Below are 133,098 nucleotides of genomic sequence, written 5' to 3'. Positions count from 1 at the left end.
GCAACTGGTCCTAGAGGAGGAGGAGAGAAAGCATTTGAGATGTGGGGAGGAGAGAGGGTCTCTCTGTCCTCCACTCTGATGCGGCTGCCCTTCCCAGGAGTGATGTGCTTCCTGTGGACTCACCTCGCTCCCTCTTCCAGGGACCCAGACCCTCCTCCTCAGGAGTAGAGGGAGCAGGCTTGGAGCACGTGCCACAGCACACCAGGAACTCAGAGGCTGGGCCCTGGCGCTTGTGGATTGTGGGTAGTCTTTGTTGGTGTCTAACCTCCAACCCTCCCACTGCAGTGTCAGCCTACAGCTCTAATTGTGGGAATGCCTGCTCCGTCACAGACACACACACACACACACACACACACACACAGAGCCCCCCACTTGCTCCCGGCAAACTTTTCGTCTGGGAATCCCCCTGCGGCAGCTCCAGCCCACGGTGTGTCAGCTCCCATCACAACAGGGCCCGAGGAGGAGTGTGGAGGGAATGGGGAGAGATGCAAAGGGGGGGCCTCCATATTCCACTTTACCTTATGTTCCCCATCCCATGAGCCAGGGCTTTCCCAGGAAACAAGTACCCACGAGGCCAGCAGGGCAAAGTCTCTGGATCCTTTCTAGCCCCCTTGGAGTCCTCCATGTCTTTATCTCTCTCTTTCTTCTCTCTCTGTCTCTCTCTCTCTCTCTCCCTCTCACTCTTTTTCTCAGTTCCTGTCTCTGTCTCTCTTTGTGTCTGTGAGTCCCTCTCAGTGCCTATATCTGTGTGTGTCTCCCTATACGTCTGCCTCTGTCGCTCCCTGTGTCTCTCTCTATCTCCCTCAGTTCATTTGTCTGTATGTCTGTGTGTGTGTCTGTCTGTGTCTCCCTGTCTGTCTCTCTCTGTCTCCCTCTCAGTTCTTCAGTGTCTCTCTCTGTATCTCTGTCTCCCTTTCAGTTCCTGTGTCTTTGTCTCCCGAGGTCCTCCTCTGCCCCCTTCCCCATCTCTGTTTCTGGTGCACTGTCTTGGAAGTTCCTCTCTCTCTCGGAGCCCCCCGGTTCTTCTCTCTCTGTTTTGGTCTCTGTGTCTTCGTGCCTGCTTCTCCATCTCTGTCTGATTTCTCTCTGGTTGTCTCCTGAACTTCTCAGCCCCTTTTGCTGGGTTTCTCTCTCTGAGTTTGGCCCAGCAGGGGTGAAAGTGGGCCTCATTCGTGCCCGTTGCCTAGGAAGATGGAGGGAGCGGCGAGCTCCCGCCTCCACAGTGTGGTGACCCCCAATCCCATCTCTCCCTGGAACTGGCCATATATCACACAGCTTGGAACCCGATCCCACTCCCTCTACCCAAAGCCTCCCCCGAGCCTGTAGGGACAGTCGGCCCACCTGTCTTTCCTTCCCCCCTTCCACTTCATCACGAAGTTCCTAGCATGTATCCTTCCCAGTGCCATAAGTGGCCATCCATGTGTGAAAGATGACACCTGCCCCCCTCCTATTTCTCCAACCTTCCCCCTTCACATCCCAGCCTAAGCCCCACCCTTCCCCCCAGACATGCTCCTTCCTGCCCCCCACCACAGCAGAGCATCGACCCAGGGGTCCTGAGGTTTAAAAACCACTCCAAGCTGCCCCCTCCCCGGCACCTGACTCCTCAGCTCACCTCTCCTCACGAAATCATGGCCGGCACCACCTGGAAAGACAGCAACATTGCCCCATCAGCCCCACCTGGGGACAGGGAAAGTCCCTCCTGGGGTCTGTCTCTCATCCCTCATGCTTCAGCTTCCCCAGCCCAGGGGAACCTTGGCCCGGGCTTTGGATTCTAGGCCCTCCAGAACAACTACTGCCTTTGATGTTCTCTCAGACAAGTCATCATCTGAGTCTCCCGACAGTCCTTTGGGGAGACACTGCCCGTCATCTCCCCCCCACCCCAATTTTGCAGAAACTGGGAATCGGGTTGAATGGCTGGCCAGTGCTTTCAAAGCTAGGAAGGGTCAGAGGCAGGATTTGCACACAGGTCTCTGGGAACCCCGGCTCAGCACTCCCTCCCCCCCACCTCGAGCTGCCCCTCAGATGGGAGCGGGAGTACCCTAAGCTCAGTGCCCCCCCCCAGGACTTCCGCGCCCACTGAGGAAGGAGGAGGGAGGGCCCGGGGACTGGACATGCAACCCCCCGGCACATGCTTAGACATGCTTGGCTCTGGCTCACGTAGCCCCCCCCGCCCCAGCCACATCTCCAGGTCCCCATGGGAAGGCATGCAAGGCCTGCCCCGGGGACACACCTGTATTTGTTCATACTCTGATACACACACACTCAACATCCGTCCCCACGTACACGGGCAGGTGACAAGAAGCCCAGCCACTGAAAATGTGTGCTGGGACCTTGACACACAGAGAGAGACACAAAAAGCTGTGGGAGAGGAGGAGACTGGCTGCCAGCACATGGTTCCTCTCACACACACACACACACACACACACACACACACACACACGCCCCGTCCCGGAGACACAGACCCACGCCAGCCAGTAGCCAGCACCTCCAGCACACGGCGTCCCAGGATCTCACTCCAGCTGCCACCTCACCTTGGTCCAGTACTCACCACCCCCAGGGGACAGCCTGGGGCCCGAGCCTGACCCTAGCCGGGGCAGAGGACCCGGGAGTCTGGGGCTCTGGGAATCGAGATTTAAGGAGCAGAGATGAGGGTCAGAAGGTCAAGGCTCCTGAGATGGAAGTGGGGCAGGTAGGGCTGGGGCTGGGATGGAGGGGGGAGGGAGAGGGGGGGTGGATGTCCGGGTTCGGAGCGGATGGGCTCCAGGGCTCTCTTATGGCTTCTCTCCAGGCCCCAATCCCCAAACACTGAAATGTGCTGGGGAGGGGGGTGGGGGAGGGAGGGAATCCTGCAAAGAAAATCAGACCTGGGCCTGTGGCAGGGTCCCTCAGGCCCCCCCTCCCTCTGGAGGCCTAGAGGATCCCAGTGGATCCGGGCAGATTCTGAAGGATCCTGGGAGATCCAGCTAGGAGGGGCAGGGCTGGGCAGGCCTCCCTCTTCGCAAGGGAGGGGGTGGTCTCCCCGCGATTCCACCTTTCTCCCCCGGAGTCCCGGTCCATGTGTCCAGCTCCCGGCCCCGGCTCAGCCCCGGGACTGCTCGCGGCCCGGGGAGGAAATGACAGGGGAGGGAAAAGCCCCAGGGACCCGGGCCCACGGTGCCCCCCCCTCCCCTCCCAAGGGCTCAAGGTAGGAGCTGTCCCCGAGACACCTGGACCCCCACGGAGACACATGGACGGAGTCGGGGCGGCCGGGGAGACCTCGGGGCCCACGGGCGGACACACACGGACACTCACACGCAGACACACGGCGGCACACGAATGCAGACAGACACACGGACACACCAGCGGGCAAACACATCCGCGGCCACGCCGGAGCCCCCGCGCTCCCACAAGCACGCCGCGCCGGGCACGCCGAGGCACGCGAGCAGCCGCGGACCCCCGCGCCCCCCCGCCCCCCGCCCCGGCCCCCACGCGCGCCCAGACACACCCGGACACCCAGACCGGGGCGCCGCAGCGGCGCGGACACGCGCGCACACACATCCCACAGCGCACACGTCCCACCGCCCCGGCGCCCGGCACACACGCTCCCGTCCCCCGCTTTCCCCACCCCGGGCCCCGAGCTCACCTCCGGGGGGGCCCGGCCCCGGCCCCGGCCCGGCCCCGGGCTCTGGCTCTGGCTCCGGCCGCCGCCGCCTCGGTCCGCGCCATGGCGGGGGGAGGGGAGGGGAGGGGACGGAGAGGGAAGGGGGATGGGGACGGAGGAGGGAGGGAGGGAGGGAAGGAGGGAGGGGGGTCGGGGCCGGGAGGGCTGGGGGGAGGGGGCGGGGGGGGGCGCGGTACAGCCGGAGCTCGGCGCGCGGCTCCTCCCTCCGCACAGCGCGGGGCGCGGGCGCCCGATCTGCAAAGGGGGGGGGAGGGGAGCGGAAGGGAGGGGCGAGGGGGCGGGGAGGCGGGCGCGCCTGGGTCCCTCCCCTGCTCCCGGCCCCGGGAGCCGGAGCACGGCGGACCCCTCCCCACCCAGGCCCCCAGCCTAGACGCAGCGCCCCCAACCATGGCGGTCGGGCTTCGGCCCCCTCTTCTCTCCACAGAGGGAGGGGCCGGGCCAGGTCTGGGACCCTCGGATGTCAGGATACCTGGGTCCCTTGCCTAAGGAGACCAGATGGACACACGTGGGGGCGAGATTATGCTGCAGGAGGAGGAGGGTCCCGGTGGAACGGGAAGAGGGGGAAGAGATTGTGAGAGAGATGGAAGGAGAAGGCCCCAGGAAGAGCCAGGGAGTCCTGGAGCTGAACCTGGGAGGGATCCTGACCGACAGAGGGTTTGGAGACAAAGCCAGGGAACGCCTGGGGGAGAGATAGCTATGGCTACTAGCCATTGTACACAGGAGGTGCTCAATAATTGCAGACAGGGAAAGGACACCTGGGGCTCCATCCTTGTGGTCTTCGTCCCCCGCCCTCCTGGCCTCACCCAGACCAGCCAGCCTTCTTTTTTTCCATACCCCAACCTTTCCTCTGTCTACCCATCAGGCCTGCTGATGGCTCTATTTATGATAGGATGATTCAGTTCTTTCTTGAACGCCCCCAAGAAGACCTCCACCTGGACTGAGCCTAAAAAGGATGGGATAGCTGGGGAGGAGCAAAACCTGGAAAGCCAGGGCTCCAGTCGTTACAGAGGGGTAAAAGGGAAAGGTATACAAAACAACTCCACCCCTCTCCCTCCCCTACCTCCCTGCAATCCTCTCTTAAATCCCTGTCCCCAAAAACCTCCATCCTCTCCATCTCTTTTATCGGTTTCTCAATCCCCTCCAAAACACCTTCCGAAAATAAAGGCTAAAACAGAAAACCTTAAAGAATAAAAACATACCTTAAACTAAAAAAACTAATCACCTACCCATCTTCTATTCAAAAATTTAAAACTAAAAGGCAAAAGTAATTAACAAAACCTTAAACTTTAAAAACCATCAAAATCAAACTTTTTCCCTAACCATTCCAAACAAACCTACTAATCCCCTTCTCACTTTTCCTTCCCCTCTCACCCCTACTCTTCTCAACCTAAAAACAAAAACTTTTCTTTCAATTAATTTATTCCACCATCCAAAACCCCAATTCCAAATTCCCTTTCCACCCCCTTCTAACAACTCCAATAATTAGAAAAGGACAAAATTACTCCCTAAAACCTCCAGGGAGAAAATCAAAACACTCCCTTTTCCTTCCTAAAAATCCACAAAAAATCAAAATTTTTCTTTCTAAGTAAATTTTTTTCTCTTAAAAACTTTTTCTCGAAAAACCCCTACCCCTTCCATCTCTCCTTCAAAGTCTCCAATCCAAAAGTCAGAAAAAAAAAAAAAAATAGAGAATACAGAAAAAAAATCCCCATTTTAATTCAAAACAAAACCCAAAAAAAGAAAATCCATCCCAGAATCCAAGAAAAATTTCATCTAAAAAGAAAGAAATTCCCCCTCTCCCCTAAATCCAAAACTTTAAAAAACCACAAACTCCTCCCTCAAACTTTCTCTCCCCTTCCTTTAGAAGAAAATAGTAAAGAAAAAGAAAAAAGAAAAAGAAAAAAGAAAAACCAAAATTTAAAAACTCTTTACTCCCTTAACCTAATAATAAAAAGGCCAAAAAAACAAAATATTTATAAATTCCCCCCCCCCAGAACCAAAAACAAAAACCAACCCAAAAACAAAACTCAAAGAAAATTAAAACAAACTTTAATTTTTTCCCAACCACCCACACCCCTTTTCAAAAATCCCCAAAAACCCCATCCTCACCCTAACATAAATACAAAAATCAGCCCTCCCCTCCCTAATCCCCATTCCAAACTTAAATTTTTGGCCCACCTTTTCTCCTCTCCCACCTCTCCAACTGCCCCAATTCCCCCTACTGTCAGCCAAAAAACCCAACCCCCCCTCCCAAAATTTGAAAAACCAAGCACCAAAACCCTATACAAAAAGAATGGGTAAGAAAATCCACCAAACCAAAAAAAAACTTTCCTTCAATCCCCCCCTCTTTTCTTCCCCTCAAAATTTTACTTCTGGAGTAAGAAAGCAAGTTTATACTCAACACAAACAAAAATTTTTAAATTCCTTTCCCCCTAATCACAAAATAAATCCCCTCATAAAACTTGAAACAAATTAACAAAAACCAAAATGGTTTAATTTCCCCTAACCCTAAATTTTCTAACCAACCCACTTTCCAGTAAAACACAATCCCCCAACACTCAACCTCCAAATTTCCCCTTCCCACCTCCCTTCCCCCCTCCCCTTTCCCCTCCCCCCCCCACCCCCCCACACACACAATGAACTCAGAAACAAAACAAACCCCAAAAAACAAGCAAAAACCAAACTTCCATAAACCCCTCCCCTCTCGCAATCAATTTAATCTCCCTTCCCTCTCCCCAAAAATCTTTCCCAAAATAAATTCCCAACAATTCCCTTGAAAAAAAAAAAACCAACTCTTCCAAAAACCCCCCACCCCCAACCTCCTTCTAAAGGAAAAGTTTCACCCTCCCAACTCTCAAATCAGCCCTCTCCCTTTCAACACTCCAATGCTCTCCTTCCCTCTCCCCTCTAAAAACCGTTCCTTTGCCCAATCTCTCAGTAGGGCCAGATCCCCAACTCTGCCTCCCCTTCTAACTCCACCTCTACGCCACCCCCCGAAGCCTCCGTAAATTAGTCTGCCCGAACCAGGGCAACCCTATTTATTTTTAGAATATAAATTTCCCAAACCCCCCTTGTCCCCTCTGAATCCTTAACACAAATCCCAACTCCAAACACCCTCAACAACAAAGAAAACCCAATTTCTCCAAACAAAGTCTCTTCAAGTCATCTTAAATTCCAACCCCTCAAAGGAAAAAAAAAAGAAAAGGCCAGAAAACTAACCCATCTTCTTCATAATCTCAAACCCCTCACTTGAAAAATACCCTTGCCCCAAAGAAGAAAAAGAAAAAAAACCTCCAAACCCCAAACACCCCAAAACAATACCCCTACAAAACTCAAAAACATATGGCCAAACCCAGAAACCTCTAAAGTCTAACCCCATCCCATGAAACCCCCCAAATCCAATCCCCTTTCTAAACCCAACCAACCTTAGAACTCAACCTCTTAACCAATTTTTCTTCCTAAATACATCATCTGCTGGGAAAACCAGCCGGTTAAGAAAAAATTAAAGGTAAAAATTTACAAAAAAAACAAAACAGAACCAATCTTAAAACAAGAAAGAATAAAAAAGTTTTAAAATTAATCTCCCAAGATAAATTTTCAAGAAAACTTTCCTAAAACTCAAAAAATCAATAAAATAAACTCCTCTTCATCCATTTTCTTAACTTAAACCCCGAAAAACAACTCCAAAAAAAGAAACCCCAACACCCCCTCTTTTCTTTCCCCACCCCTCCCTTAAAACAATTTCTTTAAAGATAAAATCTCTCCTAAAAACCTCTTCTCCCAAAAACTCTCCCTCAATTCCTCAGAAAAATTTCTATAATTCAAAAACACCATAAATAAAACCCCCCTCCCTTTTCCCCAAAACCTTCCTTCCCCCCCCCCCCCTCCATTTTTCACCAAAATCTTCCCCCATACCACCAATTTCTCTTTGTCCACCTTCACTGAAAATCCCAGAAAAAAAAAAACAAACTCCCCTCCCCAAACCTCAAATAATTTCGCCCAAAAACTCAAACCCCCTTTTCTCACTTTTCCATAAAACGAAAAACCCAATCCCCAAATCCCAAAAGGGCGAAACCACTCCCAAATAACTTGGCCATCTCTTTCAAGCAAAACCAATTTCTCCTTCACTCTAAACCCTCCACCACCAAAATTACCATCCAAAATAAACATCAAAAACACTTCAAACCCCATACCCAAAACCAAAAGAAACCCTGCCCATCTCCCCTTACCTTAAAAACTGCCCCCTGAAAAATTAAACTCTCAAAAAAAATTTTAAAACCCAATTAAATCACATCCAAAAAGACAGAAACAACACTAACCTCAAACCCCACCCTTCCTCCCTTCACCCCAGTGGGAAAACAAATTAAAACTCAAAGCCTCCCCTTCTCCCTACATCCTTTATTCTCCCAATCTCACCAATGTTCTTGCCCCTCCAAAATGTCAAACCCCTTTCTCTTTCCCCCTTCTTCTCCCCCCTCCCCCCATTTCTTTCTTCTCCCTCTCTTGCCTCCAATCCTCAATCTCCCTTCCTTTGTCCCTCCTTCCATCCCTCCCCCCTTCCCCTTCCATCTTTCTCCCCCTCCCTTCTTTCTTCTTTTCTCCCCTCATCCTTTTTTTGCCTCTTCTACTTCTCCCCCCCATCCTTCCCAATTTCCTCTCTCATCCCCTCTTTCCCTTCCCTCGCCTTCCCCAAGACTTCTCAACCTTCTCCCCTTTCTCCCCCTCCCCCAAATCTCTCATTCCCAAAATTCCCTTTCTTCCTGAGAAAAGGAAAAATCCTCCAAACCACATCCTTTTATTTCCTTAACTTTCAAACCCCCTCCCTCTTCCCTTAAACCCTTCTCTTCCCTCTTCCCCTCCCTCCCCCCCAAACTTCCACTCCAAACCTTACTTCAGTCTCCCATTCATCTGTCAAACCTTCCCTCCCAAAATCCACAACTCTTCCCAACCTTTAAATCAAAATCTTAACATTTCATTTGGAAATCAAAACTTGGAAAGAAAAAAATACTTTAATTCAATCTATTTCTTTTCCCTTTTTTCCATCTCATTTATAATTTAAAAACAAATTCTAAATCCAGGGCAACAAAAAAAAACCCTTAAATTCTCTCCAAAACAATTCTAAAAATTAATAAAATTTAAATTCTTTTCCCAAAACAAAACAAAATTTAAACATCCCTACAATAATCAAAACCCCCATTTCTCTTACAATACATTTTAACACCTTTTCACATCCCCCACCTTTTCCCTTCTCTATTTCCTTCCACACCATTTCTTTCCTTTCTTTTCTCCACTCCTTAAATTCGAAATTAAACAAAAAACCAAAAAACAATTTAATGAAAAAAAAAAAAAAAAAACACGAAAAACCAAAAATTTTATAAAAAAAAATCTAAAAAAAAAAAAAAATAAAAAAATTTAAAAAAATAAAAACAGAAAAAAACATTTGGAAAATATTTAAAAACAAAACAAAATAATATAAAAAACTAAAGGAAAAAAACAAAAAACAAAAAAAAAACAAAAACAATAATTTCAAAAACATCTTAAAACAAACAAAAATTTCAAAAGAAAAGCCAAACTTTAAGTAAAAATATAAAAAAAAAAAAACTCTAAAAAAAATTTAAAAATAATTAAAATAAAAAAACAAAATTTAAAACAAAAACAAAAAAAAAAAACAAGAAAAACAAAGAAAAACAGAAATTTCAAAGAAAATAAAACCAAAAATCAAAGAAAAAAGAAAAATTTAGAAAAAACATGAAAAAAGAAAGAAAAAAAAGAAATAAAAAAAACATCTAAAAAAAAAACAAAAATAAAAAAAAAAAATTCAAAAAAAAAAATAAAAAATTAAAATAAAAAAATAAAAATCCCCAAAAAATAAAAAATAAACCATTATTTCCCTACTAACCCATCCAAAATTCCATTTACAAACAAAAAACAAAACCTCAAAAAGAAAAACAAAAAAAAAAAAAACCCCAAAACAAAAAAAAAGAAAAACCCAAAAAAAACCACTAAAGAAAACAAAAACCTACTAAAAAAAATCTTCAAAACAAAAACCCCTTTAAAAACCCCACAACAAATCACACAAAAGAAAACCACAAAAAAATCCATTAAAAAACCGAAAAGGCCAAAATAAAAACCAAAAAACATCAATCCAAACAAATGTAAACACCAAAACAAAAACATCATCTACCCCTCCAAAACAAAACCCAAAACCCACTCCTTTAACATCAAAACACCTCCCCTCCCCTCCCCCCCAACCCCCCACCTTCCCCTTAACCAAAACGACATCCCTTTTCCAAAAAAGAAAACCCCCCCTTCCCTTCCCCCCCCCCCCAACCCACCCCATCCCTAAAGAAAAAAAAAAAAACCAAAAAAAAACACCAAACAAAACCCAACAAAACAAATAACCGAACACCAAAAAAAAAAGAAAAACAACAAGCACCCACCCCCTCCACCAAAAAAAAAAACCAAAACACCCCCCCCCCCACCCAAAAACCAAACCCTTAAACAACCCCCAACCCAACCCCCCCACCCCCCAAAACCCCCAACCCAAACACAACCCTCCACCCCAAAACCCCACTCCTCCCCACCAACCCCCCCCTTTCCCCCCCCATCCCCACCCCCCACCCCCCCCCACTTCCCCCCGCCCCACAACCTATTTTATTCCCTTTCCCCCACACTCCCCACTCCCCCACTCCCCAAACCTTTTTTTCCCCCCTCCCCCCCCCCCCCACCCTTTTTTCCCCTCAAAATCCCCGCCCCCCCCCCTATCCCCCCCCAAAACCCCCGCCCCAACCGCCCCCCATCCCAACCCCCCCACCACCCTTCCCCCCAATTTCCCCCCAAAAATTTTCCCCCCCCCCCCCACATCCCCCCTTCCCCCCCCAAATCCCACCCCCCCCCCCCCTCCCTTTCCCTTCCGCACAAACCCCACCCCCCCCCATTTACCACCCAAAAAATGCCAACCCCTCCCCCCCCGCTTCCCCCCCCAAACCCCTCCCCACCCCAATTTTCCCCCCCCCCCCCAACCCTTCAAAACCCCCTTCCCTTCTTCACTTCCCACCCCCCCCATACCGCCCCCCAATTCCCACCCACCCACTTTCCCTTCCCAAAAGTCCCCAAAACCCCACCCCACCCCAAACCACTCCCTTTTAAAAAGCCCCTTTCTCTTTCCCCTTATTCCAACCCCCCAACCCCCCAAAACTCCCCCCCTCCCAAAACCCCCCAAACCTTCCATCTTTCCAATTAAAACAATTCCCCCGCCCCCCCCCTACCCCTTTTAACCCACCCCTTCCCTTCCTCTTTAAAAAAAGAACCCCCTTAGCCCAAAGCTTTTTAAGGAAAAAAACATTCCCAAAAAAATTAACCCTCAAAAATTTTAAAAGATACCTCCCAAAAAAAAAATCCAAAAGAAAAACCCTTTCCAAAAAACTAAAATTCAAAAACAACTTCAACAAAATGAAAAACTTCGCAAAAAATTTTGGGAAAACAAAAACAAATTTGGGGTATCTCAAATTCCAATTTAAACAAAAACAAAACAGAAAAAATTTTGAAAATTGGTCAAAACAAAATTTTATTAAATCAAAATTTTTTTACCCGCAAAACCTCAAAACATTTTTCAAAACCAAAACTAAATTTTAAAATTTCAGCCAAAAAATTCAAAAAAGGGACAAAAACAAAAATGAAACTAAAAACAAAACTTTCAAAAAACCTAAAAGGGAAAAAAAAAGAAAATTTGGGAAAAAAGTTTTTCCCTTTCCTTTTCTCCCGCAACCACGCCCTTTTCCACCCATAGCCGGGTCCCAAACCCCCTAAACCAAACTAATTTGGCTTTTTCCCTCCACTTTTGGAACAATTCACAAATTGATTTCCCCGTCCTTTTTTTTTTATCCAAAAAAAATTAAATTTACAAACGCGAGACAGAAAAGATTTTAAGAACTTTCTAGTCTAGTCTTATTAATTCTCAGGTCTCTGCCAGGACTTCTTCCCCCACTTCTACCCTCTGACCATTTCTCAAGTTAATTTTCTTTTCAGTCTTCACTCTTCCCTTAAAATTATTCACAACTTCCATACTTTTGCCTCCCCTCATCACCTTGGTTTCTTAATCTATTGAATTCTACTCTTAAGCTGTACCCCTTTGAACTCTCACAACTTTTTCTAAAGTCCCTTCCTTTTCATTGCACAGCTCTTCCCCTTTCTGTATATGTCCTCTTCTTCCTTTAAATCTTTTCTCTTGGATTTCTCCTTACCTCCAACAGGCCTTCTCCAACACTTTAAGAGAACTTATCTTCTTCCATGTTCTTACCAATACTCCCTGCCCTTGGATGTCCTTTCTGCCCCTCCAACCCTGTCTCCTCTCTAAGGGTTGGGCCAGACTAGGCCAGGTCAGGCAGACCCCTGGGCCTCCAAGGAGAGAAAGATTGTCTTGTGGGACCTTAATATTGGAAAGGGATTTGAGAGATCACTTAGTCCATTCTTCTCAGTGTAAGGATCCCCTCTTCCAAGTGTTTGAGAGGGAACACCCCTGCTTGAACATAGAACAGAATGAGGAGCCCTTGGTCTGATGAGATGTCTCATGATTACTTTAGTTGAGCAGAAGCCTGCTTCCTTTTGGTCTCCAGTCACTGGACTCATAACTGCCCTGTAGAAGCAAGCAAGAGTTGGCTCCCATTTCTGTGTGACAGGCGTTCAGGGATTCTAGGCATCAATGAGGATATCCCCTAAATCTTCTGTCCGTGGGCCTAAACACCTCTCATTCCTTCAGCCATTCCTCCTCTGAGATGATTTCTAAACCTGGCTCCACCTTGGCTAGTTCTTCAGTTTGATAATATCTTTGTCAGAAGAACTGTCCAGAAACGAACCCCAGAATCTCTCTGCACTCTAACCTGGGCAGGTACTTCCTTTGACATCCGTTAATGTATCCTAAACTTCTCCAGAATTATAATTTTTCCCAACCTACTAGGAAGAATACTTCCTAGTGGGAACGAGGAAAGAGGGTCTTTTTCATTTCTAACTTCCCCTGTCCTTTCCCCTCCTCACTGCCCAACATCTGGAGTGTTTCTTCCGCATCCTGTCAGTTCTCTTTTTAAACACTAGAGTTTTTAGTTCATTTCTCATTCCAGAGGAATTGGAGTAGATGACCTTCCAACCAGTGATTCTTAATCAGGACCCACAATGGACAGAGGTACCTAATTTCTTTAGATTCTTTGTATGCTCCAGATTATCCCTTTACCCTTTCTGTGCCTCATTTTCTTTTCCTCACTCTGAAAGAATCCTTTCTGAACATTCCTGTTGAATAGTGAAGCATGAGAGGGAATAAACTGTACAGTGCTTTGAGCTCTCTTGCCCATAGATGAGAAGTCTGTACATGGATCCTTGCTAGCCAACACAAATTATTTTAAACAAGAAAGGGGAATGAATAGGAGAAAGGCTATCCTTAGTAGTCATTGTATCATTTAGTTTTGCTGAAGATCCTGTCTTGGCCAAGACCTTCATCACTGTCCATTGGTCTTAACTTGTTGGTTGAATTAAGTAGAGCTGGGAATCTGGAGCTGTTCAGTATATAGTTCTTCTTCCTTTGCTTTTATGAACTCTTCTTCCAACTACCCTGAGTTTCAGTGAGCCAAAGGGCTTCCTAGAATACTTGCTGTTGAAAAGCCGCACCAACTCTTAGTGCTCAGTTAAAAGAAAGAGGTTGTGCTTCGCATCTTGGGAGCTTAGAAGTAGGACCAGAAGGGTCCTTGTACAGGTGAGGAGAGCCAGCAGGTGAAATGACTTGTCCAGAGCCATACAGGTAATAAGAGCAGAGCAGGTCTTTGGATGAAATGCAGGCCTCTTTCACTATGGCATCCTGCCTCCCAACTTAACCTGGTTGACCCAGCTTCCTTTGCTCTTGATTTGGGGAAACAGTATCTGTAGGACCCACAGCACAAGTCTGCTATGAGATTAGAGAGGATGATGTAATTGCTAGCTATGTTGGCTAACTTTACTGATTGAACCATCATGGCCTTTTCTCCAGGCTAAAAGAAGTGCTGAATGAAGAGTTCATTCTGGTGGGAGCAGCATCCACAGCCAGCATTCCTGGTGCCCAGCCATTCTCTCTTCACTCTTAGGTTGGGCTCGGGGATTTCTCTGACATTCTCTCAGTATAATCACTTGGGTTCAGAGTAGTGGAAGGGCCAGAGGAAGATCTCTGTAGGTGGAATGAAGTGTTGGTTTTTTTCTTTTTAACTATCAGGTTTCTGTGCAGTGGACTCTTGCAGAGGTTGAGTAATATACAAAACAGTTATTGAGCAGAGAAGCTTATGGTGGGGACTACAAGAGGTCAGGAATGCCAGGAAACTTGTAGACAAACCAGACTGACATGTTATTGGGATACATGTATGAAAGTAAATAAGAATACGGTGCAAAATAGAGAATGTGAATTTGTAATTTTCTGAGCAGCCTTTCATTTCTCTTTGAGTTTTACATCATTGAGCAGAAGATAGAAAAGTTGAATCAAGAGTATGCTAGCCACTGGACAGATTCTGAGCTCAGAAGAAACATAGGTTGATGTCATTTTACAAGGAAGCATTGCAGGGATGGGAGTGGTGAACAATGGAAATGGCATTTGGAGATGATCCTTGAGACAAGACTTTCCTTCAACCACGGCTATTCCTCTTAGGCATGGGTGAGCTAGGACAACAAGTATGGTTTAGTGCCTATCTTTAGGGGACTTGAATTACATAGTAAGTTAACACATGGCCAGAAAATAACAGTATATGCTAACTTATTATGGAAGGAGAGATGAATGGTACACATCATATGTATTCTATAGCCATTCAGAGGAAAATGAGATTGTTGTGGCCACAGAAGGTTTTATGGAGGAAGTGGAATTAAAATGAGCATAATTCAGGTAAACTAAAAGGAAAGGGGATTTCAGCTGGTTAGGGGCCTAGTGTGAGCAAAGGGCAGAGCTGGCAGTTTGTGAGGTGCTTTCTATGTGAGGGTGTTAGGGCATTAGTTTGGCTGGAGCAATGGAGACAAGGTGGGTTGGGTTAGGAGAGCAATTAAGAATTTCTCTTTCGGGCATTACGAAGCCATTTTTGTATTTGGGACAGGGGAGTCACATAATGAAAATGGTGTTTTAGAAAAATGACTCCAGCAGCCAAGACTACTGTGGTTTCAAGGAAGGAGAAAATGGGACTGTTTAGACCAGCTGAATAGGCTTGGTGTGAAGTGGTGAGAATGTGGTCTTGGGGCTGTGAGGAAGGAAGAGTTGTTATGTTGAGTGGATATGGGGGGAAGGGTTCCAGGGAGAGAGAAGTCATATCAGGAATGAATGGAACCCCAGAGTTCCTCTGATCCAATCTGTACTTAACAAAAATCCCCTCTGCAACATACTTGATGAGCCAGCATTCAGCTTCCTAAGATGGGGAGCTATTTCTGGAAGAAGCCCCTTCCATTTCTGGACAGCTTTAATCATCAGGTTTTTTTTTTTTTCTCTATAGTAACCTCTCTTTCTTAGCAGCTTGACTCATTGCTCTTAATTCAGGACAGTGACCAAGATACAAAAGGTGCTTGCAGTTTGAAGAGAGCTAGCTTTTCCTTCCTCAGTCCTCTTTTCTGTAGCTAAAAATCCCAAGTCCTTTAGTTCATCTTTATATATCATGGTCTTACGTTCTCTTCATATGCTCCAGTTTGTCAGTTTCCTTCTTAAAAGTGACCAAACTAAACACAAAACAACAAATGATTCTCACTTTATGTAAATGTAAAGCAATTTTTGTATAATGTGAATTTACCTGTAGATATGGGGAAGGGAGGGAGGAAGGCAAAAAGGGGACAGTGCACCCATGAAAGAAGGGGACTGGTTCAAGGACACTTGGGGACTAGGGACGGAGAAGAGAGAGCTGGAGGAAGAACAAGCAGGGCCCAGACACGGACATATTTGGGAGAAGACACTTGGTACCTGAGGGCTGACAGACAGAAAACAGACATGCTGATGGTAGGCAGAGTAGGGGAAAGGGGTCTTTTCTCTCAAGCCAAGTCTGTGATCCACTATGGCAATAGTGACGGTGGTGGTCTCTTCTGCTTTCACTTGAAGGGGATTGTTTTGTGGGGGAGGCCTAGGAGTGCTGAGCCAAGGGACAGGAGTAGGGAGGGAGAGAGCAAGCTTGGGGACGCGGGCACAGTACTGTACAGCAAAGTTAACATAGGTTTTTTGGAATGCAGATTTCTTTCAAAATTCTTTACGTAAAGTCAAATTTGTGTAAGACGAGAACTGAGAACTATCTGTATTCCAAATGTATTCTAATCAGAGCAGAATACAACACAACTATTTATGTCAACAAGCATTGATAGGTACCTAACACTGCTAGGACTGGGTTTACAAAGAAAGGCAAAAACAGTCCTTGCTCTTCAAGGAGCTTTCAGTCTAATGGGACAACTGGTGAGGAAAAGGGAGATATGGGTAGTACACGACTTTAAATTTAAACTGTATTATTAACATTTTCTCTATCTCTTTCTTAAATCTAGACGATCAGAAAAGCAAACAAGCCTTGATTTTCGGTGTTTGTTGATTTCCATTGTGTAAATGCTCACACTGAAAATGGCTTTCATGGTCAAGCTGGCTCTAGCAAATTCCTGGACAGCATGCAGACAGCCATGTACAAATGAGACTTTTGCAGGCTAAAATGGCAATGTTTTCAGAAGGCATCAAGGGGGTCGGGAAAGACTTCTTGAACAAGGGAGGATTTTAGCATCGATTCAAAGAAAGCCAGGAGGCAATGGTGAGGAAGGAGAGAATTGCTGAACCAGTCAGTGTAAACCACAGTCAGGAGATGAAAGGTCTTGTCCACAGAACAGCCAAGATACCAGGTTCACTGGATTGAAGAGTATGGGGGAGGGAGCACCTTGGAAGAGGTCTAAAAGAGTAGGAAGGGAGGATAAGATTATGAAGAGTTTTGAACGCCAAGCAGAGGATTTTGTATTTGATCCTGAAAATAATGGGTATCCAAATGGAAGTTCTTGAAAGACCGGGGTGTGTGAGGTGAGGGGTGGCCATGGTCAGACTTGTATTTTAGGATATCTCTGGCAGCTGAGTGACAGTTGGGGTGAAACAGGAAGAGACTTAGCAGGTCAGTGAGGACCTGCATGATAGGCCTGAACATGAATTGGAAATTCCAAGTCTGGGTGCTGGGAGAATGGGGATCCCACTGACACAGAAATAGAGATGTCAGGTAGAGAAGCCAGTTTGAGGATAAGACGACGAGAGTATTGTTAGACATAACTACTAAATGTTTGTTGCCTGACATGTTAAGGTTGAAGTACAGGTGATATGTTCCACTAGCAGGCATCTGGAATTAAAAACAAGGGTTGGAGAGTCTGGGGGCGCATCTGCATAGAGCCGGTATCTGCCCCATGAGAAGGAATGAGCTTCCCAAGAGAGCAAGTGTGTGATAGAGAAGAGCTGAATATGCAGCACAGAACTTTAGGAGCCATTTGCTCATGGCAAGTAGGACCCAAGAGGAACCAGTGCTGTTTGCTCTCTGCTTCAAGGATTTCCAAGGAATTCCTGTGCTCTGGTCATTTCCCAGAAAGCTCTGCTCATCTCTTGTTTCTTACCCTCATAATAATTTCTATCCCAGGAGCAAGGTCTTCCCTTTTCTCATGGCAAATCTGTGGCCCTTAGGAATGCCTCGCAAAAAATCACATTTCAGTCCTGCTCAGGACCTGGAGTAGTTTCCTTGGCTTTGCTCTTCACTTGATGATTGCTTTCTCTTGTTAGGATAGGCACCTGCTTTCAGTTACTGACCTGTTAATACCTCTTCTGTGTAGGAGGCAGTAAGGGTGAGGGGAGGCATCCGTGCCACCTTGTTTGTTCAGGTGGTATTGGAGTCCGTGGGGTATGAGACTGCCGGTAGGAGCCAGGAAAATGAGCAGCACTCCAGATCCTCTTTGGCCTCTTCTCTTGGAACAGGGCCCTCTTGTCTGCTCTGTAAGAGTTATGAAGAAAAAAACATCTCAGGATCACCTGTTGGTCTGACTAGGTGATTTCCTGGATGATCCCTCTGACCTTCACTTTGGGGATTAGCAAGTACTTCCTCAGTGTCAGGCTCCTTGTTTACACACAGATATTGGCGGGGAGCTTGATGAACTCTCTTGAGAGGACTTTTTACCTTAAGGATTCCCTGTGATGCCTGTTCATTTGTGACATCCAGGGATTCTTTCCTGGCCATGTTTGAAGCTAAGGCAGCTTTTGTCCCCACGCCAAGCAGGCTGTCCTTTTCAGTGGCCGCAGAGTAGCTAGGACTGGGCAAGCATTAGGGTGTAGCAGGGAATGAATCCCCCATCCTAAGCCCCCTATGATGAGGGGTCTCATCATTCAGTTGTGTTCCAAACAGCTGGATAGCCCTCAACTCCTGAAAGGAGCTGCAGATTTCTTCTTTAGATGAAATTTTAATACTGCTGATTTTAAAACTACCTTTTCCCCCCAAAGTCTGTTTGCAGATGAGGGTCAGGCCCTCTTGTAGGATTCCAGACTTTTCTCAGCTAATCCTTCCTCCATTTCTCCTGTTTTCCATTACTGTTGGAGAGATTTTTTTTGGCCTTGTTGGGCATAGCAAAAAGCTGGACATGGCCTAGCCACGTCCCAGACTTGATGGCAGCATATCCCCTAAAAATCATCTTGTCCAGTCACCTCATTTTATAGACAGGGAAATTGAGGCTTAGGGGGTGGAACAGATTTTGCCTATGGTCGTAGATATTTATAACAGAAATCTGGGAAGAGAGGCTTTTCCCTTTTTCCATTCCTCCATGAAGTTTGTCCCTTTTGTTCATTGGGTTTTCTGTTAATGGAGACAAAGAAACAAATTTGTTTCTTGTTCGTGAAAATCTGTCGGATCGGGTCACCTTCCTCCCCCTATTTAAAAACTTTCTCCATTTTTCTACCTCCAGTTTTCTCAACTGTGTCTCAAAGTTTCTAGATTCACTTTTCCTTTTGTGGACATTTACGTCATGCCCATTGATATCTGTATGTTGCTTTATTTACAGAGTGTTTTGCATTCATCTTATCTGAGCCTTATAACAATGCTATGAAGTAGATATTATTGTCCTCATTTTATAGATAATGGTATCACACACAGTAAGCATGGGAATTTGAACCCAGATCTTTCCAACATTACTACTTAAACTCTTGATTTCCCCTAAATCCTGTTAAATAAGCAAAGAACTGTACCTGCTCCCACCCCCTCAGGGGTACAAGGAATATTACTAGTTAGATCACATTGTTCCATGCAAAAGAACTACAAGGTAATTTCCCCTTCCCACCTGTAGGCATTAGCTTGCTGAGTAAGCTGTGACCACTTTGGGTTTCTAGCAAGGGCCAGACACATCAAACTCAGTGAGGTTGGTGTTAGCTTTTCTGACTCCAGGACCCTGGCCCCTTTGACCTTTTGCCAATCAATCAAGTGTGCCTGGTACTGTACTAGGTGCTGAGGTGCAAAAAAAAAAAAAAGATTGGTCTCTGTGCCCCCCAAATTTAACAATCAGGGGAAGCACAAGGGCATAAAACAAACACAAAATTAATATAAGTTTGGAAGGGAGGGTATGACAAAGTTGAGGAAAGATCTCATATAGAAGATAGTATTTGGTCCAACTCTTGAAAAATGAGAGATTCTAGAAGGAAGAAGGAAGTGGGCATGAGTGCCAGACCTTGATTTCAGGCCATGTGGTAAGTTGAAAAAATTCTAGGGTGGCAAAGACTTAGGGAGCATAATGTTTGCCTACAAGTGGGCTTCTCGTTGGAAAGAGGCTATATATAGCCTTGTCCTGCTTGGCCCTACAGAGCAGAGCCAGGAGCTTTTCCTGTGAACGGTGCTTCAGGAGGGAGGGCTTGGTGACCTCTTAGATGTTGTATGGGGCCTTTTTTTCAGCTCCTGGTTCGAAGAGGTAGCCACTAAATATTCTTACTGGAGAGGAGCCTGTATGTGACAATCCAGGTAACTAGTTAGCATGGTGCCCAGTCTGGAGTTAAGCTCTAAGTTTACAGCAAACCTCAGATGCTTCCCTGATTTGAGACCCTGGACAACTTCCTTAAGCTCTTTGTTCTATTTCCTTAGCTGTAAAAGGGTTAAACTAATAGTATTTACCTTGCAAGGTTGCTGTTTGTCATTCCGTTCTTCTCCAAGAGGACCATGACATCAGGGAGGGTCTGCCATGACTTGCATGTGAATTAGATTTAAGTGAGGGAGGGCCGTGCAAGGTCACCAGCCTTTGACTGAGGCTGCACCCATTCAGTGATTAAAGCTAGATAGCAATTGAGGCAAAGAATCTGTTCTTTCACATAGTCAAAAAAACAAACAAACAAAAAAAAAAAACCCTGAATAAATGAATCTGGGAAGTGAAGGGTTCTTGTGAGAAACAAATGAAATAATGTTTGCAGAGCACTGGGTACAGTGCCTGGCACGTAGTAGGTGCTTAATAAATGTTTTTTCCTTTCTGCCTTCCCTGCCTGAAATCTGAGAGTCAGGGAAGTGAACTCGCCCCTGGAGGAAGTTATAAGTCTCTCTACTCAGCAGTGTCTCACTCAGAGTGGCCCATAAGAAAGAATATTTTACAAAGGCATAAGGATGCTTCTTGCGAAAGCTCTCTGAAGAGATCATTCAGCTTGTCCTCTTGTTTTGGGACAGGAGCTCATCCTGAGATAAACCTCTCATGTTCTTCAGGACCCCCTTTGAGTGGCCTTTCAGAGGCTCTTAATCATGGGATTAGAGAACTTCACAGATAGTATTTAAGCCAAAAGGGGTCTAAAGAGATTGTCTCCTTCAGGCAGGTTAGTTATGAGGGAGCTAAAATCCAGGCAGTTAGGGAAGTGACACCCAAGGTTAACATCAGTCACTTGTGAGCCAGAACTCAGGTGGCCTGCTTCCTGGTGGAGCATGCTGGCATTTCTGCCCTCTGAAGGCTGAGGCTTTCTGAAAGCTCTTGGGTCAGTCAGACTGTGTGTGACTTACTGCATTTTGAGCTCAGTTCTTCAGAATGTGAATGAGTGGGTCAGCATTACTGCGGCCAGTAAAGTTGACTCTTCTGGCCTAGGGGACCGGGTTACAGATTTAAGGATTCATCTGTCCCGCATACTCTTTTCCCGGAACTTCGGCTGCTGACTTGGTTCTGCACGCTGAGACATCAAGACCTCCTAAGACCTTGGACTGGGTCTGATACCCTCTTTTCTGTCTTCCAGGAGCCCATGGAGACCTCCCTGATGTGAGCAGGCCTCTGCCCCCGCTGCCCCTCCCGGGATTTTCTAAGCACCCTGATCCCCTGGGGAGAGACCACAAGATTCTGGAGCCGAGACCATGTGACAGCGTTGCCCTGCCCCACCATTCCCCCACCCCCGGCCTCTGCCGGTGCCAAGTCCAGGCCCTGGCCACGGCACCATGATGTTCCGAGACCAGGTTGGCATCCTTGCCGGCTGGTTCAAGGGCTGGAATGAGTGTGAGCAGACGGTGGCCTTGCTGTCCCTGCTGAAGCGGGTCACCCGAACCCAGGCCCGATTTCTGCAGCTTTGCCTGGAGCACTCCTTGGCAGATTGTAACGACATCCACCTTCTGGAGTCAGAGGCCAACAGTGCTGGTGAGTCTGTGGCCTTCTTAGACCAAGGCCTGCCCCAGAGCCGGGAGGCAGAGAGCTTCCTTGAGGTCCTCCTCCTGTCTCCCACTTATGGGATTTTCATGTTGTGTGTCAAGTAGCCAAGTCATGAAAAAGGTCTCAAGTCTTGGGTGTGTGGTCAGAGTCTAGGAGGGGAAAGCTGTCTTTGTATTCTGCCATGGCCCAGCAGCAGTTCAATGAGATCCACATTAAGTGCCTACCTTTGGTAAACACTCACCCTAGGCCTTGACTGGGATTTCTAGGATAATCAGATGATCAGTCTCAGGCTAGAAATGAGGCACATGACCACGAAATGGAATCATAGACTCCAGGACTAGAACTGACAATTGGGGTCTGGCATGTGATTCAGGAAGAGCATGGCGAGGTGTCCCTAGGCCTGGGCACCAACTGATGGACTTCCAAGCCACCACAGAGGTGCCTGCCAGGACTTCTACCAGCTAGGACAAGTGGTTGAGGGAGATTGGGGCACAAAGGGGTCCCAAGGCTGAGGGCATATGGAGGCTGGGTACCAGTGGAGATTTATGGTCATGGAAGGCAGTAGGGGCTGAGGGGGAAGAACTTTACCTGAGGAGGTGGCTGGTAACAACACCTGGTCATCCTGACCTCAGTCCCCTTTCTCTTGCCACCATTCAAAAATTTGGCCCCAGAAAGGGACTCCTAGCTCTCCCTTCAGTCTTCCCTCTCCCTGTTTCCCCTTGGATCCTCTCACCCCAGCCCCCTTATTGCTGAGCTCTTCATGCTAGAGTGTTTGGGCTTTTTAATCTGTGGTTTATGGAAAAGGAAAGAGGGACAGAAGGTTCCAGTCAGATCAACTTCTGGCTGTTGATGTGGAGGGATGTAGTCTAGCCCTGCCCAGCTAATCCAGGATCCAGGTCTGGAGGCAAGGAGAGTGCTCTGAGAGAATTCTGCCCCTGCCATGTTAGCTAACTCATTTAGCCTCTCTTTTCACATCAGCGATAAAATGGGAACAATGAGGAGTCCTGAAGGGTCTCTGTCCCTGGGGGCTTGTGGGTATTAGAAGGGATATTGGGTGTGAAGCTCTTTGTGAGCCTTAGAGGGCTCTGTTACTGTCTGCTTCCCCTCTGGAGCCAAGCACAGAGCACTGGGCATGGAGGCAGGAAGACTCATCTTGCCAAGTTCAAATACAGCCTCAGACTTATTATTAGCCGGGTGACCCTGGGCAAGTCATTTTCTGCCTCATTGGTAAAACATGCTGGAGAAGGAAATGGCCAACCCCTCCAGTATCTGCTGAGAAATCGGAATGGGGCTGCAGAGAGGAGTCAGTGGGGACTGAACAACCACGAAACCTCCTCCCGGGGCTTCTCCTAACTTAGCCGAATGCCTGTGGCTGCAAAGAGATAACAAAAAGAATAATAGATCATTGGAAAGCCAGGACTCCTTCAAAAAAATAGTAGCAGAGACTGGCCTGTTTAGTTAAGTCAAAGGCCTCACCCATGTTCTGCCCAGTGCAGTAAAGAGCAGAGAGGGTCTCTGGGGGTGGACTAGTCCTGAAGGAGAAAGAGAAAGGAAGAGCCTGGGATGGCCGTCATCCGAGACAGGGCAGTCTGAACCTGCATAAAAGTCACGTGTAGAGAAAAGGGTGCAAGTCTGAGAAGATAGATTGTTGGAGGGCCCATAATGTCAACCTCAGGAGGTAAATGAAACTGTCCTTCCAATGGACACAAGGGCCCTTAGGCCTCAGACTAAACGGCAAGAACCCCATGATCCTCTCGTCATGGTGCTGGGGAATGTGTTGGTGAAGTCCATGAGGACTTGCCCAGGATTTCCTGTAGGAGGTCAAAATGGAATTTGTCTTTTTGTACACTACGCCTATGGGTGTTCTTCCTCCATCAGCGGACTCCCAGACCCTCTAAGTTTATACCCTAAAATTGGAGCTGTTGCTACAGTGCTCTGACATTCCCTTGGCACAGGCGGAAGGCACTGTTGGGTAGAATCCAGGGTGCTTCCTTCATAGGAATGAAGTGGGGGGGGGGGGGGGTTATGTGATCAACTCAGGAATGAAGAACACTCCTGTCCAACCTTTGTTCTTTGTGTCAAGAGGTCCCCTTTGGCAGTCTGGTGAAGCCCATGGATCCATTATCAGAATGGAAGGAAAGACGAAGGAATAAGCTTTTATATAGCACCTACTATATGCCGAGAACTGTGCTAAGAGTTTTACAAATATTATTTCATTTGATTCTTACAGTCCCAGGAGGTAGGAACATTTAATAGCCCCACTTTACAAAGGAGGAAACTGAGGCAGGCAGAGGTGAATCAACTTAGCCAGCGTCACACAGCTAAGAAATGTCTGGGGCTGCATTTGTACCCAAGTCTTGACTTCAAGCCCATAGCTGTGTTTCACTGCTACCTTTAAGCATAATAGAAAATCCCTAAGATTACAAAGGTAACAAACAGTTATCCAGTATTTAAAAAAAAAAAAAAAAAAAAAAAAAAAAAAGGTGTTCATGGGCTTCAGGCTAAGTCCATTTGATTAGACCTGTCAGGATCTATCTGTGTGAGAGTTTGTACCTAGAAGGAAGGGTTCCCATTAAGGCAGCTTGATAGACTGCACCCTGCTCTGGGTCCAGGGAAATAGGCAAAGGTCAACTTCCTTTCCCTTGAGAATCTGAGGAAACTTTGGCAAACTCCTATTTTGCCCTGGGAATGAGAGCTGGTTTCATAGCATCTTCATGGAGGTATCTCAATATCAAGAAGTGGGAAGATACAGATGGTCTGAGGATCTGGGAGTTAGTAGCTTCATCCCTTTTCCTTTTCCTTCTCTACTCCCATTCTGTCTTCCCAGCTATGATCCAGCTGTGAGCAAATGACATAAATTTAGGCTTCCTTGGAGGGTCAGAGCCAGGCAGACTTGGACGGGGATGTCTCTGGCTCTGGGATGGGGGAGGAGCCTGGGGAGACATGAACTGGACTCCATTTCTTACCCCTGAAGTTCCCTGAGCAACACTCCTCCTGTATTGAGTTCTGTGAATCAGAGACTGTCCTCTCCCTGCCCCCCCCCCACTCCCTTTCTGAAAACAAACAAACAAACAAACCTACCTCTAGTTTAGGATTATTTATTTACCTTCCTTTCTGCCTTCCTGTTCTGCTTCACTTTAGCTCAGTCTGGGTGGGGAAACTGAGGTCAGGAAAGGGATAGTGAGTCACTAGATCAGGGACCTGCTCCCTGGCCAGATCATCACCCACACACACATACACCATACACCCTGGGGTGGAGCTTGGGGAAACCTCATCTTTCTCCTTTTCCCGTCAGAGTGAGCCCAGCAATGCTGTTCTTTCATGAGCGCCTTCAGTCCACTTCATTATACAAAAATGTGAGCCTCCCTCTTGTCCTATTTCCCCTCACTCCTCCCCCTTCTCCCCCAAACAGCAATGGCTGGAGCATGGGGAATGGGCAGTTGTTCCCAGCCAAACCTCAGCCCCTCTGGCAGCTGCCCAACACGATTGCAACAGTAAGGGATATAAAAATGGGTTTGGCTTCATCAGAGCCTCAAAGATATATTTGGCCCCCGAAAGCTGCCAAGCCTCAGGGTCGTGCCCTACTTAGCTCTAGTTGGCCCTCTTCTTGCTGTTGCCACCTCCATATGGGGCCTGCCTACTCGCCACCCCTGCCAGGACCAGCCCTTCTCCCTGTCCAAGCCCTGCCTCCACCCCCTTCCTCATCAATACTTGTGGCTTCATGAGAGATGGGGCCGGAACATGGTGCTCTCCCCTCCTCCTTCTGTACCCCTGGGGTCAAGTCTGACTTTAGAGGACCCCCAAAATAACAAATTTGCGAGCGAGATCCAAGTTGGCTCGTCATCCTCGGATGGGGAAGGGACCAGGTACGTTATGTTCTCCACAGGATCTCCCATAAACAACATCATCTTTTTCTAGGATGGGTGGGGGGAGTCCCAGAATAAGGGGTCAGGTCCCAGAATGCATTACCCTCCTGGGTAGGCCCCCACCATTGTGGACAGCCTCGCGGGTACCTGCTCTGCCGAAGGCCTAGTTTTGTTATAGGTGACCCTGACAGAACAGTTCCGACCCATTATCCATCGTCTCAACGGGGGTGGCTTCTCGAGGGCCCCCATCCAAGTTCCTGGGTGTTGCTGTTTCTTAGGCATCTGCCGATTCTGTGTCGGGTCCCACCCCCCATGTGAGACTGTGCGTCAGAAACAACTCCTGCCTTTCTCCAGAGCAGAACAAGGTCCCTCATTGAAGCACACACCTCCCTTGGGCAGTATTTCCTTTCTGGCTTTACCCTCCAGAGGCTGCGCCTCCTGGAGGCCCCAGCAGGGAGCCGTGCACAGTGGCTCAGAGACCTCTGCTCCTCTTGAGGTCTAACCAGATGTCAGTGAGAATAGAGCCCTTGGCTGGGTGTGGGAAGCCACTTGTGAAAGCCTTCCTGACAGATTTGCCAATGATGAGGGGAGGGAGGGAGGCAGAGAGGCTTAGGGATGGCCCCTCCCAGGATTCTAAGAGGAAGTGTGGTTTGACTTGAGTCTCAAGATCAGGTGTAAGGACTGAGGTGGGAGGGAGGATGAGGAGCTCAGGACAGGGATTGGGAGGGAAACAAAGCCTCCTTCCCTTTATCCTAAACCAGGGGGCATCTATACCCAGCCTCCTGTGTCCAGGGCTTGTCATTTGTCTCAGAGGCTTTGTGTCCATAAGCTTGGGGGGAGGGGAGGGAGATTGACAGACAAAGGTTGAAGCTTTTGAGTCTCTGGGAAGACAGAGGTTGAGTAGGAAGAGCTGGGAAGAGAGTTCCAGGCCTCTCAGTGTGAGCCCATGCTGTGGACTTGGCGCACTCATTTTGTCTGATCAATTGTTGGAGTCCCAAATGCTAAAATTAGGCTTTGCCTCCACTCCACAATCGGGTCAAGGGTCAAGTAGGCTTAGGCCAAATAAAAGCATCTCATTAATCCGGGGAGGGGGGTGGGTTAGAGGTTGCTGGGAGATTGGAGCTTCCTTCCATTACCTCTCTCCTTCCCTGGCCATGTGACCCCAGGCAAGTCATTGAACTTCCTCTGCCTCAGTACTAGGAGACCAAGGTGGGGTCTGAGTAAGGATCTTTTTGGGTGACTATGGCATGGGGCTCTGAGAACAGGAAGAACTTGCTGCTGCTCATTGTGTAGCGTCAGGCTCTCCAGTTACCTCTGAGGTCCCTTCTAAGCTCTAAATCTATTATCTGTCCCGTGTTAGCTATCCCCAAGAGACAGTGCAGGCTGCAGAGCCTGGGAGTTCAGGAAGAATTCAGCTCAGTTTCTGAATGACTGACCCCAAAGCTGCGATTGAGGAAAGTTTGTGGTATTTGGGGATGTCCCGGGCCAAAAAAGAAGTTTGGCCACTTGTTCCTCTTTGAGAGACTGCAGGCCTGAGGCCTGAGTGTTTTTGAGGTCATGTGAGGTCCAGGCAGTGGATACTGGCCATGGCTGATGGGCAGGAAGGAGGGAGAGGACAAGAATGGGGAATGGGAAGGCAAAGCTAGAAGCAGGCTGGAAGGCCCCAAAGTTGGGGAAAAAAGCTCCTTTTGAGAATTCACTGTGGGGGTGGCGGGTTTGGAGACAGGGGGGGGAGTATAGGGCTATTTGGGCTCCCCAGAAGCTTGGAGATCGGGGCACTTCGCTTCTTCAGATGCTGGCCTCCTGTTGTAATTGGGGAGATCCCGTTCCCTTTCTGCGTTTGCACACTCGGCGTGCAAACTTGATGCACCTCTTGGATCGGCCTGTTTCTTTGTGAATGGAAGATGGTTTTTAACTGGGGGGGAGGGGGAGTAGAGGGGAAAGGCAGGGTTATGGTTCTACCCAGAGAGACTTAACTCCTCTGTCTGTGTCTAGGAGATCAGGACAGTAGGTCCATTCCTCTGTCCCTCCTTGGTTTGTAGTATTTCTGAATTAATACCAGAGTACAGCTGCCTGGGAAATGCTATAGATGTGCCTGGAGCCCTTGAGAGTTGCAGGCCCAGATCGACAGTTTTCCGGGTCCTTGTCGCTGCTTTCTGAAAAATACCAAGGGGAATGGTGTTGCCAGTGAGATGGCATTTGTCCTCTTTCCTGAAGGGGACTCTATTTGCTAAGTTTGGCTAAAAGGAAATGACAAAAAAAACTGAAAGGAGGCCTGAGGTCTGTTAACAGGTTTGGGGGGGGGACTCTCTCCCCCTTCTCCCTTCCCCCTCCCCATTGGGGCAGGGGTAGCCTCTTCTCCTAAGGAACTTACTCTCCAAGTGAGGAGATGGCTCACACCTATGGGGAAGTGGGGAGGCCAGACTTTGGATAAGGCCTGCTTATTTCAGTTGCTCAGAGAAGGTTGGGGTCACTGTGGACAAAGATGATTGGAGAAAATTTCCTGGCAGAGGTGAGATATGTGGAGGGAAAGAGCTCCTAGAACAGTGCTTTAGGAAATGCTGAGCTGCCTCCTCCGGGGCTTCTGATGGGGGGCAGTGGGAAAGAAGCCTGGAATTCCAGGCTTGAGAAGTGTGTGGTTGGGACTGGCTGTGGCATCCATGGCAGAACAAGGAGAAGGGCACCTCACAGCTGTCGGAGGAGGAGCCTCTCTGCCAGGTGAATCGGGAAAGGAAGGCAAGCCCAGGGATGCAGGGAAGATGGCAGGGGTGGATTTGGAGTCAGAGAAGCTGCCTCTGTGCCCTGCTCTCCTCTTCAAGTTGAGGAGGTGGGATTGAATGGGAAAGCGGTGATCTAGTGATAAGAGTCATGTGGCTGGGAGGAGGAGGCCTAGGCTAGTGTAGAAAGGTTAGAAGAGGGGCCTGTGGGAAGATAGGGCTTTGGGGGGGAGAAGGAGAAGCACAGGTCGTGCTGTGGGGATGAGAGGCTCGGAGATGGAGCCAGAATCCAGAAGTTAGCAGACTTCCCATCGCTTTTCCCAGGATCCTTCACCGTGAGCCCTTCACCTACTCCTCTGTTTGCCTTTTCTCCTCAGCCATCATCAACCAATGGCAGCAAGAGTCCAAAGAGAAGGTAGTCTCCCTCTTGTTGTCCCATCTGCCCCTGCTCCAGCCCGGCAACACAGAGGCCAAGTCTGAGTATATGAAGCTGCTGCAGAAGGTGCTGGCCTATTCCATTGAGAACAACGCCTTCATTGAGGAGAGTCGGCAGTTGCTGTCCTACGCCCTCATCCACCCGGCCACCACACTGGAGGACCGAAACTCGCTAGCCCTCTGGCTCAGCCACCTCGAGGAACGGCTGGCCGGGGGCTTCCGGACCCGCGCGGAGACGGCCTACCACTCCCGCCAGGGCTCAGATGAGTGGGGTGGCCCTGGGGAGGCTGGCCCTGGCGAGCTCGGGCCGGGCTGGCAGGACAAGCCGCCGCGAGAAAACGGACATGTGCCCTTCCATCCTTCTGGTGCGGTGCCATCTACCATCAACAGTATTGGGAGCAACGCAAATGCAGGTGAGGCCCGGCCCACGGCCACCCCTTAGCAGCTGCGGGTCCAGGGCCTGAGCCTGAACCTGGTGGGGAGCCCTTCGGATGCAGCTCCAGCTCCCAGCCCCAGTGCACTGAAACAAAGGCGTCACAGACTGGTTGCAGGAGATGGAGGTGTAGAGATCTTGAGGCCCGCCTTTTACCTTCCAGTGAGAAACTGGGGAGCAGTGCTTTGCCTGCAGTCATACGGCGGTGGCCTAGCAGAGACTGGCCGTGCGGGTCACCCGGTCTTGTTAAGTGCCAGGGGGCCTGCTTGGGAGCAGTCTGAGAAGACTTCCTGGAAGGATTGGAGGAATGGGTGCAGTGGGAAGGAGAGGGGAAGGCTTGGCGTTGAGAGGAGGCAGAAATGAGTGGAGGGTTTCCTTTGGGGAACTGAAGACTGCTTGGGTAGGTTGAGGGCCAGACCTTAACGATTAGGAGGAGCAAGTTTGTCTTGATGCAGCAGGAAATTAGAATCTTCTATGGTTTCTTGAACAGAAGAGTAATGTAGTAAAAGCAGTATTTAAGGAAAATTATCCTGTCAGATGTGCGGGATAAACTGGAGGTGGGAAAGAGACAGGAGTTTGATGAAAAGTTTAAAGCTCTCAATGAGAGGATGTGTATTCTTTTTATTCTGTGGTCACTCTCAGGTCTTGTGTAGGGACAGAATGTTCACTCCCATCTCTCACTTCCTTCCATCCCAGCCTCACTGCTCTAGCCTTTCTTCCATTGTCCTCCCCACCCCTAAATGGGTCCTGGGATCTGGGGAGGGAGATGGGGAGGGGCCTGTGTTCATGGGAGCAGAGGAGACTGGACACCACAGGCAGGTGGAAGATGGGGCTGAAGGGTGTCACGACTTTGTTCTGAAGAGAGTTTTCCCTGCCAGTGTCAAGCATCTTCTCCCATGTTCCCATTCCGCTCCATTCAAGATCCTGGAAACCTTGCCCTCCCCTGGCCTGGGATCTGTCTAGCATCTTCCTCTTTGAGAACTCATTATGCCTGAGGGGGCAGAAGCCGGGAATAGGGGAGCCTGGACTTCAGGGTTCTCCTGCAGAGAAGGAAGATACAAAGGATGAGATGAAAGGGCCTGGAAAAAGGAGGCAAGGTTAGAATTTTATTCATAAAGTGAAAAGCCGGCAGCAGGTGCCTAGCGACTATTCAGGCCTCTGAGTTAGCATCAGGTTAGTGCTTCCATCTGCAGAGATGCTTGAGCACAGCCCACTGTGTGAAAGCATCCAGAGCCAGGCCCTGCGGTGCCTCTGGCCCCCCAGAGCTGAGCAATCCCAGAGGCTCTTGAGGATTAGGTCTGCCTGCACATGGCTTCTGGGAGCTCTGCTGAGCTGGGAGTTAGAAGATATGGGGTTCAGTCTTCCCTCTGCCTTAGGCAAGTCAACTTTCTGTGCCTCAGTTTCCTCGTTTGGGACAAGGGTATAACAACACTTGGCCAACCTGCAACTCACAGGCTCCTGTGAAGGTCAAGTGTGATGATGGATGGGAGAAGATGGTGGACTGAACTGGAATAGCACTCTTAGCACTGTAGGGTGATTGCCTGGGGTGGTGGCTGGGTTTCCCAGCACCCAAGATCTAGGAAGCTGACCCCCTTCTCCCCACTGCACTTCCTCCCTAGGCCTCCCCTGCCAAATCCACCCAAGCCCGCTGAAGCGGTCCATGTCGCTCATCCCCACGAGCCCACAGGGCCCTGGTGAATGGCTGAGCCCAGAGGAACTGGGGGCAAGAGCCGCCTTTGCCCCACCCGACCACGCGCCCCTCTCACCCCAGAGCAGTGTGGCTTCCTCAGGCAGCGAGCAGACGGAGGAGCAGGGCTCCAGCCGGAACACTTTTCAGGAGGACGGTAGTGGTATGAAAGGTGAGCTGGGGAGTCTGGGGTGGGGAGCACTCTACCTTTGCTGGCTTCAGAAAAAGGAAATGGAATAGGCCGCCTTCCTTTAGCCGGCCCGGCCCCCTTGGCAGGCAGGATAGCCAGAGCCATGGAATTCTTAGAGAAACCCAGGGAAATGCCAGGCTGCTCATGGAAGAAATAAAACTGGGAGAAGCAGAGCCTGGGCTCTTCAGAGGATGTGGCCTTTGGAAAGTCTGGGCCCCTGTTTATTGGGGAGAGGGGTGGGGGGGACCTCACTCAGAGATAGAAATGGCCCTCCTGGCCCTGCCTCTCCTACCCTGCAGACTCCCAAAGCAAAGCACGTAGCGGCAGAGGACCTTGTCTTCAGTCACTTAGGACGTCCTTCCTGAGTCTCAGGCTCCGTCCTCAGTTCTGGGAGTACACAAAGCTAAAACAGGGCCTGCCCGCAGGGAGCTCCCACTTGATCAGGGAGCCAGCCATGTGCTTCCCTCTGTGTATGCAAAGATAAAGACAAAGGGGTGAATTTGAGGGGAGGACGTGGGTCATAAAGCAAAGCAGGGAGGGTCTCCCTGACATAGACGGTCAGCTGGCGTAAAGGGCCACCCACAGGAGATGGGACCCCTTGTCTTCCCTCCACAGATGTGCCATTGTGGCTCAAGAGTCTTCGCTTACACAAGTACGCAGCCCTCTTCTCCCAGATGAGCTACGAGGAGATGATGACCCTGACAGAGCAGCATCTGGAATCTCAGGTGAGCCCCCACCTTGTTCTGCCAGCGCCAGAGAGATCCCGAAGCGGCCTCTCCTCTGCTGACCCTGAAGGCCCCGGCCCAGCCTCTGGTGGGGCATCTGAAGGCATTTCAGGGGAGCCCCGGCCCATTCCAGACCCTCCTCCTCAACTCTGGCTCTGCTGGAGCCCAGGAGGCCCTCTGGGTTCCTCTGAGACTTCCTCCTCCCTACACAGAACGTGACCAAAGGTGCCCGTCACAAGATTGCCCTGAGCATCCAGAAGCTGCGTGAGAGGCAGAGTGTCCTCAAGTCCCTGGAGAAGGTGACGACTCGGAGTGGGGGCGGGGCACCTGAAGGCCCTGCCAGGTTGGGGACTAAGGTCGTCAGAGTCAGCACTTTTGGCTTTAAGGTTCAGGACCCTAGGAGCCCAAAAGCCGTGCAGGGGGCACTCGAGAGACCGCCCACCTGAGATGTTATTAAGCCCCTAGCCATCCAGGTCAGGCTGCGTCTGTGGGGGAGAGAAAGGAAGGAAGAGTAGGCCCGGAGTCACAGGTTCTAGACAGGCGAGGAGGAGGCCCTCGTATGGTGTTAAGTCTGGGGCCTTGGGATCCTTGGAGTTATTTCTGTCTCACCCCGGGCTCTCACTGTGCCTCCTGACACCCTTTCTGACCCATCCCCAGGATGTCCTGGAAGGTGGGAACCTGAGGAATGCATTACAGGAGCTCCAGCAGATCATCGTCACACCTATCAAGGCCTACAGCATCCTGCAGGCAGCTGTGGTGGCTGCAGCCAAGGAGGGGGGAAGGGGGGAGCCGCCGCTGGGCGCCGAGCCCCCCCCAGCTCGCCCCGGCCCAGAGAAGACCCCGGAGGCCAAGGATCCCCCAGCAGAAAGCTATCCCCCCCAGCCGGCCCCCGCCCCCAGTGACGGCAGTGAGCCGGCCACAGCCCCCGTCGCCGATGGAGACCTCCCTAGCCAGTTTACCCGAGTGATGGGCAAAGGTGAGAATCCCCTCCTGGGTACCACCTGAGCCTTCAACCTTCCAGAGCACAGGGTCCAAGGCTGGGAGTGAGGGAACAGAGATGAAAACTGGGACCCTGCTGCCTGTCCCCTTGACTCAGGTTACTGAATCTAGGGCAGGGCCAAGGATGCTGCAGGGGCAGGGCTAGATCAGCCCCATCCCACACAGGGTCCTTTGTACTTTTGGCGCTTCCCCTGTGCCCTCTGCTCTGTTTGTCTGGGTTTTTCTTCCCCGGTACATGGGGAGCTCCCTGAGTTCAGGGGCTCACTTCCTTTTTGCTTTGGTAGTGACCACTTAGGGTGGAGGTGATTAGATCGCCTTGTGCTATTGAATGGAGAGCAGGTAGAGTCCTGGGGTTGGGGCTCACAGACTTGCGGCCGTGAGTTTCTGTTTTGGGGGCCACAGAGGGGCGGGGATGAACTCATGCACGAGGACCTGGAAGTTGCCCAGTGCCTGGAACATGGCTGGGAGCTTCCTCCTGGAGTGAGTGTCTCTGGCCCGCTCTCCTGCCATCCTGCTGCAGGACCACGTGCCGGCACAAGTCTCTTGGAGTAGGCCTGTCTGCTCCCTTTGAGCCCCAGCGCAGACAGGGCCCTGCTCAGTTCTTCCCCTTCCTCCCTCTCCGAGCAGTGTGCACCCAGCTGCTGGTGTCCCGGCCAGATGAGGAAAACATTACCAGTTACCTCCAGCTCATCGAAAAGTGCCTGACACATGAGGTGAGGCCTCCCCAGTATCCCCCTGGGGCTCCCCCCTACTCCCAGCTCCTGGCCAGCCCGCTCACCTACTCCCTTCCCCCCAGGCTTTCACCGAGACACAGAAGAAACGCCTGCTGTCCTGGAAGCAGCAGGTCCTCAAGCTGCTCCGAACCTTTCCCAGAAAAGCTGCTCTAGAGATGCAGAACTACCGGCAGCAGCAGAAGGGGTAAGAGACGAGCAGGGGCAGCCCCAGCCTGGCTCCCAACGTGCCCCTTGCACGAGAGCACTGACAGATGCCAGCATAGACCGCTGCAGGTGGCCAAGAGCTCCCAGCTGTACTTTTAACTTGTAGCCTTGGCTGGGGTTGCATTCAACCGCAGCCCCTTCCTGCTGAGCCTCCCAAATGGTGGGCCACATGGGCCTCTTCAGGGTGGGAGGCAGGACAAGGAGGGGCATTCCCCCTTACCTCCTCACCCTTCCGTTTTAACAGCTGGGCTTTTGGCTCCAACTCGCTCCCCATAGCTGGTTCTGTGGGGATGGGAGTGACCCGACGGGCCCAGCGCCAATTCCAGATGCCCCCTCGGGCCCTGCCGCCTAGCCGAATGGGCATCCTGAGCCCCGCGGGCATTGGGGGCGTCTCACCTCGGCATGCCCTCACCAGCCCCAGTCTCGGGGGACAAGGACGACAGGTATGGCTAGGTCAGGGCGGGAGCTCGGGGAGGTGTCCCCTTCGCTTCAGGTGGGAAGTGCTCCAGAGAGGGAGGTCCTCCCCACCCTTATCACCGTCTCTCTGCGCCCAACCGTCTCACCTACAGAACCTGTGGTTTGCCAACCCTGGAGGCAGTAACAGCATGCCCAGCCAGAGCCGGAGCTCCGTGCAGCGCACCCACTCCCTCCCTGTGCATTCCTCCCCCCAGGCTCTCCTCATGTTCCCACCAGGTGAGCCTCCCTCTCTGTGGGCCTGGGCTCCCGCGCTCTTCTTCTCCAGTTCGGGGATTGGTTCCGCTCGCTGTTCTTTCTTCTCTTCTTCTTTCCTTCCTCTTTTTCTTGTTTTCTCTTTGCCTCATGGCTTTTTGAGAGCTCATGGTTTCATTGTGTCTTAATCTTTTGGTGTCCATCTTTGCTTCTGCATGTCAGGTTTAAAGTATCTTGGCATTGCTGTAGATTGCGGTGGGGATTTCGTGACTTCAGAGGTCCCTTTTTGACCTGAAATTCTGTGACTACATTTAAAGGACAAAAAGAAAGTAAATGTGATGTAATCAAAAGCCATTAGCAGAGTTTCATATCCAAAGAAACATCTTTTTTTAATGCTTCATCTGGAATTAGGGAGGTGTGGGCTGTTTGTCATAATATCGATTGATTTTTGAAACGGAGAAGAAATAGGGCAAAGAAATGGCCACTTCTTTGGTTAGAGTACATTGTGAGGGCTCAATTAAGACTGGGAGACTTGGATCAGTGCTGGGACGATCCTGTTGGTGTTTCATTGTTTCCACTCTTTGTGACTCTGTGGACATTATCACCTAAGCCACTACTGGCCATGGGTTTTTCTTGATTCAGAGATTTCAGAGTTTCTTCCCCAGTGAATTAAGGCAATCAGATGAAAGCACTATGCCAGGGTCACACAACTGAGTGTCTAAAGCCAGATTTGAAATCGGGTCTTCCTTATTCCAGGTCTGGTGCTCTAACCCTTGAACCACCGAGCTGCCTGAATAAATAAAAGATCTAGAAAGAACATGGTCAGGTGAAGCCTCCTAAGCTTATAGGTGATGTTCACTGAGTTAAATGCCAGTCCATTGCTCATAAAATACAGGGATAATCACAAGCCTGAATGGAGAGGAAAGATAATGTGAATTTCCCAGCACGCAAGTTTGACCTCATGCAATTAGGGACTGCCTTTTCCCTCTTTTTGTGTCTGCAGTGCTTAGCACAGCAGCTAGCACACAGTAGGCACTTAATAAAGGGTGGTTGGCTTTGGCTTATGCCTGTGAAATGCACAGTGCTGGTATCTATGTTCATATGCAAAAGTGTTCTAAATCACTATTGATCAGAGAAGAGCAAATTAAGACAACTCTTGAGGTATCACTATACACCTGTCAGAATGGGTAAGATGATGGGAAAAGAGAAGACAAATGTGGGAGGGGATGTGGGAAAAGTGGGATACTGATGCATCGTTGGCAGAGTTGTGAACGAATCTAGGCGTTCTAAAGAGCAATAGGTAACTATTCCCAAAGGGCTACTGAATTGTGCATGCCCTTTGATGCTGCAGTGTCTCTACTGGGTCTGTGTCCCAAAGAGATCTTAAAAAAGGGAAAGGGACCTGTATGTGCAAGAATGTTTGTGGGAGCCTTGTTTGTAGTGGCCAGAAACTGGAAACTGAGTAGATGCCCATCATTTGGAGAATGGCTGAATAAGTTATAGTATATGAATGTTATGGAATATTATTGTTCCATAAGAAACGATCGGCAGGATGATTTTAGAAGAAGGTGGAAAGATTCACATGAACTGGTGCTGAGAGAAGTGGGCAGAACCAGGAGAGCATTGTACATGGCAACAAGGTTGTGTGATGGTTGGCTGGGATGGGTTTAGCTCTTCTTAGCAATTCAGTGATCCAAGGCAATCCCAAGAAACTTTCTTGGAAAATGCCAGTGGCATCCAGAGAGAGATGGATTCAGATGGAGACTGAATGTGGATCTACATGTACTGTTTTCGCCTTTTTCTTTCTTCCGTTCCTTTTTCTCTCCGTGGTTTTCCCTTTCCTTCTGATTTTTCTCTCCCAACATGATGGCTCATGGAAATATGTGAAAAGTTGAATGTACATGTGCAACCTCATATATGTATGTCCGTATGTGTGTATATCAAAAAGGCAAGGAGGTGGGGAATCCAGTGCTGGACTTGGTGCTGCCCGCATAGGACATGCAGGGGCCAAAATTTTACAATGGTTTGGACCTTATAGACGTTGTCCCTTTTTGCCTCAGTGTGTATTCTCAGGGATCTGGGCCTTCTATAAGCCAAAGCCTTTGTGGCTTTCTTCTTCCCTTGTGAGCAAGTAGCCCACGGAGCCCGGGACAGAGGCTCTGCCCTGTAGTAGGTCTCCACTTGGTGAATCGAGAAGAAACCCTAGGGCGGCCAGCTTTGTCCGGGGAGTGGTCTCTACCTTTCCATGAAGAAAGCTGCCTTGGAAAAGGAAGCATGGCAGGGGGAGCTGTGTGTGACAGATGGACACCGGGCAAGCTGAGGTTTGGGACTGGCTCCTCCTGGAGAGCACTTCAGTGGGCGCTGTCCTGTCTCAGGCTCATCGCGGTCTCAGGGTTTGCCCTTGCCTCTGCTCTCTGTTTCCGCGTCCTGCTGCCGCTCTCTGTCCTCTCACACGTGTCCTTTTCCCATCTAGACTGCCAGGTGCCGGGCCCAGACCTGGAGATCAACCCCACGCTGGAGTCTCTCTGCCTCAGCATGACGGAGCACGCCTTGGGTGGTGAGAACTCTTCCCCTTCCCCTCCCAGGCTCCTTTCTCCAGAATATTCCATGGACCTTCCCCTGGTGGCAGCCCCCTGGGCAGGAGCCCCAAGTCCCAGGGAGGCTAGGAGGGCTGGAGGCCTGCCTCTGCGTCTCCACTTCAGCTCCTGACTTCCCTCCTCCCTCTCTCTCTTTCTCTCTCTCTCTCTCTCTCATGACAGATGGGACAGACAAAACCTCCACGATCTGATGTGACTGAGAGCCCAGCGGACACGTCGTCCCCTTGGGGTGGGGAGAGGGAGCCACCTATCCCCTCAGTGACAGAGGGGTGGTGTTGGCTCAGTTATATGTTCTAATATTTTTCTACTTTATTATCCCTTTAACTCTGGTTTAATATTGATATACACCATTCGCCCCCCCTCCCCCGGAAGCCCCACGTTGCTATGACGCAGGGTATAGAGGGGGATCTCTGCTGAGGGCCAGGGCATGGTAGGGAGGGGAGCCAGGGCAAGTGCCCTGGGCACCTCCTCTTTCCCCTGCGTCCTTTCCGGACGATGGCCACCCCTCCCCAGGGAAACTGACTCCAAAGGAGATCACCAGATTCCCCCCTCCCCTGCCCCCCCTTGGGGGGGGCCTGCCTGAGAGCAGTGGGGGTGACAGAGCACAGATCTGCCTGCTCTGGTCAACACTTTGTGGGAGGAGACAAAAGTCTTGTTTTCTTCCATCATTCTCCCCCTTTCTCACAGACACACACACCTTCCCCCAAGAATAGGGGGACCACCTCTCTCTCTCTCTCTCTCTCTCTCTCTCTCTCTCTCCCCCCCCCCTTTCCCCCCCTCTCCTTCTCTTTCTCTCCTTTCACTCTCCTTTTTCTCTCTCCTCTCTCTTTCCCTTCCCAGAGTTTCCGTACGATTAATTTCTTAGGCCTATTTAAGACATATATTTATATAGTTCTTAGCGGTTTCTCTGTCTCTCTTTCAATCACACTCTCCCTTCCTCTCATTTTTAATCTCTTCATTGGGTCTCTCTGAGCCATGATGTGTGGAGGGAGGGCGACGGGGGAGGCTGAGGGTTTGGGGGATGGAACCGGGGAGAAGGCAGCGCCTTCTTGCCCCCATCCTCCTTCCACCCTGCCCCCCAGACTCCCCTCTACCCCCTGCCTAGCTCCTGGAGGCCCCCGGGGGGAGGTAGGGCAGGGCAAATAGGTGGGGGAGCGGCCAGTGGGGTCAGAAAGTCTGTTGCCTTAATGCCCCCTCCCTTCACACACACCCCTTCTATAGCCCCACCCTGAGCAGGTGAGAGACTGGGGGTGGGCAGTGGAAGGGCTTCTCTTTAAGTTTTTTTGTTTTCTTCTAACCCTCTCCCTGCTCTGTCGTGACCTCACTGAAGTGGAACACTACATCATAGCCTAGAGTCCCACCCCCGGCCCCTTGGGGGGGTGGGGAGAGAGCTGGGGCAGCTGGAGGGGAGCCGGCGGAGCCCCGGCCCTCTCCTCCCCCGCCCCCCAGGTGGGCCTCTTCTTGGTACAGAAGCCTTTCCCACCCTACCCCCTTCCTGCTGGGACTCTCTCAAGCTTTTCACACAGAAAAGGAAAAAAAAATGTTATTTTTAGATACATTTTATGAATAACTTTTGTTATGACTATGGCTGGTAACCATTACGTATGTTATTAAAGAAACAAAATGTTGGAAAAAAAAAAAACCAAAAATCCCCCCCACCCCAGACCTCTTGGCCCCTCCCTTCTTCCCAACAGCCACCAGTCTGGTGCCCCTGGCTCCGCTTCCCCTTCTCAACTCCTGGTCCCTTCCCCCTTCCTGTCCTCCTTTTTTGCCCAGGGAGGGAGGGGGCAGGCAATCCCAGGGGCCTCATCTCCAGGGGGGCCTCCCCACACCCTGGCTGGGGGGAGGGGTGGGGAGGGGCTCGGGTTTATTTATGTACCTCTTGCACTCATCAACCTATGCAAGCCCCTCTCCCCCATCCCCTCCATATTGCTGTGCCTTTGCCTGTCCCCCGTCTCCTGGGGATCCTCACCCCAAGGGGGGGACAGGGGACACCACGATTTGGAATCAGCAGAATGGTGTTTTGTGGGGTAGGGGTTCCTGTCCACTCTAGGTTACCCCCCCTGCCCCCCTCCCCAGCCGGGTCCCATCCCATCAAGCTGTTAGGCATGAGCCGGCTCAGCCTAGCAGTGAGGACCTCCTTATTGGAAGGGGGTGGGGTCCCCCAGAGAGGAGAAAACCATCCTCTCGTCACCCTCCAGCCTGACACCAGAGTGTGGGACGCAGGCGGCCCCCACCCCGACGGGCAGGACCCAGTCCCCCGTCCCCTCTCTCCCCTCCCTCCCGGGCCCTCCATGGTTTCAGCACCCCCATCTTCCCCCAGCCCCACTGGCAGAAGCAGCTTTGAGTAACTGTACACAGTTTTTCTCTCTGTTGGAGAAAACACATTTGTTGGAGTTTCACTTGTTTAATGGTCCGGGCTTATTTTGGAAAAAAAAAATTCTGACCTTTGTTATAATACATTTAATGAAAACCCAAAATTACTCTGACCCGATCTTTGGCCGCCTTCTTGGGATAGGGCCCCATAGTGTGGAGTGGGGGAAGGTGTGTACGTGGCGGGGGAGGTGCTGGAGGGGCGAGTCCCCTTTCCCCTCTGTCTGCAAGGGGGGAAGGGATGGGGATGGCCATCCCAGCATACTCTGTGGGAGAAGGGAGAAGTGTGTTGGGATAAAGGGAACAGATGGGATTCCTGGCTTTCAGCTTGTAAACACAGTGCCTTTATTAGACAGCAAAAGTTTAAAAAAAAAAGAATAGGGATTTTCCCTTCGTCCTGAGAATGGTGCCTGAGCTGGAGAGGCCCCGCCCCTCCCAGCCCGCTTGGCAGCCTCAGTCACTGTCACTGGCCTCGCTGGAGTCCGAGGCGCCCCCTTCGCTGCCGTCCTCCTGGGCCGAGTGGTCACTGGCACTGAGGAAGGAGGGGCTGGGGCTGCGCCGCCCAGGCCCGGTCTCACTGCCGCTGTCTTCTTCCTCCTCCTCCTCCCCACTGCCCCTGGCCCGGCCTCCCCTGTCATCATCCTCTTCTTCCTCTTCCTCCTCTTCCTCCTCGTCTTCTGAGTCTGCATCGCTGCCGAAGATCTCCTCCTTGTCTCGCGCGGCGCGGGCCTCGTCCTCGCTGCTCTCCTCCTCGGCCTCGTCCTCCCCGCTGCCGCTCTTGTCACTCTCCTCCTTCTCCTCCTCCTCTCCACGGTCACTCTCACTTCCTGAGCGCTCCTCCTCCTCTTCCTCCTCACTGGCTTCCTTTTCACTGCCGCTCCCCTTTTCCCGTTCTTCATCTGAGGAGAGGAGGAGAAAGAGGTTGGTGCCCTGCTTCCCTCCCTTGCTTCTGCCAGGCATACCAACAGGCCCCCGGAGCACTTACCAGAGCCTGGGGCTTCCTTGTCCAGCTCCAGCTCTTCTTCCTCCTCCTCTTCTGGCTCATGGTTCTCAAGCTGGGCCTTTCGGGCTTCCTAAGGTGGGGAAGGACAAAAGGCTCAGGCATCTGCTTTCCCTGCCCCCTTCCCGGTCACACCTGGATGCCCAGTGCCTTTACCTGCGCTTCCAGCTCCTTCTCATTCATGTCCCGGTGTTTGACCACCAGCAAAGCATTGGTGCCGGACTGTACTCCGGCCTTGGCCCGACGTTTACTGAGACGGACCCTATTGGGAGGGCAGAAGGAGGTCAGGGAACCCTACTGCAGTCGGGCCTGAGCTCTGGGGGGCCGGGCTGACACCCCCCCACTCACCTGGTTTCCAGTTCGTTGTAGTAGACCCCGTCACCTTCTCGGAAGATGAAGAAGTAGTTTTCTTCATAGCCCTTGCTAGCCTTGTTCTTGACGTTCCAGTTGTACTCCCTGGCAATCTTGTAATCGTAGCTGGGGAGAGAAGGCCGAAGCGTGGTCAGCCCTCCTCCGGCGCCTGCCTTCCGGCCCGGTGACCCTCCGTCCCCGCCACTTACACATCATCTGGTGCGTAGTCCATCTCCTCTTCCTGATCCCGCTTGCGCTTCCTCATGGTCTCTTCCACCGGCAGAAAGTAGGCCACAAACTGGTTACCCTCCTCGTCCATCATTCCCCTGGAAGGTGGAGGGAGGGTGTTGGAAGGGAAGGAAGGACGCACGGCCTGGAGGGTGCGATGCCATTTCCTCCGACTTGCCTGATCATGGCTTGAGACATCATCTCCAGGGCTGCAGAACCACTGGTATCCTTGGGGGCTGGGTCTGAGTCAAAGATCACTTGGGCACACGGATTGATCCACATCTGAGAAGAGCCGGGAAAGGGGGCTTAGAGAAAGCCAGGGGACCACTGCTTCCCTCCCACCTCCAGATTCTCTGAGACTGACCTTGAAGTCTGGGAAAACGGGCATCACCTCCACCGGAGTAACTCTTGGCTTGCTGTAGTGCTGAGAAATCTGAGGAGCAGAAGAATCTGTAAAAATGGGGCTCCCAGGCCCTCCCCCACTTTAGAGGCAGCTCCCGGCCTTCACCCCCCACCATTACCGACTTCTGAGCATCCTCAAAAGTCTTTTCGATGGCTGTGATCTGGCTGTCTCGATCTTTGTAGATCTCCTCCTCGGTGAACTGCTGCTTCACAGACACCCCAATCCTAGGGGAGAGAAAGCAGCAGGAATGGCGGCCTGGGAGCTGGAGGGCATGGATGCCCCTCCCACAGCCGCTCTTTCCCCCAGCCCCGCTTACTTGACTTCGGGCTTCTCATTAGAGACGCCATAACGGTTGAACTCCGTGGAGATATATTCTGTCTTTCTCATCCAGGGCACCACTTTGGCATGCTGCTGGGACCTGGAGGGCAGGAGGAGTGACCGGCTTGGGTTCCAGGACTCCCTCCCGCCTGCAGCTGCACCTTCCCTTGACGGCTACCCCCCTAAAATCACCTTTTAGAACTGGTCGGGGCCTGGATCTCCTCTTCCAGTAACTTCTCATCTGCTGGATCTAGAAGAACTGGAGCAGGTCGTGGTGTGAGGAAGTGGAGGGGGGCAGCCTGAGCGGGCTCCTCCCAGTCTTTGCCCATCTCCCCTGGGGGCCTCACCATTAGGGTCGATCCGGTAGGTATCGGGGTTAATGAGATCAATGGTGACGCCCAGGTCTGGCTCCGTGAGCAGATCATGTTTGTGCTGCTTTTCTAGAGAGGTCGCCTTGTACTGGACAAACCTGGGGGGCGGTGCGGGTAAGAGACCTTCCTGGAGGAAGGGGCCTGGCATCTTTTGCCCAGTGCCCCCCCAGACGCTGTGTCAGGTACTTCTGCCCTCATGCCACCCCCTTGCAGAGCAGGAGAGGCTGGGTCAGACCCGGGGCCCGGGGGTGCCGGGGATTGGAAGCCATGGAGGGCCAGGCCTTGAGTCAGACTCACCTGTTCTGGTCAAAGGGGTAGGTGATGAACTTGGGATCAAAAGGGATGTCTGGAAGACTGTTGCAGTATTTAACTCGACAGACCACGCCAGACCTAAGAGCAAACAACTCAGAACAGGGGCACTGCCAGCACAGGGGGGCACACCAGCCCCTCCTCTCCCCCCCCCCCCCCCCCCCCCCCCCCCCCCCCCCCCCCCCCCCCCCCCCCCCCCCCCCCCCCCCCCCCCCCCCCCCCCCCCCCCCCCCCCCAGTACACATGCACTCTCCTCCACTGTACCTCTAGTCAGCTCCTCTGCTGGCCCAGGGATCCCGACTCCCCCGCAGCATACATGAAACTCTGACCCCCCACCCACCCATGCACATGCTGGTCAGCCCCTCCTCTGCGGCCCCAGGAGTCCCTACCTCCCCCAAAGCACATGCTGATCAGCCTCCCTCCCCCCGCTGTCCCGGGCGGTCCCTGACTCCTCCCCATACACATGCGGGTCAGAGCGGCACTCACCTCTCCGGCAGAGTCCTATGAGAGTTGGGTCTGGGGGGGACACAAGGATTCGGGTCATTTCTGCCCCATGCGATGACGCCCCCCTTTCCCTGGGCACACTCCCCGGAGCCCTCTACAGGGAGTCCAAGGATGCGATCTCAGAGCGTAGAACAAGCACCCAAGAGCTGGGAGGGGATCGCAAAGCGCTGACTGGGCTAGAACCTCCCGAGGCCTCCCAAGCGAGGAAGAGGAGAGAAGCCCGGGATTCTCTTGGGGGAGAGGGGGCAGCAGCCCAGGATGGAGCTCAGTGACATCACCGAGAACCGGGGCTGCGCGGACGTCACGGGGAGGGCCAGTGACGTCCCCAGCGCACCGCCGGCCCGGCGCAGCGGAGCTCCCAGGCTGGGGGCGGTTCCTAAAGGGGGGGGGGGGACGACGCGCTCTCTCACCTGTGGCCGTCCTCCCGCTGGGCCTGGGTCTGGATGGTGGGCGCCATGACGACAACGAGGACTACTAGTCACGAATGGCCCCGGCCCGCGAGCCACGCAGGCGGCTCTCCAGGCAACCCTAGGAGCCGTTCCGCCTCCCGGCCTCCCAGTCGACGGCGGCAGCGAGGACCCCGCGGGACTCCAGGGCCAAACTAGCTACCGCCGATAAAATGCCTTCTGGGAAACGTAGTTCGGGTTAAGTTTTTTTTTTTTTTTAATCGGGACGGATTGGCCACAGTGGAAGGGGGCGGGCTTTTTAGGAAGGAGAATCTTGTGATTGGGCGAACGTGCACAAACAGGAGTGATGAAAAGGAAGAGGCGGCCCAAATGCAACCTCGGAGCTTGGGATTGATCGGTTCTCTAAGGCTGGGCCTAAAAGTGACGCACATCCGCGATCGCCTTGAGTGATCGAGGCTGTGACCAACTGGCGGCGGCAGATATAAGGAAGCAAAGATGGCGGCACCGCCACCAGCGCAGGCGGCTCCGCAGGCTCCGCCACCATCTACGGCCGGCGTCTCCGGCCCGGGCTCCGCAGGGGCCTCTGTTCCGGGGCCTCCGCAGTCTCAGGCGCCGCAAGGGCAACAGCCTCCCTCGGCACAGCTTGTAGCAGCCTCACAAATTCAGGCTGCACAGAGCGGCCTCCTGCAGCAGCAGCAACAAGATTTCGACCCTGTACAGCGTTACAAGCTTCTGATTCCGCAGCTCAAAGAGAGCCTACAGGTGATTAGCCCCCTACCTCGAGGGGGGTGGGTCCGGCACTAGGCGGGGGCGGCAATTGGTGGGTGGCCTGTTGAGGGGGGCGGGATTCGGCCAAGAGGGGGAGCTGGATGTTTGAGGACGCTAACTCTAGGATTGGTCCTGAACAAGGGGGAAGGCGGGACTACGAGAGCGCCGGAGTATGCGCATGCGGACTGGGGAAGGTAGCGGAGAGTGGGTCGTCGTTGGTCGTCGGCCGAGTGTTGCGAAGGTGGAGTTAGGCTGATTATGAAGCCGATGATTGGCCCGATAGTTAGAAAAAAGGCGGTGCCTGGAGGTTCAGAGTTTGACCTGCCATTGGTGGGGAGGGAGAGTTGGGCCCGCCTTGGGCGTGGTTTTCCCGACTGACCACGCCCCTTTCATCCCATCCCAGAACCTGATGAAGGTGGCCGCCCAGAACCTGGTGCAGAATACCAACATCGATAACGGACAGTGAGTATCTGAGGGCTTGGTTCCGTCCTCCCAGGCCACGGGTAGCCCTCCCTTGCCCAGGGCCCCGGGGCGCCCCCTCTCAGCCACCTTCTCTGTTCCATCCCAGGAAGAGCAGCGAGGGCGGGCTGCAGCGCTTCGACAAGAGCCTGGAGGAGTTCTATGCCCTCTGTGACCAGCTGGAGCTCTGCCTGGTAAGAGGTCTCCCTTCCCTGGGGACAAAGGCCCCCAGGGTGGCCCCCAAGCCCAAGGGTATGGATGGGGCTGCTCTTAAGGACCAAGACTAGGAACCCTTTGCAGTGGGCTTGGGAGGCTGGGGCCAAGCTGAGAAGTGGTTCAGGACTGGAACGGAGGATGAGATCAGGTCCGCCAAAGGTAGGATCAGAGGATCCAAGGGACTTCAGATCCTCAAGTGCAGCCCCGTTTTGCAGAGGTGAAAATTGAGGCCAGGAGAGAGCCTATATTTGCCCTGTATAACACATGCTGTAAATGATGAGGCTGGGATTTGAATCCAGGGCCTTTCCAAATCCGTGGCACCATGCTGCCCCAGAGAAGACCAGGACGGAGGCATGTCACTAGGGAACGAGTCCAGGTTTGGGTTGAGGTAGGGTGGACTCTAGATGAGAAGACTGCCAGGGCAACTCCAGAAGGAGGGAGCCATTGAAGGATGAGGAGGCAGAAAGGGTGCCTCAGGGTCTGCAGCACCCCCATTCGAGGCTTTGCCCGTTTTAAATTGGTCTTTGCCATGCTAACGTTGGAGAAGTCCTTCTGTCGGTGACAGCGAGCGCTTTCTCACTTTCTCTGCAACTTAAGAGACTTAGAGAATGTAAAGCCTTCAGTTAACCATTTTAATAACGATTCTCTGTTCTATTTGTTTCCCCCTGACTTCCCTTCCCATCATCAGGGGCCGCCACCTCTGGCTCTCTATTGAGCATCTTAAACATTTCACCACATCCAAAGCCAAACAATTGTCTCGTCCCACTTTCCATATGTTCCCGTTCCCATCTAGAACACTGCCATTCTCCCAAATGACTCAAAAGAAAAGGATCATCTATGAGCACTCCTCCTTTGCTGTCAACCCCTCACATCCAACCAGTTGCCAAGACCTGTCACTTCAGCCTTCCCAGCATCTCGCCAGCATGCCCCCTTGTCTCCAGGGACACCGACACCACTGTAGTTCATCATGGCTTCATTCCTGACTGTTGCGGTAACCGGTGTGGGGTCTGCCCGAGTCTCCCCTCTCCAGCTCATCCTCCACTCAGCTACCGAAACGGTCTTCCTAGATCGCCCCTCTTTTCTATAACCTCTAGGATTAATAACCTCTGCCTCTGCTTGGCTTTTAAAGCTCGTTATTACTGGCCCCCTTCAACTCTTCTGCTGTCCTTCCACTTTTACACTCCTCCACTGGAGCTGCCCCGGCCTCCTTGCTGCTCCTCCATCAGACATTCCATTTCCAGGCTCCAGGCATTTCTTTGGCTGTCGAGAACGCCCTCCCTCCTTACCTCTGCTCCCTGGCTTTTTCTAGTTGCAGAAAAACTCCCATTTTCTTTAGAGAATGTTTCCTGATCTCCTTTAAAGTCTGCACCTTCCCCCTTGCACCTGTTCTCTTTGCCTCCTTTTTCCGTATCTCCAGTGTCAGGTTTATAGTAAGAGCTTAATAAATGCTAGGTGACTTGAATTGGCTACCCCAGGGAACCCAGACACACCCATGTGTCTGAGGCACATCTGGAAGCCAGGTCTTGCTAGCTTAAAGTCATTCCGCCAGCATGGTCAGTGGAAAGAGCCAGCAAAGGCCAGCAAGCAGCAGGCTATAAAGTCATTTGTCAGTTGACCCCTTCTTGGGCCTTTCCTGGCAAAGGCCATTATGTCCTTTTCATTTTACAGATGAGGAAACTGAGGCAGACAGGATCACCCAAGGCACAAGGAAGTGCCTTGTGGCTGGATTTGACTCTTTCTGACTCCAAGCTCCCGCTCTGTGCAGTGTGGCGCCCCTAGCGAGTAGTGTGACCTGGTGCAAATCCCTTGGCCCCTCTTCCCTGAGTTTTACCACCTGTAAAATTAAGAGGTAGAATCAGAAGACTCCCCCCTTCAGCTCTTAGGTCCCCCACTTCCGTCTTTAAGACTCAGACTATTTTGTCCTAACTGCCTGGGCTGCTTGTCCTCTCATTCCCGGCCTGTTCTGTGTTCTCCAAGCCTGAGAACTTGCTTCCCTTTGCCTCTTAAGAATCCACTTTCTCCAGAAATAGATTTTCTTTTTCAATTTTTTATCTTCCTTCCCTTTTTGCTCATTGAAAACAGGACATTCTTGTCATTCACCTGAAAGGTTTTGTTCTGATATTTCCTAAGCCATTCTCACTGTCAGCTCCTGTGCCGAAAGCAGCTTCTGATGGGGGAAAACCATACCCCGGGGAACGGACCTCCTGAGGAGCTCTAGGGATAATGTGGGGGACCCAGGCCCTTGTCCCATTTTGTCAATCACCAGTTCCTAGATCTAAATACTGAGATGGTGAGGGAAGCAAGGGTCACTGGGGGGACCACGGGGCATGGAGTGCTTAGGCTTGGAGTCAGGAAGACTTGACATTAGTCGCTTCCCCCATCTGCCTCAGTTTCCTCCTCTGTAAAATGAGCTGAAGAAGGAAATGGCAAATCCCTCCAGTATGAAAACCCAAATGGGGTCTAGGAGAGCTGGACATGACTGAGCTACTGCTCAGGGACATTGGCCCAGCCCGAGGCTCTTTGGGGACGGCGGGCTAGTCCTGGCTTCCTGGGTGGGGGTAGCTGCTTAGCGGCCTACCCCTTAAAAGCTGGGTGAATTTCCCGGTTCTGACCTATGTGGGCAGTTCTAGCCGGCCCGCACCTCCGAGTGGGGAAGCTTCTGTTGGGATGCAAGATTCCCGGGGCTGGCTTTCTTTGGGAACAGAATGGCTCTTTGGGGGGAAGGTATAAGTTTATTTGACTAGCAGGTTAAGACTTTGTCTCTCCCCCCCTCTTCCTTCTCTTCCTTTGCCCCTTCCCTCCCCCTTCTGTGGGTCTCCTCTCCTCCCCTCTGTTCTCTTTCTTTGCCCCTTCCCTCCCTTTTTGTCTTTCTCCCCTCCCCCCTTTCTTTGCCCCCCCCCCCTCTCTTTGCCCCTCCCCCTCCAGCGCCTGGCCTACGAGTGTCTGTCCCAGAGCTACGACAGCGCCAAGCACTCCCCGACGCTGGTGCCCACGGCCACGAAGCCGGACGCGGTGCAGGCCGAGAGCCTGCCCTACCCGCAGTACCTGAGCATGATCAAAGCCCAGATCGGCTGTGCCAAGGACATCCACAACGCCTTGCTGGAGTGCTCCAACAAGGTCACGGGCAAGCTGCCAGCCCCGGGAGGCCTCTGACCCCGGGAGGCCTCTGACCCCGGGACACCCGCGGCGACCCAGGGGGGAGGGACGGGGATTTCAAGGACGGGATCGGATTTTTTTTTTTTTTATTATTATTAAAAGTTCCTGAGTTAAGGCTCGTTTTCCTCTCTGGGGCTGGATCTCCAGGACCGGGGACGGGGAAAGGGGTGTCCGGCACGGGCCTGGGGGAAGGAGCAGCCCCGCCTCTTGGCAGCAGGGGGCGCCAGAGGACGACCATCTGTTGGGTGGCCCCGCCCATCTGGCCTCTGCATCTGCGCCTGCGCCTCTTCCCAGGGGGCAAAAAGGTGGGAGGGAGGGAGGGGAGCGCCTGGAACCCTTGTCAGTTACGCCCAGCTCGTCCTCCCCTCCCCCCTTCCCGTCCCTCTTCCCGGAACCGAGTCCTTTCCCCGGATCTCTGTGCCCGGGGCTCTCTCTCCCCGGGAGGCCGGCCCGGACCTCGGTCCCGGGTTCTGGCCGCGTCCCTGGGGCTGGCCCGCCGGCGCTTTCTGGCCGGGGCTCGCCCTGTCCCCCTGGCCGGCGCTGTCCCCGCCTGTGGCTCGGGTGTCTCTGCCAGGAGGACGCCCCGGGCTGGGCCTCTGCTCTCCCCGCCCCTCCTGTCTCCTCTCTCCAGGAAGCTTGGGACATGGATGAGTGAAGAGCTCTGGGGTGAAAGCCTGGGTCCCCGAGAGGGGAAGGAAGGAGAGGGGGAGGGAGGGGCCTTGGGTTCTCGCCAGACCGGCTCTGCTGACACAGCTCCTGACTCACCCGGGCTCCCGGGAGGAGGAAATCCCCCAGTTATATAATCGCAGCTACAGCGCCCCCAGTGCCCGCCCGCCTCCCGTGGGCTGGCCCGGACCGACCCCCTGGGTCAGGGCTGAGGAAGGGAGCACCCCGCGGGGGCTCCTGAAGCCTGGTTTCTGGTGCTCTGGGCCGGCCTCCACGTCCCTCCCGGGCTTCAGTTTCCCTCCCCTCTGAGGGTCCTGGTCTGATTTGACCTCTGAAGGTCCCCTGTAGGCCTCTGACTCCAGGAGCCTGAAAAGAGGAAGGAGGTTTTGGAGAAGTCCTGCAGGCAAGGGGGGCGGTGACGCCGATTCCAGGTCACCCCCTCTCCCAGTTTAGGGGAAGCCTCGCTGCCTGCTTTTGGGGAAAGGGAAACCAGACTGGGGCTGGGGCCCGAGGGTGGTAGGCAGGGATCATGGAGTTACTCCTCCTCTTCTCCAGATCTGTCCCCATGCTGGCCCGGGGGCCTGTTCTAGAGGCCTTGGGGGGGGGGTTGGGGGAAGTTGCAGGCCCCTCCTAGGCCCGCCTGCGTCATCAGCTGATTGTGCAAGGGGGGGGTGGAGCCTGCACGCCGGTCTGGAGTATTTTTAGCCCCAAAGGAGAAGTGAGAAGGGCGGAGCAGTGTCCTGCGTCTGTGCCCACGGCCGCTGGGGGGGGGGGGGGTTGTCCTGACCCAGCTTCTCCGGGAACATCTGGGATCCAGCTGTGGCCAGCCCCCACGGGAGGGTCCCTGCCCTTCTGCCAGGCCTGGGAAATTCCTCTGGCCCCTTAGCCAGGGGCAGGGAGGACACGCAGCTTAGGACAAAGTGTCCTCTCCCCCTGCCTGTGGGGGGAGCACATGCGGTCATGAGGCAAGATGTCACTGGGCTCCACCAAGCCCTCAAAGGCAGACGGCCCAATGGACCCCCGGTCCGTGTAACTGAGTAAACCCTCCCTGCTTCTTCCTCCCAGTACAACCCCATCTCACCCGCAAGGTACAGTGAGGCACAGACACACAGCCTTAGGCCCGGTCTGTCTCCTGTGTGTGTGAGCTGTCTGACACCTCAGTCACCTCCCTCTCTCCCGTCTTCTGTCTCCTTCCCTCTCCTCCTCCTCCTCTCTCTGTCTCTCCTTTCTCTCCCCATCTCTGTCAGTCTGTCTCTTTCTCAATCTCTCATTCTCTCAGGCCTTGGCGGTTTCCGGTCCTGGCCTCCCTCTCCCTTGTTGTTCTGGAAACTCTGCCCACCTTCTGGGCCGGAAGCTTGATGATATTTTTAGATCGGCCAATTTCCGCCCCTTCCCCTCCCCCTTCCCCATCCCAGGGCCCTGGCCCCCAGTCCCACCCTTTCCCTAACCTCCTTCCAGAGGGGATTCCCATCAGCTCTAAGAGCCAGACTTCCCAAATCAGGATTTTCCCTCTTAACATCTCCAGGCACCTCACTTCCTGGGCCAGGGACCGGAGGCCACCTGGAGTGTTCTGCGGCCAGAGGAAGCCAGTGTTGCTGAAGAGAACGTGAGCTAAGTCAAATCAAGAACCAGCATATGCCGTGTGCCTAGCACCGTGCTAAGGGAAAGGACAAAAAGCGTTTACTCTTAGATCCCCCAAAGGAGGTGATGCTGTCTCCAATTCAATAATTTATTAAGTGCTTACTTATGTAAATCCCTACAAGGAAACTCCAGGGCTGGCTTTGAGTGTGGGGAGCCCCCCCCCTCCCCAAAGGGATTCCAAGGAGGGATTCTGGGAGATCCTGGAAAATGAGATGGATCTGGCCCTAAAGGCGAGGTAGGGGCTGATGGGTAAGAAGGATACCCGAGGGGTCAGAGGCTGGGGATCTGACACCTGTAACTTTCAAGGGGTTGGGAAGAAGGGGAGAAGAGGGCTCAGCCCTCAGACCCTGAGATCTTAGAAACTTGGGAACCTGGGACTAGTTAAAGGCTGTAGAATTTCAGGAGTCCAGAAGGTTGGGCTAGCTTCTGAGGGGACCTAAATTTGGAAGGAGAGTGAGAGCCACCTCCTTGAAGGGGTTGGATGCTTGGGACCCTGAGGAAAATGGCCCTCAAAGGGAGGGATGGAAGAGGAAACTAAAATGTCCTCTTGGTGCTAAGCACTAGAAATATAAGGATGAAAAATTAGCGTAGTTCCTGAGAGGGGAGAAATCTGAGCCTAAGGGGGCAGATGCGAGGCTGGAAACTTGGGACCCCAAGGAGTTGGGCCGGATGGTGAAACAGGCTTCTCAGAGCATAGCTTCAGAGCAGGAGGGGAGCTTGGCAGGCCAGTGGCATCCCTCTGGTGCCATCGTAGCCCACGGGACTGAAAACCTGAAGGGAACTCGCTCATCTTTCAGAAAAGGAAACTGAGACTATGGAAGCTATTGGACTAGCTTGAGTTCATCCAGCTAATAAGTGTGTGAGGTACAATTTCAATCCAGGTCTTTCTGTGTTCCATCACTTATCCTCCAAACCAAGCTGCCAGGAGCTTTGAAATTAAATATCCATATATATTCATATATATAATGCATACATATATGTGTATATATGTATGTGTATACGAGGCTCCCCCGAGCCCTGTATATATATATGTATATATATATATATATATATATAGACACATATTTTGAGGGGAAGGACAGGAGAGAGAAGAGAGAGCCTGGATCTCTGAGCACACCAGCCAGGGGCTGAAAACTATGATCTTTGATTGAGACAAATTCAGTGGGAGTCACAGACTGTCCCTCTGCACCTCACCTCTAAAGCTGGGCCTAGACCCAGGCGTCCTAGTCCTGAGGCATGGAGAGGAAAGGCTCTGGGTTAGGGGGTGGAGCACGGGGAGCTCACAGCATGGCTGGAATGAGTCAGGATGCTGGAATGCACCCACAAGCTCCGATGCCAAGAGAAAGACAAACCGATCCTCCTCGAGGATGACTGGGAAGTGGGGAAGGGGCTTGGGAAAGGGGCTTCCTTCGGGACCTCAGGGGACCTCTTGGTGATGGGGGTGGGAGCGGGCCAGTCCATCTTCCCTGTCGGGGACAGTGACCTTGTCTTCGAGTCAGTGTCACCTGCTTTGAGATGAAATCAGGGCTCAGGTCTAAAGAGCACCCTGAAGAACTGGGTCCCTCAGCTCTGTTTACAAAGAGAGAGGAACCCCAGCATCAGACCAGGCCCCCCTCCCTACCCTTACGTCACCTGATTCCAGGAAGGGCCCCCACACATAACACACCCTGCGGTGGGTGAGTCACCCGGGAGCGTGAGAGCCAGCCACTCAACTGGCAGGTGAAACTTCAAGACCACAGGCTCACGGGACCCAGGGAGACTTGGGGAGGTCCCAGCTCCTGGGAAGGTCCCTCCTGGCCAACCCCTTTTCCCCAGAGAAGCTTCCCATAAGCTCCCAGGTCTCCAGCCTGACCCAAGCCTCCGTTCTGTTGGAGGAACAGTCTTCATTTGGGAAAATGAAGATTTTTTGTGATTTGAAAAGTGTTCAGGTCAGAGACAGATCCCAGCGCAGGCTTCGAATCCCACAGTCCCCCACCTCCAAAAGGTAGAGCTTATCCCGAGAAGTCTGGGCTGCAGTGCTTGCGGACCTCGGTTTCCTTTTCTGGGAAAGCTAGCGCTGTCTCCCAGCTTTCCCTCCCGGCTGGGGTTAGATAGCAAACTGACTCGGGGGCTCTCTCTCTGGGCTGGGCCCTCGGGCTTGACTTTCAGGACTCGGTAGCTCAGGCTCTTGGTTCAGGCTCTAGCGCCCCAATCCGGTTCTCGTTTCTGACCTTTCTCACCCCTCAGATAAAAGGAGGGAGTTTGGCCCTTTCTGGGTCTCAGTTTCCCCTCCTGGGAAAAAAAGGGGGGGGGGCGGGGGTTAGACTGGAGCGAGTTGCCTTCAGGTTTCCAGTCCCGTGGATTCCCAGGCGGTAACTGGGAGGGACCTGTTAGGGCCAGCCTTTCGCCCGGACCGAGGTGCTGGGCCTCCCCCGCCCCGCCCGGGGCGCTCAGTCCGGGAATCGCCCCTCCCCCGAGCCCTCCCTCGTCCCCGCCCTTTCCCGGTCCCCCGCCTCCCTCTCCCCCAGTTGTCTCTAGCTCCTGGAGCTCCCCTGATGGTGGGTTCTGGGCGGCACCGGGAGGCCCCGCCCCCAAACCCGTCCCTTCAAGAAGAGCGCGCCGGCCACCCTCCCCACAGTCCTGGATACGCGCACGACCAAAGCTCCTACGGATGGACGCAAGCGCCACCGCAGGCGGGAAGCCCAAGTCCGCGGGCATGGACCTGTGCGTCCTCTACGAGGTGAGCCCCCTCCCCGCCCCGCGCCCCCCTTCGCCCCCTGCCCCGCGCTCCGCGGCCGGGGACGGCCAGCTGCTTTCCGCCCTCTCGCCTCTGGCTCGGGAGTCGGAGCGCCGGGGTCCCGCGGGCCCTTCTCGGGGGCGCTTGGGGGGGGGGGGGGGCTAGGAGACCGGGGTCCCCCTCGGGTGGGAGAAGCCCCCGGGGCCGGGGGCTGGGTCCCCCTCGGAGCGCGGTGTGAGCGCGTGTCCGTGCGGGCGCGCGCGTGTCGGGGGTGCCGGGGCTGGGAGCCGGGGCTCCCCAAGCGGGGGTTACGGAGACGGGACTCCACTTTCGCGGCCGCCGCGGGGTGGAGTCAGGTAGGGGCGAGGTCCGCCGCCGGGGCCGGGCCCGCACCCCCCCCCCGTTTTAGGGTGGGGCCGAGTTTGGGGGAGTTCTCGAGCCCGGACGGGACTCTGCGGGCCCCGAAGTGGAGTTGGGTGGGGTGGGTCGGCCCGGCGCGGCGACCTTGGGTCCGACGGTGGCTGAGCTTCTCGCCCTTCTCCCTCCCCACAGAAGCTCCTGTCCCTGAGTCCGGACCTGGCACGGGCGGCCCGCGGGGAGCTGGAGTCCGAGCTGGGCTGGGGCTCCCGAAGCCCCTGGAGTCCCAGCCTCGCCGACCTGGAGGCGCCCTCCCCCCCGCGGGCCTCGGCTCCCTTGGCCCCTCGGCTCCCCGGCCGCTCTACCAGCCTGGTGGAGAGTCGCGCCTGGGTCCCCCCGCCGCCCGGCTTTGAGCCCCTGCCGCCCAGGGCCGCGCCGGCCGCCAGCGCCGCGCCCTCGGAAGGCGCGCCCGGCTCCGGCTCCCCGGCCGCGGCGGCCTCCTCGTCCAGATACAAGACGGAGCTGTGCCGGACCTTCTCGGAGAGCGGCAAATGCCGCTACGGCTCCAAGTGCCAGTTCGCCCACGGGCTCGAAGAGCTGCGGCCCGCCAGCCGCCACCCCAAGTACAAGACGGAGCTGTGCCGCAAGTTCTTGCTCCTGGGCGCCTGTCCGTATGGGACCCGCTGCCATTTCATCCACACCCCTTACGACGTCCTGTCGGCGGGGTCGGCTCACCCTCCCCTGCTCCGGCAGAGCCTCAGCTTCTCCGGGATGCCCTCCGCCCGGCGCCGGGGCTCCCCCACCCTGAGCCCTCCGGGGCTGCCGGACCTGCCTTCCCCCCTGGGCTTCTTCTCCCCTCCTTCCTCCCCGCCCCCGCTGGTCACCACCCCCGGGGAGGTCCCTTTCTCCCCCTCGGCCTTCTCGGCCGCCCCCGGCCCAGTGCCCCGGGGAGCCACGGCCGGAGAAGCCTGCTGCCCCTCCTGCCGCCAGACCACGGGCGTCTGGGGGCCCGCAAGGGATGCCCTGGGGCTGAGCCTGGGGCTGGGGCTGGCCCGGAGCCCTTCTGCTCACTCCCTGGGCTCCGAGCCCGACGACCAGGCCAGCAGCGGGGGAAGCAGCCTCGGGGGGTCGGATTCCCCAGTGTTCGAGGTGGCAGTGGGGGGCGCCTTCGCCCCCTCTAGCTCTCAGCTCCTGACCCCGGTGACCCCCCGGCGACTCCCCATCTTCAATCGGCTGTCGGTGTCCGACTGAAGGCCCCTGGGCCTCCAAACTTGGTAGCCACGGGCTTCAGGAATTTCCTCCCCCCTTGCCACTTGTGCCCAGACGCGGAGGTCTCTCACCTGCTTAGTCCCCAGAGCATTAACCCAGTGTCTAGACTCCCCGGGGCAGGTTCCCCGTGCGGAGCAAAAGCCCTCACCAAGGTGTTCTGGGGGTGGTTTTCTTTCTTTTTTAATGTAGCATACTGAAACGACCTAGATATGGACAGCGTGTCCCAAAAGTCTTGATGCAGTTGTAAGCATTATTAGGTTAAGATTGTACTGTCTTTGAGGCACCCTGTTATGGGGGGGGGGTGGTCGGGATAAAATTCTCCCCCCCCTTTTCTTCATGCTGTGAACAGGCTTCCCCAAGTCTCCCCTGGATGGGGTTCTCCCCAATCCTGGTGCTCAAACCCCACCTAACCAGACCAAATCCAAGTTTCCCCGCCTCACCTCGGAGCCCCTTTATTTATGGTGACGACGTTATTTATTCCGATGGGTTTTATAGTATTTATATATGCAGTCGTCCCTTCTCCCTTTTGTTTAATATTGGGAGATTGCTGCCACTATAATATATATTTGAAATATATTAAATATATGTATATATATATATTGTTAGCTAAACAAAAAGGAAATCTATTTTTGTTTTTGGTGGAGTTTTTTTTTAATTAAAACTAATACAATACACAAAAGAGGAATCTCAAAGAGTCTCGGTGTCTGTCTCCTGGGGTTCAGGGGTGGGGAGGGCTAGCGGGGGACCCAGGCGGCCGGTCTAGCTGGTTCCTGACTCCTCTGGCTCCAGGGTAGGGCGGGGCCAGGTGAACTCACCGGGGAAGGGCGGGCACGCCCCCCTTCACCTGAGGAGGTGGCTGGGTGAGGTCACCGGCAAGGACTTGGGCGGTCGGGTTTCCCCGAAGCTCAGGACGCGTTTCTGGGGACTCGGCCACTCCGGCGGCTGGCTCCCGAAGCGGGGCGCTGCTCGGGGCCGGCCGGCCCGGGTCCCCCGCCACAATCCCCGTCCCTTCTGCCTTTCTCGGGCCCGATCGCTGCCCTCCGTGCTTCCCCGGGCCCTCTCTCCCCCTCCCCCCCCCTTATCTGGAGTGTCCTCCGCCTAGGATCTCGGCGATTACGAGCTTTTTTCATCTCGACCTCGGGATGGTGGGGGCGGGGAGGGGAATGTCTGTCTCCAGGGGTCTCTGGCTGTCCCTCCCTGCGGAGCCTTATCTCCCGCTGCTTTCCCTCCCCCCGCTGCCTGTGGGGGATCGGCGTCTGTGCCGCCTTCCCTCCCGGGGTGATTCCGGAGCCTTCGCAATCCAGCAAGAGATCTGGAAAGCGATTAGCACGGCTCCAGGTACACAGCAGGCTCTTAATAAAGGCTTCTCTTTCCTGTAACCCGTCCTGCCCTGCCAAGCTCCGCTTCCACTTCCTTGTTCCTAAGGGTCGTTTTCGCCTTTCCACGTCACGCGGCAGACAGTAAGCGCCTACTGCGTGCACGCTCCCGAAAGGCCGCCCCGCCGCCCACTCGGGACAAACACGCCGCTGCCGGAGAAGGGCTGCGGCTCTCGGCGGCCGTGGGTGGGGACGGGAAGTTTCCGTCTCGCGGGCCGCTGGGGAAGCAGGAGGGGGCGGAGCGGAATGTGCCCCAGCCCTGGCTGGGAGGGAGGCGACGTGTCAGTGACGCGGGGGGTGCGTGTGTTTGTGCGCGCGTGTGCCCCGGAGCCCCGCCCTCACAAGGCGGGGGGGGGGAAGGGACGCTCCGTCCCGGGGCCGCCTCGGCCTCTAATGCCCATATAAGGCCAGGAGGCCTCCCCGGGGGCGGGGTCTCGGCGTCAGCCCAGCTAGGAGCTGGAGTCGGGACCCTTCTCCGGGCCTCCACTGACCTTCGGTCTCTTCTTCTGGGAAGGACGGCAAGGATGGAGGGAGTCCCAGAAACGCAGGGGCTCCTTCTAGAGCAGAGGCAGGAGATGCAGTGAGAGGCGAAATGTCACGGGGAGGCGGAGCCCCCGGGACCGAGAGGAAGGCGGGGATGGGCTCGGAGCCGAGGGCTGCGGCTGCCCCCTCCCGACCACCGCGTGCCGCTTGCCGTGCGTCCGGCTCGCGCGCCCCCAGCCACGATCCCCGGAGCCTGGCGGGCACCCGAGCCTGAGGCTGCGCCAGACTCTTAATTCCCTTTTAATGTTCAAATACTAAAGTGGAAGCAAAAAAAAAAAGGTGTGCTCCAGGTGAGGATCGAACTCACAACCTCGGCATCGCTACGGCCGCACTGCTCTATAAGTACCGCGCGCTAACCGATTGCGCCACTGGAGCTTCGGCCGCGCTTCCGCGGAGCGGGCCCCTTCAGGCTTAGCCACGTGACCCTTCTCCTCCCGGTTTTCTTCCCTCCTCGTTCGTCTCTCGTTTCTTGCGCCTGCGTGACACCGCCCGTGACGTCCCCTAGATTCTTCACGGGCATTTCCCCTCGCGCGTTGGTGCTCCGGGAACGCATGCGCATACCCACCCTACTCTCAGGCCTCTCCCGTAGTACAGAGCTCCCCTGCCCCCTGTCGGCCGGTGAGAAAAACGCTCTTCGGCGCCGTCTCCATTGGCTGACGACAAGCCTGGGGCGGGGTTCGGGAGGAAAGCCCCGTCCTGGGATTTCGGGGGCCGGGGGGGCTGAGTGAGCGCTCCAACGCCCTTTCTGCGAATTACAAGCAAATGCGAGTTGGGGTTGCTTGGAGGCAGGTTGCTGCCAGACCCCCCCTCCCCCCCCCTCACTAGGCGCACTTGGGAACGCTCTCCCTTCTTATCTGTTATCCGGGTTGAGCAACCGCCACGTGGCTGCCCGGGCGCACTTTGGGGTTCTGACCTCCGAACCTGCAGAAAACGCTCGAGGCTCAGGCTGCCCCTCCCCCTTCATTAGCATCTTTTTGCATAAGCGAATCCTTCTCGCCCCTCATGGGTCCGCCCCTCTAGGCCAACTCCGGGAGGGCTGGCACCTGTGTGCTTGCTCTTGGCAGCCTCCCACGGTAACCCCCTAGCCGGCTACTGCGCCCTCGGTTACGGCTGCCAGTGGGATGGGTGGAGTTAATGCCGGGCGCCTCTTTGTAAATTCCAGGGGAAACCAGAAGCTTCCCTTTCCGGCCCCCGGGGCGGCGGCGACGGAGAGACCCAGGCTGGTCTCGGAACTGACCCAGCCTTATCTGCACAATTACCTCGTCCTTCCTTATCTGCTGACCTTTGGTCTCCCGCAGCCCCACCCTTGCCCTCCCGAATGGAAGCTCCCGGTGACCCGGGACTCCTTATGTTTTATGGGGTCAGATCTTTGTGGAACCAGCGCCTACAAGTGCGGGCTTAGCAAGCCCACACAAGGGCAGTTCCATGGCGCAATGGAGAGAGCACGAGCCCTGAAGTCAGGAGGACCCGAGTTCGAATCCGGCCTGGGACGCTTAACACTTCCTAGTTGTGTGACCCTGGGCAGGTCACTTAGCCCAGCCCCAGTTGCCTCAGGGGGGAAAGCTCCATACAATGGATAGTTTCCTCCTGTAGAGCAAAAAAGGCCCTGCCTGTCCTGGAGAAGCTTACGCTCCGATCGGCGAGACTAGCGAGCGCCGGGCTCGATGGGAAGCCGCCACAGGTGGGAGCCGCCGGCGGTGGAAAGAAAAGCACGCCGGGAGGACGCCGCCGGCGGCTGAAGGCTCAGGGAAAACCCAGCGCTTAATTCTCTAGAGCTGACCCTGGTTCCGACCCGTCCTCCCCGGCACAATCGCCCCCTGCTCTGAAACTGAGCTGAGGCGGGGGGGGGGGGGGTGGTCCTGGCCAAGTCACCTAATCCTGAGAGAGAGAAGGGAGGCGGAGACACTAGGGAGGCCGGTCAGAGGGGCTGGGGGGGGGGGGGTCAGCGGTCGCGCCGGGGAGCCCCTGCGGGGCAGAAGCGGGGAGCCCCCGGCCCCTCCTGCTCCGGTTCCCACGCTCCCGCCCCGGGTTCTAAAAGGGGCCGCCCCACAGCCCGAGAAAGGGGGCGGGCGAGAGCCGGCCGGTTGGCCCCCTCCCGGCGGGACTCGGCCCGGGCAGGGGAAGTGGGCGAGGTCTCCTCGTGAATATTCATGAGGCACGTTCACCGCCGGCGGTCCGGCTCGGCTTAACCCCACCCTCTCCCGAGTCCCCCGCTGGCGGGAACAGGATGTCTGGGCGGGAGGGGGCGGGGCCGCGGGGGAGGAGCCAGGCCCCCTGCCTGCCGGCCCCGCCCGCCCGCCTGTCCCCTCCTCCCGGCCCACAGCTGGAGCCGGCCCCCCTCCCCAGATGTGGCGCCCCGCGCCCAGGGCCTGACGGACCGGGGAGGGAGACAGACAGACGGGCAGACCGGCCGCCGGCCTCCCCGCCCGACCCCGGGCTGCCCCCGGCCAGAGTCGGCCCCGCCGGCCCCTCGGCTGCTCCCGGGACTGACACGCCGGCCCCCGCGGGCGGCCCCGCTCTCCCGCTCCGCTTGCGGGCGCTCCCGGAGCGGGACACGCGCTGCCGGCCGCCGCCAGCTCCGGGCCCGCGGGGACCCCGGGGTCTGGGCCCCCCCGGGAGAAGGTGAGACCCGGGGGGGCGGCCCGGGAGAGGCGGCCGGGGGAGGAGGAGGAGGAGGGGGAGGCTGGGAGGGGAAGCGGAGGGAAGCGGGGGAGGGGCGGCTCCGGCCCGGGAACAATGAACAGGGGGCGAGCGGGCGGGCGGGGAGGGGGCGGGGCCGGCGTCGGACCCAGGAGAGCCCCGCTCCCCCTTCCTCTCCGGCTGCCTTCCTCCCCGGCCCCCTCCCTCTCCTCCCCTCCCTGAGCCGGGAGATGGCCCGGGAGTCGCTGCGTCCCCGGGGTGGGCGTGGGGCCCGGAGGGGGACCTTTGTGCGGCTCCCCGCGCTGATCCCGGGGGACGCGGAGGGGCGGCCCTAGGAAGTCCCGGAACCGTGGCTGGGGAGGAACGGGGGCTCCTGGGGCCGAATGCGACTCCGTTCCCCGCTCGGAGGTAACGCGCCGCCCGGGCACGGACAGGAGGGGACACTGAGGCAGGGGGAGGGAGGGGTGGGAGAGGGGAGGCTCGGCTGGGAGCCCGGCATCCCGCCTTCCAGCCTTTCCCCTGGGGACCCTCCGAGGCTCCCGCCCCCGCAGCCTTTCCCAGCCCCTCCCCTCAGACACACTGGCCTCCCTCCTTCCCTCTCTCCTTCCCCCTCATAGCCCTCTCTCCTTCAAGGGACAGCAAGCCGGAAAACAGAAATCTTTCACTTCTCCCGGTCTCTTTCGTTTTCCCTTTCCTTTTCCAGCGCCCTCGGTTTCTCTCTCTCCTCTCTCCCTTCCCCGTCCATCCCTTTCTCTCCCATCTCCGGCTCTCCCCCTTTCCTTCTTCTCACGGTCCATCTCTGGTCCCTTTCTTCCGCCAGACAGACTTCTCCCCTTGCAAAGGCCCCTCAAGCCCTGGCGCGGGGGGAGCGGCTGACGCGGGGGGAGCCGCTGACCTGGGGGAGCCGCGCTCTGGGCCCCCGGCCGGTGGGTGTCTCTGACGGCCCTGCCGCCCCCTCACCGGCTCCCCACCCCAGTGGCCTCTCTCCTTTCCGGCCAGGACGGTGCTTTGAGAGCCGCCAGTCATGCCTGAGGGAGCCCGCCGCCTGAGTCTCACCAAGCCCAGCCCGACCCCAAGCCCCGGGTGTAGCCATCGAGGTGCGTGAAGCGTGTGGGCTGGCATGGAAAGGGCTGAGGGGGCCCCGCCGCCGAGTCTAGCCTGGTCTCTCCTTCCTACAGGACTCCCCCCGGCCCTGCCCATGGCCTCCCCCCGGGGGTCTGGGAGCTCTACATCCCTGAGTACCGTGGGCTCTGAGGGGGAGCCCCATGCAGGCCCCAGCCCCGGCCCCAGCTCCGGCCAGGCCTGCCCTGTGCCAACCGTGGAGCCCCCCCCAGGGCCCCCCATTCGGCTGCACCTGACTCCGGTGGGGCTTCGAGGGGAGCCAGGGCAAGGGACCAAGAAGCCCTCCCACCTGGAGCGGGTGGTCCGGGAGATCGTGGAGACCGAGCGGGCCTACGTGAGGGACCTGAGGAGCATCGTGGAGGTGAGGAGGTGCTTCCTCAGACTCCCCAAATCTAGTGCCCATCCGGGTCCCCCAGAAATCTCTTCTGATTTAATTCTCTCCGTCCCGTGCCCCCTGACCCCCCGCTTTCCACCGCCTCCACCTCCTGCCCCAGCTAGCAGCCTGGGCTTGGGGACGAGGGGATTGGGAGAGCCGAGTTTCTTCCCCGCAGGATTACCTGGGCTGCCTGGTGGCCAACGGCCCCCCCGGGCTGAATCCAGAGCATCTCGGGACCCTCTTCTCCAACATCGAAGATATCTACGAGTTTAGCAGGTCAGAAGGGGCCCAGATGGCTAGGAATTGTGGGGAATCCCGAGTCTTCCAGGGATAACCCTGTAGTCCGTTCTCCCTCTCCCCACTTAATGGTGCCGCAAAGCCAGATCCCACACCAGACCCCAAATCCCGCTGCATTTCACAGATAAGGAAATGGCTCCAAGTCAGTCATTGGTTTGCTCAGGGTCTCCCGGCTGCTAAATGTCTGAGGCAGGATTTGAACAAAAATCTTCCTGGTTTTATTCTACACTCGAGCCACCATGCTGGTTGGGGGAAGGGGAGCTCCATCGGGGCCCTTATAAATGGCCTTCCCCTAAGTCCCCCCTTCCCAGGCATCTCCATCGCTCTGAAACCTGAGTTCCTGGGCCCTGGATCTGGGGGAGCGGGTATCATTGACTTGATGCAGCCTGCCAGGGACTGGGATCTGAGGCATGCGCTGAATATGGGGGTCCTGAGGTCTCCTGGACTTAAGGAGAGAAGGCTAAGGGGGCCTCCCTTCAAGATGAGGACCTTGTGTCACAACCTGGGGTTCCTGTTATGACGCCCTTCCCTGTCCCCGCTCCCTGCCCTACAGTGAGCTCTTGGAAGACCTGGAGAGCAGTAGCAGTGCCCACGGCATCGCAGACTGCTTTGTGCAAAGGGTGAGCGTCGGTCAGGTGCAGGGATCCCCTCTCTGGGGGTCGGGGCACTGCCCGGAGCCTGTGGGGGTGACGGGGGGAAGGGCGGCCAGACACCTGGGTGCCCTGCTGACACTCTCCTTGCCCACAGAGCGAAGAGTTTGACATCTATACCCTCTACTGCATGAACTACCCGAGGTACGCCCGTTCTCCCTCCCCCCGGCTCCTTTTGGGCCTCCTTGACCTCCAACCTCCAGGGTTTCCCCGCCCTGACCCTGCATGACACTTGATCGCCGCTGTTGAAACGCCAGCCAGGCCGGGATCTAGCCCCACAAAGGGCCCCCCAGGCATCCCTCCGGACTCCCAGCTCCCTTGGTAAGCCCTCTGACTTCTGCCCCTCCCAGCTCCATGGCCTTACTCCGGGACCTTTCCCTCTGCCCTCCGGTGGCCCAGTGGCTCCAGGAGCGCCAGGCCCAGCTCCGCCATTCGCTGCCCCTGCAGAGCTTCCTCCTCAAACCCGTCCAGCGAATCCTGAAGTACCACCTCTTACTGCAGGTGCAGACTTGGACCCGGGCCCCTGTGGTTGGGGGAAGTCGGGTCCAGCGGGGTGGGGGAGGCCGGGCTGGGGGTTGTCGGAGGGTTTTTCTGTAAGACCCCCCAGTGGGCAGGCCCCCTGGGAAGGGGGGGGCCTTGGAGATGGCAGGTTAAGGGACCCTGGGAGGAACTGGAAACCCGGAATCCAGGCCAGGGACAGAAAAGGCGAAAGGAGACAAGGGCAGAGGCGGGGACTGAGGCGGGGAGGCCCAGCCCATTTCCTTCCTCCCACCCCAGGGAGCTGGGCAACCGGTGGAGGGAGCTGGGGCGGCCCGGGGCCGAGGGGTTAAAGGCCCGACTCCTCCATTGACGTGGCTTGGTACATTGGGAAGGAAGAGGGAAAAGGGAGGGACAGGCAGTTCCTGGGAGGTGGGCCTGAGGGGCTTGGGACCCCCGGGAGCCCGAGGCCGGAGCCGCTCCTGTTCCTGGCCCCCCCCCCCGCGGACTCCCCTCAGTGCCCACCCGTGTGTGTCTCCATATACTGCAGGAAGTGCAGCGGCGGTTGGGAGGCTGGGGGGGCCCGGGCGGCCTGGGGGCTGGTCCTGGAGGGGTTCCGGGGGGCGGCCCCGGTTGAGGGGGCCCAGCGCCCCCTTCCTCTTCCCAATGCCCTTGGTGGTTAAAAGGCCAGGGGCCCCCCACAAATTTAAGGCACCCCTTTGGGCCTGGGCCCTGGGCGGGGGGATGGGGGACTGGGCAGGGGGCCCCAGGGCAGACTGAGGCCAAGGGAGGGGTTGGAGGGCCCGAAATTTTGGGTTAGGAGGCTGGAAAGGCCGAGGCCATTCTCAGGGTGGAAGCCAAGGACAAGAAAAGGTTAGGACCCTTGGGGGGGGGGCCTGGGAGGCCAGCCGGGGCCAGGCTTCCTCCCTCCCTCCCCTAACCCTCCAGGCGAACCTTGTGGGTGGGGCCCAAAAGATCCTCTGGGCCTTCCAAGGGGCCGTTTGACCATCCCAAAGCACCAGCACCTGCTGCAGGTAACCAGAGACCTGGGGGCCTGGGTGTTGGGCCCGGCTCCTCCCAGAGCCCCGGCCCTGAGTACTGGGCCTGGCTGCGGGGGCTGGGCCCGGCTCCCCAGAGCCCAGGCCCTTATCTGTCTCTCTTCCCACACCCCAGGCCAAGAACCATGAGGAGAAGCGCCTGTGGCTCCATTACCTGCAGCGCTTGATAGTGGAAAACCACCCGGCGTCCATCCCCGCTAAGGTGAGACGGTCCCTGCCCGCCCCCCAGCCCAGCCGCCCCTGGCCCTGCCCGGAGCCCCCGGGGAGCCCCTCTGCAGCCACTTCTCTCTGTCTCTTTCAGGCAAAGCAAGTCCTCTTGGAAAACGCTTTCCACTGTGAGTGAGAAACTTGACTCTCCCCAATCCCCCTGGAGGAGGAGGGTGGGGAGGGGATAAGGGAGACCTGTGTGGGAGGCGGTGGGGCCCTGACTCCCCAGCTGCCTCCGCAGGTGCCCCTGAAGGCCAGCCCAGCTGTGAGCCTCTGACACCCCCGCTCGGATCCCCCCGCCTCCCCGAAGGCCGAAACTTCAGCGGACGAAGGAAGACAGGTAGAGAGCGCTCGGGTGGCTCGCCCCCCCAGCAGCACCCGGCCCCACCTTGGCCTCCCCCGGATCTGAGGCCCCGGCCCCCCATCCTCCGATGGGCCCATCCCTCAGCTGGGACCTGAATGGGAGAGGGTAGAGCAGTAAGGCAGAGGATGAGCGGCTCCTTCTTCCCCACAGACCCCTCCCCGTCTCTGACCAGCCCCGCGGGGGCCTCCCCGGGCCGCCGAGGCCGGAGGCAGTCCGGTAAGTGGAGGGCCCGGACAAGCGGGGTTGGGTGGGGATAGGGACTGTGGGGGTGCAGCGAGCCCCCGGTCACTTATCTCACCCCACCCACCCCCACAGAGCCAGCAAAGGAGTGTCACCTCATGTTTGGGAAGATCGGTCAGTGTCCCCCCCGGGCCTCCTCTGGGGCTGGTTCCTGTGTGTCTGTGTCTGTGTGTGTGACTGTGATTTTGTCTGTATGTCTGCGTGTGAGTGTGAGTGTCTGCCCCTGGTCCCTACTTCTAGGGGGGCTGGGCTTGGGCCCGAGCAGCCATCCAGGGGCTTCCTAACCTTTTTGTTCTCTCCTCGCCCCCGCCCCAGCTGGATCCAGGCTCAAGGTAAGAGAGGCAGCCGGGGGGCAGGGGGCTGGGCCCTGGGCCCCTGGCCGTGGCCCCACGGTCTCACTGTTCATCCCCGCAGCACGCCGGCAGCGAGGGGGAGCTGTTCCCGATGTCGCAGTCCCTCTGCAAGGCCCCGACCCCAGAGCCGGCCCCGGCCTCAGGAGCCCCCGAAGACGTGGAGGAGCCGGCTCCCCCTGCCCTGGGCCCCCCAGGGCTCTCGATCACCGAGGAGATCATGGAGCTGCTGACCCAGAGAGGTCTCCAGGAGCCCAGGGTGAGCCCATGGCAGCCCTGGGTCCTTGCCGGGGCTGGTGGTGGCCGAGACGGCCCGGATTCGGGACCCGTACCATCCGAAGACCAGCTGCCCGGCCCTGACCCTTTCCCTCTCCTTCCTCCAGCTTTCCCCCCTGGAAGTTCCTGAAGCTCCCAGATTCCAGGGGGAGCCCGCGTCTCCAAATCATTCTGGGAACGTCGGCCCCGAGAGCCCAGCCCAATTAAGTGGTGAGTACTCTGAAGAAGAGGAGGGGACACGACTGAAAGACCAGCGGTCATCGCCCCTCCACGTCCTCGAGAGGCTGGACGACACGGACGTTTGCGGCAGCTCCGAAGTCCCCGGAAATGCGGCAGTTTCTGACGCTCCCGGGCTCCCAGACGCTCCCCCAATTCCCAACTGTGAGCCCAGTTCCAGGATCCCCGAACCCTCCTTGGGACAAGGGGAGCCCTGCTCCGAGGCCTCAGCTCAGGAGGAGGACTCGGAGGCAGCTACATCAGCGACGCCAGTCCCGTCGGGAAAGGCGGACGATGGAGCCCAGTCCAGACAGGAGAGCCAGTCATCTTGGACGGAGGAAGAGGAGGAAGAGGAGGAAGAGGAGGAAGAGGAGGAGGAGGGGGAGGAGGAGGGGGAGGAGGAGGGGGAGGAGGAAGCCGAAGAAGGACAGCTGCCTCCCAGCTCTCCCACCAAGCCCGAGAGTTTAGAGACTGCCGAGTTCCACTCCTGCTCGGAGATCCGGAGAGCCTGGCAGGCCCTGGAGGCCAGGGGCTCCCAGGGCACCGTTCTGGAGCCCTTGCTCATCCTGGAAGAGTCCGATTTCAGGGCAGGCTGCCAAGTGGGCTCCCTGTCCCAGCTCCTGGTGGGCGGCGATGGGAGCAGGACCGGGGATGGCCCCGGGGGGACCGCTGGGTCGGAGAGGGTGGCCACGCGGGTGCGCGAGCTAGCCCGGATGTACAGTGACCGCATCGAGAGACTCCAGAGGGCCGGGAACCAGGTGTCTGGTGCCGGCTCCCGGAGGAGAGCCCGGGGCCTGGTGCACTCCCACCAACTCCTGGCCCCTCCAGAGGAGGAGGAGGACCTTCAGCCCGGTAAGCCTCTGGGACCAAGGAGCCTTGGGTGGGAGGGCAGGTGAAGCCGGGGTGGGCAGAGGGAGGTGGAGGAAAGGGGGAAGGTGACTCTTCCTCTGGCTCTCTCCCTGCAGGGCCTCTACCTGCTTTTGGTCACGTCCTAGTCCGGGAGGTGAACTTCCCCATGGCCTGTGCTCAGGCCTCTGTGGCTCTGGTCCCGGCGTTGCGACCCCAGGCCACGGCCCCACTGGCCACCCAGAGGCCTGAGCCTCCTCCTGCTGGAAAGCATCACCCCACTGAGGCCAGTGGACTCCCAGAGGCCGAGGTCCCCGAGGAGGAAGCCTGGAACCTCCCTGTTCCAGAGGCTGTTCAGCCAGCCCCCGAAGCCCCACCCCCTCCCCCTGCCCCAAGCCTACCTCCTCAGGGGCGCCAGCTCTTGGGGTCAAGTGCAGCCGCCTTGTCCAGGTATCTGGCCGCTTCTTGTATCAGCCAGAGTCTGGCAAGGAGAGGGGCGGGGGTCCCAGAAGGGGAGGCTCCTGCGGCCTGGAGGCCCTCCCCAGCCCGGGGGTCCTGGGCCTCGGCCCCCTCATCCCGAGCCCCCTCACCACCCCCCATGGCGCGGCCCAGCTACTCTACCACTGTCAGCATCCGAGTGGGGGGAGGGGGCAGGCTGGGTCCAGCCAAGGCCCAGGTCCGCCTGAATCACGCTCCTCTGCTGGCCTCCCTGGACCTCCCGGGCCAGCGGCGGGTACAGGGCGCTGCCGAGGGCACCCCTAGAACGTGAGCTGAGCCAGGGTCAGGGCTCTCCAAAAAGACTTGAAGATATCGAAGGCCCTGTGAGGATCTGGACAATTGGGGCCTGCTCTGGAGTGGCCTCGGAGCCTCAGGTTCCTGGCCACTCCCCAGGGGTCCGGACAGAGGTCTGCTGGGCCCATCAAGTGCTTTGAAAACCCACAGGGGGCTGCCTTTAATGTTATTAATAATTAATATTATTTTCTACGTTTGCACATGGGGGTGTTTTCTCTTGTACAGCTCCATCCAAAAACTGTCCACCCCACTCCTGTCCCCCCAAAACTGTGGGGAGTTCTCCGAAGGGTGTGGGGGCTTGGGGATCTGGGTAAGGAAATACCCCATATTTCACCTAACCTTGAAGGGGGAATGCTCCCTAACTCCCAAGCCCCTCTCTATCCTAGCACTGACCCCGGCCCCCCACTTCCTCTCCAGAAACACAAAGTCCCCAGCCCCCCAATAAATGGATTTAAGCTCTTTCATTCTTAGTGGCTGGATATGGGGGACACGGCATGTGCTTTGGGGAAGCTCCTGGTCCAAGGGCAGAGACACAACTCCTGGGAAGCCTGAAACCTGGTCTATCTAGTGGGAAGAGTTGGACGTAGGCCAGAAACCTTGTGGGTTTGAAGCCTGGGAACAATTCAGGAGCCCGAGTGTTCTGGTTGGGCTGGAGCCCATCTCTGAAGATCAGTTCCTTGCAGCCTTCAAAGCCCAGAGGGGCAAAGCCAGGGTCTCTGGCTGGAAAAACAATCACTCCTGTTGCTTCATCAAACAGGCCTTCTGTTTGATGCTCAGGGAGATTTGGTTCTTCCAGTCCAGAATGATCCCTTGAATGGCCTTCCTTTCCTTCCAGATTGTATGCCGCGAGTTCAGATAGCGCCCCTGACACTCATTAGCTCCCTGACCCCCAAGTCTCGCCACTTGCCAGTTTCCTTATCTGTAAAACGTACCTATTTCCCCGGGTGGTGTGTATGAAATGAGAAACACAGGGAGTGAGCCTCCCCCAGGCAGTGGCTTTCTGAGGATGGGATGTAGGAAATAGCTGTGGGGACTTCAGCCAGGGGCCTGTCCTTCCGTGGTCTGGGACCCCCAGCTTCCCAGGCTGAAGGGCGGAGGGCTGCTCAGCAGTCCCTACTCCAGCACCTGAGTCCGAGCCACTTTGCCAATCCCCCCCCAGTTCCGGCTGGGTCCAAGTGGGCTGAGCCCTGGCAGTGGCTGGTACATCTGGCCCAAGACGGGCAATCGAGCTTGTCTTCCCCTTAGAGACGGGGCTTCTCCGCCTGCAGGTTCTGCCTACTGCAAACCCACAGGCGGGAAGGGGGACAATCGGGGCCTTCTCTGGACTCTTCCAGTCCAGCTGCAGGATTAGAAGCTCCCACCCACATGGCGCTCTGTGGGTAATGGGCTCCCTCCCCATGGCTTCCAACAGGCTGCGGCCCTCTGCAGCTGGGGGGAGGGAAGGCTCGGGCTAGGGACCGACCGACCGTATAAGGGCTATTCCCAGGCCATGCTTCTCCCGCCCCCGGCTTTCCAGGATGCCATCCAAGGGAAGGAAGGAAAATTCCCAGCCAACGCTCCCAGTCAGGAGCATTCCCAGCATTCCACTCCCCCTTCAACTAAGGCAAGTAGGAGGGGGGGAATTCTGTTTTGCATCTTCCTCCTCCCCCTAGGGGAGGGGGTGGGGTATACAGGCAGTCATTCAGCCCCAGATGCATCCCAGCTGTTCCTGGTGAGGGAGGAGGCAAGCCACGTCCCTCTAAAGCTCAGAGCCGGCAAGGAGGCCCAGATGTAGTTAAGGTTGGAAGGAACCTGTTCAGAGGCCAGAGTTCTATCTTCCACCTGAGCAAAGGTGTGGCAAGTGAGAAAATGGGGGCTTCCCTTGGAGCAGGGTTCCTACCCTTATCCCGGGTTCCCTGGGAAAGCTAGTTCCACTCATTTAAGGCACATATCCGGCTCCTGGACTCTTCCAGTTTCCATCCTCTCGTAAAACCCTTTCATTTCTGGGTAGGAAAATGCTCATTTGTCATTTTCCCATCTGCAATCTGGCTCCTGTCCCGGTTACTGGATCAGTTCTTAAAGTTGCCTAAGTAACAATTCTTTCTGAACCCAACAGTCTAAATCCAAGTAATGGCTCTGGCAACAAGTCCAGATATTTCAGAGCTAGGGCTTTGGTAAGTGAACACATCGGAGGATGATGGTGGTGAGGGGCTAGACCCTCAGCCAAACAAGGAGCAAATGCTCTCAGAGCTCTCCCCCTGGAGCTTTTAGGACCCAAACTTCAGAGGTGGAAGGGATGTCAGTAAGTCCCACTTACTCTAAAGATGAGGGGCCTAAGGCTGACGGATCCATGCTACTTGTCCAGGGCCACCTGCCCCCCCCCCCCCCCCAAGATCTTTGGCCCTAGGTCTTGTTCATCCTCTTTCTTCCCATTCAAATTTCTAGCCCTGGGAGGGTTGGTTCTCCTCCCTCCCTCCTTCCCTACCAAAAAACCAATCCTCAAGGGAAGGTCTTCCAGGGCTTATCAGATAATCTACCCAAGCCCCCGGGCCCTGGCTTAACTGCCACCCTCCAGACCCTGCACCCTGACCAGCTCAAGAGGCTTCATCCAGAAGCCATCAGTGGAGGGCAAGTGTGTCGTCATGCTCCTTGGGTCAGTGCCATGTATGGCCTGCAGCCAGTGTCCAAGCCTCGATTTTTCCTGAAGGACCCTTGGGCGCATCACCAATCCCTTCTTCTAACCTTGCCCTGCAAGGCCTTCCGGGGCCAGTCAGCCCACACAAAGCTCATTCCATCCTTCTATATGGAGCTGAGTTGTCAAATTTCTGCATCACTTCCTACCTCTCCTGACTAATCCTGCCCCTTGTCCCCAACTCCCTGGGAATCAACAGAATCAAGATAGGAAGTTGTGGTAAATAGTACTGAACAAGCAATTTCCTAAGTGATGGCTTCCTGAGGGTAAAGACCTGGGCTTTGGCTTTTAAGGCCTAGGGGAAAGATGTAGAAAGCGACTGTGGAAAACAACTGTTACTTCAGATTGGAGCCTCCACATGGGTAGGGTCAGAGATCCAGGGCTCGGCTCCAGTACTTGTCCTCTTAGAACAGAGGTCCCATCCACATTCAAGCTTCTTAAATCTCAAAAGGTTTATACCAAATTTATTGCAAAAAACCCCACAACGGTAGCAGTTGCCTTAACGATAGGATTTCTGGTAGCGAGCCCGGGCCCCAGGTCCACCAAACTTCTTGGACTCGCAGCGCCGAGGATCAGCCACCAGCAGAGTGCGGTCATACTGGATAAGGATGTCTTTGATTTCCTTCTTGGAGGCCTCGTCCACATCTAGAAGGAGGGAGGAGGAAGAGGACAGACTGACTGCACTGACCACTTGGCCAGCACACCTAGGCTCACCCTCATTTGGCCCCAAGTACAAATACTGTCTTAGAAGCAGATGCCAAGGGACCCAGAGCAAATCCTGATCTCTCTCATTCTCAAATTTCCTCACCTGCAAATGGAGAACAAAAATCGCACCAACCAACCCACAGATTGTAATGGCCAAATGAGGTCAAATCCTGGCCAGTTCACCTGTCCTCACTATGGGGAGCATTGCAGGGAATCACCCACCAACCATACTCCCCAAAGATGAATTAACAGACTAATTTCAGACCATGCTTTTTCAAGTCATAACCCCCCACACCAGTGCCCAACAGGAATCAGAAGGTTATGGAAATGATGAATTTCAGCTGACCAATTACTCAGCCTTCACTTACATTTCTGATAATAGGCCACCAGGGCTTTGGAGATGGACTGCCGGATAGCTGTAGGGAAAGGAGAAGGCAGAGAGGTAAGTCAGCAATTATCTGTAACTACCATCCCCATCAGCCTCTTGGTTTATTGAAAAATTCCTAGGCTCCTCCTTCCACCTAAACCCGACTCACCATAAATCTGGGCGACGTGACCTCCTCCTTTTACACGGACTCGGATATCTACACCAGCAAAACGTTCCTTCCCCAGTAGGAGGACAGGCTCCAGCAGCTGTAAGACAGGAGAACCCCAAATCAGGAGCTGGCCAGTATCAGCAGTCACTCCTTGGGTACCACAGGAGTCACTGCAAACGACCAGAGAAATGACCTGCTCTCCTACTATGATGGCCTTCCACTCAAAGAAGACTCATTTTCCTGCCTGAAAAGGGCCCCCTCGACACTTTTGTGACACAACTGTACCAACCACAAACAAGACAGCACTAGGTGCCTAGATGACAAAGTTCTTGAAGAGATGACACTGGGTGATGAGAACCCATAAAGAAAATCAATTATGTAATAATGATTTGCAAAGAGGGCTCAGAGCCCTCTATCTAGTAAAAGGCTGAACCTGCCTGGAATCACACAAGCAGTCCTCCCTATCCTTAGCTACCACATTCAGCTACCTTCTGACTCTGAAATGTCTCCCATGCATTGGGCCCCTCGCTTTCTACCCCAAGGCATCTCTTTTGGGCAAGGGCTTAAGGCAGCCATCCTTCATGAGGTTTCAGCATCTCATCATCCTTCCCCCTTATGTGTTGTCTTCTCTCATAAGGTCCTGGAGAGCCAGGGCTTTCTTGCTTGTACCTGTACTTCCAAAGCACAAGCTTAATAAATGCTTACCAGCCAAATATGGGGTGGGGTGGGGGGCTCAGTACACCATCTGAAGATTCTGACAATTTCTATGTTTCTTCCAAAGGTAATGAGTAAGTAGAGGAATGTTATCTTCTACTGATTAGCTCATAAGCACAGAGGGCCACCTTGCTCTAGGCCGATTTGCTTTGGCTCAATGTCTTAACAGAAGGTACAGCTGCGCCCCCTCACTCTGAGCACAAAAAAGCAAGGGAGCTGGGGTTGCCTTTTCTCTTCCCAAAAGAGATGGAGGGAGAACTAAAGGAGTCAGGCAGGTGTGGAGGATATTCGGTTAGGGCTATGGCAGGCCAGTGCAGGTACCTTGTACTGTAGAGTGCGAGGCTCAATCATCTCCAGTGGTCGCCCATTCACCTTGATCAGCCCATTGCCTCTCTTGCAGTGGGCCACAGCGGTGGCAGTTTTCTGGGAAGAAAAACAACTCACATTTCTATGTGGCCTTAAGGACTACAAAGTCCTTTTCTCACAATAATAAAAGCTGGGTTCTAAAAGCAGTTTCCCCATTTTCTATCCACAAAATTAAATTAAGGATGTAGTGGCCTGCTCAGCGCTGCTGAAGGGCCAAGATCAAAAGTCACTTCATTGTGTTTTTTGGCAGGTTTTTCCCTATGTAGTGTTTCAAGATGTGCTAAGAGCATCTTTTGGGAAAGTCTAGCAAGATGGGTAGGAATATCATACCCATTTTACAGAAACAAACAGGTAAAATGCCTGAGATTCAGTTATACAGATGGGAGGGATTCAAACTCACCAGGTACCTTCAAAGCTAAGCATTTAAGATCTTTAGTTTTTAAAGTTCCCAGTCAAAAACCCTCCTTTAACTGAGGAAAATGGGCAAAGGCCCTGTGAAGAAGTGTGGCATAATAAAGCGTGCCGGATAAGAGTGCAGGAAAAGCAGGATTCATGCTTCCTTCCTGCTCTTTTGTGACTGCTGGACCTGAGACAATAACAAGTTTGAAGGCATAGTGCCCCTGCGGCTTCCCCCCTCTTCTGACCTCACTTTTCCCATTAAGAAAAAAGGGGCCATCGATCCCCTGACAGATTCCTTCAATGCCGAGGCTGACAGATACTATCAGCACTGCCTGAGAGGGCTGCGGAGGTGCCAGACCTGAGGAAGGCTCCAGAGCTAGCCCTGGGAGCCGAGGGGTGGGGAGGTGCCTGGCGTGGGGTCTGGTCTGGGGCTCGGCGTGGGAGCCCAGAGCGGGGGCCAGCCTCGCTCGGTGCTTTGCCCGGAGTTTGCAAACTTCTGCGACACGTGCACGCGCGCGGGGAAAGCCAGAGGCCCTGCGCAGGCTGTGGGGGGGGAGCGGGGCCAGCGAGCGAAGGCGGGCGGATCCTGCAGCACTCCCCTCTAGTGCTCCTAGGGCCGCGTTTCCCACGGAGCCGCGCTCCTTTCCCGGCAGCCCCAAGTCACGCCAGGCCCCCAGCGGCCCCAGTTACCCCGTTACTCGCCCCGCTTTAGGGAGAGAGCACGAATGGCCTGGAAGGCGTCAGAGGCGGCTCGGAAGCCCGAGATCGGCCCGGCGACTCCCCCAGGCGCAAACACGTGGGCCCGGGCCCGGCGGAACCGGAAGTCCCTCTTCTCCCCTCCCCCACCGCGCGGACCCTCGCGTCTACCTTTCGTCCGAAGACCTGGACGGACTGCAGCGGCCCCTTGGACGGCATGCTGTCGACTGGCGACGCGGGCGCAGAGCGGGGATGGAGGCGGCGGAGGCGGCGGCGGCGGCGGCGACGGAAGCCGGAGACGTGAGCTCCTCACCCGCGCGGCGCCGAAGCACGAAAGGAACGGGCGCGGAGGCGAGGGCTGTTTTCCAGAGTTTGCGCAGGCGCAGACGCTCGGTAAAGCCAGTCAGCGGAGAAAGGGGGCGGGGCCTGGGGAGTACGGCGGTGGCGCTTTACGGTAGGGGCGGAGCCTGACTTTTCCATACGAGGGCGGGACCAATAACCCGGCCGCGTGAAGTGACGTCGGTCCTTATTGGCTGAGTCTCCCATCATCTAAATAGTCATCGCCTGAGCCCGCCCCCTGCCCTTTCCAATCCCGGCCGGCTCCCGTCTCTCCCAGCTCCTGCCTGGGTCTCTCCTCTCCCCAACCTTCCCCGCGTCAAGGTTCCTTTACCCCTCCACCTCCGACCCGCCCCCCAGCTCTTCCAGTCTAGGACGCCGAGCCTGTCCTCTTCCTCCCCCATCCCACGCTCCCGAGACCCGCCTCCAGAGCCCCCGGGCCCCTCCCTCACGCCCGCCTTCCTGCTCGGACCCTCTCCACTTTAAGATTCTCCTTCCTCCTCCGTCTCCGTCTCTTGGAGAGTTCCGCGAGTCCACCCCAAGACCCTTCCCCCAAACTCCGAGGTCTTCGTTCCCAAAGCAGCCCCTCCCCCAGGCCCCTGCCGGCCCGGCCCTGTCGCTCGGGCGGGGGGAGGGGCACCTCCTCGGAGCCGCCTCAGTTTCCCTAGCTTTCTCTTCGCTGCGGGAGGTCAAAGGTAGGAGGGGCGTGTCCATGGCTCCCGGGCACCCCCTGACCTATGGCACTTCACCTCCTCGGGCTGCCCGGCCGGATTGGGGAGGGGCTGCCTCCAGGTCCAGCCAGAAGCCGCCCACTTGTCCTTCCCGGCCGAAGCCGAGCGGCGGATCCCCCGAGATGCCAGGATGAGTGAGTGATGGGGGGGGAGGGGAGAGGCAGGGACCCCAGGGGGCCGGGCCCCTGCCTGGCGAGCCCGGTCCTGGCGGAGCCCCGGGTCCCGCAGCGCAGGAGAGCGGCAGGAAGGCCCAGCCCCAGTAGGCCCCTCCCCCCAGGTGAAGGAGCTGGGGAGGGGGCGCCCGGCTGCCCGGATCGGTGCCGGCAGGTAACCTGGCACTGGGGAGCCGGCCCCGCGCCTCCCCGCGGTCCTGGGGCGCTGCCCTGCCCCTGTGCTCTAACCCGGGTCCCTCCCCTGTGCCTCCCGCAGGCGCCTGAGTCTCCCCGCTCCCTGCGCCGGGGAGATGGGCGGCCCGGCCCGCCCCGCCCCCCCCCATGTGGCTCCTCTGGGCCGTCCTGGCGCTGGCTCACTCCGTGGGGGGGCCCGGCCCCCCCAGCTGCCCCTGGGAGCCCTTCGCGGGACTTGTGGCGGTCATGGAGGACCTCGTGAGTGGGCGGGCGGGGCGGCGGGGGCGGGGGGCGGGGCGTGTTGGAAGCGCAGCCCGGACATTCTGGTGGCCCCTCCAATCCCAGGGCAGTAGAAATGACGGCACCCTTTATACCCCGGACAGTCTCTCTGTGAGTATGCTGTGCCCTGGCCCGTCCCGGGGGAGGGGCGGGGAGCGTCCCACGGGCTGGGAGGGCTGTGCCTCAGCGGGCAGTTTGGGTCTGGGGTACATTTTGAGAGCCGCTGATGGGGCCCCTCAGGAGGGGGTGGCTAGTCTCCATCAGCCCAGGTCCCGGGGATGGAGGGGGGGCGTCTCTGCTGGAGGCCCCGGGCAGGAGGGCGGCCGTGGGCCCTCGGTGGCATGCCGGGCCGGGGGAAAGCCACAGAGGGACGGGCCGGGGCTGTGCCCGGGGTGTCCCGGGCAGGATGGAGACGGTCTCTGCAGGTGTGCCCCAAGGAGGTTCTGCACTGCTTTGTCCTGGAACTGTCTGTGATTGGCTATGAGGAGGGTCCGCTGACAGGGAGGACTGTGAACCGGCTGAAGCGCTCCTTGGAACAGCTGGCGACCCACCTGTGGGGGCCCCGGGGGGGCGCTGCCTCAGGACCCTGCCCCCTCTGCGAGGGACACCCCGAGAGGCCCGTGCCCCAGTTCTTGGCCAAACTCCTGGAGCTACTGCAGGTTGCCTGTGCTGGAGCCCATCGGGCTGGGTGAGGGGCGATGGCCGAGCCGGCCCCGACACCCCTCAACGCACAGCCCCCCGGAGACGTCCCCAGGTATCCCTCAGGGAAGGAGGCGGGGGGGAAGTGGGGGAATGAAAAGGTCTCCCTTGATCCGGTCCTGACACCCGACTTTTTACCTCTGCCCCTGCTTTTGGGTTCTGGAAGCCTCGGCTTCTGGGGTCCCATTACCGCTTCTACATCTGGAATGCCAGCAGGCCCAAGGCCAGGTGGGAACTAGGGAAGTCCCAGAGAAGAGAGGAGGGGAATGGGGCACCATTCCCGCAGGGAGGGCCTCGGGTCCTAGACAGCCGGAGGCAGAGCTTGGGGACCAGGGGCTTGTTCCCTTGGGAGAAGGAGGAGTGGGCTTGAGCTCAGAGCCCAGCCCTGTCCAAAGGGCGGCTGTGACTGCCATCGCCCTCTCCTTCCACCTGCAGCCTAGGAGTCCTCCGGTGCCCCTTTCCGCCCGCTCTTCACAAGCCCCCGGCGCTTGACGAGGCACTGAGTTGGCACTCAGCGAGTGAGAGTCAGGAGTGAGCGTCTCCTTTGCCCTAGCTCCTTCCTGCTCCCATCTCTTCCCTCCGGCCACGCCACACCGCTTCCTCCCCAAAGTGGGTGCCAGGGCTCCTGGCCTCGGCTTCCTCGCCCTCCAGGTTCCTCCTCGAGTGACCCCCGCTAACTTAACTCTCCCTGTCCACATCTCACCCACTCGTCCTTCAAAGCCCGGCGTGTTGGTGTGGAAAGAAGGCTGGGCTTCTGGCATTGGCTGAGGGACCCTGGACAAGTCCTCCCGTGACCATCCTGCCTTCTCCGGGGCCTTTGCCGAGGCTACCAGTCTGCCGACGGTCGGTTCCTTCCGTCCTGTCCTGCCTCCTGGACTGTATCGTTGGAGGCCGGGCCTTAACTGTGACTGACCCAGCAAGCGCAGACACGTGGAAAGAGGACTGGTTCAATCACATTTAGGGGGGAGCTCATTTCTGAGGCCCCACACAAGTTGTCTGGGCTGCCCCCTCCCCCCATTCCACAGTTTAAATGAACACAAAGCAATTATTTTTCCTCCCAGTTATTACTCTTCTTCCAAATTGACCAGTTTCAAAACAACGTTCCCCTCAGTCCACAAGGGACAAAAGTCACCAGGATCCTAGAATTATTGCCCAAGACTTTTGGGGGCTGGGAGGGATGGGACTCTGCCTTACATGTGTGGGGAGAGAGGAGCGAGGGGTCACCCAGATTTAGGGGCTGTCTGTGGTACTGTGGGGAGGCCAGATCAAGAGGCCCGAGGATAGCAAAGAGCAGTAAGGAAGAAGGTGGAGGAAAGGTCACCTGCCCTTACTCCTGTCTGAAGTGCCAAATCCTGGGCCGTGGCATGAGAGTTCCCCAGGGCCGCCCTTCTAGAACCCACTCTGGCTGTTTACCTTGAGCGGTCATGGCACTGGAGCCGGGAGGGAGGAGACAACCAGTTCACATAACTAGCTGGGCCACTGTCATGGCTTAGCACTTTTGCCAGATGCCCCTGGAGGGAGCCTGGGGAAGGTTATGCCATCCTCCCCAGGACCAGGTTCCAAAGGTGGAGTCCTGTCCAGAGCTGGGGTCGTTGCCCCTGTGGATGGTGATTCCATCTAATTGCTCTAAGGGTCATCACACCTTCTAACCTTGTCAGTCCATGAATAAATCTTTATTAAGCACCTACTAAGTGCCTCTTAAATGCTAAGTCCTGGGGATACAAATAGATAAAAAAACTAAGATTGTCCTTGAAGTTTGGGAACTTACACTACTGTGGCTGCGGTAAAGGGAGGAGGCTCCAGAAAAAGATCTTGGCTGGGTGGGACTGGGTGGAGAGCTCTTTATACAGATGTGGAAACCAAGGCAAAATGGCTTTGGTTTCTGCTCTGCTCTGGGTACTGTGAGCTCAGTCAAGCTGTGGAAAAAAAAAAAAAAACAGACCAGAAGCGATAACAAGAAGTAGATCTGGGAGAGCATAAGGGTTCAATTGACACAGGGAATTGTGTGATTGGTAGGTGCCTATCACAGGTTACAAAGATTGGCGAGTCTTATGTGAAGTAGTTTCATAGGCTCAAGCAAGTACAAATAGGAAAGGCGGCCATACCAAATGACACTTTATAGCTTTATAGCTCAGGGGGAGCAGGATCCGGGAGTCACAAGGATGTGTAGTTTGTCCCAGAGATACTCTGAAAAAACAAAGTTCCTTTCAGGTTTGCCCCAAAAGACGCTAACTAGATGGTCTCAAAAAGGCCCTTTGGGATGCAGCAGGGTTGGGGAGCAAACCCACCGCTTCCCCAGCTGCAAGCTCATCCGGGAGCCGTGTAACGCCTTTAGGCTGACTCTCCCAGGCGAGACACGCTGAATGTAGGAGCCAGCAAGCCACCCTTCAAGGCCCGGATTACAAAGTGGCAACTTGCAGTCCCCTTTAAGCACCTTGTATCCACCCTAGCCTGTGCACCCAGGCCCCTTTGTCAGGACCGGCTGCTTAGCCAGTTCACGGACTCACCGTGATTGGTTAGAGATCTCTTAACCAGATATTTCACCCTCCATCCTGTTTTGACAATATCTGTGAAGACTTAACTGCTCATACCCTGCACCGCAGCCTCTGAGAGCATGATTTGATAGAGAATTTCTGCCTCATGTCATTGAGATAATGGAGGCTGAATGACCTGATTAAGGGTTTCCGCCTCTCATCAGTCTATGCCCTCAAGACAGGTCTGGGAGAACTGACCTGAAAATAAGCTAGGAAGTTTCACATCACCATCACTCAAGGGAGGCCAAACTTCCTCAGTGTTTCTTCCCTTTCATCTCTTCATTTCCCCAAGTAGGATCAGAGCTTCTGGGTAGGGCTTTGACAAAGTGACTCAATTCATCAATGATCAATTTATTTATGGCTCTGTGCAGGATGAAGGTGGTACTTTGACTCATGCTTTAGTGCAAAGTTAATACGCCAGTGCTGAAATATGGAACACAATCTTTATTGACCATTGAATGACAAATTTCCTTCAGTAACTTAGGGCAAATGGGATCAATTGGGAACCGAAGAATGAGTCAGAGCAAATCATGGAAATGATTTGTCACTTCATTACCACTCTGGGACAATATATCAAAGTTGCTAGGATATAGCTAAAACTGCCCTGTGGGGAAAATAGATCTTTCTAAACACAGATCAACAGAAGGGAGGACAGTTGAATAAATGGGCAAGCAAGTAAAACAAACCTTAGAAAACCACCGAATTTAATTTAGCTCCAAATTAGCGCCAAAATAAAAATTCCAGAAATCAAAGAGATTAATAAAATTGAAAGCAAAACCCTGTTTAATTACTAAAATCAGCACTCGTTAGTCACTGGAATAAAAACAATCTCATTGAAACTTTTAAATGGGAAAACCAAATTGCCAGTAACTAAAATGATAAAGGAGAATACTCAGAAAAAATAAAGGGAATTATTTTGCCCAAATATATGCCAAGAAAGCTGACAAATGAAATTATATGAATACTTACAAAAATACAAAGTGCCCAGACTAACAGAATAAGTAGAGAATATAAATAATGTAAATAATCTTAGAAAAACAAATTGAACAGACCTCATTCCCCTCTCCCCCCATCAAAGCTGGGGCCTGTTAATTTCTCTCCTGACACTGCCCCTCCCCTACTGCCGACCCTCATTAACTCACACCTGGATTATTGCCATTGCTACTGGTGGGGGGAGGGGGTTCTCTCCTCAGGACTCTCCCCATCCCAGTCTATTCCCCATTCAGCCACCAGTGATCTTCCTAAAGCATGGACCTGATCGAGCCATTACCCTCACTCAATAAACTCCTGGAGCTCCCTATTGCTTCTAGGATCAAATACAAAATCTTTATTTGGCCTTCAAAGCCTCTCATAATCTGGCCCCCTCCTACCTTTGCAGACTTCTTCTACCTGCCTACTGACCTCCCTGGTTTCCTTTAAGTCCCAACTAAAATCCCATCTTCTATAGAAAGCCTTCCCTTAGGAAATGACCACCAGGTCATGTATACTTATTGTGTATCTAATTTATATTTTAATGTACTTAACATCTACTGGTCATCCTGCCATCTGGGGGAGGGGGTAGGGGGGTAAGAGGTGAAAAATTGGAACAAGAGGTTTGGCAATTGTTAACGCTGTAAAGTTACCCATGCATATAACCTGTAAATAAAAGGCTATTAAATAAAAAAATAATAATAAATAAATTAAAAAAAAAAAAAAAAAAAGGAAATGACCACCAGATTCTGGAGAGCAATTTGGAACTATGCTCAAAAAGTTATCAAACTGTGCATACCCTTTGATCCAGCAGTGTTACTACTGGGCTTATATCCCAAAGAGATCTTAAAGAAGGGAAAGGGACCTGTATATGCACGAATGTTTGTGGCAGCCCTTTTTGTAGTGGCCAGAAACTGGAAACTGAATGGATGTCCATCAGTTGGAGAATGGCTGGATAAATTGTGGTATATGAATATTATGGAATATTACTGTTCAGTAAGTAATGAACAACAGGATGATTTCAGAAAGGCCTGGAGAGACTTACACGAACTGATGTTGAGTGAAATGAGCAGGACCAGGAGATCATTATTTACTTCAACAACAATACTATATGATGACCAGTTCTGATGGACCAGGCCATCCCCAGCAAGGAGATCAACCAAATCATTTCCAATGGAGCAGTAATGAACTGAACCAGCTATGCCCAGAAAAAGAACTCTGGGAGATGACTAAAAACCATTATTACATTGAATTCTCAGTCCCCATATTTATGCCCACCTGCATTTTTGATTTCCTTCACAAGCTAATTGTACAATATTTCAGAGTCTGATTCTTTTTGTGCAGCAAAATAACGTTTTGGTCATGTATACTTATTGTGTATCTAATTTATATTTTAATATATTTAACATCTACTGGTCATCCTGCCATCTGGGGGAGGGGGTGGGGGGTAAGAGGTGAAAAATTGGAACAAGAGGTTTGGCAATTGTTAATGCTGTAAAGTTACCCATGCATATAACCTGTAAGTAAAAGGCTATTTAAAAAAAAAAAAGAAAGAAAGAAAGAAAGAAAGAAATGACCAGCAGGACGATTTCAGAGCAGCCTGGAGAGACTTACAGGAACTGATGCTGAGTGAATGAGCAGAACCAGGAGATCATCATACATAACAATTCTGATGGACGTAGTTCTCTTCAGCAATGAGATGATTCAAACCAGTTCCAATGATCTTGTGATGAAGAGAGCCATCTACACATAGAGAGGGACTGTGGGAACTGAGTGTGGACCACAACATAGCACTCTCACTCTCTCTGTTGTTGTTTGCTCACATTTTATTTTTTCTCATTTTTTCCTTTTTGATTTGATTTTTCTTGTGTAGCAAGATAATTTTGTAATTATGAATACATATATTGGATTTAACATATACTTTAACATATTTAACATGTATGAAAATCTAGGGGAGGGGTGGGGGGAAGGAGGGGAAAATTTGGAATAAAAGGTTTTCCAAGGTCAATGTTTTGTAAATAAAAAAGCTTTAATAATAATAATAAAAAAGAAAGCCTTCCCTAACATCTCCTAAGCTCCAGCTTCCCTCAGTTAATTTTTGCTTCCTATTTATCCTGTATATATCTTATTTTGCATATATTTCTTTACATATTCTCTCCTCCATTAGATGAGCTCCCTGAAGGCAAGGACTGACGGGTACTTGAGAATAATAGTTGCTTAATAAATGTTTATTGATTGATTCAAAAATTTCAAAATATATTTATAATATTAATAGTATGGGAAAATATGAGATACTAAACAAATCTCTTCTACTATACAAGTATGTATGGTCTTGATGCCTAAACCAAAGAGAGTCAAAACAGAAAGCTAATTATAGGCAACTTCCTAATGAATATAGATGCAAAATTTGGAAGAAAACATTGACAGAGGCTTCAGTGACCAAATTGTGTTTCTACTGTAAGTACAGTATTTGTTCAATAGTAAGAAAATTTTAAATAATAGACCATATGAAGAACAAGAAAAAACAAATCATACTACTACAGCAATAGATGCAGAAAGAGCTTTTGATAAAATACAACACCCATTTCTGTTAAAAATACTAAAGGATATAGGAATAAATGGATTCTTTAATATGGTAAATAGCATCTTGCTGTCCCCAAGAGTTAATATTATATGTGATGAGAATAAACATGAGGCTTTTCTAGTAAGATCAGGGATAAAGTTTATTATCAACACTCTTACTTGGTACTGTATTAGAAATTTGAGCCCGGAGTCAGGTAATTTCATCTTCCTGAGTTCAAACCCAGCCTCAGATACTGACTAGCTGATGCTGGGTAACTCTCTTCCCCTTTTTGCCTCAGTTTTCTCATCTGTAAAATGAGCAGGAAAAAGAAATGGCAAACCATGCTAGTGTCCTTGGCAAGAAAATTCCCAAATGAGGTCATGAAGAGTTGGATACCACCGAATAACCTTGGTGTAATAATTATAGACTTATAATTTGGGAAAAGATACTGGCAAAACTGGAAGTTTGGCAGAAACCAGGCTTAGTTAGACCCATACGTCAAACCATGTATCAAGGTAATAATTTCAACACTAAATGGATTTATGTGTTAAAATAGAAAATGTCACATAAACAAATTGGGGGAGCAACGAGGAAAATTTGCTTTCAGATTTGGGGAAAGAGTTTATGATCAAATGTGGATGGAAAAAATTTTAAAATGAAGATAAAGAGATGAAACAAAATAAGATAAAAAGGGAAATTTTGATGACATAAAATGAAAGAATTTTTGCACAAACAAAATCAATTCAATTAAGATGAGAAGGGAAAGTTAATTGGGGGGAAATCTTTGCATAAAATGTATCTGATATCATTTCTAAGATATACAAGGAATTAATCTAAATCCATAAGAACAAGAGCTTTTCTCCCATAGATAAGTGGTCAAAGGATATGAAACTCAATTTTCAATGGGAAAAAAAATCCAGGTTATCAAAAAGAAAATTTTGTGGAAAAATAAATGCTCCAAATTAATAATTAAGAAATTTAACTTTGCAGTTCCAACCCACATCCTCATCAGATTGGCAAAGAGGGCAAATACTGAAGGAGCTTCAGGAAAACATGGACTCTTGATGCACTCTTGGTAGAGCTGTGAGCTCAGGCCGTGTGGATCCATCCCCCTAAAGTCACTAAATTGTACATGCTCCATACCCAGGATACTCCCCAAAGAAGTCAAAGGAAGAGAAGAACGCACACAAGCCTATCAATGGGAGCCACAGGAAATGACAAGACAGTTTCTGAGACAGGATTGTACAAGCTGATGGAGAATTAAATGGAAACATTACTTTACATCATGATAACAGCATCGGAGAGACTAAACCTCTGATAGACTGACCACCCTCGTGACAGGAAATTCAGGACTTGCAATTCGGAGACCTACTCTTTTGTTTTTCTTTTAGGCAATCTAGCTTACGTGCCGTGCTCAGGATCGCGTGATAAGTGTCTGCGGCTAGGTTGGATCTCGCGGCCTGGGGACTTCAGAACTAAGGCTTTATCTGCTGCACCATCCAGCTGCCGGCTAGACACACCCCTTTGTTCTGATTTTTTTTCCCATTAAGTGACTCATATGGCAACATGTTTAAAATAATTATGCATCCCTAACAGATAGCGAGCTTGGGGGAGGGGAGAGAGAAAAATCTTCGGAACTCAGAATCTCGCAAAAATGCCATGTTGGAGACTATTTTTATATGTACTTGGAAAAGCAAAATACTATTTTTAAAAGATGTACATTTTTGACACCGATTGCAGCACTTTGTTTTGCTTGAGTAGGAAAGTTTGCTACAAAAATTTTTTTTTTCCAATGCAAGGGAAGGGAGAAAAAAAAATGCTCGCTAAAAAAAATGCAAAAAATCACCAAAAAAACCAGCCCCAAAGCCACGGGCTCCAAGGAGCGGAAAGGTCCCCACTGGCCGAAGTCACACTCTCGGCCTCAGTTTCCTTTTTTGTGAAATGTAGGGTGGTCATTTTCCTTGGCCCGAAGGTAGGGACCCGGGTCAGCGGTGCACCCAGAAGGGGCACTTCCGGGCCCCCCGGGGTTAGGCCCTGCTGTGGCGTCCCGGGCACCCCTCCCCCCCCGCTCCAGCGCCCACGGCGCTCCCCGCCCGTTCGGACGCTTTTCCTCCTCGGTCCCACCTTCCCCCTCCCCGCCGTCTTCGCCCGCCTCCTGGCAGCGCGTCACATCCGGTGCCCGTGCCTCTCCCAAGATGGCGCCCTCCGGCCGGAAGTCGGGCTGGGTTTCTGCCTTCCCCAAGGTGGCGGCCGCGGTTCCGGGTCTCGCGAATTCTCGAGAGAGAAGCCGCCCCAGTCACCGCCGCCGCCGTCGCCGTCGCCGCCGCCTCGTCTGACGTCGCGTCCGCCGGAGCCAGAGCCGGAGCCGCGCCACCCGGGAGGGAGCGACGCCGAGCCGCCGGGGGTGAGGCCCGCGGCTGGAGGGGCCGGGCGTGTCGGGGCGGCGGGCGAGGCCCAGTGTGCTCGGCCAAGCGTGAAAATACGTGTGGCGGGGGCCTCGCGGGGGCGATTGGGCGAGGGGGAACCTAAGTGTGGCGGGGAGACCGCGCGGGGCGATTGTGCAAGCGTGAGTGTGTCAGGGGGAGGGGGAGTGTAAACATGAGTGTGTCAGGGAGACCGCGCGGGGGTGCTTGTGCAAGCGTGAGTGTGTCAGGGGGAGTGTGAACATGAGTGTGTCGGGGAGACCGCGCGGGGCGATTGTGCAAGCGTGAGTGTGTCAGGGGGAGTGTAAACATGAGTGTCAGGGAGACCGCGCGGGGGTGCTTGTGCAAGCGTGAGTGTGTCAGGGGAGGGGAGGTAAAACAGAGGTTCCAGGGAGACCGCGCGGGGGTGCTTGTGCAAGCGTGAGTGTGTCAGGGGGAGTGTGAACATGAGTGTCAGGGAGACCGCGCGGGGGTGCTTGTGCAAGCGTGAGTGTGTCAGGGGGAGTGTAAACATAAGTGTGTCAGGGGGGCCTGAGAGGGATGGGGGTGTGGGGACAAGTGTGTCGGGGGAGTGTAAGGAGAAGTGTATTATTCCCCAAGGACGAGTGTGTCAGGGGAGCCTGTTAGGATGAGATGGGGAGTGTGCCAGAGTAAGCTCAGGGTAAGAGCAAGTGGGTAAAGGGGCAGTTTACAGGTAAGTGTGTGCAGGGGAGTGTGCAAGGGGGATGGTGTCACAGCCTGTTGCCCTGGTGTGTGTGTGCGTGGGGGGTGCATATGAGGCAGGCGCTTACGAGGCAGGGTGCGGGTCCAGGAGAATCCCTGGGGTGACGGAAGGGAAGGGGAATGGGGGGTGGGGGTGCAGGCCCCCTACCCCCTCTTGGAGATGATACACTTGGCCATCCCCCAAGACCCTTGACCCGACTCTCCTAGTGTAGAGGACCCTCCCCCCTCCTTTTCGCTTTGACCAATCTCAGTTTGGGGCCTCCTTCTGGCCTCTGCTCCCCAAAAGGTTCCCCTCCCCCTTCTGGACAGCCTTTGCTGATTGGCCCAGTTGTCAACATCCCCTCCCCCATAGTTTGGGATTACTTTGTGTTTATTTTTGCTCCTATTGTGTCTGGCTGTTATTCTTTGTACTTGGAGCCCAGAATGGGGAGGGGGCGCCTTGGGCCTGGAGGAAGAGGGGTTGCATATGGGGGGGCAGGGAGGTCCTCAATGGTTCCTTTGTGTGTTTGGAGGCAGAAAATGGGGATTTGTGGGTAATGGGACACAGAAGGGGCATGAGGATTGGCTGAGGGCCCCCGGGGGGGGGGGGCAGGGCGGGATGAGGTCCTGGAGAGCTGAAGCTGCCACAGTTGGGGGAGTCCTTGGCCTTGACTCAGACCTTCCCCCTCCCAGTCTGACCTAAAGACCCAGAAGATGTCTGACAGTGATGACAGCAACTTCTCCGAGGAGGAGGAGGAGGACAGTGAGCGGAGCAGCGAGGAGGCGGAGGAGGTGGAGGTGAGGGTTGGGAAGGTGGGGGACCCCACCTTTGGAGCTGCTCACCGGCCCCCTCTGCTGGCTTCCCGAAGCTTTTGCTGCTCATCGTGGCCTCAGAGCATCCTGGGAAGGATCCCCTCCTGCACCTGCAGCCCCTTGGCCCAGGCCCGGGCCTGTGACTGGTGGAGGAAGGGGGGTCCCTCACAGTGCGGGGGAGGGGAGGGCCTTATCTAGAGAGGGGACTTTGGGGGCAGCTAGGTGGCGCAGTGGATAGAGCACCAGCCCTGAAGTCACAGGAAACCTGCTGACAGTTCCTAGTCCAGTCCCAGTCTTGAGACTTCATGGGTAACATTTGCTTCAAATGTGGTCTCAGACACTTAATACGTCCTGGCTGTGTGACTAACTCACTTAACCCCAATCGTCTCAGGGAAAAAAATTTAAATTAAAACAAAAACAGAGTTGGGGGGGCGGGGGGGGGGCTTTGTCTTAAGGGCCAGCTCCGGCTTCCCTCACCCTGAGACCCCGGGCCCTCTGAAGACCCTCCTAGCTCCAGGGTTCTATGTACGGACACCTTGGCCGCTGTTGTCCCGGGCCTAGGGGGTGGGGGGCCTGGATAATGCTTTTCTTCTGTCTCCCCAATCATCACCTCCATCCTTCTAGCAGGTAGAGGAGGAGCGACGGAGTGTGGCAGGCAGTGAAAAGGAGGAGGAGCCTGAGGAGGAGGAGGAAGAGGAAGAAGAGGAGGAGTATGATGAAGAGGAGGAGGAAGAAGATGATGACCGTCCCCCTAAAAAGCCAAGACATGGGGGTTTCATCCTGGATGAAGCTGGTGAGTTGAGGCATGGGCCCACACTGGTGAGCAGGCCTGAGCTCTGCGCTCGCTTTGGGTTCCTCCCACGTGCCTGGAAAATGTTGAATTTGGGGAGATGAGTTCCGTGGACACTGCCCAGAACCCAAATCACTCTGGCTTGTTTCTTTGTTCCTTTTGCTAAAGTTGATGCTCTGAACCTGTTGTCTGTGCACATGTTTTTATTTTTAGTTATTTACAAGTTATATGCATGGGTAATTTTACAGCATTTTGTTCCAATTTTTCCCCTCCTTCCCTCCACCCTCTCCCCCAGATGCCAGGTGGACCAATACATGTTAAAATATGTATTTAATTTATATAATATTAGTATACATGTCCAAAACAAAAAGAATCAGACTTTGAAATAGTGAACAATTAGCCTGTGAAGGAAATCAAAAATGTGCACGTATTTTTAAAAACATTTGATGACTTTTGTATTTCCATAGAATTGGTGGTTTTCTGTATTTTACACAAGTAGCAAGTAGTAGGTTTTCCCAGACTGCCCAGGGGTCCATGGCTCAGGAACGCGCGGCAGGACCCTTGTGCTCTCAGGGCCCAGGCTCAGGAGAAGACCTTCAGCCCCTTTTTTCCCCTGGTTCTCAGTGGGCTGGGTTTTCTGGGGGGTGGGATATAAAGCATCCCAATCTCAGTCCCCTTCCTTCTGGGACCTTTTCAGATGTGGATGATGAATATGAAGATGAAGACCAGTGGGAAGATGGAGCGGAGGACATTCTAGAGAAAGGTAAGTGGCAAAAAGAGGCCAGCTTCCTGTGTCCCCCAGCTCTGCTGGGCTGGGGGGGGGGTTTGGGGAGGCCCCTGGATTGGGGCTCAGCTGGGCAGGGTCTGGTAGGTGGGGTGGGGATCATGAGTTGGCCTCTACTTCCCTGGAGAGGGTCGAGGAAGAAGGGGAAGGAAAAGGGTAGAGGGGGGATCGGGAAGATGGAGCATCTGAGAGTCTAAGACAGGGCCCTTTCGGGGGAGGATGGCCCAAAAACCTCTCTCCCCTTGTTCTGCATCCCCTTCCTCTACCACCCTGCTTCTTTCTTTTGCTATTGTGACAGACAGCTCTTGTATCCATTTCTTTTAGGCACATGAATGGGGGGGGGGGGCTTAGGAGTGGGTATATTGGGGGACTTTGGGAGTACTGGAACCCTTTCCTCCTAGAAAGGGGTGTCATTTGGGGATTGGGGGTGGATCTTCCCTCTCTGGGTTTCTCTTCTCTTCCTGTGCCCTTTGGCCCACCCCAAGCTGCCCCCCAGCCCTTCCCCTTGTTTTCTTGTGCTGTGCGATTCATACATTTCGGCTTTCCCTGTGCCTCGCCTTCAATTTTGATTTTGTCCTTCCTATGTTCCTTTACCCATTTATTCCTGGTCCCTTCCCTGGCCTGATCCCATCCCACCTTGGTTGATTTTGCTGATATAATTTGGCTCATATTGTGTCTGCTCACGCCCTTCACCACCACCACCACCACCACCACCACCACCACCTCCACCACCACCTCCACCTCCTCCGAGTAGAAGAGATTGAAGGTAAGAGTCCGGGGTGTTTCACCCCCCCAACCCTTCCCCTTCCTCCTGCTGTCCCCTCTACAGCGTAGCCTCCTGATGGCAGGGGAGGGAGGAGGACCCTGGTCTGGGGCTCATCAGTACCAGGGAAAAGTCTGTCTGCAGTTTAGGACTCTGGGATGTTCGTGTGTATTTATTGAGGAGTGTGCATCAGGGACAACCACGGTCCAGCTAGCTAGCCTGTGGGTGTCTGCTTTAGGCACCCATGGGCTGGCCAGGTCAGGGCTGGCCAAGCTCAAGGCACTTCTTAGCCTTGATGACCATCCAGCTTTTCTCACCCCCTTACCCAACTTGGAGCTGCTGTGCTTTGGCCAACTCCTTCCCCCAGCTGAGCTCAGCAGTCATTTGCCAGGGATGCAGGTCATCCTGTTCTCCCATCCCCTGCCTTGCTCACTCGCTGCTGCGCCAGCGCGCCGAGCTTCTATCCCAATGGCTCTTGGTCTTCCTTGCAGCATCCAACATTGACAATGTCGTTCTGGACGAGGACCGCTCTGGGGCCCGGCGCCTTCAGAATCTCTGGAGGTAACTGGGGAGCATGGAGCAGGGCTTTAGCTTTTGGAGTCAGTCTCAGCTCTGCTGCCCTGGAGACCATGGCAGGTCTTTTCTGTAAAATGTAGCTGCTGACGGTTTCTAGTCCAGTCTCAATCCTGCGACTTCGTGGGTAACATTTGCTTTCCCATTACAGGGACCAGCGAGAGGAGGAACTGGGCGAGTATTACATGAAGAAATATGCTAAATCATCTGTGGGAGAAACGTAAGTTGGGGCAAGGCCCGGGGGCCAGGGAGGTGGGATGCCAGGGGGCTGGACTTGGGGTCTCTTGAGTTTGACTTCTTTTCTCTCCTCACAGTGTGTATGGAGGATCGGATGAACTCTCAGATGACATCACTCAACAGCAGCTGCTGCCTGGGGTCAAGTACGTAGGGTTGGAAGAAAGGCATGGTGGAAGGGATCTCGGGGACCAGGCTGGGAACTGATGGCCCTGAGAGACAAGCCAGGGCCCTGTTGGGCCAGGCCGAGGGCATGGAGGCAGAGACCTCTGGGATGCCGATTTGGGTCGTTGGCGGGAATGAGCTGGTTGTGAGAGGGTCAGGAAAGAGGGGTGGATTTGGGGCTGGGCCCATGGGGGAAAGGAGGAGAACTTTCTAGATGGGGAGGTGATGGAGGGAGCTCTCCTGTGAGGGGTGGGACCTCAGGAATAGCCCCCTTTCTCTTTCTTCAGGGACCCCAATTTGTGGACTGTGAAATGTAAGGTGAGTCTCCTGGCCTGGAGAATGGGATTGAGCCATGGGGGGCTGGCAGAGGCCCATTTATTTCTCGACCTTGTCTTACCTTGGATTGTCTTTCCTAGATTGGGGAGGAACGAGCCACGGCGATTGCCCTCATGAGAAAGTTCATTGCCTACCAGTTCACAGACACAGTAAGTAGTGGTTGATGGGAAGGGCCCGGGGGCGGGGGGAGGGGGTGATATTCCTGGTAGGGGATAGTCAGTAATGGAGGACGAGGTGGTCAGGGATCCTATTCCCTCTATCCCTCTCTATGGTACCCCAAGGTGGGGAATCTGGATTAGGGTACAGAGAGTAAGATTCTCCTTCTTCAAAAGAAGTTTCTGCTCCCAAAAGGTCCCCTGTGACTTTCCCCCAAGTTTGGGGTAATAGTGAACAGTTAGGCTTTGGTGGGGGAGGCCCCCCTGCTGCTGTGCTGGGGGAGGCCTTCAGGAGCTCTGGCACGCAGTGCCCTCCTGGATGCAGCCTGGGAGAACTCATTCTTCCCCCGTCTAACCAACGGGGCTGCCCGCTTTGCTTTCCTCCCATGGGGTGCTCAAGGAGCTTATTCAGATCTGGCTTTTCAGAGGACTGTACCTTTTCTGGAAGGCAGTTGTGTCTCCTGAGTGCCTACCCTGTGCCCAGGCTTCTAAGGCTGATGATTAACTAGATTGACTGATGATTTGGTGACAGAGCTGAAGGGGGCCTTGAGTAAATGCTGGATTGGGGGTGAGGGGTCAGTCCTTGGAGGGTCCCTTGGCCCAGGCAGGCAGGGATAGCCTCCCCCTGGACTGCTGTCTCACAGGAGGTGTTTCCTCTCACAGCCATTGCAGATCAAGTCAGTGGTGGCTCCAGAACATGTCAAGGGTTACATCTATGTGGAAGCCTATAAGCAGACGCACGTGAAGCAGGCCATCGAGGGGGTGGGCAACCTGCGCCTGGGCTACTGGAACCAGCAGATGGTGCCCATCAAGGAAATGACGGACGTGCTCAAGGTGGTCAAGGAGGTCACCAACCTCAAACCCAAGTCCTGGGTCCGCCTCAAGAGGGGCATCTACAAAGACGACATCGCCCAGGTACCGAGGCTGAGGGGAAGTGTCCCTGGGAGTGCCCCCTAAGCTGGCGCGGTCAGAAGACTCAGCCTGTGCCAGGGGTTGGGCCTGCAAGGTGGTGACCCTACATTTTGCTGGTGCATGGGGGGAGGGCAGACTGAAAAGTGCAAGGAAAGTGATCGTAGTCTGACCCAAGCTCTGCCATGAGGCGGTTTTCCTGGACTTGGATAAATTAAACATCTTTCCATCTCTCCTTTGGGTCTTGTAGCAAACTTATGGTGGGAGAAAATGTAGGAATAATGAGCCCATTGTACAGATTAGGGGCTCCCTGAAGTGACTTGCCCAGAATCATGTAGCCTTCACGTGTTGGATGCCAGAAATCCAGACTCCACCATGTCCCAGGCAGCTTGGAGGCAGCCCTGGGTGCCTCCTTGACGTGTCTCCCCCTCCTTCCAGGTGGATTACGTAGAGCCCAGCCAGAATACCATCTCCCTCAAGATGATTCCTCGCATTGACTATGATCGCATCAAAGCCCGAATGAGTCTGGTAGGGAGGCTGAGGCGGGCCTGGGGGGATTCAGCCCTGGGGTTCCCCTGCATTCAGAATTGGTGTTCATTGTCCCTGCCCTCTTACTACGTCCTCACAGAAAGACTGGTTTGCCAAGAGGAAGAAGTTCAAGAGACCCCCACAGCGATTGTTTGATGCTGAAAAAATACGGTAAAATTCATCCTCTGGGAACTGATTGTGGGCTACCCCTTGACCTCCTGCTTCTGCCCCCTCCTGCCAGCTTTGCAGATCCCCCTCCCCCCCCCAATAGGTCAGTTCAGCAATTTCTTCCCTCCCCTTGGCCTTTGTAAAGAGCAGAAGGTGTTTTAAGGGTGGCCGTCAGGATTCTAACTGCTGCGCCCCGCACCAGTCTGAGAACTTCCTTTGGCTCTTTGTGTGTCCCGGAGTCCTGGGCCAGTCCGGCCCCATTGGGGTCACCTTAGACTAAAGCAGGAGGGCAACTATTCTTCTGTAACAAGTCCTCCTGCACCCACTGGGAGGAGGAGGCCCATGACGGGGAAGGGGCGGCCTCCTTCGGCAGCCCATTTTAGGGAATGCTTCCTGACGTGGTCAGGCTGGCGTGTGGGTTCCTGAGGAGAGCAGAGATGAGGCTTAGGGTGAATCCCTCAAGAAGCTTCCCTCAGGCCGCCATGGCCTTGGAGGGAGGCTCTCCAGGCTGCTCCTTGGCGAGGGCTGCTGTGCTCCCCTGAGGAACTCTCGAGGGTTTCCCCTCATTTTCTGTCACTTTGTGGTCTTTCCTTTCTAGTTCCTTGGGAGGAGACGTGGCTTCTGATGGAGATTTTCTGATCTTTGAGGGGAACCGCTACAGTCGAAAAGGCTTCTTGTTCAAAAGCTTCGCGATGTCAGCAGTGGTGAGTGTCTGCCGGGGGGCTGCCAGGCTGCCTTGTGGCGTCATTCCTCTCAGGCTCTGGGCTCTCGGGGCCCAGTACGTTGTTGGGTTGCTTCTGGAGCTTGGGCCCATGAGTACTTGCATGTCCCCATCCTCATCCCATCGCCCAAGGCAGGGAAGGATTCTGAAGGCCAGGCCTTCTTCCTGGAGGACACACAAGAGGTTACGTTCTTGTGCGCTCTGGGCCCTTCTTCCTTTGGCTCCCCAGGGTGAGGATGCACTCGGCAGCTGGTGGCCCTCCTTGACCTACGCCTCCGTCCCTCTTCTTTCCTTAGATCACAGAGGGTGTGAAGCCCACGCTGTCAGAGCTGGAAAAGTTTGAGGACCAGCCAGAGGGAATTGACCTGGAGGTGGTGACTGAGAGCACAGGTAGGAACCTTGCCCTGGGGCCGTAGGAGACCTCCGCCCCCCTCTGCTGCCATCACACCCCTCCCTCTCTGCTCTAGGGAAGGAACGAGAGCACAACTTCCAGCCCGGGGACAACGTGGAGGTGTGCGAAGGTGAGCTGATCAACCTCCAGGGCAAGATCCTGAGTGTGGACGGTAACAAGATCACCATCATGCCCAAGCACGAGGACCTGAAGGTGGGCTGCTGGGCCGGGGAGGGGGGGCTCCCAGGGCAGGGAGCAGCGGTCCTCACGAGCCTTTGGCCAACTCTCCCAGGATATGCTCGAGTTCCCAGCCCAGGAGCTGCGGAAATACTTCAAGATGGGGGACCACGTGAAAGTGATTGCTGGGAGATTCGAGGGCGACACGGGCCTCATTGTGCGTGTTGAGGAGAACTTTGTGATCCTCTTCTCTGACCTCACCATGCACGAGGTAGGGGTGGTGGGGCATGGGGGGGGGGGGGGCAGGGTCTGGCAGGGGTGCCTTCTTCATCACCTTTGCCCTCCCTCGTTTCTCCTCACAGCTGAAAGTGCTTCCCAGGGACCTGCAGCTCTGTTCTGAGACGGCCTCAGGCGTGGATGTGGGGGGCCAGCACGAGTGGGGCGAGCTGGTGCAGCTGGATCCCCAGACCGTGGGAGTCATCGTTCGGCTGGAGCGGGAGACTTTCCAGGTAGGTGAGGGGAGGCCGAGGGGGGAGCCCCACCGTTCTCTGGGCACTCACCCTGCCCTCCGCCCCCTCTAGGTCCTAAACATGTATGGAAAAGTGGTGACGGTGCGGCACCAGGCAGTGACTCGCAAGAAGGACAACCGCTTCGCCGTGGCCTTGGACTCGGAGCAGAATAACATCCACGTCAAAGACATCGTGAAGGTCATCGACGGCCCCCATTCGGTAAGGATGGGGCCGGGCACCTGAGGGAAGTGGGGGCAGCCCAGGGCCATATTGACTCTGGCTGTCTTCTCAGGGCAGAGAAGGAGAGATCAGGCATCTGTTCCGGGGATTTGCATTTCTCCACTGCAAGAAGCTGGTGGAAAACGGTGGCATGTTCGTCTGCAAGACCCGCCACTTGGTGTTGGCAGGAGGCTCCAAGGTAGGGGGGCTGGAGACCATCTTGGAGGAGTAATCAGGGCGGCCCCCGTGCCATGGAGATTTTGAAAGTGGGGGAGGAGGACGGGGAAAGGCACCCCATCTCTTGCCCCCCGTCTTTCTCTCCTAGCCTAGAGATGTCACCAACTTCACCGTGGGGGGCTTTGCTCCGATGAGCCCTCGGATCAGCAGTCCTATGCACCCTAGTGCTGGAGGTGAGCAGGATGGGGGGCCAGGATGGATGGAAGCAGTGGAGCAGCGTGGGCCGAAGACAGACGGATCTCTGGTCCTCTCCTCTCCTAGGTCAGCGGGGAGGATTTGGCAGCGCCGGCGGTGGGGGGATGAGCCGTGGCCGTGGCCGGAGAGATAACGACCTGATAGGACAGACTGTGCGCATCTCTCAGGGGCCTTATAAAGGTGAGACTCAGTGAGAGTTGGGAGGCAGGGATCTTGGACGGCTCTTGAAGATGCAGAGCATGAATGGCCCCCATCCCTTCTGCTCCTTCCTTGCTCAGGCTACATTGGGGTGGTGAAGGACGCCACCGAGTCTACAGCCCGAGTAGAGCTTCACTCGACCTGCCAGACCATCTCTGTGGATCGCCAGCGGCTCACCACTGTGTCAGTAGGAGGGGGAGGGTCTGGGCCTGGGAAGAGTCCCTTATGCTCCCTGTCTGGAGTCCTGACCCCTTTGTCCATTAACTGTCCATCTCCTCTTCTCACGCCGCCTTCCTGTGTTTGCCCACAGTGGCTCCAGGCGTCCAGGGGGCATGACTTCCGCCTATGGACGGACCCCGATGTATGGCTCTCAGACACCCATGTATGTCCAAGGCTCCCGGACCCCCATGTACAGTTCACAGACCCCTCTGCATGATGGTGAGTCCCCTCATCCTGGGGCTGTCAGGAGGCCGGGAAAAGAAGGGGGGTGGACGTGTCAGCACGGTCGCCTGCCCTCAAGGCTGACTCGAGCATAGGGGGCTGGGGTGGGATCTGAAGGACTCTCTGCCCCCCCCGCCCCCCCCATGCAGGCAGCCGCACTCCGCATTACGGTTCCCAGACACCCCTTCACGATGGCAGCCGCACGCCAGCCCAGAGCGGTGCTTGGGACCCCAACAACCCCAACACGCCATCCAGGTAAGACCTGATCCCAGGCGGGGGGCTCTGGAGCTGCCGTGGGGACATGTGAGAGGGCAAAAACACTTCCCCTTACCAACTGTCCTTTCTTTTCTCCTCATGCAGGGCAGAGGAAGAGTATGAGTATGCCTTTGATGATGAGCCCACGCCATCCCCCCAGGCCTATGGTGGGACCCCCAACCCACAGACACCAGGCTATCCAGACCCCTCATCCCCACAGGTCAATGCGCAGTATAACCCCCAGACTCCTGGAACCCCCGCCATGTAAGTGAGCAGGGCCACCCACCCACCTTTCCCGCTTTACCCAGATATTCCCGACCTTCGGTTTTTTTGTCTTGGGGCCTCCCCCTCCTTGGTCCTTGTCCAGGCTTTTCTGCCTTTACTGTTGGCAGGACTCCCCCAGTGCTGCACAAATGTTTAACAACCCAGCTGAAAACCCAGGAGGGGAGATAACGGGACGTGGTCCCATGCTGGACCGCTGACTAAGCTGGGGCTTCCTTTCCGCCTCTCCCCAGGTACAACACAGACCAGTTCTCACCCTATGCAGCTCCCTCACCACAAGGCTCCTACCAGCCCAGCCCCCAGAGTTACCATCAGGTGGCACCGAGTCCTGCTGGCTACCAGAACACCCACTCACCGGCCAGCTACCACCCCACACCCTCGCCCATGGCGTACCAGGTGCTGACCAGAGAACAAGAGCTGGGGTGGAAGTGGGCTGAGATCCCTGAGGGACTTGGTGCACAGTAGGTACTTCACAAGCGTTTATTGAAGCAGACGATAGACCATAGCTGAACTAACTGGAGCATCCTCCTTTCCTTTCTTCCTCTAGGCTAGTCCTAGCCCTAGTCCAGTGGGCTACAGTCCGATGACCCCTGGGGCTCCATCCCCTGGTGGCTACAACCCTCACACACCAGGCTCTGGTATTGAGCAGAACTCCAGTGACTGGGTGACCACAGACATCCAGGTGAAGGTCCGAGACACCTACTTGGACAGCCAGGTGGTGGGACAGACGGGCGTCATCCGCAGCGTCACGGTAAGGAGGGGCCCGAGGCTGCTCGAGGGGGCGCCTATTTCTGGGGAGTAGCTGAAGGGGAGGTGGGCGGTGGGAGTGGGTTTCCTGAGGCTGGGACTCGGGTCTAGAGTGAGCCTGGCGGGGGACTGATTGTCGGATGCTATTTCCCCCCAGGGTGGCATGTGCTCCGTGTATTTGAAAGACAGTGAGAAGGTGGTCAGCATCTCTAGTGAACACCTGGAGCCCATCACTCCTACCAAGAGCAACAAGGTGAGGGCATCAGGGAGTCCTTTGCCTCCTTTCCCCACAAGGCAGCCCCTTCCCATGCACCCCAGGCCCAAATGGGATCTAGCTCCTTGTGCTTTTCTGCAGGTGAAGGTGATCTTGGGAGAGGACCGGGAAGCCACCGGCGACCTGCTGAGCATTGACGGGGAGGACGGGATCGTGCGCATGGACCTGGACGAGCAGCTCAAGATCCTCAATCTGCGCTTCCTGGGGAAGCTCCTGGAAGCCTAGGGGAGCCAGACGCCCCCCAACCAGCCGCCCTGGGAGACCTAGCCCGCCCTATTTTTGTTTGTCCCTTTTTGGAGAGTCTCTGCCTGCCTCCCACTGCCCAAGGCAGGGCCTGGAGCCTCCCAGGCAGCCCCCACCCAGCTGGCCCCGTCTGTGCTCTGAATAAAAATGGTTTGATCACTACTGTCCTCATGAGTCTGGAAGGGTTGGGGGAGGGGGAGGGGACAAGGAGCTGGGGAAGGTCCGGGGGGGGGGGGGGAGACCAGAAGATTGGGAGCCCCCTCCTCGGGATCTCTGCCCCTTCTCCGTGTGGTCGCTGTCCTGCCGCCTGTGCCCAAACGGGCCTCCGCGGGCACCTCTTAGTGGCCCAGATCGTGGGCCCAAGGGCGCCCTCCTGGCCTGTGGATCTCCCTTGATGTCCTTGTCCCTGTAAGTGGCTCCTCCCCCAAATCGGCCTCCTGCCTAAGGGGCGGCCCCAGAGCGCGCCTGCGCCCTCCTCTCCCGCCCCACGGCTTCGTCCGGGAGTCTCTTCTGCCTCTCCCTCAACTCGGGGGCTCCCCGGGGCCAAGGCCCCTCCCGGCCCCCAGCGCCGCCCTCGCTGCCCGGCCGCCTTCCCCGGACGCGCTACGTCGCCTCCCTCGCCCGGCCGCCCCGGCCGCCCCCGCCGGGCGGGGCCGGCCCGGGAGCTGCGGCCCAGGCGGGGGAAGGGCCCGATCCGTGCCCCGGCGCCCGGCAAACACGTGCGCGCGCGCGCTCGCTTCGGCCGCCCGAAGCTCTTTTGATCCTCTCTGGGTCCCGTCGCGACCAACTTCATGCTACCAGCACGCAGGTGTTTTAGGGGTGGGAGAAGGGAGCTCCGAAGTGGCGGAAGGGGGAGAAACGTAGAAGACGAGGGCCTCTCATTGGTGGAAGCGGAGGCCCTTCCCAAAGCCCATTGGCTGCTCTGGAAGGGGCGGGGAAAAGAGGAGTTGTGCCTCTTCATTGGTCAGAGTGCGGGCCCGCTCCGTGAGCTCATTGGTTGGTCCCCGTGAGGGCGGGTCGAACCGGGCGGGGCTTGGAGGCGGCGGCGGTAGCGTCCGAGCAAGATGGCGGCCTCGGTGGCGGCGGTGGCGCTGCCCTCACGCCTGCTGAGCGGGCACTGGCTGCGGCTGCGGTTGCGGCTGCGGCCCCAGCTCGGGCTCGTGCCCTGGCCCCGGTCCTTGTGCGCGCGGATGGTGACCGCGCCGCGCGGCCCAGGACAGGTGAGCACTGCGCGTGCGCGCGGGAAGCGGGCAGGGGGGCGCGAGGAGGGAGGGGGGGTGCGGCGCGAGCCAGGGTGGGTTCTAGGTTGGCCAGGTTCTAAGCCCAGTCCGCCCGCCCCCGCGCCCCCGCGTGGCTGGATCCCACGTGGAACCTAGGGCCTAGCTGCTGGCCCCGCCCCCAGGTGCCTATTGCCGGGATCCCCTGCGTCCTGACCCCCGGCTTCCCCTCCCCGAAATGTCCCTGGTGTCCTGGCCCCCAATGCCCCCCTCCCCCAGCTTTCCTGGTGTCCTGACCTCCAGCGTCCCCTCCCCCAATGTCCCTGGTGTCCTGACCCCCAGCGTCCCCTCCCCCAGCGTCCCTGGTGTCCTGGCCCCCCCAACCCCCTCCCCCCAATGGTCCCTGGTGTCCCGGACCCCCCGGCTTCCCCCCCCAATGTCCCTGGTTCCCACCCCCAGCCGTCCCCTCCCCAATGTCCCTGGTGTCCTGACCCCCAGCCCCCTCCCCATGTCTCCTAGGTCCCCTCTTGTAGCCTTCCTGGTGTCCTGACCCCCGTCCCCCCCCAATGTCCTGGTGTCCCCGGCCCCCCGGTTCCCCCTCCCCAACTTCCTGGTGTCCCTGGCCCCAATGCCCCCCTCCCCCAGCGTCCCTGGTGTCCTGGCCCCCAGCGTCCCCTCCCCCAATGTCCCTGGTGTCCTGACCCCCAGCTTCCCCTCCCCCATGTCTCCTAGGTCCCCTCTTGTAGCCTTCCTGGTGTCCTGACCCCCAGCTTCCCCTCCCCCAATGTCCCTGGCGACCCCCAGCGTCCCCCTCCCCCAGTGTCCCAATCTGTTTTCCCAAACCTTTCAGGGACTCGGCCCCCTGGGCCCCAGGCCTGTATCTGTGCCAGCGTGCGGGGCACAGCGTAACATTCTCTCTAAAACGCAGTGTTCTCTGTTTCGGTTTCCTCGGGGTCTCGGGGGCAGCTTCCTCTCAGTCAGTGACCACCACAAGGGCAGCCGGGGGTTAAGGCCCACACCCTTTGCTGCCTCCGGCCCGGCCGTTAGCTCGCGCCCCTTCCCTGCCCTCTGAATCTCTGGGACTGAATCCTGGCTCGGGCTTCTGGCCTAGATGCCCCCACTGAGCGCCCACCGAGCCTTCTACCCCTGGGAACCATCACTTGTTGTAGGGTTAAATCGACGCCAAACCGGATGTAACCACGGTCTCCTCGGTCCCTCTCGGGCCTTGGTTCGGGTCCTGGCCCGGCCTAAGTTAGATCCCTCCCGGCTCTGTCAGTCCCGCTGACCTCTCCCCTGGTGGGAACCCTTTGTTTCACAGTTCCTCGGGAGAGAAGGAGAGCGCCTTGGCTGGGGGTGGGGCAGCAGCATCCTGAGGCTGGAAGGCACCATAGGCAGCCTGGGCAAAGGCCTGGAGCCCCCGGGGGGGAGGTGGGAAGGGCTTGGGCCAGTCTGCTAAGTGTCCCCCTCAAGGCTGGGCGGCGTTGAGCCCTCCGGGGGTCCCGGATTGGCCTGGCTGCCATGCGCCTCCTTGGGCCAGGTGTGCACCCCCTTAGCCCTCCCGTTCCCTCCCGCAGAGACCCACAGAGGCCTCAGTTGCCTCATCTGTAAAAAGGGGGTAACTACAGCACTCCCTTCCTAGGGAATGAAGCTACACAGCAGGCATCTAATAAATGCTGACTCCTCCTTTATTCCTAATCGGGCACACTCAGGTCTTTGGCCCCCAGCCCCGTTGCGTTTCAGGCTGCCTTCAGGCCCGCCCCTTCCTGGGCGCCCGGCCGGGCTCTCCGCTGCCGGGGACGGGGCTTTGGGGCCATTCTGTTATTGAGGTGGTGGCTGTGGGGGCACGTCCTGCCCCAGGTCACATGGGACCCTCCCCCCCGGCTCTGCTGGGCCTGGGGGGAGGGGCACCTTCTCCCTGGTTCTCTGCTTTTACACGGGTGACCCCCGGCACCCCCGGGCCCTTCCCAGTTATCAGTGACCTCCTTGGCATATGTATGGGCCTGGCACCGGCAAAGGGGCAAAGGTCCCTTCAGGGTTTCGCTTCCTGGATTGGCGGCTGGGATTACTCCCCTGGGGTCTCAGGGACCCCGGGGTCCAGCTGGACTTGGGGTCAGGGACCGGAGCCCTGTCACCGGCCGCCGAGCCGGCTCTCGATGGGGGATTCCCGGCAGCTGCTCTTCCTGGTCCCTCAGGCCCGGCCCACCCTCCTTGGGCTGAACAGCAGGGCCGCAGGCAGGGGCCCCCGCTTACATGGGGCCGGGCTGGGGGCTTCCCTGCCCTTCTCCATCACCCCCGGCTCTTTGCCCACTGCCTCCCGCAGGCTTGCTCTGCCTGGCACACGGGGGCACCTACTAAATGCACCAGCCGGTCCCTTCGCCCCCCGCGCCAGGCTCCCCCGCTCTGTTTCTCCTCCAGAGCCATATCCAAGACTTGCCGTTGCCCACACACCGGAAGCAGCAGCAGCAGAAGCCGGGCCCCAGCTACGCCAAGAGGCTGGCCATCTGGGTGGCCGGGTTCCTCGGGGCCGGGGGGGCCATCAGCATCATTTATGTCTTCGGTGAGCAGTCGGCCCCAGGCCTGGGGTCAGGGGGAAGGGGGGGCCCGGGGAGGGGGGAAGAGAGGAGAGGGGAAGAGGGCCCAGGGAGGGGGAAGGGGGAGGAGGAGGGGCCCCGGGGAGGGGGCCACAGGCATCTCTTGACCCTCCCTCCTGTTTGTCCCAGGAAACAACTCGGTGGATGAGAACGGCAAAAAGGTAAGCGGGAGACACCGGCCGCTCCTCCCTCTGGCTTTGAAGTGCCCTCCGCCCATCTCCTCCTCCGGTCCCTTTGATGTCCTTCCCCCAGGGGGAGAAGGGGGGGCAGGAAGGGAGACAGAGCCCCAAGGGGGCCAGGACCCCGGGTCCCCTGATTCCTTCCTGGTGCTTGGGGGTCCTCCCCCAAGGCCCCCCTCCCCCGACGCTCTCTGTGTCTTCTCCTCAGATTCCGGATGAGTTTGACAATGGTGAGTGTCCATGGGGGTAGGAGCAGGGGAGGGGGTGGAAGCTGGGGGGACCAAATCCTCTGGATTCTGGTCCTTCCCCCTTCTTTCTTTGCTTCCACTGTCCAGAAGCCCCTCCCCCAGCCCATCTGGTAGCTCAGCCCCTCCCCTGAGTGTTGGGGGCAGCTGCAGGGCCTGGGGGGGGGGGGGGTAGACAAAGACCCCTTCCCATCTTCCTCGCCTCTGGCTGTCCTGTTGTTGGGGGGCCTCAGAAGGAGCAGATGGTCGAGGCAAGCCCGATGGGGGAGAGGGGAGGGGGGTTTGGGGGAGGGGCCGGCCACATGCCTTCTCTGTCTTTTCTCTAGCCCCCCTGGGGACTGAGGAATGTCTCCCTTATTGAGGACTCAGCCCCTCCTAGGCCCAGGTGCCTGACCCCCTCAGCCATCCAGTGTCCCCCATTCCATCCGCAGGTGTCGGCATGTCCTGATCTGCCCCTCCCCACCCCACCCCCCTCCAGGCCCAGCCCAGGGTGCTCTGGGCTCTCAAGGGGCATAGCTGGGGGGGAGGGGGACAGAGTGCGACTCCCACCAAGCCTTAGAGAGCGGGGTGCTTGGTTTGGGCTGATGTTCTTTCCTCACTGGGCTTGTTCCTCTGCTGGAGGGGGAGGGGGGTGCTGGTTCCTGGTCCGGGTCCCGGGCTTCCTGGGGCCTGGCAGGCGAGGGCCTTTCCCTTCTCCCCTCAGATCCCGTGCTGGTTCAGCAGCTCCGAAGGACGTACAAGTATTTTAAGGATTATCGACAGGTGGGAAGGTCCTCGCTCCTTTCCAGGCTCCCCTGCCCCAGCTCCTTCCTCTCCCTCCTCCCTCCCACCGGGCCCCCACAAGGCTTCCAGGAGCCTCAAAGGCAGGGACTCCCCCAGACTCCCTGCCCTCATGTCCTGTCCCACGTGCAGCCCCGAGATGCTCCCCCGGCCCCTCAAAGATGTCCCCCCCGACCTTCCTGTGACTCCCCCCAAACTTCCCGTGACTCCCCCTCCCACAGATGATCATTGAGCCTACTAGCCCCTGCCTCCTGCCGGACCCTCTTCGAGAGCCATATTACCAGCCTCCATACACGCTTGTTCTGGAGCTGACGGGGGTCCTGCTACACCCCGAGTGGTCGGTGCGTTGGGGGACCCAGAGTGGGCTCTCTGGGGCGGGTGGGCCTGAGAGTTTCTGTGGGAATTGGAGCTTTGGGGAGCCCTAGCATCCAGGCTTTGGGGGGATTTCCAGGTTTCCTGGAGTCACTGCTGCCCCCAGGAAGGGGGCGCTGCTTGGTGAGGGCCCCCCATGTGACTGGGGGACAGCCTCTGAGTCCCAAGAGCTCATCACAAATAGGGTCAGGGAGGGGGAAGTGGGGGTGAAGTTTCTGGCCAGAACAAATACTGAAGACCTGACCAGAAGTAGTCGATCAGTCTGCTGAGTGATAAGCATTTATTAGGTGCCTACTGTGTGCTGGGTGCTAAGTTTGTGTTAGTGCCAAAGAATTGACGCCATCGATAAAAGACCCGGGGGGATCTTGGGAGGGGCCCACCAGACAGGGGCCACAGTGCCCGAGATGAGGTGGGCAGCAGAGCCCCCTGGGGGTCTCGCGTCACCTGACAAGCCCCCTGCCTCCTGCAGTTGGCCACCGGTTGGCGGTTCAAGAAGCGTCCGGGCATCGAGACCCTGTTTCAGCAGCTGGCCCCACTGTACGAGATTGTGATCTTCACCTCCGAGACTGGCATGGTGAGGAGGGGGGCATGGGCGGGGGGAGGGGGCAGCCTGGTTTCTCAGGCCCCCCTGGTGCTAGGAGAGGGTTCCCCCTGGCCTCTGTGGGGTTGGGCAAGATAAGACACTGACCCCCGTGTTCCTTCCCAGACAGCATTTCCCCTCATTGACAGTGTGGACCCCCACGGCTTTATCTCCTACCGCCTCTTCCGGGACGCCACTCGCTACATGGATGGGCACCATATCAAGGTACCGCCGAGGGCTATGCTCGCACCAAGGGAGGGGAGGGAGGGCCCGGGCCCCCCAGGAAGGCAGAGGACGGCGATGGGGACTGCAGGGGGTGCCCAGAAGGTGGCTGGGAAATTTAGGGGGGAGTGCACACGGTGACGGATTCTCCAGCATGCTCTCCCGCCCCCACCCAGGACATCTCCTGCCTGAACAGAGACCCAGCCCGCGTGGTTGTGGTCGACTGTAAGAAGGAGGCTTTCCGGCTTCAGCCCAACAACGGCGTGGCCCTGCGGCCCTGGGACGGGAACTCTGACGACCGGACCCTGCTCGACCTCTCTGCCTTCCTCAAGAGTGAGCTGCCCCCTGCCCCTTTTCCCCCTTCTCCCCCTGCCTCCCCTGCCCTGTGGCTTTCTCCATCAGCTCTTGCCCTGAGCCCAGACACAGACCTTTGATCCCCCTAGAGGCAGCCGGGTTTAGTGGAAGGAGGGGGGAGTGAGACAGCCCGGGTTCGAATTCCGCGTTGCCTCAGTTCCCTCGTTTGCAGACTGAGGGTGTTGGCCTGGGGACCTGACCTCCCCCTCCCCCTCCCCTCAGCCATCGCTCTAAATGGTGTGGAGGACGTCCGGACGGTCCTAGAAAACTATGCCCTGGAGGACGACCCGCTGGAGGCCTTCAAGCAGCGGCAGTCTCGGTTGGAGCAGGTCTGGAGGGGGGAAGCCGGGAGGACTGGGGGGGGGGGGGGGAGGGGTGGGGCTTCTCTAGGGCCCGGGGGCCACCCTGTTCTCCCCACCCCAGGAGGAGCAGCAGCGCATGGCTGACCTGGCCAAGAGCACCAAACAGAGCCTTTTCTTTAGTTCTCTCACCAGCCGCCTCTGGCCCCGATCCAAGCAGCCCTGACCACCTCTGTCCTTGCCTCCCTGGCCCTGGGGGCCCCCTGCCCCTCCCCTGGGACACGTTCAGCCTGACAATAAAGTCTGTCCTGGAGCCACCTTGTCCGAAGGTTTCTCATTATTGGGGCGCAGGGGAAGGAGAGGAGATTATCGGGGGCTCCCTCAGGAGATATGAGGTCTGGGCCCAGCTCAGCCGTTTGCATGAATGACTGGGGTCGAGTTCCTTCTCTTCTCGGCCTCAGTTGCCCCTTTTCTGGCTGGCTCTTCTCTGCCCTGAAGGTCCTTCCCCGCTCAGAGATGCCCCAATTCTGTTGGTCAAAGGTTTCTGACCCTGTATGTGCCTTGTACCCCTTGGGCAGGCTCTGGGTGGGCCCCACAGGGCAGCTGAGAGGAGCAGGGTCCCGGAGTGCCAGGGGTGCCCCAGCTAACCCTGGAGATGTCGGCTGTCACGCCCTGAGAAAGGAATTGAAGGAATAAGCTTGGACCATGAGGGGTTCCCATTGCTTCCCAGGGGTTTACAGCTTCAGCCCAGTAGGACCCCAGAGAAACCCCCCAAGGTCATCTGGTGTGCTCCTCTTACAGCCCCAGCCCGGGGGGAGAAAATGCCTAAATAACTGCAAAATCTAGGAATTCCCTGAAAATTAGCCTTTGAAAGCTTATCCAGAACTCACGTAACCCCCAACAGAAATGGGGAGAGACCGTTGGGGAGATGATCAGGGCCTGCGGATAGAACAGGTTCTTCGTGTGGGAAGTTGGTTTCGATCCAGCTTTAGAAACTCCCTAATGTGTCCCTTCTGCCTCAGTTTCCTCAGTTACAAAATGCAGATAATAACAGTATCTGCCTCCTAAGGTGATTCAGGAGCAAGATTATATTTGTAAAGCACTCACCTGGCACACAGTAGGTGCTTCATTTGTTTCCCTTTGTGGCAGCTAAGGTCCGTACACTTGCCATCGTACCTGTCTGGGAAAGGGCTACTTTGTAGTAGGAAACAATTGTAAGGAGTGTGTGGAGGAGCAAATGGTCAGAAAGCTCCAGGGGAGCAATGAAGGGCGCTTGGGACTTCTAGATTTCAGACCTAAAGGGCAGCAATCGTCGGCACTATTTAGTCCTGGTTGGAGGGAAAGTGGTTTCACAGAACACTTTAGACCCAGACACAATCAAAAATCACCCATCAGTGATTCACCCCAAAATAGCCGTCACTGGGGAGCGAGGACTTCCCGTTTCACAAGAACTGCTGAGTAAATTGGGGCTCGATTTGGGAAGAATTAGACCAATATTTCATGTGTGTCACAATAAAGACCAAATGTGCAACTTTCATGTAAAAGGCAAGAAAATAGAAAGTGAAAGGAGCTGCCTTTCAAGTCTGCGGTTTGGGGGAGAATTCATAATTAAAGAAGGGATTGAGGCAGTCACCAAAGTCAAAGTAGGCAATTTGGTCACCTAAAGGAGAGATTTGTATGAACAAAATCAGTGCTTTCAAATTGCTTAACCTCTAGTTCTCAGTTTACTCACCTGTAGAATGGGAGAAGGTGGGGCTAGGTGGTCTATATGTGCTTCCTTCCAACTTTTTCTCTGATCTTGTAAAGAAAAGAACTTCAATGGGGGAGGAGAGAAAAACTATCAATTATCTCTGCTAAAGATCTACTATCTTTTTAATTTATTTTTTTATTAAAGTTATTTTCAAAACATGCACAGATAATTTTTCAATAATTGTATAGCCTTGTATTCCAAATATTCCCCTCCTTCCCCCAACCCCTCCCCAGATGGCAAGTCATCCAGTATATGTTACACATGTTAAAATATATGTGAAATTCAATGTGTGTAAACCTATTTGTACAGTTATCTTGCTGCACGAGAAAGATCAGATCAAAAAAGAAAGGGAATAAGAAAACAAAAGGAAAGTAAACAACAAAAAGAGTGAGAATGCTATGTTGAGATCCACACTCAGTCCCCGCAGTTCTCTCTCTGGACTTCATCACAAGATCATTGGAACTGGCCTGGATCTCATTGTTGGAAAGAGCCACATCCATCAGAATTGTATTGTATAATCTTATCACATCGTATAAACTGTGTACCATAATCTAGTTCTGCTCCTTTCACTCAGCATCAGTTCCTGTAGGTCTCTCCAGGCCTCTATTCACTCTCCTGATCGTTTCTTACAGAACAATAATATTCCATCATATTCATATACCACAATTTATTCAGCCATTTCCCCCACTGATGGGCATCCACTCAGTATCCGGTTTCCTGCCATTATAACAAGGCCTGCCACAAATATTTCTGCACATGTGGTTGTCTTTCTTTCCTTTAAAATCCCTGAGATAGAGGCCCAGGAGTAACACTGCTGGATTAAAAGGTAACACACAGTTTGATAACTTTTTGAGCACAGTTCCAAATTGCTCTCCAGAATGGCTGGATGTGTTCACAATTCCACCAACAATGCATCAGTGTCCCAGTTTTCCCACAACATTCCTCATTATTTTTTCATTTATTTTAGCCAGCTGAAGAGGAGTGTAGCGGTACCTCAGAGTTGTCTTAATTTGCATTTCTCTGATCAATAGTGATTCAGAGCACTTTTTCATATGTCTAGAAATGGTTTTAATTTCTTCTTCTAAAAATTGTCTATTAATTTCTAAAAGTATCTCATCCAGGCAAAAGGTGGTGAGGATCTGGACTGGAATATCTGAGGAATGAGCGGAAAGGGGATAATAATTTATAAAGGGCCTACTATGTGCCAGGCACTAAGCTTATAACCTGCAAGGTAGATGTTATTCCCATTTCACAGTTGAGACCAAGGCAAAGAGTCATCTGGACTCAAACATCTACTAAGTTTTGGAAGCTCAATTTGAGCTCAGGTTTTCTGACTCCCAGCATTCTCTCCATTGAACTAGCTGTGAGGAGGAAGATCATTTCAGCTGTTAAAGGACATTGAGCCTCTCTCTTTCTCCTGAGAACAGCCTGACTGGGGGAAGAGGATAGGGAATATTTTGAATTAAAAGACCTCAGTTCAATTAAATGCTGACTCTGATATTCCCTGACTTTCCCTGAATCTATTTTCTCACCCTTAAAATGATCTGGCCCTTCTCCCCATGTCAGTGTGAAGGGGAGACCCCCACTAGGGTCGGCCCTTTTCCCTGCTAGTGCAGTGTGATCCTGGAGAGGACTCTGCCATCCTCTGACTCCCATTGAGGACAGGTCGACTGATTCTGGCCCCAAACTCGTATTGAGAACTCGGTCTTGAACATATCAGTCCTGCAGGAGCTGGCTCTGGTTCTAGATTATTCAGTAGCAAGAGGCAGGGAGGTGCCATGGGGGGAACAAGATCTGGAGTCAGGTCCCGGTTCTGGCTGTGGGGGTCAGACCTCTCAGCACTCATGTCCTCGCCCACGGAATGAGGGCACAGGACTGGATGGCCCACGGACAAGGAGCTCCTGCAGCAGTGACCCTGGTTATGTTCCTGGTGCCCAGAAACACAGTGCTTGGCACATGTTGGTTGGCCCAGAGTCCTCCTGACTTTAAATCCGTAAGCATGATCAGTCCTGCTGCAGCAGGACTGAGAGCAGTTTGGTTCGGAGTCAGAGTGAGGATGCTGGCACAGGATTCTGTTTAAGTCAGAGCCTTATTCTGGCCCAGATAGCATGGGTAGCTAATTGACGATTAGAGTCAGGGGGAAGAAAGCTTTTACACCAAAATTTTGGCTCTCAGCTATGTCAGGGATAATAAGGTTACTGAAAACAAATCTTTTTTTGGCCAGTAGCCTAGCCACAGGCTCTGCTAAAAGCAGAGTTTATCAAAACAGCAATTTGGCTAACCTGGGTTCGAGGAACAGTGTACAGAGTGTTCCTTCTGTGGGCCCAGCAGGTCCAAATACACTTTTGTGAGTAATTTTGGAATATATTTGTTAGTAATTTTCATAAGGTAGTCTGGGCCCAGGACCAGAGACCAGCTCACGCCGGGCATAAGGCACAGGTGGGATTAACATCTATTTGGCATGATTGTGCTTTGTACTAGAGAGCATCCTGGGAGTGGAGGGAGATTGGTTTTTTTTGTTTGTTTGTTTCTCAGCACTCATCCTTGCAAAATCTTGTGCTCCACATTTTTCTCCGTCCCTTCTGGGGGGGAAGGGAGCAAATGATAGTGAAGCTGAAACGAAAGAATGAAAGAAAAAAAAAAAAACCAAAGACATGGACTGAACTGAGGAAATAGGGCTGGAGAGATGGGAATATGCAGAGAAATTCAGGAACAGAGAGCTCTAGACAAAGCGATAAATTGGAAACTTGATTTTTTAGCTTTTTATTTTCAAAATATATGCATAGTTTTCAATATTTACCCTTGCAAAGCCTTGTATTCCCAATTTTTTTCTCCCTTCTTCCTCCCCTCCCTTCTTAGACAGCAAATAATCCACTATGTTTCCGCATACATATTTCCACAGTTGCCATGCTGCACAAGAAACATCAGATTAAAAAGGGGGAAAAGAAAGGCAAGCAAACAACAAAAAACACTTTGTTGCGATCCACACTCGGTTCCCACAGTCCTCTCCGCGGGGGCAGATGGCTTCCCCATCACAAGCCCCATGGAACTGGCCGGAATGCCCTCGCTGTCGAGCAGAGCCCGGTCCATCACAACTGGCCGCCACGTGATCTTGTTGCGGTGCACAGTGTTCTCCCGGTTCTACCCACGTCACTTAAGCTAGAAACTTTGGAAAGGGGGGGGGGGGGGGGGGGAACTGACTGGAAATACCCCGGTTCCCGCAGGTGGATGGTGGAGCGGAGGAGGCGATACTTGTAGCTTGAGGAAAGTTGACTCCCAGGACCTGCAAGGGGTTCTGGGAGAGGGTCCCCGGAGTGGCGTTAGGGCCCTTTGGAGGACTCCACATTCAGTGTCTTGTAAGAAAGGGCTTCCTACTTGCGGACACACTGCGGGGCAGGGAACGCGGGCGCCGGAGGAGCCCCCGGAGAAGCCAGTGTCCGCCCGCGCGCTGACAGAGGAAGCCATAGCTCCCGAGATCCCTCCCCGAGCCCCTCAGATGCTCAATGTGCAGCCGCGAGCAGGAGCGGGAGACGGAGCGAGAGCGCGGACAGAGAGGGGGGAAAGGAGGGACAGAGACAGAGGGAAGTTTGGAGCCCGATCAGCTCGGGATGTGCCCGAGGAGCTGGCTCAGGTCGGCGTCCTCTCGGGCCAGCTGGTTCCCAGGACATTTCCTGTCCGTTTGCTGCTCACACCTCCTCGGGAGCAAATGGAGGCACCCCTCCCCCGAGTCATAAAGCCAGGGGGGGGGAGACCAAAGAAAGAAGGGGGCCCCCGGGAAAGGAAGGGGCTGGCTCGGCGCGGGCGGCCTGGGAGGCAGATGGCCGGATTTACATACAGCTGGTAAGCCCCAGCCCGGGGACAGGCTGCCTCGGCTCCCTTCCGCGCCGCCCCGCCCCCCACCGCCGACGCTGCCCAGGCAGACCCAGAGACTGCCCCACGGCGAGGGCTTTGCGGGAGAGGCTGCGAGAGACAAAGGGCCCCGGGCGCAGGCCCCCGTCCCGCGCGTGTTCGCAGAGTCCCGCGCTCTCGGATGCGGGCCCTCCCCTCCCGGGTGCGGTTCTCCCCGAGCCTCCTCCCCGGCCTCCTCCCCGGCCTCCTCCCCGGGCCTCCTCCCCGGCTTCCACAGGTCCCCTTGAACAAACCGGGGGGGGGGGGGGGGGAGAAGGGGGAGGGGGTCCGCTCAGCGGCGGCCCGGGGCGCAAGTAGAGACCCGGGGATCCGGGGAGCAATGACCGGGGAGACCCGGGAACGCCCCACAGTATCCCAGCTGGCGAAGCCTGAGAGATCACACAAGTACACCCGCCTGTTACACGGAGGGCCAAGCAGACCATCTCTGTGTCTCTGTCTCTGTCTGTGTGTGCCTCCCCATCCCTCTCTGCTCTGTCTTTCTCCCTCCCTCTGTTGTCTCTCTGTCTCTCCCTCCCTCCCTGTCCGATCTCTGTCTCCCCCTCCCTCTGTGCCCCCCTTCTGTCTCCCCATTCTGTGTCTCCCCTCCTCCTGTCTCTTGTTCCCTCCTCTTTTTCTTGTTTATCTCTGTTTCTCCCTCCTTTGGTTTCCTTCCCTCCTTTTCCCCTTTGTTCCTTCTCTTGTTTCTCCCTTCTGGTTCTTGTCCCTCCCCTTTTCCTTGGCCCCTTTCTGTCCCCCCCCTCTTCCCCCCTTGTCCGGTCCCCCTCCCGCCCCTTTTCCCTCCCCCTGTCCCCCCTGCCCTCTGGGTCTCCTGCCCCCTCTGTCCCCCCTCTGTTTGTTTCAGTCCCTAAGGCTCCTTCCCCCCCGGGGCGGCGGGTTCCCGGGACCCCCTCGGTTTAAAGGCCGGCCCGGGTCCGACCCCCATCTTTCCGGGGCGGCCCGGCTCCTGGGCGCCCTTCCCTCTGCTTTGGGTCCCCCGGGGGGTTTTCCCGTTTGGGGGCGGGGGCGGGGATCGACCTTACTGTTGTCCCCCTTAAGGTCCGCTGGCCGGGGTTTCTCCTGGATGCCTTCCGGCCCCCCGGGCCCGGCCCCGACTCCTGTGGGGGCCCCGGGCTCCCCTGCCCGTCCCCCGGGTCCCGGGTGCCAGTCGGAGCCCCCCGTCTCCTGGCCGCTCCTCCCCGGGACCCGGACCCGGGGCCCCGCCGAGCCCGGGCCGCAGCTCTCCCTGGTGGACGGCCTCGTCCGGGTGCCCTTCCGCACCGCCTGGCCGGTGAGGGCCCCCCTTCACCGTGGGAGGGCCTCGCTATCAGCCCCCTGCCGCCAGTCCCCCGGAAGCCGCCCCCTCGGGTGTCCAGGAGGGCCCCCCCCGCCTCCCGTCCCGCCCCTCCCCAGAACCCGGAGACTCCGCAGGACGGCCCCCCGCCCCCCAACGCCCCTGGCCCGATAGCTGGGAGTCCGGGAAGCCGCCGCCGCCCAGTGCCGGGGCCCCTGTCCTCCTTGGGGACGCGCAGACGCAGCCTCTTCTCCCCATCTCCAGGCCGACCCCGGGGACCCCGAGACCCCCTCCCCCCGCCCCCCGCCGCTAACTCTCCCCCTCCCCCCTCCTCCTCCAGGGGACTTTCTCGCTAATCATCGAGTCCTGGAGGGAGGAACTTGGACCCAGCAGCGAGGAAGAGCCGGGGGAGAAGCTTCCAGGTGAGGCCCTCGGGCGGGGCCGGGGGAGACCAGAGCGAGGAGCGGGGCAGGGACCCCCCGGCGCGGGGGGGGCGTGGCCTGCCATCTCCAAGGGGCGGGGGGAGGTGGAAGCCTCCCTGTGGGAGAGGGACCGAGCAGGGGGAGGGGCGGCAGGTCTGCGCCCCTTTAGGAAGTTCGGTGGCCGCAAGCCGCCGGGTCTGAGATTGTGTCTGCTTGGGACGCTGCGGTCTCGAATCGCGGCCGGGAGGACGGAGGGAGTGGGCGGGGCTGATGCTACGGGGGCTCCAGGTGGGAGGTGGGCGGGGCGGCTACTTCGGGGTTCCTCATCTGATTTGCGGGGACGTTCTGGGGGGAGGGGCTGGGCCCTGGAGGGCTCCCACACCTGCGAGGGCACGGGCGGGGCGGCCGAGCCGCAGGTCCCCGTCCCCGCAGGTCCCCGTCACCGCGCCCCTCTGGCTGGCAGGTCCCGATCGGAGTCTGCTGAGTCGGCTGGCTGCGCGGCACAGGCTGGCGGTGGGCGCGCCCTGGGCCCGGGACGCCCGGCAGGCCGGGGGCTGGGAGCTGCTCTTCTCCTACCGGGTCCGCTGCGAGCCCCACTACTACGGTCCGGCCTGCGCCCGCCTGTGCCGGCCTCGGGACGACGCCCTGGGCCATTTCCATTGCGGCGCCCACGGGGAGCGCGTCTGCATGGACGGCTGGACCGGAGACATGTGTGCCCGGCGTGAGTGAGAGGGCTGGCCGGGGCCGGGGGCGCACCGTGCGCCCGGACCAGGGGAGCGGGAGGGGGCCCGGTCCTGCCTCCCCCTCAGGGACAAGCCCTGTTCTCCTCCCCCCAGAAGGGTGTGGACTTTCAGCCCCAAACACCCCGAGTTTAGGGTCTGACCCTCGCCCGCTCTTTCCCCTCCCGAGACTGAGAGGTTCCTCCAAAGCCGTTCCCCGCGCTGGGGGGGAAGCGGCGGTTACCAGACAGCTGATCGTTCTCCCTTCCCCTTCTGTCTCCCCTTTATTTTTCGTTCCTAAACTTTCTTCTAACTTCCCCTGCCTTCTTTCAATCTCCAACAACTCTCCTGCCAAGGTCTCCACCAATATCCACCCTGTCTCCCATAACTCCCTGCTTTACACCCCTCCCATTGCCCCCGCAAACTGCACGCCCCTCAATACCTTCTGCAAACTTCTCTTTCAGACTCCATGCTTCTCCCTGTCCCCATCTCCCCAACATTTCCGCCTGATACGCCCTTGATTCTCTCCATCGCTTTCTCCCCCCCCCAACTTGCCCACTATTTCTGCTCCACATCTTGCTGCCTCTGGGCTCTTGTCTCTGGCCTTCCCTCTGCCTCCTCCCTCCCTTTGCTCCCTCTTCCTGCCGGGGTCCCTTTCCCCCTGCAGCCGTGTGTCAGTCAGGCTGCAGCGCTGAGCACGGTTACTGTGAGCGACCAGCCGAATGCCACTGCTACCAAGGCTGGACCGGCCCCCTCTGCACCATCCGGGCCCCCAGCGGCGACTGCTCCAGCCTCCAGCCGTGTGCCAACGGGGCCACCTGCTCCAACCTCCCGGGGTTCTCCGGCCGCCGGTGCCTCTTCCCAGCTGGACTGTGCGACGAGCACCCCTGTACCAATGGCGGCAGCTGCAGTGTTAGTATGAGCCAAGAGGCCTTCTCCTGCCCCAGACAGCTAGCCCTGCCTTCTGGCTCTCCTGAACTCTGACCCGCCCTCTGACCTTCCCGTGGCCCTTTCCCATATGCTCTAAAATTCAGGCTTTAGGGAACGTTGAGGTTACAACATGCGGGACAGCACGGCGTACTGGGATTAATCGGGAGCATAGGTTCAAATACGGTCTCTGATACTTGCCAGCCGTGGGAATAGCAAGTGGCTTTTCCTTTAGTAACCTTAGTTTCTCTGTCTATTGAATGGGGATAAGGATAATACTTCATGCAGGACAGCATGCAGAAAGTGTTCTGGGAACCTTAAAGTCATGCCTCCTGACAGTCCATCTATTACATGGATCGGTATCCCCATTTGACAGCTGAGGAAACTGAGGCTCAGAGAGGTCACCTTCCTGTTAGTGGGAGAATCAGGACCTGAATCCAGTTTGCCTAACTGTCATCATGATGTTCCCTGATGTCAATCCATTGACAAATTGTCACTCAGTCCTCTAGTCTAGAATTGTGCTGGATCTGGGTCCAGGCCTTGGAATTAGGATGAAAGCCATGAGCATGGAGACGAAGGGATATATGCAGGAGGCAAAGTTCAGAGAACAGGACTGAAAGACCTTAGGAGTTGAGGGCCAGAGAAAGGGGAGAGTGCCTTCATCTTCCTTTGGATCTCAGTTTACTCATCTGTTAAATGGGAGGGAAATTGGACGAGTCAACCTGAGAACCACAATCCTACAATCCATCCCAGTAGTAGTCTCCCAGGTCATACTCAGAAGCCTGCCAAAAGGACACAAGTAGGGCATCCCAGGGCTAAGAGTAAGAATGGTGCTTAGACTCAGTTCAATTCAGCACCTACAGGATGCAAGGCCCCATGCTACGCTCTGGGAAGATAAAGACAAAAATCAAGGTCCCTTGAGGGCTTTACACGGGAGGGAAAAGGTATAGGAATAACTCACCTGGAGAGAGTTCAAGCAGGGGGGAAGCACTAGCAAAGAGGGGGTATGGGAGGATTTAAAGCAGCGAGCAGTACCTCAGCTGAGACTTGACAGAAGACAAGACAGACCTGGAGAGGTGAGAATTGCCAGGTGGAGGTGGGATGTGACTTCATTTGGGGAAAAGCCAGAAGTTCGGTTTGGTTTTGAGTCCTGAATCTCTAAGTATCTAGAAAGATGTCATGAATGGCAGCATCTAGAAGGATACTCCATAAAAGGAAATATTTAGAAAGATGCCTTAAGGGGCAGCATCTCAGCTTGGGAAGAGATGGAAGTGCCAGGGTGAGGATCCTAGAGGCAAGAGGAAGTCCCTGAAGTTTTCCGAGCAGACAAGAGCCATTCGGAATCAGATCTGTGCTTTAGGAAGATTTTTCTGGTAGAAATGTGGAAGGTGAATGAAGGAGGACGGGAAGGAAATAGGGAGATGCCCTTGGGCGGGCAGTGAACAAGGGGATCACCGAGGGACCTATTCAGTCCCCTCATTTTACAGATGGGGAAACTGAGGCTCAGAGGAGGGAAGATAAGTAGCAGGGCCAAGGTTTGGACTATGACACCCCCACCCCTTCTGCTTCCAGTCCCCTCATTTTACAGATGGGGAAACTGAGGCTCAGAGGAGGGAAGATAAGTAGCAGGGCCAAGGTTTGGACTATGACACCCCCACCCCTTCTGCTTCCAGGAGGTGGCCGGGGACTTCGAATGTACTTGTCCACGGGGCTTCTATGGGAAACGATGTGAGGTCATTGGGATGACGTGTGCCGACGGGCCCTGCTTCAATGGGGGCACCTGTGTGGACGGCGGAGCCCCTGCAGGTTACACCTGCCGCTGCCCACCAGGCTTCCACGGGTCCAACTGTGAGAAGAAGATGGATCGCTGCAGCCTCCAGCCTTGTCGCAACGGTGAGTCTCCAAGATCGTGCAGCCATGACTCTGTCTGATAAAGTGGGAACTGGGGCCCAAGGGTACCTGGGGGAGAGACAGGCTTTGGTCCCGTGAGAAGTGGATGAGAAAACGGGCCGAGAGCTTCAGGCGAGTCCATTTCCCAAGGTCCTGGGGAGCTGGGACCCGAATCCAGGCCCTTGGAACTTCCCATGCCCCGTGGGCGGGAGGCCGGGGGCCCGGGAGGCCTGGGGCCCGGGAGGCCGGAGCGGCGGCAGAAGGACCCGAGTCCTTGGCTCTTTCCTTTATTGGGGAGCAGGGAGAGCAGGAGGGCTGGGGAAGAGCAAGCGGGGGCACAGACGCAGCTGGAGGCGGGAAAGGCGAGAGGGAGGGGCGGGAGAGCGGGGGCGGGGCCGTGACGCGCGGGCTCTCTCCCTGGCAGGCGGCGTCTGCCTGGACCTGGGCCGGGCCGTGCTGTGCCGCTGCAGGCCGGGCTTCGGGGGCCCGCGCTGCGAGCGCGACCTGGACGACTGCGCGGGGCGGCCCTGCGCCAACGGGGGCACGTGCGTGGACGGCGCGCACAGCTTCCGCTGCTCGTGCACGCTGGGCTTCGGGGGCCGCGACTGCCGGGAGCGCGCAGACCCCTGCGACCCGCAGCCCTGCGCGCACGGCGGCCGCTGCTACGCGCACTTCTCGGGCCACGTCTGCTCCTGCGCGCCGGGCTACATGGGCGCGCGCTGCGAGTTCCCCGTGAGTCCCGGGCCCGCCCCGGCCCCGCCCCCGCCCGGCCCCCACCACGGGCCCCCCGAGGCGCGCCGCCGGCCCGCGCCGCTGCCGCCCGCCTGGGGGCTCCCTTTCGCCGCGCTGCTGCTGCTGGCGGCCGCGGCGGGGGGCGCTGCCCTGCTGGTCCGAGCCCGGGCGCGGCGGCGCGGTCCGGGGGCGCGGCCCCTTCCCTCCCCGCCGGACCCCGCGCCGCCGCCCCCGCCCCCCGCCGACGCCCTCAACAACCTCCGGGCCGCCGAGGGCGCTTCCTCGGGCCCCGCGCTTCCCGGTCCCGGCAGCTTCCAAGCGCCCAGGAGCGAGCGGACGCCGCGGCTGCTGGACTTCCCGTCGGGGATGAGGTGACCGAGTCTGCCCTTGGTTCTCCCTCGGGCTTCCTTGCGGGGCCGACCCCACAATTTCGGGGCCCCTCCCTCCAGCCCCACTTTCTCCCCCAGGGCCGAAGATTGGCGCTTCCCCGAGGACGGAGACCCCCGGCCCATTTACGTCATCCCAGAGTGCTCCCGCTATGCCAGAGAGGTCGGTGCCCTCCGTCTCCCTCCCTCCCTCCGAGGCTCCGGTTCCCTCCCAGCGGCCTCTGCTCTCCCCCTTTTACTGGTCCGGGCGGGAGGGGGGCTCCGACCCTGAGGCTTTTCCTCCTCCTTCGCAAAGTGGGACGGTTCCGGAGCGGGAGGGCGCGACCCCCCGCCCGCTCCAGGCCTCTCCTTTTGCTTCCAGGTCTGACTCGCCCTTTCCAGGGCTTCACTCTCAGGATTCCGCAGACAGAGACTAACGTATTTATTGGCGGCTGCTGTTTGTGCCGACGCTTCCCGCGTGCTCCCGGCACGCTCCGGGGAGGAGGAAGCGGGGAGGAGTCTCCCGGAGAAGGGGAGCTGCCGGGCAAACTCTGGGGGGGGGGGCCCGGGGCCGCATCTCCCGCTCTGGCTTGTGTAAAAAAGAACGTGTACAACAGGTCCCCTTCCTCCTCTCCGGACTCCTCTGTGAATGGCTCTTATTTCACTCCGTGTTCATTTCTTGGTGCGGGCCCAGGACCCGGCGAGGGCGGCCTTCTCTGGGCGGGCTTGGGGGGGGGGGCGTGGGGGGAGGGGCCCGAAGGGTCAGAAATCCCAACCCCTCCCCCTTGCCGCCGCACTGGCTCTCTGGGCTTGCGGGGCGACAGCGCCCTGGAAAAGGCGGGCGGCCCCTGACTCGGACGTAGCTCTGTGCAAGGGGGTTGGAGGCAGGACCAGCCAGAGGCAGGAGGGAGAACCGGCCGTCTGCTAGAAGCTCCCCCGCCTCCCCTGAGGCTTCCTTCATTCCTCACCCCCAGTCTGGCCAGAAAGCTTGGGTTCTAGGTCGGGCTCCAAGGCTCCCAGACTCCCTCCTCCAGTGGCTGGATCCAGGTTTGAGGAAGAGAGGATCCATTTGGACTCTAATAATAAATGATTTTATGCGGTTCCTACGAAATATCCTTAGAATCCTTTGCCATTCCCAGCTGAATCCCTCCTCCCTCCTCTGCCTAGCTGCTAGTTGGAGGCGGGATTCTGAGACCATCTTGGAGGAGGGGAAATGACAGAGACAGACAGAGAGACAAAAGACAGAATTGGGGGAGGGGGAGTCCTGAGTCCAAGGAAAGCGGTAGAAGGGCGTCCTGGGGCTTGGGTCGCGGTCCTGCGGCCGGCGGGTATTGCCCGGAGAGCCTCCCGCCAGTATCTGCCGCCTTTGAGGTCTCTTCCTCAACCTCTACAATGATGGGCCGAACGCCCCCCGAAGCCCCTCTCGATTCCCCGCCCGCGGTCCCGGGATTCCCAGCGGGCTGGAGCCTGGGGGGCTCCCCTTGGGGGGAGGGCGGGGACCGGCCGCGAGCCCCCCGCCTCCCTTGGGGCGGAGCCGAACGGAACGGAACCTTCCCTCTTGTGCGCGAATCCCGGGCAGAACGGGCGGCGGGCGGCGCGCTGTCAGACGGGCTCCGCGTCCCCCGGGGCCATGGAAACCGATCCCTGCAAGCCCGGAGGCCCGGCCTCCCCCCTCAACAAACCCGAAGCCCCCGCTCAAGTCCAGATCCTCGTCTCTTTCGGGTAAACGAGCTCCGGCCCCGCCTCCCAGCCGGGGGCTCCCGGGGCCACACGGGCCGCAGGCCCCCCTCTCGGACTCCCCTGCCCGCCTTACTCCTCCCCGGCCTCAGCATCCCCACCCGGGGCTCAGCGCAGGGCGAAGTGTCCCGCCCCGGGCCCGGAGGGAATCACATCGCCTTTCCCCGGCGGGGACCAGTGCGGGCGCGCCTGGCTCCCGAGCCCGGGCTGGGGTTCTCCGAGAGGTGGCGGGCGGGTGGGGGTGTGAGAAGGCGGTGATGCTGAGCGGGGCCGGAATCCTCCGACCTGCCGGCTGCGCTGTCTGTGAAGGTCTCGGACCGTTTCCCTTTTGAGAATGAGGAGTTTGCCGGTGCTAGCATCGTTGAATTAGGTTGTTTAATTTTTGATAAATTATTATATTCGGGGAAATCTATTGTTTGGTTTTTGTTTAGGAAAGGTTTTCCCTTTGGTTTTTGTTGTTTTTGGGGTTTTTTTCCCCCTGCCTTCCTTTTTCCTTCCGTCTCCCCTTTCTGTCCTCTTCTGCCCCCTTGCTCCTCTCCTCCCTCCCTTTCTCTGTTCTTCTCTCTGTCTCTTCTCTCCCCTCCTTTCCTGCCTTTCTTCCCCTCGCCCCCTTTTCTTTCCTCCTTTCCTCCCCCCTCCCTCTCTGCCTTTCCTCCTGTTTTTTTTCTTGTTCCTCTTCCCCTTTCCCCCCGTTTCCCCCCCCCCTCTTTTTCTGCCCCCCGGCTCCCCGGGCCTTGCCCCCGGGCCCCCCTCCTGTCCCCTCTCCCTTTTGCTTGCCCTTCCTCCCTTTCCGCCCCTTTAAGCCAATTTCTTTTTTTCCCTGTGGGGGGGGGTTTCCTGGGGGTTCTAATTCCCTTCCCCCTTCCCTTTCTTTCAAGGACTGGGAGCTGGGAAAATTTTCCCCTCCCGCCTTGTCTTTGTGAGTAGACCCCTCCCAGGCTGGCGGAGGCCATCCCCTTCCCTCTGTGCTGGGGGTCTGTCCGGCACACCGTGGGCAGCTGGCGGGGGGGGCACTGCAGCCCTGAGCCCCGTTTCTGACTTAGGTGGAAGAGCGGTTACCCCAGTCCTGTGAGGATTTTGAGGTCTTTGTGGCGGGCAAGCTGGTGCATTCTAAAAAGGTGAGACTGGGCCTGGAAAGTCCCCTGGCTTGGGAGTCAAAGGGCGCGGGGTTCGACTTTCCAGCTGGGCCACAAAGCGTGACCCAAGGCAAGCCCTTCACGTCTCTGGGCCTCGATTTCCTAATTGGGAAAATGGAGGTGATACTATACTAATTCCCTGGTGCTGCTCTGGGGTGAATGCTTCACTAATTTTGAATGGGAGTTTTTAGAATTATTCTTGTTCCCGGCTGAGGGGAAGCAGGTGGGAGGGCTGGGGGTGGGGGGCTGAGGCCGGTTTGGGGGAGCTTTCAGGAGGCCGTTCCTCTTGCTTTCCCAGGGAGGAGATGGGTATCTGGATGGCTACTTCAATGAGTCCAAACTGGTCAAAGTCGTGGCTCAGATCCAGGAAGTGCTGAAAGACTTGTAACTTCACAGCTGAACAGATGAAGATGGGGATGGAAGGCTCCCCCCACCCAACCCCACAGGGCATGAACCCTGGGGAACAGGGGTGAGATGGAGCCCGGGAACTTTATCTCCTGCTCACCTTCCTATCAGGTTATCTTTTCCCATCTTCCTCCTCTCAAGTCCTCCCCATCTCCTGCTCCAGCTTAATGACAGGAAAGATGGAAAATACCTCAGAAGCTGGGTCCTTCCTTGATGGCTGCTGGGCACCATGGGGGAGACACATAACAAGTGTGCGCCTTTTACCTTCTGTCTGTCGTTATTTAAAGCGGGGAGAGAGGCAGTGTGGGATGTACAGGGAAGGGGAATAGGATGTGGGGTCAAGGATCCCAGCACTGGTCTCTTACTGTGGGCCTGGTGATTTCCTCCCGGAGCCTCAGTTTCCCTATCTGTATTACAAGGGGGTTAGACCCTCTGGTTCCTTGCAGTTGTTAACCCTGTGAGATTTAGGAGAGCTGGGCTTGAAAGCTCTAAGCAGGAAAGGTGCTTTATGGGGGCAAAGGCTGGAGGACAAAGGTATCCTCCCTCATGAGAGGCTCTGGGAGCCTGGCCCTGAGGCAACACCCTTCCTGCTGCCTGGGACCCCGAGGTGCTGCACAGGAGGACGATGGGCCCGCGGGCCTAAGGGCCATGTGCTTCCCCCAACCTTGGAGTCAGTTACCAAAGGCCATCATTTTCATTGATTTACAAGCTTTCTATGATTAACTGCAAAATGGGGATAATAAGGATGATAGGAATGATAGCTAGAGGGATTAGGTTCTTCCCTTCTTCTGTGGCCTGGAAACACCATTTTTCTAGGCAGTTAGATGACCAAGTAAGTAGAGCCATTTGTTTTTGGCTTGGAATTCAAATTCTGACCTTAGACACTTACTAGCTGTATGAGTCTGGGCAAGTCATTTCATCCTTTTTTTGGCCTCAGTTTCCTCATCTGTAAGATGAGCTGGAAAAGGAAATGGCTGCCCACTCCAGGTCTCTGGGCAGAAAACCCCAAATGGGGTCGTGAAAAGTCCCACATGATTGTACAATGACAACAAACAGATAAAGTGTGAGCATTTTTTCTAGGGGACATTCTGGTCAAATGGTCACAAACTCATATAGAAATGGAGGCGGCTGGATCCATGGAGGCTGCATATTGTCTTAGAAAACCATATTTTAACATTATGTATCATTGTATTTTTTTTAAATTTTCCCAATTTTCCCAATTTCATTTTAATCTGGTTCAAGCCATTTCTGCCCTGGTCTCCCCACAATCCCTCCCATACCCCCCAGCTGGGACTGTTCTTGGATTGCTTCCCCGGGCATCTCAGTTGTCCTGCCTGGTTTTTGTTGGCTGTCTCCGAGCACTCAGTTTCCAACAGTCCATCCACAGGCCCTGTTCTAATTTACTAATCTAGGGGCCCACACAAAGGGCCCTCAGAATCTTGGCCCTTGGCACTGGCTACACTCTGGAAGGCCAAGGTGATCTCAAAAAATTCCCGTTTTTGTGTTCCCATGGCCAGTCTCTCAGCACTCAAATGAAGCAAGAATATACTGGAGTCGGCTCATCATTGCAGTTAATTAAATTTGCAGCACTTAAACCTCAGAAATTGGCAAATGCTACAAATTAGAGCTTAATTTATCATTTTGTTGATTGTCTAGACTTAAAGGGCTGGAGGCAACATTAATAATGCAAATTAAACATAAAAGTGTGTCTTGTTTGTTTTTTTTTTTTTTTTTTCTTTTGGAGAGGCAGTTGTTAAATATCTACCAGTAGATTCTTGTTTGAAAGGGATTGGGCAGGTTTAGCCTGAACAAGAGAAAATTCGGAGGCCGGCATGGGGAAATGAGAGTTGTCCTCAAACATTCAAAGGACAATTCTGCTGCAAAATGGATCAGGCTTGTTATTCTTCGTCCCCAGATTCTATTATCTAAAAAATATTAGATGGCAAGTCTCAGTTGTAAACTCCTCTGATTCACAGAGGTAATATGAACATATATATATATATATATATATATATATATATATATATGTATTTTTCCTCCAATTATATGTAAAAACATTTTTAAACATTTAAAAAAAGTTTTAAATTCCAAATTTTTTCCTTTTCTTCTTCCTCTCGGAGACAGGAAGCATTCTGATCTGTTAAACATCGCAAAGATTAAACAGAAAATTACAGAAATAGTACAAAAGTCTTGTGAACTTAAAATGATGCAATGAAGCTCCCAATCTTTAAGTTCCCCAAACTCAATTTATCTTGTTTGGCATTTTGAGATTTTGAAACAATCAGCTTGTTTTGAAACGTTTTGAGACAATCATCAAAACTGGTAGTTATTTGAGCTGTACCAGTATTTAAAAGTTACTCAATCTTCTCTCACAACTTAATGTGGAAAATATGTTTGACATGACTGTACACGTGTAACCTAAATTGCTTGCTGTCTTGGGTAGGGGGAAGGAAGAGATGGAAAACTTTTTTTTTTTTGGAGCTCAAAAATCTCACAAAGATGAATGTTGAAAACTCTCTTTACGTGTAATTGGAAAAAGTTAAGAAAAAAGTTATTCAAGAGGCTGCAAACTTCAAAAGTCTTTGGAATTAAGGAAAGCAAGGTAGCCAATGAAATCTACCATTTTGTTGGTTGGGGACGTAATGGGAATATCTGGCTTTCTACAGAATATTGTGAAAACCAGATTTACTCTACTTTCGTTGAGGGAAGGTTGCAACCCATCATTACTCTGCTACATGTCATTTGCGGTATAACAATTTAAATGCTATGTTGAATCCAAAGACTCAGAAGAATTTAGGTCTTATGAGAATAGCGATACCTTAATTTAAAAAATATTTTTATTTTCCTGTGTTACATGTAAAACAATTTTTAACATTCGTTTTTAAAACTTTGAGATCCAGATTTTCTTCTTTCCTCTCCCTTCTCCAGTGGAGAAGGCATATGTGAAGTTATGGAAAACATTTCCATAAATGTCATGTGGAAAAAAAAACACCCAGATCTCCCTCCACCCCACCAAAAAAAACCCTCAGGAAAAAATAAAGTAAAAAAAGTATGCCATCTTTTCAAAAGGTACTTGGGGGTGGGGGGGGGGAAAGTATTTTATCTCAACTCAGACACAACCAGTTCTTTGAGAATGATTCAGAGTAGTCTTGAATCACTGAATTGCTGAGAATAGCAGTCATTCACAACTGATCATCCCACAACAATGCTATTATTTTGCACTATGAGTTCATGGAGGATTTTTTAGGTGTTTTTTTTTTCTGAGCGCATACTGCACACCATTTCTTATAGAATAATATTCCATCATAATCACATACCATAATTTATTCAGCCATTCCCCAATTGATGGATTTCTTTTGCCCTGAGAATTTCCAGTTCTTTGCCCTGAGAAAAGAGCTACTACAAATATTTTTATACATATAAGTCTTTTTTACTTTTTAAAAAATCGCTTTTGGGATTCATGCCTAGTAATAATTGTTAGATCAAAGCGTATGCAAATGTCATAACCATTGGGGCAAAGTTCATATATCTTTTTGATAATTTATCAGTTGAGGAATGGCTTTTTTACAAATAAATTTGACTCAATCCCCTATATATTTTTATCAAAGAAACTTGCTTCAAAATTCTTTTCAGAATTACTATTGCTAATTGTATTTCTCCCTGTTCATCCTATTCTTCCTTTCATCCTGTCCCTCAAAAGTGTTTTGCTTTTGACCTTCCTCTCCCCCAATATGCTCTCTCTTCTCTCACCCTCTCCTCTTCTCATATTTCCTTCCCCTCCTACTTTCCAACAGGGTAAGATAGATTTCACATTTGGTGTATATGTTATTTCCTTTTTGAGCCAATTCTGAGGAGAGAAATCATTCATTCCTCTTCCCTTCCCCCTTTTCTTGCCACTGTAAAAGATTTTTCTTCCCTCTTTTATGGCAGATAATTCATTCCATTCCACCTTTTCCTTTCCCTTTCTCCCACTACATTTCTCACTCACTCCTTCATTTTTTTTTTTTTAGATATTTTCCATTGATTTCCAACTCATATCTGTGCCCTCTATATAAACTAACTTTCCTAATAATGAGAAAGTTCTCACAAGTTACGAGTATCATGCTCCCATGTAGGAATATATACAGATGAGCTTTATTAAGTCCCTTATGGTTTCCTTTTCTGATTTTCCCTTTTGCTTCTCCTAAGTCCTATATTTGGAAGTCAAATATTCTATTCGGCTCTGTTCTTTTCATCATGAATGCTTGAAAGTCATCTATTTCATCAAATACTCACCTTTTCCTCTGAAAGATATATTCATTTTTGCTGGGTAGTTGATTCTTGTTGTAATCTAGTTGCATTGGTCTCTGGAATATCATAGTCCAAGCCCTCTGATTCTTTACTGTAGAAGCTGCTAAATTTTGTGTTAGCTTGTCTGTGGTTCTACTATCTTTGCATTGTTTCTTTCCAAATGTTTGCAATATTTTCTCCTTGACCAGGGAGTTCTGGAATTTGGCTGTAATATTCCTGGGGTTTTTTTCATTTTGGGATCTCTTTCAGGAGGTGAGTGGATTCTTTCAATTTTTATTTTACTTTCTGGTCCTAAAGTATCAGGACAGGTTTCCTTGATAATTTCCTTCATGATGCTGTCGAGGCTCTTTTTCTGATTATGACTTTCAGGTAGACCAATCATTTAAAAATCATCTCTCCTGGAACTATTTTCTAGATCAGTTGTTTTTCTATTGAGATATCTCACATTGTGTTCTATTTCTTCATTTTTTGGCTTTTGTTTTATTGTTTCTTGATTTCCCATAAGATTATCAACTTCCATTTGCTCAATTTTAATTTTTAAGGAATTATTTTCCTCAGTGAGCTTTTCTATCTCCTTTCTCATTTGACTAAATTTGTTTTTAAGGCATTCTTCTCTTTTGGCGTTTTGTATTTCCTTTTGCATTACTCATTTCTCTTCCCAATTTTTCCTCTACCTGTCTTACTTGATTTTCAAAATTCCCTTTGAGCCCTTCCATGGCCTGAGGCCAATTCTTATTTATTTTTTGTTTTTTGGAAGCTTTGGATGTAGGAGCTTTGATTTTGGAGGTGAGCAAGAAATATAGTGTGAGGAAGGGAAAGGAAGAGGTGGAATGGAATGAATGATCTGCCATAAAAGAGAAGTTCCAACTGATTTCCTCACTGAGTTAAATCCACTGTCGTTCATTGCCTTGAAATCATGCAGATCCTTCTCAAATTATTCAATATGTGAGAAATCAGTCTGAGATCTTCTCCAGAACCAATGTGCCAATAAATTTAAAGGTGTTGAATTAAGTGGGTGGGATCACGACGTTGACTCTTGGTTTTGTTTCTGTGCCACATTAACCAGGAGATGCAGTCATTTTTGATGGTTCAAGATCCTGGATTAGGGAAGCATTGCTGTTGGCTGAATCTCAACACTAGAGACATAGAAGGGAGAGTGAAAGGCTCCTAGTTGACTTCCACTTGCATGGTTGTGGTGCTCATTGATCTTTTACATTTGGTTTTGGGTGTAATATTTTGAAGATGGATCTGTGAGAGTAAGAGAGGCGGCAGGAGCAGGGGCAGGAGCAGGAAGGTGGTCTGTTTGTCCATGTTCTCTCTCTCTTTTTTTTTCATGTTCTCTCAATGTAATGCAATACATATAAAACACTGCTATTGTGCTCTGATTGCACTTTCTGATTCCAGATCAAAGCAGGAGCAGACTCTAGCACTCAAATGGATATGAGAGAGTGGGATGAAGTCTAATCAATGTGTTAAGAGAAATTTCATGAGATAGGGGTCATGGGGCACAGTAGAAAAAGGGCTAGTCTTGGACTCAAGTTCAATCATGTTCCTCATTTGGAGTTTTCTTGGCAAGAAAACTGGATAGTGGTTGGCCATTTCCTTTCCATCCATACTAACCCTCTACCTCCTGTTCATTTTGCAGATGGGAAATCTGAGGCAAATAGAGTGAAGTGACTGGCTCACAGTCACATAGCGAGTGTCTGAGGCTGGATTTGAACTCAGGTCCTTAGAAGTCCAGACTTGGCACTTTATCCACTGAGCCTTTAGCTGACCCCTAGATTCAAGACTCAAATCCCATCCTTCCGTGACTGTTTGGGCAAGTTACCTTTCTGATTCTCCCCTCTAAAAGGAGGAGATTGCACTCATGGTCTCTTAGGTCTTCGATGGATTCTCGATTCTGTACCTTTCACCTGAGGGAGAGGCCCAGGGAAGGCTTCACAGAGGATGTGGCACCTGTGTAAAGGGACCTTGGTTTCATTTTTGTGTCCCTTAAGCCTACCACAAAACCTAGTACAAAGCAATGCTAAATAAATATTGTAGTTGAATTAAGTATTGTAACTGAACCCCGGAAGTAAAAGACTAAGCTGGGGATATGCAGGGGGAAAAAACGGAAAGGGTTGAAATTGTAACCTAGTTCTTCCAAATCCAATGTTCTGCACTTTCTCTTGCCAGATATGGAACCAAGAATCAAATCAATTCTATCACTGTCCTTGGATGGGGTGTGTCAACTTATTCCTTTATAGCCTTACTCAGCAATTCAGTAACTTTCCAGACCAAAGTGCTTCTCCATTTTTACCACCCCTTCACTCTTTATTTTTCTCATTTGAATGTAAGCTCTTTGGGATTGAGGACTCTCTTTGCTTCTGTATTTTTAACCTCAAGACTTAGAAAATGCATTTTAATTCATTATATTTAAAGCTAAATTTTATTTTCAGTTGCAAACTCTCTCCTTTTCCTTCCCATTGAGAAGACAAGAAAATCAAAATGTTATTAATGTGCCTAATCAAATAAAACAAATTCTCACATTATTCACGTCAAAAAATAAAGAAAAAATATATACGTTAGTGTGCATCATGAGTCTATCAGCTTTATATCTGGAAGTTGGTAGCATGTTTCATCATAAGACCCTTGGAATTGTAATTGAACATTGTGATGATCAGTGTTCCTAAGTATTTTTTTTTTAATTTGTATTTTCAGTTCTGAATTCTCTCCCTACCACTTTCTCTCCCATCCATTGAGAAGTCAAGAAATATGATACCCATTTTACATATGAAATTATGCAAAATAAATTTCCATATTTGTTGTGAAATAAGAAAAGGAAGAAAAAAATCTACTTCAATCTGTACTCATGATTCATCAGTTTCCTCTCTGTAGTTGTATAACATTTTTCATCATGAATTCTTTTGATCGATCATGGATCATTGTATTGGTCAGAGTTTCTAAGTCTTTCACAGTTGATCATTGTACAATATTGCTGTTACTATGTATAGTGTTCTACTATTTATGTTCACTTCACTTTGCATTAACTCACATAAGTATCCCCAGGTTTTTCTGAAACCATCTCCATCATTTCTTATTGCACAATAGTATTTCATCATAATCTTATTTAGACAATCCTAATTGATGCACATTTCCTCAATTTCAAGTTTTGCTACCACAAAAGGAACTGCTAGAAATATTTCCCCCTTTCTTTCATCTCTTTGGGATATAGATCCAGTAGAAGTATTGCTGGGTCAAAGGATATGTATAATTTTATAATCTTCAGAATGTTTGGATCAATTCATCCCAAGTACATTAGCATACCTTTCCCTTTTTCTGTCATGTTAGCCAATCTGATGGGTATGAAGTGGTATTTCAGAATTGTTTTAATTTGCATTTTTCTAATTATTAGTTATTTGGAGCATTTTTCATACGACTATTGACAGCACTAGTTTCATCTTTGGAAGATTGCCTGTTCATATTCTTTGACAATTGGAGAATGGCTCTTTTTTGTACAAATTTGGCTCAATTTCCCACATATTGAAGAAGTGAGACCTTTGTCAGAGAAATTTGTGGTAAAAAAGGGCTCTCCCCTCAGTTTCTTGCTTTTCTTTTAATTTTGGCTGAATTAATTTTGTTTGTGCAAAATCTCTTTAATTTACTAAATCAAAATTATTCATTTTATCTCTGGTAATTCTATCATTTATTTAGGTATTAAACATTCCTAAGTCTTTCAAAGCTGATTATCTTTGCTATATTGTTATTATTGTATAAATTGTATGGTTCTGCTCATTTCATTTTCCGTCTATTCATGCAAGTTTTCCCATGTTTTCCTGAAGCTTTCTCTTTCTTTAGTCTTATAGCATATAGTGTTTTATCATATTTTCATACTGTAACTTATTCAGCCATTTTCCAGTTGATGGGCAAGCCTTTGGTTTCCAAAGGCTTCTTTTTCTACCCACAAAGAGCTATTTTTATCTCTTTCTTTTATCTCATTAAGGGTATAGATCTAGTAGCTATACTGCTGGGCTGAAGTATATGCACAGTTTACAGCTTCTGGGGCATCATTCCAATTTTCCAAAATGGTTAGTTATACCAGTGAAATAAAGAGAAATGGGACAAGGTAACAGAAATGTGAACACAGGTACAGAGTTCACTCCTTGTCCCTTAGCATCCTCTTCTTTATGAGGAAATGGGAAACAAAGAAAAGAAAAAGCATAGGACAATAAGACGGAAGAAAATACAAAATTAAGTCATAATTCTGTACGTGAATGGTAAAAACCCACACATACAATGTAAGAGGATAAAATACAGACACTTGAAACAAGAAAGCTACAGTTAAAATAAGGGGCAGAGGTGTTAATATGTTCTCAGACAAAACAGCAAAAAACAGAACCTAAAAGAAATAAACGGGGAAATAACATTTTGCTGAATAGTACTGTAAATAATGCATTAATATCAATATTAAACATATATTCACCAAATGACATAATGTCTAAGTACTTAAAGGAAAAAAATTAATGAATTATAGAAAGTAGTAAAACTATGAATAGGAAACTTCAATTTAGCCTTCTCTAGTCTAAATAAATATGAACAAAATATAAATTTAAAAAGTTAACATTTACATAGTTCACCAATTCCCCCCACAAAAATCCTGCGATAGAGGTGCTATTATTATTCCTATTTTTATAGTTGAAGAAACTGAAGCAGGCAGATGTTAAATAACTTACAAGAAGTCACACAGTAATAAGGTCCAAGGTCAAATTTGATGTCTTCCTGACTTCAGGCTTAGCACTCTCACCACTGGATCATACAGTTGCCTCCCTTTTTTCACAACACTTATTTTTGCTGGGAGATACTTCACATTTCATTCTATTTCCCCCCTCAATCTTTTGACTTTGTTTTAGTATTTCTTGTTGTATCATGAAGTCATTGGCTTATATTTGCTTAATTCTACTTTCCATGGAGTTTGTTCTCAAAAAAGAAGGGGAGTTTACCTGTTATTTCAAGCGATTGATTCTCTTCTCAAATCTTTCATATTTTTAATTTCTTTTCCCACTTTCTCCTCTAGTTCTCTTACTTTAAAAAAATACATTTTATTGATATATTTTATTTCTTTACATAATATGTTTTTTTCAAATCTCTCTCTCTTTATTCTCAGATGGTCATTCCATATAAGAAATAGTATTTTTTCAAACACAAACAAAAAAAAAAGGGGGAGGAAATCACTACAACTGAACAATATATTGAAAAAACCTGAATATATGTGCAATGTGTAACACTTGTGGATCTCCTGACTCTGTAAAAGGGTAGTGTGGTGATATCTTCCAATTTCTCTTTTTTAGATCTACGCTAGTTCTTTATAATTTTACATATACTTTTGATTTTTGTATATATACATTTGTGTAGTTGTTCTTTTCATTTATATTGTTGCATTCACTTCATACAATTTTTTCCTTGGTTCTATTTACTTTTTTACCATATCAATTCACATAGGTCTGTCCATGTTTCTCTATGTTAATCACATTTTCCATTTCTTATAGTATAGTAATATTCTAGTATATTCATACACCACAATTTGTTTAGCTATTCTCCAATGAATTGAAATTTCCTGTTTCCAATTCTTGACTATTACAGAAAGTTTTGCTATAAGTATTTTGGTGTATGTGTACATTTTCCTCTTATCAGTGGCTTTCTTGGGGTTTAAAGTTAAGAATGAGATCTCTGGGTCAAATGACGTGAACATTTTAGTCAGTTTATTTGCATAATACCAAATTGCTTCTCAAAATGGTCATACTAATTCACAACTCCCACCAGCAATGCACTGGCACACCTCTCTTCCCCAAACCCATTCACAGTGGCAATTCACACCTTTTATCATTTTTATTAATTTGCAGGGTATGAGGTGAAACCTCAGGACTTTGTTAATTTGCCTTCTCTTCTTGGCGATCTGGGGTATTCTTTCATGTGGCTATTAATAGTTTGTAATTCTTCTTTGGAGACCATTTATTCATTATTTTTGAATGTTAACACTATTTGGGAATTGTTTTCTTAATTGTACACCTTTTTTTTCAATTCATTATATATATATATATATTAACTCACCAGAGAAATTTAATACAATTTTTTTCTTCATTCTTCCACTTTTTTCTTATCTCAGGCTTGTTAATTTTTTGTGGGGGCAGAATTTTTTCCCCTCTAGTTTTATGTTATAAGCATTATTTTTCATAATTGTTTTTCTTTTAATTTGGCTAATAATCCATCCCCTAAAAAAATATAAATAAAAAGAATACATTTCTCACCCAAAAGCATGATCAGGATGAAGAACCAGAAAAGGGAGATTGAGAACAGTCAGACTAATGGGGAACCATTGTGACAAAGGGAAGAGAGACTATGAGAGGAAGGTGATCAGGAGAGACAAATGCCACAGAGAGGATGAGCCTGAAGAAAAGGTTAGAAAGCAGAATGCAGAGCAGTTATGTAGTAGGAAAAGATCCTAAAATTTTTCCATAAAATAGGGGAAAATTGAAGATAAAAGAGGAAGCGGGAATGATAGTAGAGGCAATCTGACAAGAAAGAAGTGGATGAGATCAAAGATTGCTGGAGAGGGGTTTGCTTGGAAAGAAGGACCACCTTTCCATCAGAAACAAGAGTGAAGGGGGTATGATGGAGGAAGATGCCAGAGGGATGTGAAATGAGGATGAAGAAAAGAGAACTCATGCCAAATGGCTTCAAGATGGCTTTTGTATGTAGAAAAGCATAAGGTGAGTTGCCATGAGAAATTTGAAGAGAGGCAGGTAGGATCAGAGCATTTACTGTGAAGAATAGTGTAGTCAGGGAGGGGTAGAATAATTGCTATGGAGCAGGGAGGGTCCAGCTCAGATTAAAAAATAAATTTGTAGTGGGATCAGTCTATCCATTTTTGTCATTTCCTCCAGTTCTATTCAAAACCACATGAAGTTTGGCTGGGAAGGCAAGATGAAGACATTGTAGGGTCAAGCAAAGGTTTTTAAAAGATGAGAAGGAGCTGTTGTGGGTAACCAAGAAATGGTCAGTGGTTAGGAAGAGCTCTTAAATGTTTGATAGGATTCAAGTGTAAATTGATCTAGGCCAGAAGTTTTTTCTATTGGGATATCACTTATGGCTTGTTCTTTTTTTTCTTCTTCTTTTTACACCTGGGTTAAAAAGTTTTGCAAAAATGTTTTGAAAACTATCTTCATATGTATTTGGAAAAATAAAATAGTATTTAAAAAGACTGTTAAATCCTTTATTTTTATTCTATTTATCTGGATTTTATATTTTTGTACATATTCATTCATTTCATTTAAATGTGGATTTTATTATTATATAACTGGTTGAAAATCTGTTTCACTTTTTCGTCCCTTGTGCAATTTTTTTCACTTTTGAGACTGGTGATTTGTTTTCTTTATTTTAATCAAGGTTTATTCATTTGGTTGATTAAAAAATAGTTGCAAGATTTATTTGTTAAATGAATTTTTCTTTGCTTTCAATTTTGCTAATATCCTCTTATATTTTCAGGATTTTTATTTTGGTATTTAATTTGTTGTAATTTGTTCATTTTCCATATTTGTTTGTTTGCTTGTTAGTTTCGTGCCCACATTGTTAATCTGCTCTTTCTTTTACTGCTGAAATTGTTTACATGTGTAAGGACTAGTTTGGTTTCAATTCACAAATTTTGATATTTATCTCATTATCATTATTTTTGAAGAAATTATCAAATGTTTCTTTGACTCATTTTTTGACCCATCAATTCTATGGGCTTAATTTATCTAGTCTCGAAATAATTTTTAGGCATTTCTTCATTGGTCTTTTATTGAATATAAGTTGTATTTGTTGTTGTTTAATCACGTCTGACTCCTCATGCTTCAAATCCCTTTTTCTAACTTAACTTACCCTTATCTTTTCTTTTAAAAATCCCTTTTCTTAACTTTCCCTAATCAACCCTTGCAATCTTCTGGCTGCTTGGTCTCCATCTTTATCCATTGCCAAATCTGAAGAAAAAAATTTGGCATTTCTACAGAAATCTCTTTTCTGATTCTACCTTTAGAACTGTGAACTCATAGTCAGAATTAAAATGACCCCTTTCTAAACATTATAACCTAGGGGAGCCTCACCCTGCTTTTTTAGTCTTCTTTGTCTCCCCCCCACAGTCAGCAGATGGTCACATCCTAAAGACAAAGACAAAACAGACAAAATCATACAGAAATCAAAAGTTGAGATGAAAACTATTGGCTTGAGAGAACTTTCTTTTCTTCTCCTTTTTTTTTAACTTACCTGTCTGCTTCCTACAACCACATCATCACATTCAATCAGTTCTATATTTGACCTAATTCCCTTGAGACATCTCTGCCTGAAACTCTAAGAATTTTAACATACTCCATCCTCATTTGTTCCCTAAAATTCATAGTTTTTACAAGAGTTGGTACTCCCACAGCTTGCCTATTTCATTGAATCCTCTTATAAACCCAGGGCTCTTAATGAAAGTTTTATCTACCAAAAATTTTTGGCCCACACCTGCTTAATAACTCTTTAAAATTAATAAAGAACTGAAATGTCTAGACAGGAGTCTCAAAATGGATCCCAAAATTCCTTGGACAACTTCCCACATTTCTGCTGATACCCCAAAACTCAATTTTAGAGAACTTCTTTTCAAAGCAGCCCTCTTTGGGAATTTCATTTGCTTGCAAATTCTGTACAAGTGAATCCTCTGCTAGTGAGAAGAGTGAAAATTAGAGAGCTGCAGCATTAAAGAAAAAGATAGACAGACAGTGGACGTATAAACTTACTTGAATAAAATTTAATTAGTGGTAAAAGATGTGAGAATTGGATGAGTGACGGTTTAGTTTCCACAGAGTTATGGAAAAAAATAAATCAGAGAAATGAAACTTAAATCAGAGAAATGAAACAACTCTTAAGAAATGAAACCTAAATATTAGGCTGATGTGGAACAAAGGAAAGGAAATGTATAAAGGGAGGCCATAAATTGGAATGAGAAACATACTATTAGATTCAAAAGGGGTGTATACACACCCAAATAAGAGTAAAAGAAAATAAGAGCTAGGGGTCACTGAAATGTGGGGAATGGGAAATATAATCAGGGGTGGGGACTCACACTCAGAGCCCCCACTGTGGGGGAATTAGGTAGATTGGTAGATTGTAACCTCTATAGTCCCCAGCCAATGAGGAGTCAGGGGAGGTACTTGTGTTTTGGGGATGGGATATAAAAAATCTTACATGGGTGCCCGTTTTGGGACCCTTGGCTACAAGAATCATTTCCTGGTTTCATCGGCCAAGATGCTTGTCTTCTACAAAGGAAAATCACTAACAAAGAACTCTCCAAATGGATTGAAGATACATGGAGGAACTTGCGGTTAAGAATATGGAGTGCAAAATCCCTTCCTGGTTTTTCATAACTGTGGTATTTACAAAAGTTTGAGGTAACGTTTGAAACAAATAATTTCTGGGTAATTTAATCCTTTTTAATAATGCCGGCATTTCAAGAAAAGGGTGGACATTTGGCCATCTGTCTCTTGGATCAAAGATTGGGGTTTTCTTGGCAGAGATAATGGAGTAGTTTGCCATTTCCTCCTCCTCCAGTTCGTTTTACATATGAGAAAACTGAGGCAGACAGGGTGATGTGGCTTGCCCAGTAAGTATCTAAGGTCATATTTGAACTTAGGAAAATAAGTCTTCCTGAGTTCAGGTCCAGCATTCTATCCACTATGGCGCCACCTAGCTGCCCAAGAGATCTCAGCCACTAACTGTTAGGATTTCTGGAAATTAGTATTTCAAGCTCTTTTTTACTCATGATTTTCAGACCACCTGATAATTCTTAAATAATTTCTATTCTTTTTGTTTTATAGGCCATTCTTTTTTGCTATGAGGTCTTATAGCTTTTATTTTTTCACTCTGATTTTGTTTTTAATATTTTTTATTGTAAAATGGAGTTTTTAGCTTTTATTTGGTTAATTCTAATTTGAGACCAGAGGATAGTTTCGATTTGAATTGAATTTAGGGCCCTGATTCTAGGGACCAAAAGAGAAAAGGAAGAAGAATACAGAGATGTTGTAAGAGCTGTGGTCTGCAAAAAATTGAGGAAATGGAGGCTATAGAGAGAATGAAAATTGGTTCGGTATCATAAGGTCTAGGTAAAGTTTGGATTCATGACTATGGAAGTGGAAGACTTGTGGATGATAAATCAATGTCATGATGCTCTCATTGAATAGTTAGTGAGAAGTCAAAGGAAAATGAAGGGATCATGGGAATTGAGTTGATTTAGGGGAATTTTCTCTTCCCTAGAATTAGCCATGGCATCAAGAACCAGCTCATTTTCTAAGAAATAAACACTTCTAGCATTCACAGAGTTAATTTAAGATAATTAGAGACACAATCAAGGGGGAAAAACAGTTGAGATGGCATGACCCCAGATTCACGGTCACTCAAGGCCAGTAGAAGCTTCAAAATGTAGGATCCTTGGCGGCAAAGAAGTGAACTCAAGAGAGAGAGAGCCAGCCCTGGAAAGGTCTCCTTGTGACGAGAAGGAATTTCCCAGTCCCTAGTCCTGGAGAGCTGTGATCAGATTAAGGTGGTAGAGGAAGCCCAGAGGGCGGGAATCCATCCAGGGGGGGCTTTAACCATCTTCATAGCATGTAAATCAAATCATGGCTTCTCCAAGCAAATAATAAAGGCAGGAATAGCATCATCCTGAGTATACTAGAGCCAATTAGCACAATCACACATGTGAGTCAGTTGGGAAAAGGCCACCACCCACCACTCTGAATAGGGTTAATTAAAGCCTAATTGCACAGAAAGGATGTACCTGGCCACATGTTATATTCCATCTGGTAAAAAGCAAAACAAAAAACAAATAACCATTGTGTTTATATTTGAAAAGAAGAGCTCTTATTATGTTAACCAATTTTATGTTCAACCCCCAAAGATCCTTGCTTTTGCTCTCTCATTCAAAACTCGGTTTAAGGACATTTCTGAATGTCTAAAATTTCATTCCCCCACCCCGCTTCATCTTATCTAGGTGGAATGTTTTTCCCCCTGAGCCAACTGGGGTCAGGTGACTTGCCCAGGGTCACATAGCTAGGAAGTGTTAAATGTCTGGGGCCATATTTGAACTCAGGTCCTCCTGACTTCAGGGCTGATGCTCCATCCACTGCGCCCCCTAGCTTCTCCTTTAGGTAGAATTCTCACTATTGTTCTAGTAGGACTAGGTAGAGAATAGATCCTTTTTTATAGATTACTGGCAGTGGAATGATCTGAGAATGCTGGATCATGTCCCAACATGTTCACAATTATGGCCCCCAGACTTATTAGGAAAAGCTCACTTATTATAATATCTATTCTCTCATTAACTGCTAATCAATTTTCCTTTTCTCCTTTCGTGAGTGCAACTGGATAATAAATGCAAGCTGACAAAATGAATGAGACCTACAAACTCCTACAAATCCCAGACACTCCCAGAAGCCCATAATTCTAGACACAAACACCTAATCAACCCTACTCACGATCATCATTGTTAAGACAGAAACATGAGGGAGATGGGTAGAGAGGGTGAGAATTTATTTTTGGTTACACACACACACACACACCCCCCCCTCACAATCACTCACTCACACACAATCACACACACAATCATACACAATCACACACTCACACTCACACACACTATCCTAGGGAAGAAGGAAGCCTCCTTATTTTGAGAATGAAGAACTCTCCTGCACTCAGAATTGCACAAGACGGCCTAGATACATTAAAAAGTCTTCAGTATCGCATCTCAATGAGTGCAACAATCCGGGCCACCTCCACAAGTCGCTGATGTTCAAGCTCCATCACCAGGATTGCCATCCACTCACCTGGTGAAAGAGGGAGCCGGTGAGGGGTGACAGTCCTTGAAAGCCTCTCACCGGTCCACAACACATCTTTGTCTAATTTCTCCCCTAAACACTCTTTCCGACTATTGTGTTTATTCCCAATCCCAACCATCTGGTACTTGTTTTAGGTCACCATGATTTGGAGACCAAAGGACTCATCACTTTCTAGA

The 133,098-nt window shown here is 53.4% G+C and overlaps 10 protein-coding genes, 2 long non-coding RNA genes and 1 other non-coding gene across 18 annotated transcripts in view; 9 read left to right on the top strand and 4 right to left on the bottom strand.

Moving 5' to 3' along the window:
- The window catches only part of LRFN1 (leucine rich repeat and fibronectin type III domain containing 1), an 11,344-nt gene extending 7,588 nt beyond the window's left edge, over window positions 1–3,756 (bottom strand). The window contains exons 1-3 of one of the 2 annotated variants that reach the window (XM_031963124.1): window positions 3,623–3,756; window positions 1,613–1,642; window positions 1–10 (exon numbers count right to left, since the gene is read on the bottom strand). The exon at window positions 1–10 is cut by the window's left edge and continues 1,428 nt beyond it. The gene's annotated coding sequence lies outside the window, so the exon portion shown is untranslated. The remainder of the gene's footprint in view (window positions 11–1,612; window positions 1,643–3,622) is intronic. The other variant, XM_031963125.1, reaches the window with a different exon arrangement.
- A 12,086-nt stretch (window positions 3,757–15,842) lies between these two features.
- On the top strand, window positions 15,843–38,161 carry SAMD4B (sterile alpha motif domain containing 4B). The gene is made up of 13 exons (XM_031963119.1): window positions 15,843–19,364; window positions 20,874–21,265; window positions 28,238–28,708; window positions 30,348–30,587; window positions 31,221–31,330; window positions 31,543–31,629; window positions 31,988–32,306; window positions 32,957–33,042; window positions 33,126–33,247; window positions 33,512–33,710; window positions 33,837–33,960; window positions 36,410–36,493; window positions 36,696–38,161. The coding sequence occupies exons 2-13, from the start codon at window positions 21,070–21,072 to the stop codon at window positions 36,722–36,724; spliced, it is 2,067 nt and encodes a 688-aa protein (XP_031818979.1). The 5' UTR covers window positions 15,843–19,364; window positions 20,874–21,069; the 3' UTR covers window positions 36,725–38,161.
- A 1,071-nt stretch (window positions 38,162–39,232) lies between these two features.
- PAF1 (PAF1 homolog, Paf1/RNA polymerase II complex component) lies at window positions 39,233–43,006 on the bottom strand. Its single transcript, XM_031963120.1, has 14 exons — window positions 42,801–43,006; window positions 42,373–42,402; window positions 41,875–41,967; window positions 41,554–41,675; window positions 41,399–41,465; window positions 41,205–41,306; window positions 41,007–41,112; window positions 40,850–40,918; window positions 40,664–40,767; window positions 40,467–40,583; window positions 40,255–40,383; window positions 40,063–40,168; window positions 39,892–39,979; window positions 39,233–39,805 (listed from the first exon to the last, which is right to left on the bottom strand). The coding sequence occupies exons 1-14, from the start codon at window positions 42,845–42,847 to the stop codon at window positions 39,360–39,362; spliced, it is 1,626 nt and encodes a 541-aa protein (XP_031818980.1). The 5' UTR covers window positions 42,848–43,006; the 3' UTR covers window positions 39,233–39,359.
- A 50-nt stretch (window positions 43,007–43,056) lies between these two features.
- MED29 (mediator complex subunit 29) lies at window positions 43,057–47,510 on the top strand. The gene is made up of 4 exons (XM_023499978.2): window positions 43,057–43,559; window positions 43,969–44,027; window positions 44,134–44,218; window positions 47,166–47,510. Exons 1-4 carry the CDS (start codon window positions 43,293–43,295, stop codon window positions 47,391–47,393), a joined length of 639 nt encoding a protein of 212 aa, XP_023355746.1. The 5' UTR covers window positions 43,057–43,292; the 3' UTR covers window positions 47,394–47,510.
- A 4,678-nt stretch (window positions 47,511–52,188) lies between these two features.
- Window positions 52,189–54,730, top strand: ZFP36 (ZFP36 ring finger protein). The gene is made up of 2 exons (XM_031963121.1): window positions 52,189–52,422; window positions 52,972–54,730. The coding sequence occupies exons 1-2, from the start codon at window positions 52,354–52,356 to the stop codon at window positions 54,025–54,027; spliced, it is 1,125 nt and encodes a 374-aa protein (XP_031818981.1). The 5' UTR covers window positions 52,189–52,353; the 3' UTR covers window positions 54,028–54,730.
- A 1,516-nt stretch (window positions 54,731–56,246) lies between these two features.
- On the bottom strand, window positions 56,247–56,339 carry TRNAI-UAU. The gene is given in 2 exon segments: window positions 56,247–56,282; window positions 56,302–56,339. It is a non-coding gene; the product is annotated as a tRNA-Ile (tRNA).
- Window positions 56,340–57,901: 1,562 nt separating this feature from the next.
- Window positions 57,902–66,339, top strand: PLEKHG2 (pleckstrin homology and RhoGEF domain containing G2). Its single transcript, XM_031961601.1, has 17 exons — window positions 57,902–58,586; window positions 59,604–59,701; window positions 59,783–60,087; window positions 60,278–60,378; window positions 60,953–61,019; window positions 61,147–61,193; window positions 61,400–61,602; window positions 62,502–62,560; window positions 62,700–62,786; window positions 62,886–62,919; window positions 63,033–63,131; window positions 63,306–63,371; window positions 63,471–63,509; window positions 63,711–63,727; window positions 63,810–64,004; window positions 64,129–65,089; window positions 65,203–66,339. Exons 2-17 carry the CDS (start codon window positions 59,629–59,631, stop codon window positions 65,850–65,852), a joined length of 3,003 nt encoding a protein of 1,000 aa, XP_031817461.1. The 5' UTR covers window positions 57,902–58,586; window positions 59,604–59,628; the 3' UTR covers window positions 65,853–66,339.
- Window positions 66,340–68,990: 2,651 nt separating this feature from the next.
- On the bottom strand, window positions 68,991–72,329 carry RPS16 (ribosomal protein S16). Its single transcript, XM_031963122.1, has 5 exons — window positions 72,134–72,329; window positions 70,823–70,924; window positions 69,788–69,884; window positions 69,620–69,667; window positions 68,991–69,191 (listed from the first exon to the last, which is right to left on the bottom strand). Exons 1-5 carry the CDS (start codon window positions 72,179–72,181, stop codon window positions 69,046–69,048), a joined length of 441 nt encoding a protein of 146 aa, XP_031818982.1. The 5' UTR covers window positions 72,182–72,329; the 3' UTR covers window positions 68,991–69,045.
- Window positions 72,330–72,462: 133 nt separating this feature from the next.
- On the top strand, window positions 72,463–76,297 carry LOC116422878. 2 transcript variants are annotated; one of them, XR_004233406.1, is made up of 5 exons: window positions 72,465–73,163; window positions 73,459–73,634; window positions 73,722–73,766; window positions 74,081–74,409; window positions 74,790–76,297. It is a non-coding gene; the product is annotated as an uncharacterized LOC116422878 (long non-coding RNA). The 2 variants fall into 2 exon arrangements; XR_004233405.1 differs by having other exon boundaries at window positions 72,463–73,163; window positions 73,722–74,409.
- Window positions 76,298–82,635: 6,338 nt separating this feature from the next.
- On the top strand, window positions 82,636–94,812 carry SUPT5H (SPT5 homolog, DSIF elongation factor subunit). Of its 4 annotated transcripts, none has more exons than XM_031963116.1 (30): window positions 82,636–82,824; window positions 84,239–84,343; window positions 84,986–85,151; window positions 85,846–85,911; window positions 86,687–86,698; window positions 87,187–87,256; window positions 87,420–87,488; window positions 87,583–87,648; window positions 87,955–87,985; window positions 88,084–88,152; window positions 88,822–89,073; window positions 89,506–89,595; window positions 89,696–89,766; window positions 90,362–90,467; window positions 90,781–90,874; window positions 90,952–91,088; window positions 91,168–91,323; window positions 91,415–91,561; window positions 91,634–91,780; window positions 91,854–91,979; window positions 92,106–92,190; window positions 92,279–92,392; window positions 92,491–92,593; window positions 92,721–92,848; window positions 93,001–93,106; window positions 93,212–93,370; window positions 93,622–93,784; window positions 93,936–94,139; window positions 94,293–94,388; window positions 94,491–94,812. In XM_031963116.1, exons 2-30 carry the CDS (start codon window positions 84,260–84,262, stop codon window positions 94,632–94,634), a joined length of 3,261 nt encoding a protein of 1,086 aa, XP_031818976.1. In that variant the 5' UTR covers window positions 82,636–82,824; window positions 84,239–84,259; the 3' UTR covers window positions 94,635–94,812. The 4 variants fall into 4 exon arrangements, with proteins under 4 accessions (XP_031818976.1, XP_031818975.1, XP_031818978.1 ...); XM_031963115.1 differs by having other exon boundaries at window positions 84,983–85,151; XM_031963118.1 differs by lacking the exon at window positions 86,687–86,698.
- A 545-nt stretch (window positions 94,813–95,357) lies between these two features.
- On the top strand, window positions 95,358–101,808 carry TIMM50 (translocase of inner mitochondrial membrane 50). The gene is made up of 11 exons (XM_031963114.1): window positions 95,358–95,872; window positions 98,285–98,426; window positions 98,590–98,621; window positions 98,848–98,869; window positions 99,588–99,646; window positions 99,886–100,005; window positions 100,506–100,610; window positions 100,743–100,841; window positions 101,015–101,171; window positions 101,415–101,521; window positions 101,616–101,808. The coding sequence occupies exons 1-11, from the start codon at window positions 95,717–95,719 to the stop codon at window positions 101,715–101,717; spliced, it is 1,101 nt and encodes a 366-aa protein (XP_031818974.1). The 5' UTR covers window positions 95,358–95,716; the 3' UTR covers window positions 101,718–101,808.
- Window positions 101,809–105,102: 3,294 nt separating this feature from the next.
- Window positions 105,103–114,113, top strand: DLL3 (delta like canonical Notch ligand 3). The gene is made up of 10 exons (XM_031961600.1): window positions 105,103–105,234; window positions 106,639–107,081; window positions 108,186–108,417; window positions 108,761–108,842; window positions 109,306–109,563; window positions 110,229–110,473; window positions 112,162–112,381; window positions 112,803–113,481; window positions 113,578–113,659; window positions 113,858–114,113. Exons 1-10 carry the CDS (start codon window positions 105,103–105,105, stop codon window positions 113,861–113,863), a joined length of 2,379 nt encoding a protein of 792 aa, XP_031817460.1. The 3' UTR covers window positions 113,864–114,113.
- A 1,991-nt stretch (window positions 114,114–116,104) lies between these two features.
- On the top strand, window positions 116,105–117,016 carry LOC100934176. Its single transcript, XR_001120879.3, has 3 exons — window positions 116,105–116,131; window positions 116,256–116,330; window positions 116,647–117,016. It is a non-coding gene; the product is annotated as an uncharacterized LOC100934176 (long non-coding RNA).
- Window positions 117,017–133,098: the final 16,082 nt, after the last annotated feature.

Source organism: Sarcophilus harrisii, chromosome 3, assembly GCF_902635505.1.
Source record: "Sarcophilus harrisii chromosome 3, mSarHar1.11, whole genome shotgun sequence".
NCBI lineage: Eukaryota > Metazoa > Chordata > Mammalia > Dasyuromorphia > Dasyuridae > Sarcophilus > Sarcophilus harrisii.
The sequence above is the reverse complement of the archived record's forward strand: the minus strand, read 5'-3'. Positions and strand labels throughout refer to the sequence as shown.

What these genes read in the sequence shown, in the direction of transcription:
- DLL3 (XM_031961600.1), top strand. Translation starts at nt 105,103, where the DNA reads ATGAGGGCACAGGACTGGATGGCCCACGGACAAGGAGCTCCTGCAGCA. An exon ending in GCCGGATTTACATACAGCTG is followed by an intron (nt 107,082 to 108,185) that starts GTAAGCCCCAGC and finishes GTCCCCCTTAAG; the next exon opens with GTCCGCTGGCCGGGGTTTCT. An exon ending in CCTTCCGCACCGCCTGGCCG is followed by an intron (nt 108,418 to 108,760) that starts GTGAGGGCCCCC and finishes CTCCTCCTCCAG; the next exon opens with GGGACTTTCTCGCTAATCAT.
- PLEKHG2 (XM_031961601.1), top strand. Translation starts at nt 59,629, where the DNA reads ATGCCTGAGGGAGCCCGCCGCCTGAGTCTCACCAAGCCCAGCCCGACC. An exon ending in GATATCTACGAGTTTAGCAG is followed by an intron (nt 60,379 to 60,952) that starts GTCAGAAGGGGC and finishes CCTGCCCTACAG; the next exon opens with TGAGCTCTTGGAAGACCTGG. An exon ending in CTTGGAAAACGCTTTCCACT is followed by an intron (nt 62,920 to 63,032) that starts GTGAGTGAGAAA and finishes CTGCCTCCGCAG; the next exon opens with GTGCCCCTGAAGGCCAGCCC.
- SUPT5H (XM_031963115.1), top strand. Translation starts at nt 84,260, where the DNA reads ATGTCTGACAGTGATGACAGCAACTTCTCCGAGGAGGAGGAGGAGGAC. An exon ending in GGTGGTGACTGAGAGCACAG is followed by an intron (nt 90,875 to 90,951) that starts GTAGGAACCTTG and finishes TCTCTGCTCTAG; the next exon opens with GGAAGGAACGAGAGCACAAC. An exon ending in CCAAGCACGAGGACCTGAAG is followed by an intron (nt 91,089 to 91,167) that starts GTGGGCTGCTGG and finishes CAACTCTCCCAG; the next exon opens with GATATGCTCGAGTTCCCAGC.
- ZFP36 (XM_031963121.1), top strand. Translation starts at nt 52,354, where the DNA reads ATGGACGCAAGCGCCACCGCAGGCGGGAAGCCCAAGTCCGCGGGCATG. An exon ending in ACCTGTGCGTCCTCTACGAG is followed by an intron (nt 52,423 to 52,971) that starts GTGAGCCCCCTC and finishes CCCTCCCCACAG; the next exon opens with AAGCTCCTGTCCCTGAGTCC.
- TIMM50 (XM_031963114.1), top strand. Translation starts at nt 95,717, where the DNA reads ATGGCGGCCTCGGTGGCGGCGGTGGCGCTGCCCTCACGCCTGCTGAGC. An exon ending in CGCCGCGCGGCCCAGGACAG is followed by an intron (nt 95,873 to 98,284) that starts GTGAGCACTGCG and finishes TTTCTCCTCCAG; the next exon opens with AGCCATATCCAAGACTTGCC. An exon ending in TCACCTCCGAGACTGGCATG is followed by an intron (nt 100,611 to 100,742) that starts GTGAGGAGGGGG and finishes GTTCCTTCCCAG; the next exon opens with ACAGCATTTCCCCTCATTGA.
- RPS16 (XM_031963122.1), bottom strand. Translation starts at nt 72,181, where the DNA reads ATGCCGTCCAAGGGGCCGCTGCAGTCCGTCCAGGTCTTCGGACGAAAG. An exon ending in TCCAGGTCTTCGGACGAAAG is followed by an intron (nt 70,925 to 72,133) that starts GTAGACGCGAGG and finishes TTTTCTTCCCAG; the next exon opens with AAAACTGCCACCGCTGTGGC. An exon ending in GGTGGCCTATTATCAGAAAT is followed by an intron (nt 69,192 to 69,619) that starts GTAAGTGAAGGC and finishes CCCTCCTTCTAG; the next exon opens with ATGTGGACGAGGCCTCCAAG.
- PAF1 (XM_031963120.1), bottom strand. Translation starts at nt 42,847, where the DNA reads ATGGCGCCCACCATCCAGACCCAGGCCCAGCGGGAGGACGGCCACAG. An exon ending in CCGTTTTCCCAGACTTCAAG is followed by an intron (nt 40,768 to 40,849) that starts GTCAGTCTCAGA and finishes GGCTCTTCTCAG; the next exon opens with ATGTGGATCAATCCGTGTGC. An exon ending in AGAAGGAGCTGGAAGCGCAG is followed by an intron (nt 39,980 to 40,062) that starts GTAAAGGCACTG and finishes TCCCCACCTTAG; the next exon opens with GAAGCCCGAAAGGCCCAGCT.
- SAMD4B (XM_031963119.1), top strand. Translation starts at nt 21,070, where the DNA reads ATGATGTTCCGAGACCAGGTTGGCATCCTTGCCGGCTGGTTCAAGGGC. An exon ending in TACCGGCAGCAGCAGAAGGG is followed by an intron (nt 33,248 to 33,511) that starts GTAAGAGACGAG and finishes CCGTTTTAACAG; the next exon opens with CTGGGCTTTTGGCTCCAACT. An exon ending in TCGGGGGACAAGGACGACAG is followed by an intron (nt 33,711 to 33,836) that starts GTATGGCTAGGT and finishes TCTCACCTACAG; the next exon opens with AACCTGTGGTTTGCCAACCC.
- MED29 (XM_023499978.2), top strand. Translation starts at nt 43,293, where the DNA reads ATGGCGGCACCGCCACCAGCGCAGGCGGCTCCGCAGGCTCCGCCACCA. An exon ending in ACCAACATCGATAACGGACA is followed by an intron (nt 44,028 to 44,133) that starts GTGAGTATCTGA and finishes GTTCCATCCCAG; the next exon opens with GAAGAGCAGCGAGGGCGGGC. An exon ending in ACCAGCTGGAGCTCTGCCTG is followed by an intron (nt 44,219 to 47,165) that starts GTAAGAGGTCTC and finishes CTCCCCCTCCAG; the next exon opens with CGCCTGGCCTACGAGTGTCT.